Raw genomic sequence first — 138,832 nt, forward strand, 5'->3', positions numbered from 1 at the left:
TTCTCAGCTGTGTCTGCACTCGGCAAACTAGCAGTCGGGGTCTCGATCAACCCAATTACAAGAGAATCAGGGGCTGATCAACTAGTTCTTTCTGAACCACTCGACACCCAGTTGTGGAAGTCTTGGACTTGATCTTTCTCATGTGCCAAAAGATGTTGGATCCTAGCCAAGCAAGATTCTGAATAAGAGAGCTGAGGCAAACGGGATACAATTAACAAAATTTTATATACTTACTAGCCGGCATCGAGACGAGGAACTTTCCTCTGCAACATTGATCCGGGAGCCACCTTCCATTCTTGCTGTCATCAGAATCAACATTTACAGAAGTCGGAGGCATACAATGCCAGAGTTTATAATTTTTCTGCAGAAAGAAGCCAATACCTAGTTAGAAAATCAAAAAAGGCTAACTACAAGTACTCGACATGGTATCTAAAGCACATACCCAGGCATTCCCGGGAGGATTTTGTGCCGAGAAGAGTGTTGGAAGCGTCAAAGACTTGTCGAAGTTATCGAGTACTTTGCAGCATCTCTTTATTACTTCAGACTGAGCCATTGGTTCTGAGGACATCCTAGTGGGATCATGCGTACCTTCATATCTAAAGGCAGGATGCTTTCGCAGCTGGAGAGGCTGCGTCCGGTGACTGATAAATGAGAAGACCACATGATCTCCAGTGACTCCCTTCTTCTTAACAATGGCTATTGCACGAAGAATGGCTTCAACTTGCTTGCCACTAGGTCCTCTACTCGACCAGTTCTCCTGGACTTGGGGGGGGCACCAGCAGTCCTTTCTGGAAGTGGGGATTCAAACACTACAAGAGAAACCACCTACCACGACTAGAAATTAGCAACCACGCATAATATGTGGTCGTCGTGTGGTATTCCACATTGGGCCAAGGCTTATACAGTGAACACGACGACGAAATTAAATCCTGTCGTTGTCCAGCTGCTTGTGTGGTCGTTAACTGGGTTGCTGTACCTTGGATCGGGGGGGGGGGGGAAAGCGGGATGCCAAAATTTCCTGCTCTGATTTGGCCGACTCCAAAAAAAATACTATGTTTTGACTCAATGAAACAACTCTATTTTTGGCGCAAATATTTCTGATCTGATAGAATCAGTTATTGACTCCGTAGTTATCTATTCGCCGGGTCATCATAGGCCGTAGGGATCCCAAGCGACCGTGTGGTTACTGCTCCCTTTCCTGCATCTCCATCTCCATCGACCTCCAGCAGGCGCCGCTGCCGTCCCCGCTACCCGTCGCCGGGACCTTCGGCCGGCGCCCCTGCTGTCCGCGCTACCCATCGCCGGGACCTCCGGCCAGCGCCCCTCCCGTTCCTGCTACCCGTCGCCGGGACCTTCGGCCAGCGCCCCTGCCGTCCCCGCCGTCCATTGCCGGCACCTCCGACCAACGTCATCAGTTTCTCCAACCAGGACTATCAATCCGTCCGGCAGGTCCGTTAGTTTTGATTGCCATCTCCCTAGTCAATTTTTATGGGCTCCTACTTCAGAAAATTAAAGGGGCGAAGTGCATTGTTTGATCTGACAATTATTCATGCTCCTTTTGGCTCTCATGCCCAGTTGCTTGTCTATCAATAACAATTAGGCGTACTGATACATTTGGTCTTGTTCATTTAAATAAGATTTTTGTAATTAAAATCATACCGGTAAATGATAGATATCTCTGTTTTGACTCCATATATATTGGTACAGGTAGTTAGGTAGTCAGATATAAAACACTAGATGGCACCAAGTAAGGCATGGATGGATTTGGTTGATGAACGTATCAGTGAGGAATGTTTAGATAGGAACATCTCCAAAAAAGATATTTATTTGGCTGGTGTAAAAAAGTTTCTGGACTATGCCTTTAATAGGACAGGTAGCTCTGATGAAATTAAATGTCCATGCATCAGATGCTGCAATACATACTCCAAATCTCGTGGAGAAGTGTATTCCCATCTTAAAATCATTGGGATCATAGGAAACTATAGATTTTGGTATCATCATGGAGAAGTTTTGGGTGAGCCTAAGACAGATTCAGAAATTGAAGAGGATGGTGGCTCTTATGAAATAACTGAAGAAGAAGGTTATAATGGAATGGAAGAGTTAATGATGGATTTATTTCCCCAAGAAACTAACCCAATCAGCAACACTATGACGGCACCAACTCCCAATGAAGAATATGATCAGGAACCAAATGTTGAAGCTGCAAAATTCTACAGATTGCTTGAAGACTTGAGCCAACCTCTTTATGAAGGATCTAGTATATCCAAATTAGCTGCTACTGTTAAGTTGCTTAATACAAAGAATTTGGGGAAGTGGAGTAACAAGTCCTTTTCTATGTTAGTGGAGTTACTCCGCAAGGACTTTCTACCAGATAATTCCACTTTGCCAAACTCTTATTATGAAGCCAAAAAGATTATGAAGGAACTGGGACTAAGCTACATAAAAATCGATGCTTGCCACAATGATTGCATGCTATACTGGAAAAATGATATAGATGCACAATTCTGCAAGGTATGTAACAGATCGAGATGGAAGAAAGATAAGCATTCAGGTGAAGAAATAGTGTCAGCCAAAGGGAAGAAGATCCCAGAGAAGACTATGTGATATTTTCCAATCAAGCCAAGACTTCAGCGACTGTACATGTGTAGGAAAATTGCTAGTTTCTGTACATGGCATAATGAGGGCAGGGTAGATGATGGCGTGATTGCCCTTAGTAACATAATTTCTTCAAATTGTAGGAAAAAAGCAAGAGAAACTCCACAAATAGATCTAGATTAAAAATTCATCATCGCAGTGGCAGCAAACCTTACAGACAGATCATCTGGGACAATGTATGTATAGACTGTATAGATTTCATTGCTCCCTTTTTTTACTTGTCAATTCATTACATGTTCCATTGTTCTATTACTATAGGTGGCAACGAAAACAAGCCTCCAAGTTTGGACACATTATTTTCTATCACTCACACAAAGGGTGGAACTTTTGTGGATTCTGAAACCTCCAGCAAGCATGTAAGTTTATAATTCCACATGAACCTTTTTTTTTGTTCAGTGTTACCTCATAATAGTTACATATGTGTTGGTATAAGCCCCTAATTCAGATTGTTTTGCTCTACAGGCACAGATTCAGAAGGAAAGGTTGTTGAACCCTTCTCTTTCTAATGTAGAACTTGTGGACAAGTGCTTCCCACCCACAAGGCGTGACCATGTTGTTGGTTATGGTGGTGGAATAAAAGCAAGAGACTTGAGAAGTCCAGCTATTAGCAAGGCTGAACTGATAGAAAAACTAGCACAGTCTGAGCAAGAAAGACAAGCACTCCAGAATGATAATGAAGTCCTTCGTGAAGAAAATCGAAAAGTTAACAATTGTATGAGCCGAATGGAAGAAGAATGGGCACAAATGAAGAAGTATATGAGTGCTAACTATAGCCAACATGATTCACCAGGATCAGCTGTAAGCATGGACACTCAAAAATATTGTTTATTCATGATCCCCCCCTATTTTTCAGTGCTGATATGAAACATTCATACTGTAGGGAACAAGATATCCGGATGAAGATTATTAAAACAAGACAAGTGAATGGTTCATGAGCAGATCTACGTTGCATGCATATGCCAATTTTTATAGCTAGTTTGATCTTCTTTACAGGATTGGCCTTAGCCTTTGTTAGTTTCATGTTCTGGACATCTGTTGCAAAAAACACAAAGTACTATGATGTTGGATTATTTTTGTTGCAAATATATTTTTTTAACAAGCATGCATGCTTTTCCTATTAAAAAATATATGGTTTCCCTACATGGTGCAAAGCGGTTGTTAACTCCCCACAAGTAGCTGATCTGAAAATATTAGCCTGGTTGTTAATCTTTTTGACGTGGTTGTTAAAACTATTTACCATAGTAGAAAGTTGTTGCTGATAGAAAAATTGTGGTCGTTAAAAAAGAAAGAAATGGTCGTTGAATGCCTTATGCAACATGTCAAAATAGTATTAACGATCAAAATTGTGGTTGTTATCAATTAAAATGTGGTCGTTGATAGTAGAGTTTCAACAACCACATATTGTGCCGTCGTTGTAAAGTTAACGAACGGAAATTGTATGTGGTCGTTAATAGTATTAACGACGGAACTTTTAACAACCATAGACGACCACACTTTTGTGGTCGTTAATAACTTTAAACGACCACATCTGCACTTTTAACAACCACATATCCTGTCATTAATAACCTTTTCTGTTGTAGTGAAAGTTCCCAACATGAAACCAGAATTTCTTCCATTCGGCTCCTTTACCCGCCGGATCATAAGCCAAGTACTCGCCTCGGTTCTCAGGGCGCAGTACTAATTCACATCCCCCGACGACGGCTGGATTGGTGGCATTAGGGATTGGAACAAGGAAGAAGAAATGTTGGAAAAGGTGGAAATGGGGGAGAATTCCAAGGAATGCCTGACAGAAATGAGTGAAAATTGAAAGAAGTCTATAGAAAAATTCTGACACGGGAAGAGTGAGACCACGTTCTACAAAATCGTGAAATATAATGGTCTCAAGGATACCTTCCATGGGGCAATCTTCTCCTTCACCAGCACGCCACTGGCTTACGCCCTGCTCTTGGAGGAGACCCATACTCTCCAACTCCCGGATCAGTGATTCAGACATCTTGCTTTTACGCCAACCTGTGGACATATTGGCGATTGTTTCCTCTTCAATCTTGGACTTGTTCTTCTTGGGAGCCATCTCACAGTCACGAGTTTTAGCTCAGGGGCTACGAGAGGGGCATTTGGATTTTGACTGAGAAGAGGCAAATGTGAATCTGAGTTTGACGGCGGCCAGGAGTTCAAGGGGTAAAACCCTTGGAAGTTTTCAACTGGCTTTATACGGTCTTCAGGGGCAATTTTATGAATATTTGGAATGCCAACGGATTCTTTCCTTCTAAGGGAAGTTTTCAGTTTTTGCCACGAGTTTAAATTGATTCTTAAATCTAAATGGAGGGATTTAAATTCAAGACTCGGGGGCTGCGGAATATATGTATCAGAGATTTATTTTTCAAATTTTTTGAAAAATAAAGAAGAAAAAAAGACTGAAGTGACCCTCAACCAAATTCTAAGATTCAACCTAAGGCTCGGGGGCTACTCTATATGGAGCGTGAATACTTCGCGTACCATATATGATCAAGATTTCGGGGCTTGAGCACCTCACAGCCTCGAAGCAAATGAAAGTACTTGAAGGACTACTCGACGTATCTGAAGGAAGAACCAGAAGCAACCAAGTGGATGTTCTGTCTACTTGAAGTACTCGAAGACGCCTAGCCAAGTACTCGACGCCTGCAGGACTCAGCTACGAAGAGCTCGGGGGCTTGTCAGACCCGGGGCAATGGGACTGCTTACAGACATAGTATGTTCTAGAGTAAGGGATAGCTCATGGATGTACCTTACCTCCCTTATAACTATTCGAATAGGCGTAAGACTAGCTATAGTACAAAGGAAACTACCCGATTGTGTTGTAGTAGGACTCCAACTGTACTCGGCTAGGACTTTCTATGTAACCATGTCCCCCCGGATATATAAGGGCGGGCAGGGACCCCCTCCAAACACATCTACACCTAAGGCAATACAGACCACCACACATGACGTAGGGTATTACGCAACTCGTGGCCCGAACCTGTCTAAATCTTTGTGTTCCTTGCACCATCGAGTTCCAGAGCCGTCGATCCTTACCTACAAACCCTACTGCTAAGAGTATCCCTGAGCAGGCTTGGCGGTAAACACCGATAGGGGGTCTTGCACGAACTAAACCCTTTATAAGCTGTCGCCGCCGCCATCGTTATACTTTGGGTTTTGCTTAGCGAATTTCTTGAATGCCATTGACCCCACATGTCATAGACACAAAAAAAATCTCTTCAATGCCATTCAGTGGCATTCAAGGGATTGGTGAAAATTTCAATGGCATTCACGGAATTAACTCTAGATTATTCTGTCAAGAACAGTTTCGCCGCCGTGTCGGTTTGTGAGACCCCAACTTTGAGATTAATCATTTATCTACAGAGTCACTTCAAATGAGTTGCGTTCTTTCGAGTTCTTGCTTGTGTTCTTCGTTGCGCTTGCAGGGATTAGCCTTCTTAGAGAGGTCAACCGGGTTGTGACACGGTTGATAACCAGAGGAGTTGTGGTGCTAAGATTGCTGGATTCGGGTCTTAGTATCTGAAGCCGGATCAGTGTGTCTCGCCCCGCCTACAAAGAGAGTTATCCAGAACCTGACGGAAGATCGGGAACCCACGTCCCCATTATTTGGTAATCAGAGCTTTAGGTATACCGTCAGGTTTACATCAATCTTTTAGTTCGAGTATTATCGTCTTCGTCCCATAGTCCACCGCCATATTTGTTTTCTACCTAAAACCATCCGCGCCATAACCTTTGCATAATTCAGTTTCAGAGTTCGTAGTGTTGAGTTTTTGTCCTAGTTCAAGGTATTGTTGCTGGTTTAGATTGTGTTTCAGTCTAATTTATGTGCTCTCCCTTTGTTTTCCGTCAACTCTTGCCATCACCATCCACTAGATGATCTTTTGTCCATATCACATCCTGATTCGAACGTCTTCCATAAAACAGTCATAACTTTTGCGTCCGAACTCAAAAAGGTAAAAATTTTATACCTACGGATAACTACAGAAAATTTTAGATCTGTTTCAGCCTAGCTTTGCTAGGTTCGAAAAAATTAGAATTGCTAAATTCGATCAGGAAAACTGAGTTTCGGGGCCGACAAGTTTGGCATGCATTTGAGAGCACAATCCTGATTTTGCATAGACCACATCTTTTATCCAATTGAGCTCATATTTTTTGTGGTTTGTTCTTGTGTATGAAAAGGTTGAGCAAAAAAAAGGTTGAGAAAAAAAAGAAAAATAGTGAATGAAAAAAAAGAAAAAAAGAGAACATAAGCAATAGCCAATAGCTCTATTTGTTTGTGGTGCCTTTTAGGGCTGGGCAAAATTAATCGAGAACCGGGAACCGAACCGAAAAACTGAGAACTAAAACCGAAAGAACCGAAACCGAGAATTTCGGTTCTCTGTTCGGTTCCCATTTCCCAGGAACCGAAATTCTCGGTTCGGTTCGGTTCTAAACCTCGGTTAACCGAGGAACCGAACCTATCAGACATTCAGCCCATTAAACATTTAGCCCACTGGAGCCCAATAAACAAACCCAAGCTAAACACCCTGCCAGCCCACGCCATCCACATCCACGGCTCCTCCAGCCCCTGTCTCCTCACCCTTCACCCCCAATCCCCATGCCGCCCCGACCAGTGCCCAGCCCCGCCCGGCCGGCGAGCACCCATCGCCCTCGGGCCCCGCCCCCGACCAACGCCTGCCGCCCGCCGCCCCTACCCCCTGCGAGCGTCCGCCCCAGCCGGCCCCTGCCCACACCCGGCACGCGGCACAGCACCTGCACCCACCCGGCCAGCGCTTGCCACCGCCAGCCCCCGCCAGTGTCAGGCTTGCGGATCGCTCCGCCGGCAGCCGGGCACGCCGGCCCCTCCAGCGCCCGCCGGCAGCCGGGCGCGCCGCCTCCTCCTCAGATCTATGAAGCTCCAAGCCTGACCTCGTCGGCGACCGAAGCGCGGATCCAAGATGCCTTCGCCCGTGCGGGGCTGTTGCTCGAATTTGCGCCGCCTCCCCTGCGACGATGCACTCGCCTGCCCCTCTCAATCCTTGCTGTTGTGTGTCTTCATTTTCCTCATCTGAGAGTTCGGTTCCTTCGATTAGAACCAAAACCGAACCGAATTAACCAAAACCGAATTTTCTCGGTTCTTACGTATGGAAAGAACCGATCGGTTCCTATTTTCTAGGAACCGAACTTCCGTGGGAACCGAGGTCGGTTCCACCCGAATGCCCAGCCTGAGTGCCTTTTGCCTTATCCTTGTTCGTTGCTACCTTTCATTTGATTCCCTCTCTTGTTTGTCATGAATTGGTGCTAGGAACAAGTATAGGCCAGCAACTAGGTCAAGTGCTTTGGATATTTATTCAATATTGCTATCTGTTACTGATTTGTGTGCCACATACATATATTTATTTATTTGTGTGCCTCCCAAGATCCACATATTACTTCAGATCAGTACACCCAGAGGATCTTACAATCTTGGTACCACTTCCTCACAGGTATCACGAACCAGCCACCGGTTGTACCATCCACTGCTAGCGCTGGTAAGAATCTTGTAATGGCTTGGTAAGACGCTTTATTTTGTTGTGTTGAGAGGCACCATTATGCACTTTCATAGTAGTTGATAGGGATAATCTTTTGTTGTCTTTCTCCTATTGCTAACCTTTTGTAGGACAACATGAGTAATGTAGCCCAACAAGTGTTCAGTTTACAAATGGAGAAGGTAGAGAAAAATGAGTGCAACTATTTGTTCCAGACTTACTTTGTTGTGAGGAATCGACGTTGTCGTGTCATCATTGACTGTGATAGCAACCGTAACATTGCAAGTTTGGAGTTGGTCGAGAAGCTTGGTTTGACCACACAACCACATCCATGTCCGTACTATATCCAATCGGTAAATTCTTGTGACAATATAATGGTAGATAAAATTGCACGCATTGAATTTTTCATTGGTACTTATAGGGATAGTGCAGGATTTGATATAATACCTATGCAAGCATGTCATTTATTGTTTGGTCAACCATGGAATGATATAAACAATATTTTGCATAATACGGTTGCCAAGAAATTCTCTTTTAAACATACCGGTAGAAAAATTACTCTTATAGCTATGAACGCGGCTGAAATTTTAGAAGCCGATCTTGAAAGAGCAGAGAGAAGAAAGAATGAGTCTTTTAGAAAAAAATGGATTATTTCAGATGTTATAGTGCCTTCCTCTAGATTTGATTTTGTACAAAATGAAGGTATCACTTTGTCTACTATTGGAACTAATATTTTGCAGCATGTATCTAAAAAAGAAGACAAGGTGATAGAGAATAAACAGATAATTGTCTCAGATAAGAGCTCTCTTGATGTGCTGAAATTGTCCACCACTCATGCTACAATAGACCAACATTTAGTGGACACCAAATCTAATTTGGCTTTGTCACATGATGAATATTGTACTGATTTTTGTGATAAACAAGAGTTGTGTGATAGTTCTATGTTCATCCCTGTGCCACAACTTGTGAAGGAAACTGATCTTTTTGTTTTGGAACCAAAGACTTATGCTAAAAATAAACATTTGATTCCAATTGCTACTGAAAAGGACGAACAGAAATTGTTGTCTTCTTTAAATACTTTAGGTTATATAGAGTTTGATACTTTGTGTGCTCTTAGTAGTTTGGAGGTGAAATTTAAATGTGTTGGATTGCCATGGTTATCTCGATGTACATATCACTTTATTGGCAATTATAATTGTAAAGGAGCATACATGGTGCATCGTGTCTATATGTGCTCAAATCTGAAATCTCCTTTGGTTGTGTAAGAATTTGATCAAGTAGAAGGTTGCAATAACAATAATCATATCTTTTCGACATCCCCTAGTTTTGTTTTAAAGAAATAGGTTAACTTTAAAGAAACAGGATGATGAGGATACGACCATGATAGTTAAATACAAGGTGAGCTCGTTCCTATATTTGCATAATGATTTTTGGTACAATTCACTTGGTTCCACTTGTACATGTCAATCTTTGATTGTAGGCACATATGTAAAGTTGAGCTTTCGGTGCGTCGGTAGACCGATAGTGAATCAGTGCGAAGGTCATAACTCAGCCATCCAGAGTGCTATTGAGGTCCATGAGCTCTTGATGGAAAGCTTATTTGATAAGCTTTCAAATAGATCTGGTCCCACCTCAATATCTCATAGGCAAGGTCTTCAAATCATCAAGACATTCTGCCATTGTTTCTGCCGGAAGCTACATCATCGTCATGGGCTTGTTGTTCATTCTTGGGATCCTGGCCCAAGTTGGAGCACCCCCAAAGGAGGTGGGAGACAAACCAAGGAGTCCCTTGGACGTCATCCACCTTGGCCACCACCTTAGGAGACCAGCAAAGGTGTCCAAGTCGAGTTGGAGGCCCAATATATGTCAAGTTCGAGTCTGTTTCGGACTCCAGGAACAGCCCGCACTAAAATGGATGCCCAGGTCGCATACATAGTCAGATTTGGGCGCACTTGGTATGGATGAAAAGATAATTTCAAGTCGCTTCCAATGGCACTGGTGTCAGGTCCAAATTTATCCGGAGTCGACGGGATTCGTCGAAATAAGATGATGTCTAGAATCTGTCTCATGTTGCATCACCACTTTTCGGTCTTTGGGTCATGTATCGAGTTGAACCCATTAGGGGTGCGACCAGGGGGTCTTGCACAAACTAAACCCTTTATTAGCTGCCACCACTGCCGGGTTTTGCTTAGATTTATTCTGTCAAGAACAGTTGTCGCCGTTCATCGGTTTGTGAGACCCCAACTTTGAGTTAATCATTCATCAGCAGAGTCACTTCAATTGAGCTGCGTTCTTTCGAGTTCTTGCTTGTGTTCATCGTTGCGCTTGCAGGGATTAGCCTTCTTGGTGAGATCAACCGGTTTGTGACACATTTGATAGGGTCTTAGGATCTGAAGCCGGATCGGTGTGTCTCGCTCTGCCTACAACGAGAGTTATCCAGAACCTGACGGAAGATCGGGAACCCGAGTCCCCATTATCTACAAATCAAGGAGGAGATGGACCTTCATTGGCAGGTGTGCGGGGCTTACCAGCCAGCGTTGTTTCCATGATTAGTGTCTTTCTAGTTACTTGTTTTCGAGTTGTTCTAATTTTCTTATGGACCTTCATCCCTATGAAAGGTTTCATTTTGTTGTTTCCAAGAGTGCCACATCACCAAAACACAAATGAAATTTGGATGAAACTCACTCCACAATGCATTGTTTCGTATTTGTTATTTCATAAGCTCTCATCCCATTTAATTCTAAGACTCATCAAGAGTTCGTGCATACATGGTTTCATCTAGATCAAACTCATTTCGTCTCTCTCTTTATTAAACTAGTGTCACATCATCTAAAATAGTGATATGGTACCCTATTTAATGCGTATGAAGATCTCATGAAATTTTCACTGGGAGTGACCATACGTAACTGTCGAACACTCTTCTCCTCCTAAAATATGGCAGCACTCTTGCTAACTTTTTTTTTCTAAAAAAAATCGTCCATCAGCCTCGTCTCCTCTTGGACACAAGGACCGAGCGATCGCGACATCTTGTGGAGCTCCCCGCGCCACCGGAGCACAGCCAATCTGGCATGATCCGTGCAACGATCGGCGTTGGCCGATCTGTTGCCCGATCACACCATCGCGCACACCGCTGCGCGCCGCTGGGTCCTCGCCGCCGGTTGAGCTGCAGCTCCTCTGGCCACCGCCAGCGCGCCTACCGGCGCTCGCTCGTGGACGCATGTGACACCCTAGGTGTCAGTATAGCCAAAGCTAGGCAATTAGTATAACCACATACACAAATCAGCTAAGAAAACTTAAATAAGAACCCTATATCTAGTTTTGCAAACCTGTGTGTAAATGTGTGTGTGTTTGAGTGCAATGTGCTTAAAAAACAATGTTTGGTATACTTTTAAACTTGACTTGACATGAGTGGTAATAAGGCACTAAAATACACCTTTTATAATGATCTATAAACTTTCTATGCAAATTAAATTCAAACTGAAAAACCATCAAATGAACTGATCAATGGAACCCTTCTTTGATTGTGAAGAGCCACTACTTCAAACAAAATAATAAAGACCTGACATGAGTGGTAATAAGGCACTAAAATACACCTTTTATAATAATCTATAAACTTTCTATGCAAATCAAATTCAAACTGGAAAACCATCAAATGAAATGATCAATGGAACCTTTCTTTGATTGTGAAGAGCCACTACTTCAAACAAAATAATAAAATAAGGCCACAATTAGTTTTGAAATCTTGAAAATCTTTTTAAAGAAAAGAAGACATAAAACATACTTACCTCGAGGTCCACTAAGAAAATATTTAGCTATTCAATTCTTTCTTAAATGACAACATGGACTTATAAAACAAAATAAAACTTCAAACAAAGGGTTCCACGTTCCTTTTGCACATAATGTCAAATATTTATACAAAACAATAATGCATTCTTGTATAGGGGTATGTGTGGATATAAAACTTGTTCCTTTAATATTCTTAAAGCTTTCATGCTCAACTTGTCATAAAAATGTAGTATAAAGACACACTCATATTTTTATGACACATAGTTTAATTTAAAAGACTTTTTGCAAATTCAAAAATTTAAACAAATTAAATAAACATAGTTCAATTTCTAGTAGTAAGGAAGTTAAAATTACTTTCAAACCAATGCAAATATGCATATGAAAATGAATAGGCATATTCACCATGTCATATTAAACAAAAGTCTAGTTGAAGCCTAAGAGTAAAAGTGTCAAAATTCACATGAAATGATAAGTACATTAAATGACAGTTTTTGAAATAATAAAATAATCTTCAATATAATTCGTTGCTCAAATGAAAAAGTGTCTGCAACAAAAGTTGTAGATCTCAAAAATTTGAACAAAATTGGTATTCGGTAGTTTTTCATTTGAGGCCATTACTAAGAAGGAGATAATTTTTTTCTTTACAGAGCAGTCCCTGGAAACATTAGAAATAGCAAACAAGTCCCTGACTTCATCTCCTACCTCTCCCCTCCCGTGCTCTCTGCCTACGGCCCCGCCACCTGGCGGGCCACTTGGCCGCGGTAGGGGTGGAATCGAGCCGAGCCTCGACTTTTTTCGAGCTTTCTTCGAAATCAATATATTCGTATTTATTATAGTCTCCCACGTTGTTTGATATGCAACTTCAAATCGAGCATAACGAGCCGAGACGAGCCGAGCCTGCCAAAATTGACTTTTGTTCCAAATCAACTAATCTTTATTTTAAAAAAAGAACGAACGTAATCGAAACAATTTTGAAACGAGCCACCGAGCCAGGTTAACGAGCTTTTTTTCCAGCCCTCCGCGCCCCAGCCGAAACCAACGGCATGCCCACTGGTTCGCCACAAACCGCTCCCTTTGGCGCTCCCTGAGCTTGCCACACCTCCCAGCTTGCCACCGCAACACCGGCGGTCGACAGTCGTCCCCCGGCCGTGCCCTCCCCTCACTCGGCCCTCCCCCAGGCAGCTGCGCCTCAGCTCGCCCTCCTCCCCCTCCTCCCGTGCCTATAAAAGCAGGGCCGAGATCCCTGAGCGCGCGAGCCGCGCCGGACCTCCATTTTAGCTTGTTGAATAATTCTGGTGCTTTTCTAGTGGTTTAGCTGTTGGTTAGTTGCTGCATGGCCGGCTGTTGGGCTGTGCACGTTTTGGGCTTTGACTCGCACTGTGTTTGCGAGGGAGCGCGTCGTGCGGCATGAACTAGGCGTTTGGGATGGCACTCATCGATGATGGGCGTGCCGCGCATGTCGGAGGCCACGGCTCCGATTTAGTTGTATTCTCTCCTTTATATGCAATACATAGAGTCCAGAAAACGCTGCCAAGTTAAGCAGCACAAACAAGACCGTGTACTTGTGTTCTCTATGTTCCAGTTCGTGTGAGTTGTGTGCGTGTGTTCTTGAGTTCGCCGGCTTCGCGAATGGCGACGTCTCTCCGGCGTTCTCTGACAAGTGGCATCAGAGCCGGTTGCGGGCCGGGGATCGATCGTGGCGACGTATTGTCGTTGGAATCGTCACCGCGCGATCGAGTGGGTGATGTCGCGCACTCCGCCGGCGTCGCCGAAGGGTGGCGGCAAGAAGGGAGGCAAGGACGACAGCCCAGGGGCGAGCGGAGCCAAGAACGGCGATGTCGTGCTTCAGCGGATCGTTCGTGAGGTGGGCGGCGGGACAAGCTACCCCACCCTCACCAAGACGAACTATTCCGACTGGGCACGGCTCATGAAGGTGAAGCTCAAGGCCCGGCACCTTTGGCAGGCGATCAAGGCGGCAACGTCGATCCGGACGACGACATGATGGCCCTTGACGCTCTGTGCACGGCGGTGCCACCGGAGCTGGCGACGGCGATCTCCGACAAGGACACGGTGAAGGAGGTGTGGGATGCCATCAAGACGATGCGCGTTGGCGACGATCGGGTTAGGAAGAACACTGCACAGCAGCTACTGCGCGAGTTCAAGCTCGCCACGTACAAGGACGGCGAGACGGTTGAGGACTACGCGCTGCGGCTGACCGGCATGGTGGCGACCCTTGCTACCCTCGGCGAGGTGGTGGATCAAGGCAAGATCGTGGAGAAGATGCTGCAATGCGTGCCGCCGCGCTTCAAGCAGATAGCGGTCATGATCCGTACACTCCTCGACACATCCACGCTCACGGTGGCGGAGCTGACCGGGCGACTCAAGGTGGCGGAGGAGGCATTCGAGGAGCCATCGTCGACCCTGCGCCACGACGGCAAGCTATACCTCACAGAGGAGGAGTGGAACGCGCGTCGGAGGCAGCATGAGGCCGAGGACCACGGCTGCGGCAGCGCAAGCGGGAGCTCCAGGCGTCGCGGAGCAAGAAGGGGGTGCGGCAGAGGGCGCGGCGGCGCTGGGTCATCTTCCTCAGGCAAGCCGGCGAACAAGCCCATAGGTAAGGATGAGTGCCGGCGTTGTGGGAAGACCGGTCACTGGGCCCATGAGTGCCCTTCCCGGCCCAAGAAGGAGCAGGCCCACGTCGCGCAGGAAGAAGAGGAAGCCTCCCTGCTGCTTGTGAAATCAACGTCCTCTGTTCCATCGAGGAAGCGCCGCCGGATGGGCGGCCGGCCGCGCCGCCGCCTGCGGGCGCCCTGGGAGGAGGGCGAGCACCTCCCCGGCGCAGAGTACACCTACAGCGGCAACCAGCGGCGCCGACCTCATCACTGCGGCAAGGCGAGGGGTCCCCATCGCTGCTGATGCGGGATCCGGATTCGGAGGAGCCGGAGCCGGACTGCAGGCCACCGTCCACCTCCTGGAGCACAAGGTCCTGGCGCACCTCGACGCCGAGGAGAAGGAGCACGGGGCGGATTCGTGGGTCCTCGACACAGGGGCCACGAACCACATGTCGGGTTCCCGTGTGGCGTTCACGGAGCTCGACGCCACGGTCTGCGGCACGGTGCGATTCGGCGATGACTCGGTGGCCCAAATCGAGGGGTGCGGCACAATCGTCTTCCGGTGCAAGAACGGCGAGCAACACACATTCCGCGGAGTCTACTACATCCCCCGACTCACGACGAACATCGTGAGCGTCGGGCAGCTCGACGAGGTGGGCTACAAGATCATCGTCGACGACAGCGTGATGACGATCCGTGAGCCGGGAAGGAAGGTCCTCGCGAGAATCAAGCGCTCGGTGAACCGGCTGTATGTGCTCAACATCAACGTTGCATAGCCGGTTGCCTTGGCTACACGCACCCAGGAGGAGGTGCGGCGCTGGCACGCGCGGCTCGGCCACATGAACATGGCCGCGCTGCGGAAGATGGCGCGGGAGGAGCTCGTGCGGGGACTGCCGGCGATCAAACACGACGACCGCCTCTGCGAGGCGTGTCTCGCCGGCAAGCAGAGGCGCACCTCGTTCCCGGAGCAGGCGGAGTACCGGGCGCAACAAGCTCTGTAGCTGGTCCATGGCAACTTGTGCGGACCCATCACGCCGGAGACGCCGAGCGGCAGCAAGTACTTCCTTCTGTTGGTGGACGACCACAGCCGCTTCATGTGGCTGACGGTGCTGCCATCGAAGGACCGAGTGGCGGCGGCGATCAAGGAGTTCCAAGCTTGGGCGGAAGGAGAGTCCGGGCTGAAGCTGGGAGCCCTCAAAACTGATCGAGGTGGTGAATTCACCTCGATTGAGTTTGCTGAGCACTACGCGGCTGAGGGGGTGCGACGGCAGCTCACTGCCCCCTACAGCCCCCAGCAGAATGGAGTCGTGGAGTGCCGCAATGGCACAGTGGTGGCGGCATCAAGGAGCATGCTCAAGGCGAAAGGCTTGCCAGGCTGGTTTTGGGGCGAGGCAATGAACACCGCTGTGTACGTCCTGAAACGGTGCCCGACGAAGAGCGTGGAGGGCATGACTCCGTTTGAGGCTTGGTACGGGAAGAAGCCGACGGTGCACCACCTAAAGACCTTTGGCTGCATCGTCTATGTGCGGAACACGGCTCCGCACCTCAAGAAGCTGGAGGACCGTGGGCGCAAGATGATCTTCGTCGGCTACGAGCGGGGTACCAAGGCGTACAGGGCCTACGATCCTGCTACGCGTTGCGTCCACATCACCAGGAACGTGATCTTCGACGAGGAGGCGCAGTGGGACTGGTCCCGTGGCGAGGAAGCAGGCGCGGCGGCTGGGAACGTCGACGACACCTTTACCGTCGAGTTCGCCACCAGGTACGTGCCTGCTGATCTGGAGGTGCCAAGTGAGGGGGATGGGACGCCAGGAATGCCCCCTACCGCGACATCGACTTGGCAGGGTGGCTCGGGCACGCCTACACCGACCGTTCCCGGCGCGACATCGACTCCTCCCGCCACGACACCTGCTGGTCCGAGCACGCCGGCTGCGACACCGGCCGGAGTTCAGTTCGTGACGCCTCCGCAGCTTCAAGGCGACGAGCTGGACGACGACCACGACGAGGACGCGCCGCTGCGGTTTCGTGCTATGGACGACATCGTGGGGCCGGAATCACGGCCGGGCTTTGCTGTTCGTGATCTTGGCGATGGCATGCTGTTGGCGGTGAGCGCGGAGGAGCCTGCGTCCTTGGCTCAGGCGCAGAAGGAGGCGTGCTGGCGTAGGGCGATGGAGGAGGAGCTGCGGTCAATTGAAGAGAACCGCACGTGGACACTCACTGAGCTGCCTCAAGGCTGGCGTGCCATTGGGCTCAAGTGGGTGTTCAAAGTGAAGAGGGACGAGCACGGCGCAGTGGTGAGGCACAACGCGCAGCTCGTCGTCAAGGGATATGCACAGTGCCACGGCATCGACTACGATGAAGTCTTTGCACCAGTGGCGCGCATGGAGGCAGTGCGGCTGCTCCTGGCCCTTGCTGCTCATGAGGGCTACGAGGTTCACCACATGGATGTCAAGACGGCGTTCTTGAATGGTGATCTGCAGGAGGAAGTGTTTGTGGAGCAAGTGCCAGGCTTTGCTCAGGAAGGGCAAGAACACAAGGTACTCAAACTGCACAAAGCCTTATATGGTTTGCATCAAGCTCCTCGTGCCTGGAATCAAAAGCTAGATGATAAGCTGGGTGTTCTTGGGTTCAAGAAGTGTCCATCTGAACATGCTATTTACTGTCAGGGTGCTGGTTCTGAGAGGCTTGTAGTGGGGGTCTATGTGGATGATTTAATTATCACAGGGGCCAGCTGCAACAGCATCAAAAAGTTCAAAGCACAAATGACAGAAATATTCAAGATGAGTGATCTGGGATTGAGGTGAAGCGAGGAGTGGAGGGAATCACTCTGTGTCAAGGAAGTTATGCTGGTAAAATCCTTGAGAAGGCTGGCATGGTGGAGTGCAATGCTTGTGATGTTCCTAGGCGTTTGGGATGGCACTCGTCGATGATGGGCGTGCCGCGCATGTCGGAGGCCACGGCTCCGATTTAGTTGTATTCTCTCCTTTATATGCAATACATAGAGTCCAGAAAACGCTGCCAAGTTAAGCAGCACAAACAAGACCGTGTACTTGCGTTCTCTATGTTCCAGTTCGCGTGAGTTGTGTGCGTGTGTTCTTGAGTTCGCCGGTGTCGCGGACGGCGACGTCTCTCCGGCATTCTCTGACATTGCTGCCCCTAGTGCTCACAGCAGAGCTCGCCGTTTCAGCACCGCACTGCCCAAGCCGTCACTGCCACTAGCTTCGCCTCGCTCCACTGAAACTCCAGAGCCCAGCCGCCCCTTCCAAATCCCACCGGAGCATCGCCGCCGGCGAGCAGAGCCACCGCCGGCCGCCCCTCTCTGCGGACCCGCCTCCTCCGGCCCTCTCCCGACGAGCCAAGATCATCCAAAGGTAGCCCTCGAGCCCCCCTCTCCCTTTTCCCCTAGAGGGCACCTGCCTCCGGTGACTCTCCTCGCCGGGAACCGCCGCGCCAATCCTCTCCCTGCTCTGTTCCAGTCCGTCCAGGGACCTCCAGTTAAAAGAAACCAAAGTTCCAGAGTTGAAAAATGCAAAATGTGCTAGAACTCAAAACAGCAAACTTTGAAAATGCGTAGAAATTCGTAGAAAAATCAGAAAATGCAAACCCAAATGTTCTGGAATCCTTGCAATGAAAGCTACAAGTTTTGTTACATGCAAATCTTCAGATTCTGCCTACATTTTAATCTAGGAAAAAGATTAGTTTAAATAGCACATAAATGTTCTAGAAGTTTGGTTCAGTAGCTATGCTTGAATTTTACTAGGTTGTTCTTAGTACTGTTAGAAGCATCTGGTAAAAATATGAGCTTAATTAGGAACCTTTTACTTGCTCAAATGACCAAGATACCTAAATCTACTAGTTCACTTCATATATTAATGCTAGTAGAAATGGACATGGTTTAGCTATGAAACTTTTTATGTATGAACATGCTACTGGATCCTTGCTGTAATACAAGTTTGAGGAGCAGACCAGCACGCTTTGCTAAGTAAATGTCTTGCAAAGAAGGTAAATTAAATCAAGTAGGCTAATCCGAATCTGGGCACCTAACTTGAGTTGATTCAGACATTCAGTAGATCGGGTACTAGAGTGGACAGTGCTAAGAACTCCTACAATAATGCTTGATTGACTATTCACCTGCACTTTCATTGTGCTTTAATTTCACGTTTTTCATTGTGCCTTTAGATCTTTTCCTTATTCGATCTGCAAATAAAACTTTGCACTCAATCAGTAACTCAGTTACTTTCCCGGTTACATAAGATTATTTATTTTAAGGATATAAGATCACTTTGGCATATTATTGAACTCATTAACTATAGGTGCGTGCACAGAAACTTGAGCCAATGACGCATAAAATGCAAGATCCCGTGATCCACCACAAATATTTTAGAGCGTTGCAGTAAGAGCAACTGCTTCTATCCTCCACATGCGTTTCGCTGACCCTTTTTGCTCCAACACTCGCCTAATGACCATATATTTCTATTTTTCTCATCAGGGAAACAATGAAATTAAATACATGTACGTTTGTTGCAGCGGCAACAATAATAGTAGTAGTAGTAGTAGTAATACATAAAAAAAATTCGGATTTTTTTTCTTTCGAAACGAAGATCCGAACAGTTTCCACATGTATTTAATTGTTTCTTTACATGGTTCTAGCTTGGGTTTTGCACTACTACAAAAATAATTTGTAGCAACAGCTTAATTTTTTTAGGGGCGGAACTAAATTTAACCCGTTGCTACAATGGTCCTCGATACTGTAGCAATCGAGTCGCTCCTAGAAATACATTTGTAGGGGCGGCTCAAATGGCTCTATTTGTAGGGACGGCTGGGGGTGAGCTGTTCCTACAAATGGATTTTTAGGGGCGGTTCACACCCCGACCCGCCCCTACAAATATATGTACAAATTTTGGGCACTTTCTTCCTTCTCCCGACCCTCTATTGTTGGCTCGAGAGAAGCTCCCCCAATATCCGAAAAAAAAGAAAAAAAAGAGCGGATTTCAACTTGATTCTCATCGAGTTGAGGGCTCTAGGAGGTAAGTTTAATCTTAATCCTTGTCATTTGTACAGTTTTTTGTTTGTTTTTTGGCTCAAATGGAGCTCTCTTTGTCTCTCACTAGATCTAGATCTCCATGGTGTGAATTAGTCATTTGAGATACTATTTGTTTCAAATTTTTGGATGAAGTTGTGCTATTTTAGCATGAGAACAAGATAATCTAAACATCGTCCGGTTCCACGTGCAAGGCGGTTCTGTCCGGTTCGATGCATGTTGTCGGCTAGCAGCTAGTAGTCTCGTCCGTTACGGAAGATCAAATACTAATTTTTTTCCCGGCGCAATTGTGCCAAATGATGAAAGTGTGATGATCCCAATTCCCAATCGCCTATGGCTCGCTCGCTCTATGCTGGCCTAAACTTTTTAGCGGCCGGTATGGGATGGAGGAACATAACTTTGCAGGCAAGGAACGGATGCGATTATGCGAAAATGTGCTTTTCAACAAGATTAAGCGAAAGTTTCAACCGGCCAAGGCTACGGTCACCTGCCCCGTCCCCGGCCCGTTGCCTAGGACGACAGATAGGATACGTCCAAAAAAAAAATCCCGGCCCCGACGGAGAGAAGAAGGGACCGTGGCGTGCTTGACTCATGCCACAGGATCCTCTCGGACAAACTAGTATATTTCTGCTGTACTAGTGGTTGATTATAACGGGTGTCCAAGCTAGATTGGTGGTCGCATTCAGACCAGGCTCTTTTGTCTCGCGCGCCGGCAACGTTTTGCCAAACGTGCAAGGCGATTAATTACACATTCCCTCCAGCCAGTGGTGTAATTAATGTGAAGCAAAACGTGTTGAGGGGGTAATTTAGATTTTTTTTTCTAATGTTAATCAACCTACCATCCAAAATGTGGGGGAAAAACATGATGGAATAAACAGTATTTAGGCGTAAACCAATGTGTAAACTCAATAGTTTATTTTAACGTGACTGCATTGAACAATAAGGCAAATAAAGTTCCAGATATGAATGTGGACAATGAATTGGACATATATATCAAACTTTTATCTATGGAATTATCTTAGATACTAACTGGACATTTATAGCATATACTGCAAAAAATGAGTTAGACCACCACTCGCATATACTAACTGGACGTCGCTACTGGAGGGAGGTGGCCACGGCGCCGGTGCCCGGCCTCGCTTCCGCTGCCTGTTGCCGTGTGCGGGGCCACCGGTTGGTTTGTCTGTTTCCTCTCCGGACTGCTCCCGCTCGTGTGCTCCCCGGTCGCCGGAGTTGATGCCTTGCGGGCAAGCTCTGATGATTAGAGATTGGGCGACGTCGCTTTGTTTCTATCACCGTCCGATCTTGATCGGGCTGTTGAAAAATGAAAAGCAGTCACTGGTCTCTACTCTCTAGACCTTTCTACTGTCGTAAAACGCCGCGTGCTCTACCTCGCGACCGCCCGTCTTGCAGCTGTGGCCCTGCGTGATGAGCTCGCTGCCGGCCGGCGGCTGCAGCGTCGAATACTCGAATCTCAAGCAGCACCGCTTCCTGCGCCGTGCCCGCGCCTTCGTCGGCTTCGTCCGACACATTCGGTTTGCCACCGTATCGATTTCCCTCTCCAGCGCCGCTGCTCCTCCTGGCCACTATCGCCCAGCTTTGCTGCTGTGAGCTCCGCTCCGTGACACGGCCCTATCAGGCACGGCAGGGCCGGACGCGATGCGTCGCAGGAGCTGAGGCAGAGCAGCAGGGCGTGCGGCTGAAAGACGGGCGAGGAGTACGCCACTATCAGTCGCAGCCCCTAGCTTGTCACGGAATTGATGTGTTTAGACTGTTCTGTCTATGCTTAATTCTATTGTGCCGCCTCGCCGGCTTCCTCAGTTCCCCCACAGAGCTATGCACAAAATAGGTACGATTTCACTTTGTTAATTACTCCCTCCATCTACTTTTATAAGATGCATATGCATATTAAGATTTAAACTTTGCAATCTTTAACCTATTATTTTACTATTATTTTTTATTTTCACAATATAAACTTTATATGATTGCATTCCTTATCAAATATACTTTACCGTGATTGTAAATTTATAGCCATAAGTAATACTCCCTCCATTCACCTTAAATAGATATATTTTAAAAACTCAAATATTCATAAATGATAAATATATTTGCTATTGGCACATACCAGAGGCGGAGCTCTCCATTAGGCACGATGGGGGCAGCTGCCCACCTACTGCAGGCAGGAAGCCCCTTGTACACCTCTCTTCTTTCTCAGGTGTGTTGTGGTCGCTCTCTTTTCTTTCTTAGGGTGTGGTCGCGCGAGGAGCAGAGCCAATTCATCCCAGCCTCTGGCAGTCTGGCGGCATTGCATCCAACCTCGTTTTTGGGAGATGGATGTGCGAGCGAAGGCCAAAGGCCCAATAGGAGAGAGCTCACCAGCCCAATAAATTCCCACGGCATCAGGGAATAATCACCGGCCGATCTAACTCTCAGATCTCTAATTTGGCATGCTACCGTCTGAGCTACGCGGGTGACAAGTGATGGCGACCGCGACCCTATCACCGTCACCACGTCGCACATCACGACATCAAGCTACAACCCTGCACCTGCACGCCCGAGCGCGTCGTCGTCGTCGCCGTCCTAGCTGCAGCATGCCGAAGCTCGTTGCTACCTGCTGTTGGCCGCCAGCGCCTCTTTCTGCCGACTGCCCGCTGCTAGCTATTGCGGGCTGGCACTCTGGCTAATTGATCTGCCAGAACTTGAGTTAGTCCATAATCGCTGATCTCTCATCACCCATCAGGTGACCAGTGAGGAACCGAATATTTTTGAATGTATCTTCTGCCCCACCTTTTGAGCGAGTTTCGCCACTGGCACAAGCTATGATAATAAATAGCAATAGTAACGAGGAGTTCCCATTTAAAACATCAGAGAACCAACAAAAAAGTTTTTGTTGCATTTACTATATAATAAGTAAGGTTGTTTTCCTTGGTCATTGTGTCGAGGTGAAATATAGCTATCAAAAGTGAATGTAGAGAGTATAATATAAGATAAATAAATGGTCAAAGTATTATTTGGAAGACCGTGTCATATTATACCGTGTCTTAAAAATGGATGGAGAGAGTATACACCAAAGTGAAGGGGATGCACTTCAATCTTTGCTTATTGTTTGATAGTATGTGTTCTTCAATGTTACTTAATTAGGTACTTTCAAATGTTTCAATTTGACTACACCTTTCAACTGAATATTTCAATGTTTATCTGTAACACCTTCCAAATTTAAATTATATGCTGATTACGTTCTTTCCATGCTCTGAACAAATCCGTAGTGCTAATTTGATAGTAATTTAATTCCTTCTTGATTCTAATACAAATTTAAAACATATAAACAGGCACGCCTAGATTTCTCAACTACTTTTACCATTTTCCAGTTCAATACAATTTCTCTTGCGATGGACAGAGGTTATGAGAAACTGGAAGCTGACCCTGTTAACTATTTGTGTAAGCATATGAGACCATTACCATTTTAATTTTTCTTACAATATTTCAACAATTTGTGTAGTAACATCAATAAACATTTGTAAGAATCAGTTTGCAACATGTAATTTCCTGAATCCAAATTTGATTTAATGCTCCTTGCCTGATGATATTTTAGCATTTTGCATGCATGACAGGAGGCAACATCAGAGTATACAAGGATCATGAGAGCAATTTCTCATGACCAATTTGTGGTGAAAGATCGGACTATCAAGAGTACCAAGCACATTACGATCAGTTGCTACAATAATTTCTCGTACGCTAGTGACGATAGCGCGGCAAGGCCGCCGCGTCATACTTTCTAGTACAAATACGATGCTGCCCGGGGCCCTCTTTGTCTTGGGCCACCGCATCGTCCCCGCACGGCCCGTGTGGGGGGGTGGCTCGCGAAGCGGCGGCCCGTGTTCGTGGGCCGTTTCGCGACTGCTACCCGTGGGCCGCCTCCCGCACGCGGCCGAAAAATGGCGTCATCCATCTGAAGGGCCTCCAGCCCAGCCAGCACGTCAGCCTCCCTCGCTTGCGGACACGCGCTCTAGTCTCCTACGCCACGCGCGGCGCCTTTACCGTGCGCAACCGGCCACCGGGTTGGTTGGTTTGTCCGTTTCCTACCCGGTGTGCTCGTGTCGGTCGCGTCCGCCGCCCACTGCCTGCGTATCAAAAAAAAAATGTGTGTCTGTGACATACTGCTCGTGCCAAGTCACAAGGACCAAGTCACTGGTACGATCACTTGGTCAAGCTCCGTGAGAAATGGCCAGTGGTAGGATCATCAATCCATTTTCTCTCACAAAAAAGGAAGAAAAAGGAGGATCCCCCGGCTCCGAGCACCCCCGACGATGCATGATGCACGGAAAAGTAGGGTGGTTGGTGGGTGGAGCCCGTTGTCCCCACCGGCAGGCACGGGGGCTTTCCACCAACCCCCTCCCCCACCAGGCCACCACCGGGCACCGCCGCGCTGACCGCCACGGCCATCCGCCCCCCACCTCCACCTGGCGGCGGGGCGGCCCCCTCCCCGCCCCGGACCCCGGCCCCCATGTCGCGGCCGCGGCTGCCCCACCCCACGTCCCCACCAACCAACCCTCACCGACCGCTGACGCGCCGGCCCCACCACCCGCGGTTGCTCGCGCTCGCAGGCCACGACCTCGTCACGTTCTCCACCACCCCTCGTCTACCTGTAGCCACTGGTCATCGCGGTGCCTGCCTGCCTGTGCCTGGCAGCGCGGCCGCGGGTTATATAAAGCCGCCACCCGCCGGCCTCGTCCCGGCAGCCAACCCGAGGTCAATCCAGCCACAGCCCACCCAGCTCGTACCCAGATCTCCCGGACCCGTTCAGCGCCTGCTGTAGCGTCGGCGATGGCCAGCACGGCGGCCGAGGCGGCGAAGGCGGCGGAGCAGCCGGCCAACGGCAACGGCGAGCAGAAGACGCGCCACTCCGAGGTCGGCCACAAGAGCCTGCTCAAGAGCGACGACCTCTACCAGGTACTTGCCCGGCTGCCCCCGCCGCCCCCATTCCCGAGCTCGCTGCTCGCGCTCTGGATCCTCTTCCTCCTCCTCCTCCTCCTCCTCGTTTGCTGGGTCTGACCTGACTGATCCGGGATCGGGGAATTCCGCAGTACATCCTGGACACGAGCGTGTACCCGCGGGAGCCCGAGAGCATGAAGGAGCTCCGCGAGATCACCGCCAAGCACCCGTGGTACGCGCCGCTCGATCCATCCATCGATCGATCGATCTTCCGGGCCGTTTCCCGGGCCTCCTCTCTCTGTTCGATGCGGATCTGAAAGATGGTGCCGTTGGTGGCGCACTTGCAGGAACCTGATGACGACGTCGGCGGACGAGGGGCAGTTCCTCAACATGCTCATCAAGCTCATCGGCGCCAAGAAGACCATGGAGATCGGCGTCTACACCGGCTACTCCCTCCTCGCCACCGCCCTCGCGCTCCCCGAGGACGGCACGGTCAGTCCATCCCTCCCAGATCTGCCTTCCCTGTTCCTGAGCAGCAGCAGCAGCAGCAGCCCACTGACAAAGGCTCGGTCCGCAGATCTTGGCCATGGACATCAACCGCGAGAACTACGAGCTCGGCCTGCCCTGCATCGAGAAGGCCGGCGTCGCCCACAAGATCGACTTCCGCGAGGGCCCCGCGCTCCCCGTCCTCGACGACCTCATCGCCGACGTACGGAATGCTGCCCGATCCCCTTGTCCCCTGACCTTGCCCGTCCAGAAATGGCGGCCCGGCCGGTCTCCTGGTCTCTGAATCCTCCTCCTCCCCCCGTGCGTGCAGGAGAAGAACCACGGCACCTTCGACTTCGCCTTCGTGGACGCCGACAAGGACAACTACCTCAACTACCACGAGCGGCTGCTCAAGCTCGTGAAGCTCGGCGGCCTCATCGGCTACGACAACACGCTGTGGAACGGCTCCGTCGTGCTCCCCGACGACGCGCCCATGCGCAAGTACATCCGCTACTACCGCGACTTCGTGCTCGTGCTCAACAAGGCGCTCGCCGCCGACGAGCGCGTCGAGATCTGCCAGCTCCCCGTCGGCGACGGCGTCACCCTCTGCCGCCGCGTCAAGTGAGCGTGGCCCGGCCCGGCTGCCAACCCCACCGTACCGACGACGGCCGCCGCCGCCGCCCAACTCCAATCATAGACGACGCGCAGCATTAATTATTCACCATCTTTTTTTTGGCTCTTTCTTGGCTTTGTAATCTTGGAAATTGTAACCATTTTCGTGCGTAAATGTCGAGACCATAATACTATAAATTCACAGTACCATGAAGATCCCTTGTTCATGCTTCGCACTAGCTTGGCAACGGTTGAATTGCTGCTGAATTTTAGTCGATGTTGATACTCTCAAACCGAAATTCAGTAAAAATCCAGCGGATCAGACAAAAACGTCGGTAACTTGGTCGGATCGAAGCTGCCAAATTCGGCAAATTTTGCATTCATCTAGAAGTGCAGACTTCGATTCCTGTTTGGTGTATGCGTTGCGTTGAAGTTTTACTACCCCATCTGTTGGATGCTTCCATCTTTTGACAGAGATGGCAGATGGCACCCAGTTTGCTTGAGGAGTTCATCGACAGCGACAGCTGCGTGCAGATATTTGCTACTAACATCTGTAGGTTGTAGCTGGCCGAACGACCTAATTGTGAACAGAAGCTTCTCTGCCAGAGGACTAGCAGTTGCGTGAAGTTGAGTGCCCATGTGGCCTGTGCCCATGTGCTGATGTGGATACAAGAACAAAATGAAAAATCAATCAGAATGTAGTTGGCATGTATATAATAGTAGGAGCGGAAAAAAAATTCAAAAAAAAAACTCAGTCACAAGATCCAGTGCCCATGAATTGCAAAAAATCCTAGAGCAAACCTACTCCTGTGGTCTTACTATAGATTGCCAAAGAAATCGCCAGAAACAGAAATTAACCAGTTTGTCAGTCAGACATTCATGTCAGGGGAAGCAGTTGTGGTGTGGTAGCTTGATCATCACATACCGGAAGTGGCGTGTGATGAAATCAACCCATCAGACTGGGTTCCAGGACAGTTAAGCAGGTTGCCGGAGTTGGGTTCGCGTCCCTATCTCAAGGGTGGGTGGATGAATCAGTGAATGGTTGATGAGACGGTGCCGTCTTGAATCTCATCTTGGTGGAACATAGGTATCCAAGTAAGACTCTAAACGATCTATTTGCAACGATTTCCTTTTTGTAAAAAAAATAGACAAGATTCTAAAGGAGTGCACTAAAGGTTTCTATCCACAACCTAGTATCATGCAGTCATATTTAACCAAATCTCTTCTTTTTATCAGATCGGCCCATCAAACTGAGCATTACTATATGATACTACATCAGATCGTCCATGCATGACGGTTCAGCAATCAGCACTTTGAGATGTATCTGCACTGTAACCTACTAAACTTTATATGTACAGTGTGATATATGATTCGTAGTACATGTATGCCCTTACTAGCACAATCTGTGGTTCTGATGGTCCAAATTATTCTGTGCCGCCATGATGGTATAATTTAAAGATACAATCGATTTTTTTTTTGAGAAGAACAACAATCAACACAACACAAACAAGTGAACAAACATTTGATCCTTTCATGTATCCCTTTCTGACAATTCTTGCCATGAACCAGTGATGGGCTCATGGCTGGCTTCGTGAAAATCCTTGTCCATGGACAGACAGACACACATCATCAAGAGACCTGCACCCCGGCGTTGAGGATCTGGGGGATGGACCTGATGCGCAGGGCAGGGCTGATGGAGAGCAGGCCCACGAAGCTCTCCGGCGGCACCCGCATGCCGCCCACGTTGATGCACTCCAGCCGCCGGCACTTGTTCACCAGCGCCACCAGCCCGGCCTCCGTCACGTGGCGGCAGCTCCACAGGATGATGCTCTGCACATGGAAGAAAGCCACCCCCACCACACTGTGAGCACTTGCAGGTCAACTGCATCTGCATCTTCTAATAAGCACTTGCAAAATTCCATTTCAAGTGATCTGAACTTGCAGATGATTAGCACGTTGCAGTTTCGGTGTCATGACCAAGTTTACAGCACATTCATGGCAGCAATGCAATTTTATTTTGGCAAAACCAGTTTATGTTGTGCAGAACAGTAGAACTGATGCCAGGTCTTCTTAAAAAATAAAATAAAACTGATGCCAGGGGTACTTTGGAACTCCTTTGGGTGCCTTACTTTGCTGCAGAACTGAAACTGCACAGGCCTTCTGTAATCACTAGAGGGTGGAACGTTCTGAAACTATCGAACCCATGTCTTTCCAATGAAGGGCTCTATATCGATTCAGCAATCAGATTTGGCGCATAGCTCCTAGAACAACTCCACTCAACACCCCATTCGACTAAAGCTAACTGAACACCCACAAATCTGTTAAAAAAAAACAGCCTACATTCATGTGCTATAGCAGCCAGACAGCCCGGGATGGTCCGGAAGGCCCAATCAGAAAGAACAGCAACATCGTTGTCAACCACTGTAGTCCAGATCCTGACCTGAACAATCTCAGTATCTAGCACCATTGGTTACCTGAATCTGCACGACAAGTATCTGCCCACTGATCCCACTCCCAAGTTAAAAGAATTGCTGTTCTATGACAGGACCAAGGAACCAAGTACAAGAATGTCTTAGTAGTACATGTAGATGTTAGGATCAATATTTTCCTCTTGAACACAAAGGAGAAATGTGTTTCATTGCATTAAAGAAGTCACTTCTAATTAACCACCAAACTGAAAGCTAATGAAACACCACCAAATTGAGTCTACTTAACCTCAGTTTCTATACTATACTGCAAACTTGGACAAGCATGAACGAAATAGTCCAAGCCTCTAATCATGAATTTACTAAACCATGTACATATATGAATCTATCTTCATGAAAGAGATTGACCATAATTTTAAAAAGGCCACACTAGTTCAGCAATGATGTATTCATGTATACAGCCCTGGCCTAAGTACTCTGATAGTGAATCCCCCTGTTTGTGCTAAAGCATTGTGATCTGAATTATGATTATGAAAGCTACCTTAGAGAAAGAACAATGTTAAAAGGAACATACAAAAAGAACAGCAGAGTCCCATCTGCTATTCCAATTCCTGTATGCATATTCTGATCACATAAACAATGAGAAGGAATGCTCAGTTGTTACCTGGCATAATTTATCACCTATTTACACATAATAAGTCATAGCTACGCTTAATCTACTCCCAGCAGATGTACCATGGACCAAAATTGGATGGACCACTGTTCTGTGATAGGCCCCACAAACCAAGTTCATTAGTTTGTTCCAACCATTCATTGATTTGTTCCACGTTTTCCTTTTCCTCATTGACTAGTTGATTCCAAAGTACCAAAATAATGCCATAATTCAAATAACTTCTACTAGAAGTTTCTTCAAACTACAGATTGGGCTGTTCATAGACCCATTTTGCATGATGTAGTTCGTCAGGTCCATAGCTTGTTGAAATTTAGAAAAGAGAGCACACCTTCAGATTTGTGCAGCTATTTGCGACTGCATTCAGGGATTCGTCTGTGATGAATGTGCCACCAATATTCAGGTGCTGCAGAGAATAAGCCCTTGAAACCTACAGGGGAGTTTGAGAAAAGTGCTATTGTTATTAAGGAAAATAGCACTTGATCTTAAGAAAGTTCTTAGTGGTCTGGATTACCAAACTGCCAGAAAACTTTTGCGTTGCAGATAAGAGTTGTATTTACTTAAATATTATTAAGAACATGGATCATTCTGATTTCTTCAACATGTCGCAAAGTCTAATACATAGGTACATGGCCTACGAAAAAAATGAAAGTAATGATGGACGAAACTCAAGAAATCTGCAGGGAAGTTTGACAAATGCACATTTGTTATAATGGACATTAACACCTCAAAGACATGCTTACCCGAGTTAACCAAATTGTCATTTTTTTTTCGCAGATAGAGAGGTGAATTCAACCCAAACATGGATCACTCTGAAAGTAGCAACCTAATAGTCTATACTATACATGGACCAAGAAAAGAATGAATAAAAAATTATGCATAAATGATGAGAAAGCAAAGAATGAATAAAAAATTATGCATAAATGATGAGAAAGCAAAGCCACACAAGTTAGCAATTGTAAAGCGACTCAACTTTTTCTTGACGTCAACATCCTGACAATTAACATATCAATCTCTAGATAATTTCAATGACCAAGAACATTATTTAAGTACACTTTACAAAAAAAACATCAGCCTAATTAAAATTAGCAGAGACCATTTCTTTCTTTCTTTTTTTGTTGGACAAAAAGAAGCAGGTGGAGCAATTAGCAAAGCTATTGACCTCAATCTGAATATTGACAGGACGGAATCTAAAAGAACTTTCCCGTTCTCACCAGCGGGACAACGCCTTTATCAGTAATTCCAGCCAATCCCCACAGCGATATGGATGTCAGGTTCCCGACGCAATCCGCGGACGAAATCTTGATCAAGCCTTCGTCGGTGATTTGGCAGCCCCAGCAGCTTCGTGAACTCCAAGAAAGGGGAAGGCAGCGTTAGGAAAGGATTGCTCGGTGGGTCGATCGATCGGGAGAGGTTGGAGCGTCGGCGAGAGCCGTTGAACTCACATGTCGAGGTCGCGGAGGTTGACGGCGGCGCGGACGAGGCGCGCGGCGGTGTCGTCGCCGGTGCGCTGCCCCGCGAAGCTCAGCCGCCGCCGCGACGCCAGCGACAGCTCCACCGCCCGGCGCCACCTCCGGCTCACTCCCCCCGCCCTGACGGCCAGAGGTAAAAGCAGAGCACAAGCAAATCGCGTCACGATCGACATGGCGGCGCATCAGCCAAGAAGCCGAGCAGCAGGAATCCGTCGGTCATAGGAAGCGATGGGTTTGGCTTTCCCGTACATGGACAGGTCGCGGAAGGTGGGGAGGAGGGAGAGGACGTGCGCGAGGAGGTCGGCGGGGAGCCGCTCGATGTCCGCCTCCGCCGCGCCGCCATCGCCGTCGCGCTGCTGCTTCTGCTGCTCCATCTCTCTCGCCCGACGCTGAGGAAGCCGGCGGGCGGGGCTTCTTGTAGCGCCAGACGTCGCCGCCACCGTCACGTGACGCCGATGCGTGCACCTCGACGCGAGTGGACGCGGGCGCGGCGTGGAAATTCTCGGCTCGGCTGCGCCCGGGCGCGCGGGGCGGATGAGCCGATCATGTGGACACCCTCGCGCCATCACGCGACATTTTAAAAGGCCTTCGGCGGCCGGACGCCTCGAGATGCTACGTCTAACTGTTACGAAAAGCGTCCTGCCTGGATCAGACCTGCGGTTGAGATGTGCTGACGGGGAAGTCAAGCTGCTAATAAATTCAAAACAACACCAAAACCGCACCAAATTTTCTGCAAAATGACTTACTCCGCTAATTAATTTTTGACTCCAAACCAGACCAGTCCAGTTGCAGGATAAAACCAAAACAAACCACACCTCGTGCCCTGCCCCATCCATACACAGGGGTCTGTAGCCCGTGCCGTTTCTCCGCGTGAGAGTGTGTCCGACCTTCCTTTGAGCTTTAGCATGACGACAAATAAAGATTTTTTTTTACCTCAACTTAAAATTCGCTCCTACAGAAAGTCAAACTTAGGATCTGCTACTGAATCCTAACCAACTCAGCTAGTGGATCCTAAACCTCGATTTCTTAGTATGTATGACTTCTGCGTAGCTGTCTTGATATACTGGCTTCCAGGATGCTCGCGTATTGATGGAATCTCGGCCACTGCTGTTGGCCCGTTGCCCGTCGGGTTGGTCGATCGGGCGGAGCATCTGAGCCGGCAAGCCGCGGAGAGCCATGTCTGGCGCCGGCGGATCCGCAGACAAGACGCGTCGACGGTGAACCCCGGGCGGCGCGATGACAGCAATCCCCGGCGGAGTGGTGGCACGGTAGGAGAAGAGTTACAGCCCCTTCGAGGGGGCCGCTGCTTGGCGCGCGTTCGCTACGTCCGCTGGCAGCGAACGAGCGTCAGCGGCGCACAAGCCTAGCTGCTGGCGGAGAACAGGCTAGCAACTGCACCGTGGGCGTGGGTTGCTACTAGTAGCAGCGCGTGCAGTTGTCCCCACGTAACCACCGCCTCCCCCTTCTCTCCTCTGCGTGCACCATATCTAAACTGCATAGGGATGGAAAAAGCTACTGACACATGCATGCAAGTGACTTCATTTCTTTTTTTCTAAATAACTTTTCACACAGACGTGCACCTTAAAATCGATTTTCACCACTAAATTGCTGGCATTTTTTTGCACGATATGAGATCCATTATGAATATATTTTTTGAAAAACTTGAAATTTAAATTTGGTGTATACACGAGAAACTTTGCACATGAGATGTGAAAACTATCTATCAATGAAGATCAATGAAGATGTTAGAAACTTTCAGCCTAGACATAGACATGAGAAACTTTGAACAATGAATATAATAACTTTCAATAGAGATGTTGGAAACTTTGAAGAGCGGATATGAAACTTTCAATTTGTACATGGAAATTTTTTGCACATGAGATATGAAAACACTCTATCAATGGAGATGTCAGAAACTTTCAGCCTAGACATGAGAAACTTAGAACAATGAATATAGTAACTTTCAATAGAGATGTTGAAAACTTTGAACAACGGATATGAAACTTTCAGTCTGAACACGGAAAACTTTGAATATGAGATATGAAAACTATCTATTAATTTCCTTCAAAAAACTATCTATCAATGGAGATGTTTGAAGCTTTCATCCTATACATGAGAAACTTTGAACAATAAATATAATAGCTTTCAATAGAGATGTTGGAAATTTTGAACAACGGATATGAAACTTTGAACAGGAGATATGAAAACTATCGAATAGAAATATTAGAAACTTTCAGTCTATACACGATAAACTTTTTACAACGAATATAACAGCTCTCAATAGAGATATAAAAACTTTGAACAACAAATATAAAAACTTCCAGCTTATACACGAGAAACTTTGAACTACAAATATAAAAACTATCAATAGAGATGATTAAAACTTTGAACAAAGAATGTAAAACTTTCATTTTTAAAAAATATTCAAAATGGGGCTCGTATTGTGCGAAAAAATACCAGTAATCTTGTGGTGAAAACCGTTTGTCAAATGATGTCAGAGTTAGGAGTTATAGGGGAAAAACAAAATTAAATTGTCTTGCATGCATGCATACGTCACGTTAGTTTTTCCATCTCCATGGACTAGGTGGGTGTGCACGCAAACCTCCCGACATCACCTCCCACCTCCTTCAGACAGCACGGCTCGCTGCACGCGTCCGATTTTTGGTGATCGCTGCTAGCGGTAGCGGCGCACGAGCGCTAAATAAGAATTTGGAATTCAAACTGACCTGAACTACTCCCCGCATGGAACCAAACTGATCCAAACTATTTCCGAATGTTTGCCCTTTTGCACTCAACTATCGGAAGTCCGAACCAAACATACCGGTTTGCCACCAAACTATTATCAGCTTGATGGGGAAGCAGCAAAGAGCCAAAGATCATAGGGTATAAACTCAACTAAAGTTGCCATGTATACAATAAAATAAAAAGTTGCAAATCGTGTGCAGTTACAATAACTCAATAAGCACATAATGTTACAAAGTACCACGTTTTTTTTACACAAGCAGCTCTTTGGAAAATGTGATTTGGTTAAGATGAATCCGACTGCTGTTATTTTAGGTTGCGTACAATTATATAGATTTAGAAAAAAGAATTTTTAGATTACAGTCTTATTAATCTCATCTTGTTTGTGCAATCCGAAATAATGATGGTTGTTCGTGAATAGATGCAGTTGCTAATGAAATTGTGGTACAAGTACAATGCAGATAAGCATGTCTACTTCAGGAAAAGTGAACTGTTGCTTTGCACAGTTAAACTAAACAAATGATTCTTAATAAATACGACAAGGATATGTAGCGTACTAGTGGCATTTCGGAACGCGTTTTGTTTACGAGGCCCAAAGTCGTCGTGGCCGCGCTTTTGTATGTCATCATGACTGAATTGGGGGCAGGACATGCTCTGATCGTATGGGATGTTATCACGATGGCATCTTCGAGCTTATCATGTAATGTTAGTCCAAAAAATTGCCAGTTGATAAGGTCATGCAGGCATCCACCAACCATAACAAGTCTAATATAGATTATTTTTATAAAGTCCAACATGAACTCACATTTCTGTTTTGGGTTTGAGTATAGATCATGTATTGCTAATGTGTGGGGTATAAAATTGGATATTTTGCATTCCATGTAAGCCCGATCAAGGCAACTTGGTCAATAATTAGCTGGTAAATCATGCACTTCCAACGAACCAATAAAATTGAGACTAAACCTAGCCATCGTTACATGAATTAGTCTGTCTCTACCTTTTCTTCTGTGGATACAGTAAACAGGAACTGCATCTGTTGCTTCAAAAGCACTAACCATACTCCACAAGAATCAGGCTCTCAACGAGCAGACGCAACGTTTTAGTCAACTCATGTTGCATCAGCTGATGAGTCGCCCACCACCTAATTCTACGGATGGCAGGGCCAGCTGCCGTGGAGAATGGAGAATTCAGACTAAACCATGAAACATTCGAGTTACAATGACAATGGGTTCAAATAAATCAGGGGCCTATGAATGACAGGTTCCCGCCAGGTTTGAATGGCTGCCAAATTTAGGCCCTCCAATGAAAGAATCAGAATCAGCCTCTGGTATTTTGGGCCAGCTTCTTTGCGCGCCCATTCAATGGATGCCCATCGTCCTTTCCTCGGGAATCCTCTGGCTTTCGGGCCCAAGCAGGGGCTCGGTCAGGCTCATAGCGGTAATCATAAAACAACTCTTCGCCAGCTAGGATTCTTTCTTTGGCAAATATGCCCACTCTATGATCACCAGCTACCATGATAACCTTGGCATAGCAATTCGGATCAGGGGAATGGTTGGCAAATTTCAGCTTGTCACCCATTCTGTATGCATCAAGAACAAACTGCATTCAAACGGTACAAGTCAGCATGTGGCAAGACAGGCAGATGCTAGACAAATCAGACATATGAAGTTGAAAAACTAGGAAACACAAAGCAACGATGCCAGGCTGGTCCGTAAAGGTGACCAGCGAAGTATTTAATAACTGAATGCTTGCAGAGGATAATTTTGCAGACCTACCTCATTGTTCAGGTTGAAAAGAAATGATGAATTCTCACGATCGTATATCTTTCCACGCTTATCTGCCTCCTTGTGGGAGATTAGTTCCCCGGTATACTCACCAAGATATTCATGTTTACTGACACTATTCTGAAGATTTAAGAAAAGAGAAATTAGATAGGATGAAGGGAAGAAGGAATGGAAAAGATCAAATGAATTGTTTTACCTTCAGGAACGCTCCCCAGCCAGAAATGTCGGATCTTCCAAGTAAGACCTGAGAAGATACACATGTATGCCTTTGATGAAATATCTATTGAGATGAAAAGATCACATCACAATGTAACAATATTTTACTAAGACATGTTGCCTCACAATAGATGTCCATTCAGAAACTCAGATAGGTTTAGGCCTTTGCACTCAAGTCCCATGTACATCAAATTTACAATGTACCACATAAAGTTCGAATATAGCTAAGTTCAAGACTCTCCTGTCAAATGATTGTGGTTCTTTTTTCTCGAACAATGGACACAAAAGGAAATACAAATCAATATCATCTCAATGGAATTAGAAACAAAATGCCAATAGCATGGGTACATTAACAAAGCAAAACTCTTTACCCTTTGTTGTTGTTTGAGAAGCAGTTTCATGTTCCGGCATTCATAATTATCTCCCCTCTGGTTTGGAACTCCCAATGTACCATCACCACACCTGTAAGTTAAAAAATATAAAGTGTGCAATGGAGTAGTTCAGTTTCTGTATGATTCCAGTCTAGCATGTGTAATATTTACATTACAGCCAAGCATGTGTAGCATTTGACTCCGAGTTCAATATTTTAAAATGGGACACAAGGTTTATTTCAGCCCCATTAAAATTGCGAAGGTATTCAATATTTAGCATAAGCCATGGCAAGATAATTCCAAATTATTGCAATTGATGATTGTGGATGTAACTTACGATCAGTCTTATCGATCATCTTAAATCTAATCAACTATTTTCTAAGACATTAATATGCAGAATTTGGCATGTTGAGATTCTACAATCTAAACAATCAAGAATCTTAATGCACTTCTTGGTGATCAATATTCCTAAGACTAGATGAAATTACATATGCCCAACCCCTAATCCAAGTTTAAAAAAAAAACTCACACAAGGAAATTTTGCATTACAATTACAGCTTTACTTCTTTGTAGATGATTGAGATGCACGACACCACTAGTCCCAACCCAAGACCTCAGGTTGTGAAATACAAGGAACGTATAAATTCGTTATGGTACAGGTGGTAGATGACCAAAGTGTGATTGGAGAACAAATAATTTGGAGGTATCACAACAGATGATAATCATGACTAACAAACAAGATCCCCCAAGGATTTCTCAGATTTTCAAATACATACCCAACCCAGCAGTTTCTGCAAACATCAGGATCACATTCCCTATCAGCAGCAAAGCACGGGCATTGGCGGCTGCGACACTGACTCTTTGCACAATGACAACCTCGAAAACGGTTCTTACAAATTTTCGAACACCTGGAATACATAAGGGAGGCAATAAGTTTCACAAAAGGGACATGGTAAATCAATAAAATACAAAAGACACAGGATGGTGGTGACATGTTAAACGGCATGCGAATTTCCTTTCCAATCAAAACTATAAAGAAAAAACCAAACAAAAAACAGACAGTACAGCCGAATAAATGGCACAGGATTCCACACCACACGCATCTCTTGCACATTGGTATGAATCGACAGTGTGAGCCAACAAGAGCATGGGCGAGCCAAGCATTGGCGTCAATCCAAACAGCCACACCTGGGCATGGACACATGGCCTACACAAAAAATTGGCAACGTGGCTCTAGGCAACAATCCAAATGTCCCTGCAATCAGTGGCGAAGCTAGAGCAAATCGAAGAGGGGTGCACTCGCCTTGTGGGTGCATAGAGTTGAGCCCTGGGGGGTGCATATATAGTGAAAATTTTGTTATAATCACTAGTTTTGCTTATTTCCGTGGGTGCATTGGCACCCCCTATTTAGAATGTAGCTTCGCCCCTGCCTGCAATACCTTTGAACTGAAATGTTCCTAGAGTAACAGGGTAACAAGATAAACTCAAAGGGCAGCATCAGAAAAGAATTATTTATTGATTTACTCTAGCGACATACTGCAGATTCTTTTTTTATAAGCAACCATTCCTGATTGTCTTCCTGCTATAAGACTAGCATAGAAATGTTTGAATTCTAAACAAAGGGTAAGTATCTGGCAGAACGGATAAAATATTTCCAGTACCAGCAAAAGGTAGGTAAAACCATAATAGTTAATGCCGCATCGTCAGTATAACTAAGAAAAAGCCATAGAAAATGTATTAAGAATGCATTTTCATATATAAGTTGATGCAAAGGAAAATAGGTAATTACCCGCAATATTTCTCACAGCATGTCGCATTTGTGAGACATGGACACTGCTTCCCACATGCAGATTGACAACCACAAGGATTATATTGTCGACAGGGCTGATCTTTCCTTTCTGTAATCCTTTTCCTTATAGAATGGTAACCTGCAGATTTCCAGGTGTACTTCAAACGACGCACTTTACCTCTCCTTCTGAAAAACCTCGATCTCGAGCGCAACTCATTACCCTGGGATATCAACATGAGCAACATCAAATTAAGTTAGTAACTGAAGTGCATGTATTAATAGGTGAGGGACACAATGAATCAAACCTTTATATATCCTTTAACAAGAGAATCAACACCACTAAGAGTTCCAGATGCACTGCTGTTTTCAATATAACTCATATACTGAAAAACATCTCTGCATGTCTTCATTCCTCCAAGAAGGTTCCGAGCAATTAAACAACTGCATGAAAGACAAGCCATGGGTTCAGTGCGACTACTGAGATTAGGTTAACCAAGATTAAATTTGCCGTTTTAGAATTACATAAGAAAGATATCTGAGATGTTTATATGGTGATTCGAGTCCCAAGGTGAAGGAAAAGATGAGTTCCAAGAAAATTTGGAGATTAAGGGAGCATCAAATTTCCTTAGTTCCTTGCAGATGGAACACAACTCTGATATAACAATAAGCTATCTGGAGCTGGATGTTAGGAGAAAGCAAACCTGTTCCTTCCAAAAATCTCTAATCCTTTGACCAAAAGTCCCTGCTCAATTGGCTTCCAGGATCTAAAGTTATCCTCTTGCTTGCATATATTCTCATCAACGAATTCTTCTTTCCTTGAACTATCGTAACCATCTTCCTCCATTGAATCATTATGAGCTTCAGCTGAAGCTGAGCTATTCAGAAGTGTACTCTTCTTTCTGGTACTTCTTGTGCTTGGAGTGTATTCAGAGGATACTATTGCTTCCTTGTTTCCATTTCGCGCATCAGACCTAAGCAGAGTTCTTACGTCCCTTGCTGCCAAAGGGGATTCACTAACAGAATTAGAATCCGACGATGCCAATTCTCTTTGACCTTTTTTCACGCTCATAAGAATTCTCTCAGCAATTCTTCTATTGGTAATCTTTCTGATTCCACCTTTTGGGGCAATTTTAACTTTTGAGGGACTAGGGGAGGGCTGTGGAGATTTATTGATTATTGGATGTACTTCTGAGTCACTGCTTTCTGAGACAGCCCTTGCAGTTGAAGAGGTTTCACTTTGCTGAGATTTAGTCTTCCTTCCGCTGGAGCCATTCTTTTTTCTATTTGCGCCTGGCTGGTTCGTTGCATTGCCTGATGAGCGAGTTGGTCCCTCACCATCAATAAGCATGTGATCAATTGCAGCTACAGAATCCGGTTCAGAGGCCTGCAAAAAATATGGTTAGCAAAACAAATATCAAAGCAAAATCGTTCACCTATGCTTCAGGATTCAGAAGGCTGAATTGTTGCACAACACAACCACACAAGCCACCTTTTGAAAATCACTCACGATAAAATACGAACCTGTTTATGGCAATGACGACCACAGGGTACACAATCACCAATCCCATTCCAAGCTGGCTGTTTTTCTGTCTGTATACAGAAGACAGAGGCCAGGTAAAGATAAAATTTTGGAAATTAACTCTTTCAATTTGGGAAAACTTACAGGAAATACTAAATCTTGAGAACACCCATGTAGCTTGCAATCAAAAACCTGTCAGCATCACCAAAGAGCAGAAGCGGTCATCAGTACAGGTTCAAGAAAACAAGGTGTGAAAGATAACAGGTGAGCATACTAGACATCGTCGACAGAAGAGATTGTCAAAGGAATCCAATGCTGCGTCCAAATCTTTGTCACCGTACAAATCTTCCACTTTGGCATTTTGCTCAGTCACTTTCTTACAAGAATCCTGAGTTTTCTCACCATGCAGGATCTCATACCTGGCCTGTAAAATAGAGCATGTGCTTTATATGTCAGATATGCTAGAGAAAATGGGAAAGGAAGGGCCAAATAAACCTTCAGCAGACACGAGATTCATAGTCACATGAAGATAAAACTAGCCTTTATGTCATCAGTAGCCCTCTCAAGATATTGAGCCAGTGTTTGCCATACATCATCTGGCTTACCACATTCTTGAACAGTCATCCTAACAAAGAGCAAAAGAGCAGTTTATCAGATATCAAGCATGTCGAAAACAAGCATATAGCAGAATCTGTAATCTATTGTTGATCTATCTATCCTTCTGAAGAAGATAAAAATAATGTACAAATCGACAAGAATTGGAATGGAGTATACAGTACATACTACTACATAATAAAAATTTATACAATATTATGTCTATCATTATGTACTGCATGATTTTTTATGTACATGAAAAAGCATTCAAAGACCATGTATAGAAAGAAATAGTGTGCTAGTAATAACTTCGTATCAACCTTTCTACATCCTGCACCTGTGCGCAAAAGTATCCACTTAATACCTAAATGATTTTTTTATACTGTGTTTTTTTCAATTTTAAATAGCCACCAAACTAGCTCCGCTATGTTTTGCAACATTTATGGAGTCATATGTATAAATACATTATTGCAAACATCTAATCATGCTATAAACTCCACATAATCACTTGAGGGTACCATATGTTCAACAGGCACATAATGTCTTCCTACGACAGATGACTTGCATTGCTCTAACTGGCCCACATAATGTCTTCTCACCAAGTATTTTAACATATTGCTTCTCCAAAATGACAAATGTAACATTTACCTTACAGAAATTTAAGTGCAATAGCATTCCTTTACTAAACTTTTTTTTGCAAAATTGTCACATGCATCACCAAACATTAGTGCCTAACTTAAACATAAGGCAATGTGCCCAAATGCTAAAGGAAAATGAATAAATCGAGCTTCCTTACTGAATAATGCAATCTTCTGAATGTTTAAATTCTTTTTTCTCCTCCTCGTCCTCAATGGCTTCATCTTCGCTATCACTGCAAATTAGTGCTTCGCCACAACTGGAATCATAGTAAATCCTCCGCCGACCAAGTACGGATTGATCTTCTGACATCCTCTGGTTCCTGTATGAAATCCCAGAAAAATGTTACATCTCAAGGAACCATGAGACCTTCATCTTGCACATACCAGAAAAAATGAATTATGATATCGTGCATACAAGTTGCAATCTTTTTTTCAGCCAAGGGAAAACAACCATCTTGAACTTAGCAGAAAAGGTACACGGATCTAACAACTACAAAGATATTACTGATACGAAAAAATCACTAGAAAAATTCAAGCTCGAAGGTTGAACACAAAATGCTCTGGTAATGTGTTATACAGTGTATATGCCACATTCAATTTTAAGCAACTTGTTGGGACATGCAGGGTATTGGGAATGTTGAGAAATGCCTATGATTATGAACTAACCTGTCCAAAAATATCCATGTTGTATAGGGTGGAAGCTTTGACACTTCTGGTAGTTTAATTGGTCGGATAGCATTCTTTGCAATGAGATTTCCACCCAGAATAACATTCAATGAGGAGAAAGGACTTCCATCTTGAAAATTGCTACCGTCTTTGTCAGCAGGACAAACATCAACACCATGCAGTGTGCATAGCGCATCATCTTGCCTTTTCGTGAGCAAATTTGGTGCTAAATCAGTACCCTTTGATGTATTATTTTGCCTGTTTTTTGACAAATTGTAAGTCCTCTGAGTAAAGGTGCTGAGGTTAGCCTCATTCTCCCCTATTCTATTCTGGAAAAAAAATCATAAGGAAAATCAACAACATAAATATCAGATGCAAATATTCAGAAAAAATACATATGTAGCTTGAATGTACCTTGATGTACATTAAACGATCTGCAGTAATCCTCTTCTTTATTGAATCAATTACAGATAAAACATAGGGGGAGGCAGCTTTTTCTTCTTCAGCACGCACATCCGTAATACTGGTAACCTAAGAAAAGCAAAATCAAGTAACTTTATCACAACAGATGTAGTACAAAATTCAAACGGCAGCTAATGTACTTGAATGGAACACAGGTCAAGGCCAAAACATGATCATTATCAGAACCCAACAATTAGTTTCTACCTGCACAGCTCCAACATTTTTAATAAGAATAGCACCCAATAGAAAAGTGGATGATCACTTTCAAATTAATTATTAACCGTTTTGCACAACCAAGATGTAAGTTAGGCTAGGGGAGGAAGATGCACTGTACAGAAACAAACAATCCAAAGAAACACAATACACATCAAATCCCTAAGTTTCAAATTAGTGACTTGATGCATTTAAAAGATGAGCAAAATTTAGACATATACTCCACCTTGAGTTCAAGAATGTTTTGATTTCAGATCCAGAATTTACATATAATAGTATTAAAACATAACTTCATTATTGGATAAGGCCAGCTATCATCCATATTCCGCATCATCTTGTGTGAGCAACATTGTTTACATGAAATTATGCAAAAGATATTATTTAGTTCTTCATTCTGATATGGTTGAGATATTAAGATGTGTACCAAGATCATTTTATTTCTCATTTCTTCAAATGAAAAAAGCCTAAATGAATTGGAAATTCAAGGTTGAGCAAATGATTGGCACCAAAATTTTGCAATAAATCAGCATTACTCCAACCAAAAAAAAAAGGAATATTGTGCTTTGACTCCGGAGTTCCAAAATGTAAAAGGTTTTAGTTTGTCCTAAGTCAAACTTCTCTAACTCTAACCAAGTTTATAGAATATGTACCAGCACCCACAATACAAGAGTAGTTTCACCTAAATTCAACATGAAATATGTCTTGATAGTGCATTTATTTGGTATTGTATATGTTATTATATTTTTGTATAAACTTGGTCAAAGTTAGAGAAGTTTAACTTCAGACAAAACTGAAACCTATTACATTTTGGAACAGAGGGTGTATTTGATAAGAAAAACATAAAACTAATGGTGTTGCAGTGGCTGATTAACATGTGATGTAAGGTACCACTGAGAACTGGGTACTGTCTACGAACATGAGAAAAAACTTCTTTTATATTCTCGTGCTCCTTATTGTGCTGGTTGTGGTATGTCCACAAGGAATACAATGGTTGCACCCCAGAACTCCCTTCTACGCGCAAAATGCCCTAAGTCCATAAAATAAAGATCAGACCTTCAGATTTCATATACATCAATGGGGAAAAAATAATGCAACTGCATAGACAAAATGCAGACTCCAGCATCAAGCTGAAGGTAATGTAGCTCCTCCTGTTCCTACTTTTTTTTATCAAACGCAGTACAATGGCCCAAATGTTGACAATTACACTTATCCGGTCTCTGAAAATAACCCCAACAAAACCCAAGCAGTCCAGGAATTAAAACACCGTGACAACCCCACCTACCACAGCCGCAAATACCAAAACGTGCCCACCGGAGCCCGCACGCGCAGCCGCACAAACAAGGCAGGAAGCCAAAAGGCCGCCTCGAAATCCGGCGCCCGTACCTCAACTCCCCACAAACGCGTCAGATCTCTGCCCAAATTCCCCCAAACCGAGCGATCGCCGCCGCATCGGCAACAAAATCCTACCCACATTGCCCCGTCGACCCGAGACACGAACCGCCCGCCGGCCCGCGCACACGAAACCTCAGCACCGCAGGAGGGAGGGGGCAGACCTGCGCGGCGCTGGTGGATGGGCGCGGCCGGCCCGCAGACTCCGAGGCCGATGCGGAAGACGCCGCCGCCGCCGCCGTTTCCATCGCCCGCGGAAACCCTAGGCCCCCGCGCGCGCTCCCGCCCACCCACGACGAGTTGGGCGCGGAGCCGCTTCGATTAAAAAAAATGAACAAGGATTGGTGGGGGAGAGGAGGGGGGCAGAGCAGAGGTGAAGCGGAGGGTAAGAGAAGGGGAGGCGTTTTGTTTTGAAATGAGCGGCTCGTGACCTTGTGGGGCTGGCAGCCTACCGGCTACCGGAGGTCAACATGGTGGCGCCAGCTGCCGTGGTGGGGTGTGATACCGGGTTTGAGCACACCTACGCTCACTGAGTTGCGGGTCCATGAGCGGTGGGTCAGGTTGCAGCCGAAGTGGGTTAGCTTGACGTGTCGAACTGGGTGTAAAGGGGGGGGGGCGCGTGGCTGCGTCAGATAACAACGGTGCGCCGCGGCTCGCGGCGGGTAGGAGTTGGTAAAGCGTGAGCTTTTATGGCTTTTATGGAAGGAAAAAAACATGCGTTCGTCTTTTCTCCTCTCATCACTACAGGGGTGCTTATTTTTCTCCGTCAGCATAAAATATCAACTGAATGTTTAGAGAAAATTTAGCCTAGAGTACTTTACTTCATACAGTTGACAATATGAATGCAGAATGAGATTTGCAAGAATCTAATAGATTTCTAAAAGAGATCTTGATACGTCCTTGCTGTTACAAGGCTATCTCATACGCCCACTATGTGCCAAGGTGTGTCTAGCGATACGCATCGCGTATACGTTTCTACTTAATTAAATAATGGTTTCTGTTTAGAAATACTGGGTGTTGGCCTCCTACGGGATGTATAATCTGAATAAAATAACAATCATTCTAGAAAATTTTACAATAAGAAAATAACAAACAATAAACATAATATCAACAAAAACTAACGTGCCCAAACCATATATTTTAATAGTAAAACACATGTTAAAGATGATGAAAAGAAAGGGTATCCACCGTGCTAAATATCTTTACTTAAACTTCTACAGTTTTTAAAACCCACATAGATAGAGAATGATTTTCATAACTTCATCAATTATCTGTGCACCTGGCTTTTCCTTTGGACAGTACTATGTTCTCTTTTTAAAGTTTTTTTTTGAACATTGCCAGGAGCACTATCCGGCATTTAAGAACTCAAGTTGGCCACCCACACTGGTCATACGCTCAACGCAGATGGGCTGCCGGGAAATCCGAGAACACGCCTACCGGGGCTTACACACGCACACACACCTATACACACGCACACACCCCGGCCCCCCTCGTGCGACACCAGCGAACGCCCAAACTGGGATTCGAACGCTGGTGGGCAGCTCGGCCACTGCCGGAGCTAGCCACCGGACATTCGGTCCATTCGCCTCTTTCTAACTGGTAGAGTGAACAGCATTATATATATTCCATAACTGTCATACCATATCTTGAATTGGGATTCATCATTTAATCACTCAACATCCTCAAAGGACATTGGATGCTTCAATTGACAGTGCAAAATCGCAAATTTGCAGCTTGTGCCACAAATGTTAAATGGCTTAACTTTTTTTTGTTACAAGACTATCTCATGCGCCCATAAGGAGCCAAGTTGTCGTCTAGCGACACGTGTCGCGTTCCACTTAATTAAATAATGAGTACCTTATTTCTGTTTAGAAATATATAGTGATACAATATCTACAAGAGTCTGGAGATTCGGACCCTGTTACAGATTGTTGTTTCTACTAGGTGCTAAGGTGTGGACTGGTAGTATATTTTGCGTCCATGTTGTACCAAAAAGAAATTCTATCCAACTAAATGTTAAAGTTTATATCATTTTTTGTAAAAAGAAATATTAACACTTTCTACTACATTTTAAGGACTAGAAAAATCCTTCCTTTTTTCTTTCATTTCAAAAGTGCATAAAGATTATATTGCCAATGGATCTGGGGCTTAGTGTTGACATGCATATTTGTCTAACACAAATTACCTATTGTACTACCATTCTCAGCTTTATTATCTCCCAAGATTTGTTTATCTACCCATCATAAAAATTGTAGCCTGGGTGAAACTGATTTTATAATTGTAAATAATAACTGACTTCTTAGGTGAATGTAGTGCTACTGAGGAGAGTTGAAGTTCAAAGATGTGGAACCAAGTGACGAGGCTAAAAAATAGATGCTGCCATATGGTTAGTAGACTAGCCATGGTAAGCTTGAAACATTTCAGGTTATTACGACACTACTCCATGCTGTGCTATAGAAAATCTGAGTAGTTGGCGAAATTCAAGTGAAATGCACTAGCGGAACAATAATTAAAAAAAAAACTTAGGAAGATACGCTATTGTGCGTAGCTCGCCTTATGTATTGTTGAATGTGCTCTAGATGTAATAGAACGCAGGATATTCCAGGTTAAGGCAACATTCTGAGTAACACTAGTGTATTATTACATGACCTAATAAAAACCACCTTGGAAAACATCAGAAATTGCCGAGAAAGTCAAAACAGCAGGAGCTAAGGATCAACCCAAAAAAATCACAGGTGTGTAACAATAGCACACAGAAATATATACACGGCCATCAAAGCGCCCCGGGGCCAGACGGATTCGGACCAGGATTCTATGTAAAAGCTTGGGACACAGTACGACCGCAGGTCATGCATCTGCTACACATGTTCCACGGTGGCCAGGTAGAGCTAGAGAGGATCAATAGGTCTTACATGGTCCTGCTCCCGAAGAAACCGGCAGCGGCTAGCATTGGAGACTATCGGCCTATATGCCTGCAAAACTGTAGTGTAAAAATCATCTCCAAGGTCCTCACGAGCAGACTGCAACGCGAAATCCAATCTCTGGTGGACATCGACCAAACTGGCTTCCTGAAAGGTCGGTCAATCTCTGAAAATTTTGTCTATGCAATGGAACTTGTGCAATGCTGCCATCGCCGGCGAAACCCAACACTGGTGCTCAAACTCGACTTCGCCAAAGCTTTTGACACTGTCCACTGGGACGGGTTACAGGCGGTTTTGAGGGCACGAGGGTTCAGTGATCGCTGGAGGGGCTGGGTCCAGGAGTTGCTTCGGACGTCGAAGACTGCTGTGCTACTGAATGGGTGCCCGGGCCCGTGGATCAGCTGCGCGAGAGGCTTGCGCCAGGGAGATCCCATGTCACCGTACCTGTTCTTGCTGGTCGCGGATGTACTTCAGAGCTTGATCAAGCGCGAACAAGTGATCCGGCACCCTGCCGTGGATGGCGCGCCTTGTGCAGTACTCCAGTACGCTGACGACACTCTCCTGGTGCTGCGTGGAGAACTGGAGGGCGTCAAGCGTCTCAAACAGGTACTGGACACCTTCAGTCAAGCCACTGGTCTGTGTATCAACTTTCACAAGAGTGTGATGGTGCCAATGCACATGGAAGAGCAGGTAGTGCATCAGTGTGTCGCTGAACTGGGATGCAAGCAGGAAGGTTTCCCGCAGACGTACTTGGGTCTGCCGTTGTCAAGTACTAAACTCAGACTGTCCGCGTTCGCTCCGCTCATCGCAAAAGCGGACAAATACTTGGCAGGATGGCAAGCGGCGCTCCTAAACCCCATGGGACGTCTGGTGTTGGTGAATACGGTATTGGACAGCCAACTGGTTTACGCTATGAGCGTGATGCAACTGCAGCCTGGGGTGATCAAGGCAGTGAACAAGAAAAGAAGAGGGTTTCTGTGGGCCGGGGAGAAAGAGGCGTCTGGCGCGCGGTGCTTGGTCGCATGGGACGATGTGTGCCTGGACAAGGCCGCGGGTGGTCTCGGGGTCAAGGACCTGCAGACACAGAACACTTGCCTCATGCTGAAACTACTTCATAGATTGCACACTGCGACCACCTCCTCCTGGGCACGCTGGGCAAGGGAGCGAGTTTGCATGGCCACAATGGAAGGGAGCATAGAAGGGGAACACTGGATTGCGTTGAGAGCACTACTGCCACTATATAGAGCCATCACCACCTGCAGCGTTGTCAGTGGGAGGGACACGTCGTTTTGGTCAGATGCTTGGCTCGGGGAGGACGATCTTGCCACTAGGTTCCCGGTGCTGTTCAGCCATGTGAAGAATGCAGAAGCAAGCGTCCGGGACGTGGTGGAAGCAGGCGTGGAGCCATGCCTAGTGCCTAGGCTCACGCCACAGGCGAGGGAGGAACTCAGGGAATTGCAGGCGGCACTCTCGCAGGTTACCTTGCAGGAAGGAGGAGACCAACGCTACTGCCCTATGGCGGATGAGAATAATAAGTTGCTAAGTAAGCCTCTGTATCAAGTATTGAGGGCGCGCAGTGACAACATGGACGCCCGCGCGGCTTTTGTCTGGGAAAGTAGAGCACCTCCCCGTGTTCAATTCTTCGGATGGCTTGTCAACAGAAGCCGACTCCAATGCCGGGCCAACCTAGCCAGAAGGAAGATTGTGCCTGATGATAGATGTGAGGTCTGTGGAGAATCAACTGAAACTACCGCCCATATACTATTGCAATGCGAGTTTGCAGCCCGCTTCTGGGAAGAACTGGGAATGGACATCTCATCGAGCGACACAGATAACGTGCTTCTGCGGATCTCTCGACCACAGGCGATGCCAGAGAAGCACTTCAGTACCTTCATCTTGCTGTGCTGTTGGGAGCTGTGGAAACGCCGCAACAATGTGGTGTTTCGGGGAGAAAGAGCGACGATTCAAGAGACGCTGAGGGCCTGCCGAGCAGATGTAGAGCTATGGAAACATAGACTACGCCAAGAAGACCGCTGGGTAGTGGCGGCCTGGTGCGCGAGGCTACATAATGGCTAGATAAGCTAAAAAACGTGTTTGGTGTTGGAGTTGAGTGGGTGACACTTTTGGCAAGTGTTCGCCAACTGTAAAACTTTCTTGAATTCAGCCATTTGGGGCAATTTGGCAATACAATCAGGTGGGGATCCTCTCCCCCCGTTGACAGTCAAAAAAAATATATATATATATACACGGCCTGCCAAATATAGAACATTTACTCTCATATGCAATGTTTTCTTTGCAAGAACTATACTTATTAGCTTGTCAGTTAAAAAACACAGTAAGGGGGAATCACTTCAAACACACACAAAATAGAATTATGTCATTTAAGGTCAGTCTCGATGGGCGTTTCATAGAGAATTTCATAGCAATAAATATCATCAATTTTGCTAACATGGCAAGGAAAGAGAAAGATGAAGTTTCATGGGATGTGAGAAAAGTTTCATCACCATAAAACCCATCTGGCACAGTTACCTAGTTCCCCGTCTAGGTAACTGTGTCCATGAAATCTTCACTGAGACTGGCCTAATAATTGAACAATAGCCATACTAGTCAGTAAACTAGCTAGCTAGCCAAACTCAGTGTATTTTGGCATCCAAAATGATGTTTTGCGTTCATCCCATACACTATTATTAGGTCCTGTTACATCGGTGAGCATTAGGAATTTCCGTGTAAGCTTTGTCTTGGGCAGGTAGCATCAGCAAAGCTGGTTTCACGCATTAAACCTAAGCGAAGGGAGTTCAGTTATGCATGAAATAAATGGCATTTTCTTCCTCACACAAACATGACACAAACACAGTGGATTTAAAATGGATAACCGACAAACAAAAGGCTAATGGATGTATGCTTCCTGTAGTAACATAAGCAGAGCATGATATGTATTCCAATTAAATTGAGAGTAACATAAGCAGAGCATGATATGTATTCCAATTAAATGGAGAACCGCACGTAGCGCGGATGGTAGGGGCTAGTGGTTGGCTTCCTACCGGCCAGCGTTCGAGTCTTGCTTGGCACTAGTTTTTCACCAAAAAAAACTCTTTGTCTGCCCCATGTGCCAAAGCATAGTTGGGTCCGATCCTGATTGCTGGTCCCCTATATGTGTGGATCGCCTATTCTCACGGGTTATGAGCACTGTGTACGGATGGGATAGGGGTTCAGGGGTTTTTTCAAGATAGGTCTTCTTTCATTCGTGAAAATGCCGGCGATCTTTCCCCACAAAGTTCGAGTTTTTTTAGTATTCCAATTAAATGCGGAGTTCCTCTGGGGACCATGTCTTCACCATGTGAAGGGAGGTGGCTAAGGACGTCCGCAATGGTTAGCTATTTAGCTAGCTAGATCTGATGTGGTAATAAAAAAAGTAGGAGAGAGAGTAGTCACTAGTGATGAGCAAATAACTAATCTATTTCACATAGTCTAAGAACATGTGGAAGGAACATGTGGATCCAATAGTATAAAATAGTCTTTTTTATCTCTCACTTCCACGTCAGCAGACTAAATAGCTAGTACTAGCTATTTCCATTGCGGACGCTCTAGTTTTGCTGTGATGAGGAGGTCATCATTTACCGCCTCTTCTTCGTCTGAATTATGTATCTGTGGTAGCTGAAATTATTGGTGTTCCTTTTATAGATTCTTTTGAGGTTGCAGCCAAGTTCTAGATTAGTGGGAAAAAAACATGAATGTTTAACATATGTGAGCATATGGGTCACTACCATGTTCCGAAACGAAAACGAGAGAAAAGGAAATGTGGCCAGCATTAAATATATAATAATGAGTATATTTAACACCTTAGGTATGGGTTTCAATTTATAGTTATTCTTGATGGCGTACGTATGTAGCCATTAAAAACGAACGTACCATTTACATCTACACAAAGTGCAGCAGATATGTGCATCAATTAAATTGTGCTTTCTTCAATTTTTTGTACTGATACAGGTTTTTGCCGGGGGGTGTAAATATATAAAAGCATTTTATGGTGATTTCTAAATGGATATAGAGTATATTGGGTGTTTCTTTTTCTTAATGACGAGAGTGCATAATTTACAAATAGGTATAGCCGTATAGGGTATCTAGGACTTTAGATTAACATATCCATAATGACATAAGTTATTTATAAATATGGGGCATATATTTTAGGCGTTTTTTATTTTATAGTAGACCTTTAAAGTGAATGGAGGATTTGTAAAACCAATAGAATTTTAATAGATATATTTTAGTAGTCACGATATCAAATGGTACCGGAATCTCACAAATTGGAGCGTAATTTCCATGAGATTTTGAACCTGCGCGAAAACAAAAAAAAAATTCTCACGGAAAAGCAGAAAGGGAAATGAAAAGGTTATCCCGTATTCTGCAATTCAAGCATCCGGCCGCATCTTCCCTCTTCACTCTCTATCCATCCGTCAGCTCACTCGCCAGCGAAATCCGAGCACCGCCTCCCCGCGCGCGCCTCTTCCCGGCCTCCCGGCGGCGCGGGCGACGCCATGCCGCTTGCCCTCCCCTTCCTCCACCTCCCGCCCAACCCCGCCCCTTTCTATCCCTCCCGGATCCAGCGCACCCAACAGTCCCACCCTCACCTCTCCCTCCGCACCCGACGCCCCTCGGCGGCGGCGGCGGCGGCGGCGGCGGCCGAAGCAGGGAACCCGTCAGCATCGGTGGACGTCGACGTCGAGATGGTTCGCGGGCGGGACGGAGTGTGGACGGCGCGGTCCCCGACGGTGGTAGTCCTGTGGGACCTCGACAACAAGCCCCCGCGCGGGGCGCCGTTCCCGGCGGCCACGTCCCTCATCGCCGCCGCCTCCCTCCTCGGCCGCGTCGTCTCCATCTCCGCCTTCGCCAACCGCCACGCCTTCTCCCACCTTCCCGCCTGGGTCGCTGCCGAGCGCCGCGACCGCCGCGCCCTGGACCGCGCCGAGCGCGCGGGGCTCGCCGCACCTTCCGTGCCCTACTCGTGCCCCGTCTGCGGCCGCCGTTTCCCCACCCGCCCCGATCTCACCCGCCACTTCCGGCAGCTCCACGAGCGGGAGCGCAACAAGAAGCTCTCTCGCCTCCGCTCCCTCAAGGGCAAGAAGCGGCAGAAATTCCGCGAGCGGTTCATCACCGGCAACACCAAGTACGAGGACGCCGCACGGGAGCTCCTCACCCCCAAGGTCGGATACGGGCTCGCCTCCGAGCTCCGGCGCGCGGGCGTCCACGTCCGCACCGTCTCCGACAAGCCGCAGGCCGCGGACCACGCGCTCAAGCGCCAGGTGAAGCACTCCGTGGCTTATGGCGTCGACTGGATGGTGCTCGTCTCTGACGACTCTGACTTCACCGACACGGTGCGCAATGCACACGCCGCCGACCTGAGGACCGTGGTGGTAGGGGACGCGTGCCGCGCGCTTGGCAAGGTTGCTGACATTTGGTTGCCATGGGATAGAGTCGAGAATGGTGAGGTTGATGAGGAGATGCTAAGGAGTTGTACACTTCCGGGTTATGGAGAAGACCAGGAAGATGACCGGGGTGAGGAGTTCAGATTGGATTGGGATACCAGTGACTTGGATGATGTTATTGATGATATTGTTGGAAGAACCAGTTTGGTTGGGGCTACGACAATATCAGCGTTTGCCGACGAGGATGTTACAGATGGTATATTTGGAGTTGAATTGAATGGAGATAGCATGTTTTGGAGTAGTGACGACGAGGAAGAGGATGGTTACTTGTGAGATTCACATGGGGATTTACAGGTAAACAGTAAACACATGGATGGATACATTTCTAGTTTTCTGTACATCTGATGATCAATTGGTCATGCAGCAATTAGCAAACTATTGTAGAATTAGCAACTAGATTGTATTCCCTGGAAAATTAACTGGATCATGAATGTTGGACCAGTTTGCTTCGGTCACTATGTGCTCCCAGTGGCAGCTGTATTTGGCAACTAGATTGAATTAGTTCACCTCTTTGGCTTTAACTTCTACTTTTGAGCATGGAAGAAAACTAAATTCGTTCACCTAGTGATTGCGCACCATTGTGACATTGTCCATATAGTTGAAGAAAGCTTGTGTCTAGTTGTCAAGCCATTATTGGAACAGACACATTTCTCCACCTTGTATTCAGCTGGAAGCTCCATTTGTTTTTCAGTGCATTTCACTCAGGTTTCAGAATGAAGTACAACAACCCAACCAATCAACACCACAGGCTTGTATTTTTGCCTCCCTGCACACCCTCCTGAACTAATTTCTCATACGTCATACGGATGTGCAATTGCTTCGCTCACTGCTATTCTACCTAAGATTAGAGTTATTCTTTTCTAGGATCTACTATTTTGTCAAATAATTCAGCCATTGTTCCTTGGAACATTTACCAGTAAAGACAGGCCCTTCAGTGCTTTCAAGATAGGGCTTTCACAGGACTTTCTTCTCATTACTTCTCAGTTTTATATGCATTGTAGCACATGCTCCAAATTCGGTTGATGCTACCGTCATGATGATCATGCCAGCATAATTCCTGCTCTGCATTTCTCCAAGAAGTTATTCTAGGAAAAAAAACATTATCTTCCTGGTATTTCTTAATTTTGGCAGTTGAAGCCCATGCTTTATTCATAGAAATTGTCTGGATGTGTACTCAATTATTTCCTTCTGGCCAAAAGGGTATGGAAGTTGGAGGGTGTGTATAAGTTCATTTCTCTCCAATAAACCTTTTGAAAGCGGAACACCTTTTATCTGTTTTACTGTAGAAACTGATCATGTGATTGCGAGAATCCGTGCTTGTCGTTCATTAGAGCAGTGCTAGAATGTAAACAATGAAGCTAAAACGCAGTTGCTTCCCTTCTGTGTTATATGGGAGTAATTAACAAAAGGTCCTATGTTCCTTCTATATGTGATTGCCAACCTGAGCTCCCATGTTTTTTTTAAAAAAAACTGTATCATGAAGCTGCCTTCTGTGATGTTTGTAGGCTGCAGTAATTCTTAATGTATAAATAGCGATAAGCAACTCCAGAAATATTTTGTCACTTGCAGAACAATAGGACAGGGATCTGCAAACCCAAACTGCAGTCCATGCAATCTGCTGATCTCTTCGCAAGCCTTTCTTTTCCAATCAATATTTTCTTTCCTGCCGAGTCCTGGAGACTTCTTATCCACTTCTTTCTGCAAGACTTTGACTTCCATTGCAAGCACAAGCAGGGGCAGGAGCCAGTTTTCCACAAGGGACTCCAGTTATAAAATATGTCTAGTGCATTGACATTTTATCCTGTACTGTCTTGTGATGTTTTTAAATGCTGTACACGGCATACACCTGGTCAGTCTACCAAGTCCCGTTAAGAGGATTTTTGGTTCATCTGCATCCTTTGCTTTTATTAAGGGCTTTCGCAAAGGTTGCAAACATCCAGATCGGAAGAAGATTAGCAATTACAGGTATTCGGTGCAACTTTGGGATAGCAACTTTGAGATGCCTGAATTGGGAGACCGAATCTGAATAATAAGTCACTCGGGTCTTAACTTTCCAGCCACAGGATTGTCCTGCAGCTGATGATGGTCCTATCGTGAAGAACAATCGAGCCCATGAAGTTCAGCTTGAGGAATGGATTGCCGTTTTCCGCGTTTGGCATCTGCTGCAAGGCCAAGGAATGATTTGCTACTCACTCCTCTCCGCTGTACTCTCGCAGCATGCCCCGAGCAGGAAACTGCGCTGGCCGAGCGCGAGCGGTGCAGAGCATCACCCCAGCCGCCGCCGCCGCCGCCGCCGGCCACCGGCCACCGGCCACCGGCCAACTCCAGCCGCTCAAGGATACGGGACAACCCCGAGCCGCCCGCGTTGCCGAGGGTGAGAGGAAGAGGAGATGAAAATCCGAGGGCCGGCGCCACGGCGGCAGGCCAGGGCCCACCCGCGCGGGGCGGCATCGGCATCCCCCACCGAACCCGAACCGAAGCGGATAACAACGGCGTCGCGGTCGGCCCCCGCTCGCTTGTCGGGCCGGGGGTGCGGGGCCCGCTCTACGCGACACGGGCACACGCGGCCCGGCCCGGCCATCTCCCCCACCGTTGTTCTCTATCCACCACCCCCCACCACTTCGCTCGCGGCCGCGCGCTCCCTCCCGTATCTATTCTAGCCGGCCGCAGCCCGCAGGGCAGGAGGAGGCGCGGGGGACCTCTCGGCTGTCCGCGTAGCCGGCCGCAGCCCGCAGCCGCCCGCCCTCCCGCGCATGTCGGCGCGCGCTACCTGCCCCGTCCCCGTCGGTCGCCGCCGCACCGTTCCGGCTTGCTCGCCCAGCCTGCACCTGATCCCCGGTCCATACGGTCCGTCCGTCCGTTCGCTGCATGCCACCCGTGGCGGCGCGACACGTGGTGCTGACACGAGGGCGGTGCACCGTGCACCGGCCCGTCGGCGGCACTCGCTGGCTGGTCTCGGGTCTCGTCTCGTCTCCCGCTAAGACGGTCGCGGTCTTGGGTGGGGTGGGCAATCGATCGCGTCGCTTGCTTTAGGCGAGGAGGCCCAGTTCTCTACCTGCTGCGCCACCAGCCCGCGGCGGGGGCGGCATGCCAGATTCGGTGCACGTAACGTAAGCTGGCATCGCGGTGCCGCCGTCGTAGCTTTTCTCGCGGCGTTCAGAACTGGGCGTGCGGCGTGCGTGCGTCTCGCCAGCCGCGGGACCAGGCCGGTTCACATCACCACGGGCATCTACGTTACATCAGCGGACACACAAGTACACGGAGAAACTATACGCGTCGTCTCCTCCTCTAGCAACTCATTTCGATAGAGATAGAGAGAGAGCATCGGTGCGCGCCGACCACCAATTATTTCGGGCGCTCTACTAATGACCGCACCCGTCACACCCAAACCTAACGATCGACTAGTTTACTCCGCTAATCTCCCTGGCGATAAGCTCATGGCCGCGGTCACCACAACTGGCGTGGCGCGCCGGCCGGGCCGTCCCTGTCGCCGGTCGCCACACACGCGCGCACAGGCGCGCGCACCGACTCGCGCCCCCCGCGAAAGATCCCAGGCACGCACGCCCTAATCGCCGGCGCACCCACCAACTCGCGCGCCCCACGCTAATCCCCACCTGGCCGCAGGCCTAATCCCCTCCTATTTATAGACCCCACCGCTCAGGCGCGGGAGAAGAGAGGGAGGGGTGAAGGGGCAGGTCAGAGAGGGGAGAGGGAGGGAGACCACAGACCAGTAGCAGCAGCGAGCGAGCGCGCCCACGCCACGCTACCCCGCCGCCGCGGCCACTGCGAGGTGCGAGCTGCTGCCGCCGGATCGGGGGGATGGAGAGGGAGGCCACCGCGTTCTACCCGCCGGCCCAGCCCGTGCCGGCCGCACCCGCTGCGGAGGTGGTGGGCGCTGGCGGCGTGGGGGCCGCCGCGGCGGGAGGGAACGCGCGCGGCGGGGGCGGAGGAGGAGGGAGGCAGTACCGCGGCGTGCGGATGCGGAAGTGGGGCAAGTGGGTGGCCGAGATCCGGGAGCCCAACAAGCGGTCGCGGATCTGGCTCGGGTCCTACTCCACCGCTGTGGCGGCGGCGCGGGCCTACGACACCGCGGTCTTCTACCTCCGCGGCCGCTCCGCGCGGCTCAACTTCCCCGACCAGCTCGACGGCGCCGCGGTGGCCGAGCGCCCCGAGGGCCACAAGGACGGCGGCGCGGGGCTCACCGCCGCCGCCATCCGCAAGAAGGCGGCCGAGGTCGGCGCACGCGTCGACGCGCTCCACTGCGGCGGCGTCGCTCACCCGCCTCCGCCGCTGTCGTCCCACCGCCGCCGCGCCAAGAACCCCGACCTCAACCGGGAGCCGACCCCGGACACCTCCGACGACGAGTGAAGCGCGCTGATTTTGTCTTCTCTTCCTCCTCCGCCTCCATCTACTAGTCTCTAGTCCTTAGGCAACAACTACTCACCCGAGGAGTAGCTAGCTAGCTAGCCAGCCAGTAGTAGCAGTAAGCAAGCAACCAGATAGCGTGGCGCCAGGCCAAACGGATGGGCGTGGGCGGATGCAACGCATGGTGCTCGATGGAATGGGGATGAGCTCGGAGGTAGCCAATAATGGAGCCGCGACGTCGCCGTCAGCGCGGGAAGCCGTAGTGAGTAGGAGGGAACATAGGGTCGTGTGCGAGCTGTGCCGTTTGGACCGGAGGCGACGGCGACGGCGACCGCGACGGATCGAGCAGGGGCAGGAGACACAGACGGTGCGTGGGTGCGTGTCAGTGTGTTCGGGCATGTAGCTAGCGAAGGCGGCTATGTACCTCTCCCCTTCACTTAAAGATGTGTGCAAAGAAGAAGAAAAAAAGATACCCGGCAAGCGAGCTTCATGAATCTTTTGCTTGCTTCATGTTTATGATTCCATGGTGCCATTTGAATTTGCAAACCAACAGGCGTCGTGATCCGAATCTCGGACCTGTTTGGAACTTTGGAACATGGTGGCAAAATTTCAAACTAGGAATAAGCTGCTCTCGAAGTTGAAGTATCATTTGAATTTGGAAACCACAAGGTGTGATGACCGCATCGAATCTCTTGCCTGCTTGGAATGTTGGAATTTCGCAGGGAACTTTTAAATTGGGAATAATTTGCTCTTGAAGTTGAGGTATTTTTTGAATTAGGAAACCACCACGTCTCGTGATCGGAATCCAGAGCTTCTTTGATTGTTAGAACTTCGCGGGAAAGTTTCAAATTGCGAGTAGCCTGCTCTTGAAACGAAAGTACCAAATTTGGAAACCAACAGGTGGTGCGATCGAATCTCAGGCCTGTTTGAAATAAATTTGAATTTCACAGAAAAAAATAAAAATTACAGATCGATTTGCTCTTGGAATAGAAGTGTCATTTGAATTTGGGAATGGACACGTGTTGCAATTGGATCTCGGCCGGTCTATTTGGAACATCGGAATCTCACGGGGAATTGTCAAATTAAGGATAATTTGGTCTTCAAAAGGGGGGAAAACCCATGTGTTCCAAAGAAGGTTTTGCGCGATGCATTGGGGTGAATCTTGCATGCTCCGGATGCCAAACCGGGCCACATGTGTTTGGCTGAAAGCAGCAGCCATGATTTGCCGGAGCCGGCTTTAGCACCTCCTCGCACGCCCCGGCCCCCTCGGGAGTGGCCCTCGTGTCACCTGCCGGCGGTGGCGGCAAAGGATGAGGAGGCAGCGGGCACCCAGGGCGGCGGCGCTGGCCGCCTGACGTCGACCCCCCGGCGCAACGCTGCGGTGCCGCGCGGGGATTGGCACCCTGGCCGGCGCGGCGGACGCGACGGGCGGCGGGCGGGCGGACCCGTCCCGCGCGCGGAAAGCGATGGATGGATAAGCGGTGCGCCGGTGGCGGTGGCGGGGTCGGGGGGGGGGGGGGGGGGGGGGGCGGTTGGTTCGGCCGTGAGGACGGCGTGGACCGGGCGTGCCGCCGCCGTGCGTGGGGTCTCCTCGCCGGCTGGCTGGCCGATGACCCGCGTGTCGGCAATTGATTACGGCGCTCGAGTGCTGCCGAGCCGAGCAGCTGTGCGCCGCTCTGGAGCCCGGACGGGGAGATTTACGCGGGAAGATTCGTGTGGGCTCTCCCTCTGACCCGGAGGCGTCGGGGTGCAGCGCCTGCGCCACGGGCGCCGGATGATATCCCCTGTGGCTTCTTCAGAATGCTGTGAACGGTGATCGTGCCGTGTCGTGGGCTCGTGGCACGTTGGACTCGAAGCCCAAAAGACCGTGAAAGAAAAATATCTGAAGCCTGAAAGTTCTACTCCTAGTAGCTTTCGAGCGCGAACATTCCGGTTGGACAGGTCACGGCTGTGGCGGCAGCGATCAGGCTCAGGCAGGCATGGCCGTAGGGTTGAAAATGGGACGGGATCCCGTCCCGACCGGCTCCGTTTACCGTTTAAACCGACCGTAAACCGTTTCTGCGAAAAAAATGGGAAAACAAAACGGGAAAACGGGAACGGGAATGGTTGGGGTGTTTTCCCGACCGTTTTCACGGTTCCCGTTTTCAGCCGGGAAAATTTCCGCAGGAATTCCCGTATTTGTCGTAGTCGGCTGTGTTACCTGTGTTGGAAACGTGAATTGTTGTTTGCATGTGTTCCAACGTGAATTGTGAATTCGTGATTCACTTTATCTGTGTTTCTTAGTTATACGAGTCTTGTTTCCATGTTATTTATGCATAGTTGTAATTATTTTATCGAGTTAAATGTTTGAAGTGGTTGTATGTATTTTCCCGTTTTAAGTTATCGATTCCCGATCGTAATCGGCATGCTCCCGACCGATTGATTCCGTTCCCGATATCCCGTAATACCGATTTCGTTTTCCCGTCCGATTTTCCCGTTCCCGTTTTCGTTCCCGACCAAAAAATACAGTTGCGGGAACGGTTGAGGGGTTTTCCCGACCGTTCCCGACCGTTTTCATCCCTACATGGCCACATGGGTGCCGTGTTTAGTTCACGCTATTCTATTCAGAGAATCTTTTATACATGAAGTAGTAAATGAAGTCAATTTGCAAAGTTTTTTTCATGAATAGGTGTAACTTTTCGCGACACATCTAATGACGGTAAGTAATCGATAATCGGCTACAGTGACGCTACAGTAACTATCCTCTAATCGCGCGGTCAAAGATCTTATTAGATTCTTCAGGATCACTAGCGCGGGGTTCTGAAGTTGATTTTGTAAACTGCTTTTGTTTGACACCGTAGTTAATGGTTAAAGTATTACTATTTATTAGCACAACACAAACCAAATTGGCCGCTAGTATCGGCGTTGAAAACGACCGCGATCCAGCCCTGCGATCTCGAGAATCCATCTGGGTCGGCGTCAGCTCCGTATGCTTTGGGAGCTCTGGCGCGGAGCGGGCGGCCACCACTGCCGTCGGCCGCTGGCCGCCGGGTTCCCTCGCCGACACGGACCACCGGGCGGCGGCCAGGACACTGGTTTGACCGCGCTCACGCCGGGCGGCCTGCCGTGCACTGTAGACTTCTGTCATTTGACATTTCCGATCCTTCAGACTCCGGACTCCCAAAGTCCACCGTCCAGCGGTCGCATACTTAAATCGTGCGCGCCGGCGGCCGGCCAGCTGTTTCACGCCGATGGGCGGTGAAATTCCGGAGCGCCGCCTCGGCCATGCGTTCCGTTCCGTCACGGCAGAGTGCAAGGAGGCGGTGCCGCTGGTTCGCTGGCTGGTTCTGAATGGCGAAGATTGCGACACCGACGCGGCAGCGTTACTCGCTTGGTTTTGGTTCTGGTTCAACCCGGCCGGAACAGGTGGGAACTGGTCGCTGTCTCAGACGTCGGAGCCGGCGGCGCCGGCGAGCCCGCAAGTGGAGGCGGACAGGCGGTTGTAGCGTGCGGCAGGGGTGGAGCGGCCTAGCTCGCCTGGGCCTCGTTTAGTTGCGTTCGTAAATTTTTTGAAATCAAAATTTTGAAGTATTAAATATAGATTAATTATAAAATTAATTATAAAATTTGTTTATAAACTACGAGACGAATCTAATGAGTATAATTAGTTCATCATTAGAGCATGTGTACTGTAGCAATTTAGTGTCTAATCATAGTCTAATTAGACTCATTAGATTTGTCTCGTAATTTACCAGCAAACTATGCAATTCGTTTTTTATTTTATCTAGATTTAATATTTTATGCATGTAAAATTCTCTTTCGATGTGATAGATTTCGAATTTTGGATTTTACAACTAAATAAGGATCTGGTCTGCTGGTCGTGCACGACGCCGCGTTAGTTTGCGTGCGGCCGCCGTGCGGCTGCTACGCCGTCGATCGTATTCGCGGATTGGATGGACGTGAAGGAAGGTGGTGGGCTGCGTCCTGGTGTCGAGCAGCTGACCTGTCGGGCAGCTCTGCAGCTTTGGCGAGGCAGTTCCTCGCAGACCTGGACTGGTATTCATCTATGATCCTGATCACGGCAACGGATCGACAGATCGATCCCGTCCCCTTGTGACGGCGAGCGAGAGGCTCAACTTCAACCTGAACTGGCCACGCAAGCACGGAATACACGCCTGTACCCTGACTGCCTGCCATTACCAACAGCATTCAACATAGGCAAGCTATGCGGATGACAGTACAGATCGGCGCATAATCTTCTTATAATTTCTTGCCACTGATGATACACTGCCCAAATAACTTGAACCGAGTTTAAATCTCTCCGACCAGCCGCAGGCGCAGCACGGCAGCTCGACTGCATGCAGTCTCTCAAGCATGTCACCGTGCTGTCTGCAGCCGGGCGCGCGGCTACGAGCAGCAGGCTGTTAGTGTGAAGCGTGTTTGCGTTGCAGTTAGGCTACTTCCAATAGGAATAGGTAGTACCATGATCATTGGTTAATTATGTGCTACAGAGTATTTGTTCTGACTAACAGTGAATTAACGAGGAGAGGGAAACCTACATAGGATATACGGCTTACTATACTAGGCACGAAATCTAATCGTTACAAACCGCAAAATAATATTACAGACTCGTTTCATATGATACTTTTTGGGCCTCTGTCATATTGAGATAGTTGTACCGCTTAGTATTGAGATAGTTGTTGTATCATATTACTCTTATGAATGTGTCAGTTTTTTTTTGGATAAAGTGAAATGATACATGCAATGGCTTGGAGATATAATGACTCAGTTAGCTACCTATCTATTATTTTTCCACTTTATTTTTTAAAAATAATGAAAATCAATTTAATCAAACGAGTTTCCTGTGTCGTCGATCTTACCCAAAGGAAAACAAAACTTGCACATCTATTTACAGCACACCCAGCATCTCCATATATCATCCTATCAAAACCTCCATGGACCATGATAACAGTATCTTGAGTACCTTTTTTTTTAAAAAAAAAGTATCTTGAGTACCGCGTGTATGTCATTTACGTATAGGTTCGGGTACACACTAGCAATTAGACAGAGAAGAGAAGAGTACATCTGTACATGTACACTCTCTAAGTTGTCACACGTTTATTTAACACATGCATTGGAAAATGGAAAACCAGCAAGGCTTCCGGTCACAGGTTTAAGCAGAGACCTTCAAGGCTTCAACACACTACTAGTAGACGACCTAAAGCAGGCCACAGACGACGGCCATACACGCGTCCGGTCGCAATGGGGACCGAGCGGCGGCTTAGGGTACGGTAGACGAAACCCTTTGACACGAACAAGTGAACAACGAACTAGGTACAGCGTGACGATGAACAGCTCGTAGCTACTACTACTAGCTATAGTGAGTGGCTGAGTGCTAGCGCTCTCGTCATGCTCTGAAAGACTGAAACCACCGACGACCTGAATACAATGCACTGATCTACGCTCCGAGGACGATTATTGAGTGGCGAGCTCGCAAACGCAACACGTTGCTGCAGTGCTGCTGACGTACGTATGTCGTCAGCTACGCGAGGATCTTGAGCCGCTTCACCGACTTGGCAAAGTCCCTGCATAACGAATAAAATTAATTAGCACTGCTTTTAGCTTAATTAACAGATAGCTGATCGACCAGCTGGTCTTGTGTCATGTACGGAGACGGCATGCTAATTGTGTGGCAACGACGACGACTTACTCCCACGGCACGTCTCCGACGAGCAGCCAGTCCCCCTCGCCGTCCTCGTAGGTCACCACGGACGGGTGGTGGCCACGGCCACGGCGGCGCTCGCCGTCCTGGGCCGCCGCCTCCCCCTCCACATCTGCACCCGCGCCTTCGTTCGTGGACGGGAACATGCGGGCGAGCGTGCGGAGCAGCTCCTCGTAGGAGCCGTGGAGGGAGACGTCCACCTTCCGCCCGATGGCCACCCCTTCCATCCTCACCTTCACGTACCCGCCGCCGCAGCTCCGCCGCCTGTGCGCGCACTTCACCGGCGGCCACCCCACCAGCCTCTTCCTCCTGCACGTACGGCGGCGCGCGCGCATTTATTTCAGTCGTCGGCGCAAACGAACTAAAGAAACCTTGCTCGCTTGGCCATGCATGGCAAGAGATAATCCCGCCGCCGCCGCCGCCGGGACGCGGGCACGCGGCGCGCGTAGATACTCACTTGTTGCTCATTTCACGGTCGACGCCGTCGCGGGCGCCGCCACCGCCGCCGCCGTCGCCGTCGCGCACGAAGAGCGGGAGCGTGGCCTTCTCGGCCCGGCAGAACGCCTCGCCGAACGCCCTCTTCCCGCAGGCGGCACCCGCCGGGGCGCCGTCGTGGAGTCCGACGGACTCCCCGCCGCCGCCGCCGCCGCCGCCCAGCGCGTGCGGGTTCGGCGGCGCGAGCCCGAGCTCCAGCTCCATCGGATCACCTCCCCGTCGCCTCCACGCTCGCCGCGCGCATACGCGTCGTGGCCACTCCGCGATCCGGTCCGATGCAGCTGCTACTAGCTAGTGTGCGACAGACTGGAACACACAGGCACAAGGCACCAACCAAAACCAACCCTTGCTAGACTCGACTCGAGAAGCGATCGACCACGAGCAGGGATGGATGCGTGCCCATATTTATACGTGCAGCGGCGCACATGCGGGCGTGTCGCGTGCGGGGGATCGACCCCACCGGCGCCGGCGGGGCGGAGCGGTGGATCTGGGCGGCGCAGGGGGGCAGATCCGGCGAGGGAATAAACAAGGGGCCGACAGGGTGTCGGGCGCCCGGGGGACCCGGCCGCGGGCGCGCTGTCCGCCTGTCGCGCCCCACGCGCGCCCACCCCCGGCCGGCCGGCCGGGACGGACGGACGGTCTCGCGTGGTGGGGCCGCGGGGTGGGTGCTGCCGCGGCGCGACACGGCATGGCGAGTGCGCGGCTGGCAGCTGCCGGGGGCGGGGGATGTGCGGTGTGCCGCGGCCGAGGGGAGTGGGCGCCGGCTGGCTCGGCAAAGGCTTTGCCGAGCGAGCGGGCGAGCGGGTGGGTGTGGGTCAGTAGTGGCCCTTGCGCACGCGCGCGGCGGGTCCGGCGAGCATATATGTAAATTTATGACCCGTTTAGTTTCCAATTTTTTTCTATAGTATTTGTCACATCAAATTTTTAGATATATGTATGAAGTATTAAATATAATTAAAAAAAATAATTAATTACATAGTCTGACTGATTTCCACGAGATGAATCTAACGATGTTAATTAATCAATAATTAGACATTAATTATCAAATAACAACGAAACATGCTACAGTACCTAAACTCAAACTTTTTCATCAACTAAACACACCCTATATCGCTGGAAGAAAGAAAGAGCATTCAGAGCTCGTGTTTCATTGCTTGCCGCGTGGCTTCAGTGCTGTGCTGGTGGCCAATCACGCCGTTGGGCGTTGCCTCTCTAGCATTGTTTTTTTAGCTTGCCTCTCTAGCATTGTTGGCCGCGTGTGCAATATGCGTGCGTATGACGCTGGAGGCTTGACGCGATGGGAAAGAGGATCGGCCTTGCGTATGGAACAAATCGGACGTTGCTCAATCGCCGCCGCTTCGCATAGCATGCGCCAGCGGATCGTCGTCCTTCGGCGTCCCTCGCATCGGCCTGCTAGATTAGCTCTACATTACTTATCTCTCATACTTTATATATTTTCTTTCCATCACTAATAATATCTTTTATATTTTGTAGCAAGTGTCGTAGCATATTACTCAAATGATAGGGTAGAAGGATGAACCCCTACATTTGAGCAAGAGGGAGTTGTGTTTTGGTGATTGCCAATTTTTTTTGGTATTAGCGATAAAATTGGTATTCTGTTTGAGCACCTCCTATTACCAAAAGAATAAGTTTTTGGTATTAAAAAAAGGGATAGGCAATCTACTGGAGATACTTAACGGATTAAAACCCACCCCACCCCAATACTTACGGAGGTCTAATAGCAACTCAACCTAACTCAAAACCTTAAATACATAACCCACCCCGCTCCGTCCCATATGTCCCATATGACGTTTAAATCCATGGGTATACACTCTTGATATGGGGCCCACGTGTTTATCTACCCACACTACTGTGCATAGAGTAGTAGCTATATAGTTTGAGTCATCTCCAATAAATTTCAGTCAATTGTGATAAAATGCGAATGGGAGATTCTATTTCCAAAGTCCGGCTCTTGACGTGAAACCCACGTGTAGTTCTAGCCACACTGTTTTACAAAGAGTAGCTACCAGGCTGCCAGTTTGAGTCATCTACAACGAATTTCAATCAATTTTAATAAAATTTATAATGTGAACTTGAGGTTCTATTTCCAAAGTTTGGCTCTTGACGTGGAGCCCACATGTAGTTCTAGCCATACTGCTTTGCAGAGAGTAGCTACCGATCATACATAGTTATTTCTAACAAATTTCAATCAATTTTGATAAAATTCTATAATGTGAATATGAGATTTTATTTTCATGGTCCGCCTCTTAACATGGGCCCACATGTAGATCTAACCACACTATTTTACACAAAGTAGTTGCCAGTCATACCGAGTCATCTCCAACAAATTTAATAGAATTTTATGTTTGAACACGTGGGTTTTAATTTCGGAGTCCGGCTTTCAAAGCAGAACAACCCGCATTTCAACCCATTTCGTTTGCATAAAGTATCAATTTCAACCCATCTCAATTCATTCCAACCCACATTTATGTAGAACCCTCTCCGCCCCATGCATGAAGCTACGATAAGTGAAACTTTATTCATCTCTGCCTTCTGCAAGCAAGCTATTATTATTATTATTATTATTATTATTATTATTATTATTATAATATTATTATTATTATAATATTATTATTATAATATTATTATTATAATATTATTATTATTATTATTATTATTATTAATTGATAGCTTGATTTTCCGTAGCTATGGTGAACTTAAACTGTTTTACATAGATTTTTGATAAGTTGAAAGATGCCATTTGCATTAGGCAGGAATTCTTTGAAGTAAGCCTTCAATGTTCTGTATTATATTTTGTATCTGTGCAGTGCTATTGTTATTGAGCTTCGCAAATCCTATGACTCCTTACTCAAAGGCATATCAAGTCAATTTGAATAACCGGTTATTATTAAGCCATGTTTATGGTTATATAAACCGTGATGATACATTGATATCTTTCCTCATTATTGAATCTGCCTAGATCATTAAAAGCAACTTAAATACCACCATTAAAGTGTAATAGCTACACCATTTCTGACAACCCATACCATCCACGCCTTCTCTACGGGCGCGGCGTTAGCGCGCCAACCATCCTAGTGCTCGGTGTGGCTGGTAAGATTCGCGACTGATGTTGGGTTCTAGCTTATCAGTGGAATATGATTGTTGTTATTTCCACTTTAGTCTCTGACATCGATGATCACGCACATCGCTCTTTCAGTATCGATGATCAGCCTGTTTTGAATGCCAAAATTGAATACTAAACTTTAACATCTATTAGTACTCATGTATTAGCTAAAATTTTTAAATTTTAGCTAAGAGCAAGGCTAATGATTTAGCCTGCTGCTGGCTGTAAGAATTTTTGCAGTTTATCTCTCAGCCCACTTGTATAGTGGTTTAGCTCTCCACCATTAATATATGGTCCACTTGTCTATCTCACAAAATTTTTTATTTCTTGTGTTGAAACTGACTGTAAGCTAAGGTCAGTCTCAATGCATAGTTTCATCACACGATTACCAAGACCAAAAACTAGGTAAATGAGCCGGATGAGTTTCATAGGGATGAAACTCCTCTCACATCCCATAAAACTCACCCTTCTCTTTCCTCATAAATATCATGCTACATCAGCAAAATTAAATGGCATGAAACTCTCATGAAACTCCACTGAGACTGGCCTAATAGCTCACTTCTCCTCTCTCTCTTCCACCTTAGCATTTAGGCTGTTTATAGCCCATCATAATACTTGCTCTAAACTGAGTTGAATCTCTTCAGGCCAGGCGCTGGATTATGATCATGCGCATATGTAAGCAGTCATTATGAGAGGCAAATCAATCATGAGTAATTCCCTCAACGTCGTAGAAATTTCGATAACTTTCTTCGGTGCCATAGAAATTTTAGAACTGTTCTTAGTGCCATCGAAGTTTTGACTTATCCGTTCAGTGTCATTCCGTTACTATTTCCATCCATGTGTTGTTAAGTGTGGTTTGAATCGACAATTTTGCCCCTTGGATCCAAACACCAGTGTTTTGCCAATAACACTTTCAACATCTTTTTTTTTGTCAGTCATCAAATTTTTACCAAACCTTTTCTTTTGTGTAATAGTAACGCATTACTATTACTACTCGGAAGTCGGAACCCATCCGGCACTTGTGACCGATACCGTGACATACCGAGAACAAATTTAAGTTTACGGTGGACACAACTGTCCCGCATGCAGCCGGGCAGCGCTGGGGGGCATGTGGGGCGCGGCTGTTTCTTGCGCGCGGTTTCCGCCGGGATTCCGATGGCCACCACCTCTCCCTGCAGGCGGCCCCCCCGGACGCTGCCACTGGCGGTCGCCCGATCTCCAGTGTGGGCAGTGTCACTTGCCCATACGCGGCATCTCATCGCGATCTGCGCGCATGGGCGCCACGCTTCCCCATGCCTCGCCGCCCCCGCTGCCGCTGGCTCCCTTCCCTTCCAGCAAGCCGCGGTAGATTTTCTCCGCAGGCTTTCAGTGCCCAGCGACCGCCTGCCCCTGATCTTCTTTTTTTTACTCCTCCAGTTGTGTGCACACTGGACGGACACGTCGTGGATGGTCTTGTTTGGGGGACAAGATAACTCGGATGTCAAAAGTTTGGGCGTCACGGCAGGCTCCACAAGAGGAAAAAGGGCGAGTGGTGTCTGATGCTGCTGCCCGCGTGCCGCGGGGAGCCGTACTGCGTTTTCTTGGGTCGAGCAGCTAGCGTGTACGGTGTACCGGCGGCCACCGGACCGCCGGCGGGCCGGCACGGCGCGACGAGATCTCACGCCGCTGCCGGACGGCGACGGGGAAACACGGCGTGGACGGGCTGCCTGAGCTGATGCGCGACGAAGCGACTCGTGTTTCCGCCAGCCTCCGGTGACGTGCGGCGTCTTGATGGGGCTGGCCTGCCGGCGGCAACGTCAAAAGAAGCGGCCCCGCTGGTGCGGATTTCCTCGTAGCAGCAGCAGGGCATGCGGCTAGTGCGGTGCGACGTGGCGTTGCGTCCATTCAGATGTAGACTACGCACGTAGTCTGCGAGTTAAACAAAGGTTACCCCTGCAGGTGTCCGGGAGCTCTGCTTTTGACTTGGCCTCTGCATCCGGTCTCTAGGGCTTCTGACCACCGAACACACAATGATGCGTGATCCCGCGAGTACAATGAACTCGCGCCGAACACTTGCCTTGGCGCGGCTCTGGCATCGTGACTCGTCCCAGCTATCCTATCCTCTGCGCCGCGCGGCGCGGTGCGCTGAACCTTGGGTCGGAAGGTCGCGCGCGACAAGTGTCGAGCCGCCGCCGCTCTGGCCGGCCGCTAGCGGTTGCGTCGCACGAGGTATCCGCGCCGCCCCCCGCTGGCCGCAGGGGGCGTGGCCGTGGATCGGTGGCACCGGGCCTTGGTCCAGGCTCCATGCTCCTGCGTGAAACTTTGCGCGCTGCTAGTTGTTTTCGAGCTGGACGGGAGCATCTCGGAAGCCATGTATACACAGGGTTTTTAAATCCGACCGCTAACCGGTAACCGCCGGACTCCGTTCCGGTATACCAGTCCGGTTTGGCCGGTTACCGATCAGAACCGGACAAATTCAAATTTAAATTCAAACTTTCCAGTTCAACTGATTCGTACCGGTATACCGGCCGGTTTGACTAGTAACCGGTCAAATTCATTTTTTTGGTTTAAATTCAAATGCCTGCAAAGTATACTAAATAAATGTTTGTATAACATATTTTAGTCTAAATGAACCCTCTAACCCTCTTTTGTACTACTTTTATATTGTATTTGTATACTTTTGTATGCACATTTTTTTTGTTTAACTTCAAATCCCTGCAAATTATACTAAATGAACGAATTTTTGAGAAAATTTGACACCATTAGATTTGTCGCACCTTGAAGTATTTTTAGGAATTTTTTGAAATTTTTTCATTTTTTTGAATTTAAATTTAAATTTTGAATTTGGGCCGGTTTGGTACCGGCCCGAACCGGAACCGGACCGGTCCGGTTTGACAGGTAACCGGTAACCGGTCAAACCGGACCGGTTCCCACCGGTTAGGGAAACCTGTGTATACACGGTCTCGGAGCGGGCCGGACTCACGAGTCACCCTCCTAATAGTTTGAGTTAAAATCAATTGTAGTGGTTTGAAGTATCAAAAAAAAATTGTAGTGGTTTGGATTTTGTATTGGGTCATAAGAGAAACGGTTTATTTTGGTTTGAGTCATTAATACCACCGAGTAACTGCTCTGTTAACGTAAAGTCCATGTGTAGCTCTAACTACACTATTTTGCACAGAGTAGCTACAAGTCATACTGAGTCGTCTTAAAAAAATTCAGCCAATTTTGATAAAATTTTATAGTGTGAACGCGAGATTTTATTTCCAGGATCCGGCTCTTGATGTGGGGCCCTCGTATAGTTCTAGCCACACTGATTTGCAGAGAGTAGTGGCTAGTCATACTGAGCCATCTCCAACAAATCTGAATTAATTTCGATAAAATTTTATAGTGTGAACGCGAGGTTTTATTTTTAGGGTCCGACTCTTAACATGGGACCCACATATATGCCTATCCATACTGCTTCGCATAGATTAGTTGTCAGTCATACGAAGTCATCTTTAACAATTTTCAGTCAATTTTGACAAATTTTTTATGGTGCGAACGTAAGGTTTTATTTCCAGGATCCAGTTCTCAACGGGTTTACATTTGTATATATAATTATATTGTTTTGCATAAAGTATTTATTTCAATTTAACCTTGTAGCAGACTCATGGTGTGGTTTGGAATGGTTTTTATATAGTATGGATTGGTTTGGAGTGGTTTATATTAATATATTTAATAAAAATAGTTTGGTGCGGTTTTGGTTTGGATCCTAATGGTGAACTCACGATGATGCCCGACTGGTGAGGAGAGGGCTGCATCTTCTTGATTGAGCGGCTCGTGCTCGGCGTCGTGTTGCCACCGGCAGCGGCACCAGCGATGTGACGGCCCGTGGTCACCGCGACGACGTCACGCGCGCGCCTCTTTGGTTCATCATCACTACGGAGAACTGACCTATCCTAGCTTGTCTCGTTGGCAAAATTCTGGGAATGAATGAATTTATTCACCGAAATGCCGGCTAGCCATCATTGGATATTTTGGATGTGGATACGGTCCATCTAGCTAGCAGCCCAATGCTTGGGTATATCGGGCCACAAAAAAATGCTTTGGGTATATCGGGGGCCCAAGATGTCCAAATTCCGGAGTGTGCAATCAAGCTTCGTTTTTTTGTACACTAATGCAGAGACACAAACTCCCTCTCAATTCTTAATCTCCTCTTTTCCCTCTCAACATGGAGAGGGCCAGCATCAGTTTTGTATCACAGAAATTACGTGTCACGATTCTACAAGCCTAATCCATTTGAGGATCCCGGATCTTTGACAGTTCTTGCCTTTTTAGCTGCAATTGGCACAATGGCCACCCACTACAGATTCAGGCATTCAGCCCTGCCCCCACAGCAGCATGCGCGTCTCTGTGTGTTCTTGCTTGGTAAATGCGTACTCCCTCCGTCCCAAAAAGACCGTCGTTCTTTAACTCTTAGAAACTGCGTTTGATTACTCGTCTTATTCAAAATTTTTAAGTATATTATAAGACAAATAAAATATTATTAAAATATCATTAGTGATATAATAAGTCATAATAAAAATGATAATATTTGTAAAATAAAGTTGAATAAGACGAGCAGTCAAACGCAGTTTTTAAGAGTCAAAGAACGACGGTATTTTTGGGACGGAGAGAGTAAAGCCGAGCTACCGGGCCGCGTGGCCCAAGAGTGCAGTGCGCGGGGGTCGTCGCTCAATCTGATAACGGTTTGGGTCAAATCCGGTGTGTACAGTTTGGTTTCTTTTTTTGGGCTGTTACGGTTCGATGGTAACTGAGTTAAAATGCTATTGGGCTGGTTCGGTTTAGGTTTAGAGTTAGAATAGGTCAGTCTAGTCTAGTCTGGTCTGGTGTGCTGCTGGGTGCCCTCGCCCTCAGCGGCGGAGGCAAGAGCGGCGCCGGCGCCCGCTCCCTCCGTGCCCGTCTCGACACCAAGCTGCAGGGGATCGACACCTCCGTGCCCGTCTCCGCTCCCGGCGGCTGCAGGGGATCGACACCAAGCGGCGCCGGCCGCTGCAGACGAAGCCCGCGCGGGGTTGCTCGCGGCTCTGCTAGGTATGGAGATCCTCCTCCCCTTCTCCCATGGATCGATCCTCCACCCTCTCCCCATCTAGATCGATCAGCTTTAGGTCGTTTGCTGTTGCATAGGTGTGTCGTTTCTTGTCTTGCATGATAATCTCTCTTGCTGCTTCCAACTTTTTCTTTTCCCATGCTTGCGCCATAGATCAATACTTGTTTGTCGTATTAGCATAAATCTTGTTTGCAATTTTAAGTGATATCTCAATGGGTATCAAATTATTAGCACCTGCAATGGTACTGTAATTCAGTGTCCCAAATTCGGGAGTACTTCTGATTATTCTGGAGGACTTCGAATCCCAGTTGAATGAAGAACCAACAAAATATAGATATCATGAGTTGATTTAGTATGAGTTATTTTATTCTTGCATATTTCTGAGTATTTCTCTAGGAGTAGCTTTGATATATTTGTGCACAGTTTTCATTTTAGTGACAATCATATCTTATTATTAAGTAGTTAAACATGTCATCCACCGTTTCTGGTAGTTCAACAAGTCATGATTCTATGGAGTTATCCACATCCCAAACACCACGTCGTACTAGATCCAATGTTTGGGAACACTATGAGCATAACTTAGTCGGTGTGGATGGTGATCGGAAGGCTGTTTGCAATACACTTGAACACTAAGTTTGGAACTAGTAGTCTAAGAGGTCACATTGCTAGTACTTGCCTAGCAATTACTACTCCTATCAGACAAAAATTCAAAGCCACTCTCAATAAGCAACTCTCAGCAGAGCCTTTTATGTTTGACCCCCAAATTTGTCGTAAGCAACCCTCAGCAGAACCTTTTGTATTTGACCCCCAAATTTGTCGCAGAGAGAATTAGTGTTTGGGTTGGTTTGCTTTTTGCTCCAGTTTGGATTGGTTCGGGCTGGACAAACATATTAGTGGGTTGAAATTGGTTCGGGCTGAATGCACCGTGGCATTAGTTTGGGATGGGCTTGGTTTCGGTTGTTGGCCCATTAACAGATTGAGTCGTCGCATCGGTCGTCAACGTGGCGTCGCTCGGCGGCCGGCAAACATTCCGCGCACACAAAAGCCATACCGGTAGCAGCAGTGCTACACACTGTGCAGCTAGGCCAGCCTTGTCTCCGGTGGTTCATCGCGGGCGCGTCCGGCATGGCTAACGAACGAACGAATCTGTCGGGCTGAGCCTTGTCTCCGGTGGTTCATCGCGGGCGCGTCCGGCGTTCCGGCATGGCTAACGAACGAACGAATCTGTCGGGCTGAACTGAATAAAAAGAAAAAAACAAAACGAAGTTGGAGATGCGGGGTATCGATCCCCGTACCTCTCGCATGCTAAGCGAGCGCTCTACCATCTGAGCTACATCCTCGTGGTGCTGATAGAGTTATATTTTCATTCTTTGCAAAGAGCTGGATGGGCTGGGCTCTCAGGTTGCCACCTTTGTCCTTTAGTTCGCACGGCCCAAGCTGACAGAGTCTCCGTTCGTCGTCTCCTGTCCCGCCGCAGCGGGCCACTTTGCATCGTCCGGGAGCTTAACTTTTCTTTTTGCCCCAAAACTGGGCTGTTGGTCCATTTAAAAAAAACTGGGTCGATGGATCCCACACTACTGACGGGAGACGGAGTACCCAGAACGCAGCACCAATGCATTAGAGGCACTGTCTGTCCATCACAACACAAATGGCACAATGAGTCTAGACCCAAGGTTTGTACCCAAAAGCACCAAATGAGGAAATGGTAGGCGATCGAATCAAAAGCAAGCAATAAAAGCTCCTCAAAAATATGCTGCAGCACTTGCCGCTTTTAGTCTGCCAGGCAATAAAAACTCCTCGCCTCGTGCTCCTCCGATTCCTCTCTAGATGCCCTCGAGGAGTCGAGGCCTCCCTCGACGTCCCGTACACGCCGAGCCTTTTTGGAGTCGGCGCGTACCGGACGGCGGCGGCCCTTGTAACCAACCAACGGGGCACCAACAACCGCCACCCCACGGTTTGCACCGCACGGCAAGCAGCGGCGTGTGGCTGGCCTGGCCTAGTGGCCTGGGCCGTGCGGAGCCCCAGCGAGAAAACGGCGTCGTCGTCCGTCGGCGCGTGGGGTGGGGTGGGAATCGGAAGGAGGGAGAAAAGGCGACGGACAGGCCACGCCGAAAGGCGCAGCTGCGAGGCTGGTCTCCGCTGTTACGTCTCGGCTCGGCTCTGCTCTGCTCTGCCCGCCTCTCCCTCTCCCTCTCCCTCTCCCTCCATCCCTTCCTCTAGTCCAAGCCCCCCACCCCACGTCCCCACCCCCACCGGCCACCACCACTCCTTCCGTTCCGACTTCCGAGTCGTCGAGTCCAAGTCCCCCCCCCCCCCTCCCTGCTCCACCTCCGCTCGCACACGCGGGAACGGGAACGCGCGCCGCCGGCGGGGAGGGGAGGGCGATGCACCCGAAGCTGTCGCGGGCCGCCCGCAGGCTCCTCTGCTGCGGCGGGCCCGCCTCCGGGGAGGACCTGTAAGTCACAAAGCTCCCCAGCCTTGCTCTTCCTTCCCTTCTCTTAAGCAGTGCGTGGGTTCGCGGAATTCCGGAATCCGGCGCGCCGTGCGAGCAGCGCGGCGATTGGTATGGTATGTGCGCGCGCGAAAATAGATAGCTGTTTGGGTTTCTGGCGGCGGTGAATTCGGCGCGCCTCTTTTGCTCGGTTCGCGGCGTTTTTTTTTTTTGGTCTTGAATGACGCCGCCGGATGCAGGTGTGGATTCCAGCGATGGTAAATCGTTTCTGGTTTTAAGCGAATTTTTCCGAATACTCGAGGGTGGTGCAAGAGGTGATTTGTTGGTGCACAATTTGGTGGGAAAAGGAGGCGTGTTGGATTGGTTTCGGAACATGAGCGAGCTAGTGGGGATTTGGGTGCTCCTGTTTTTTGTTATCTGATGGTAGAGGATACTCAGCTTTATTCTGTTCCTCCTTTTCGTACCTTCCATTCCATGTTACTTTTTTCCAGCTTTCGAAATATTATTATGACCTTTGTGACTTTTGGGTTTCACCTCTAGCTTACCCCAACTCGCTTGGGACGAAATGCTATGTTGTTGTAGGAATATTATTATGAATTTTTTAGGGAAAATTGACATATTTCTATACTTTGATGAGCCATCCTAAGGATAATGCAAATGATGCCTGATCGATTTTCCATGCTCGGATTAGGCAAATTTGTTCCAGGAGCAGAAGGGGATTTGTATCAGTGGAATTGGATATGAGTTGATCGCCTCTATGTTATAATTGGAAGATTAATCGATTCGTAGTAACTTATCATGTGTTTCATGGATTTGGTTTGCCAGGTCTGACGAAGGGACTGGATCGTTAAGGTGGGTGTTCTCATTGAGGGAGCTTCGATCGGCAACAAACAACTTCAACTACGATAACAAGATTGGAGAAGGGCCATTTGGGAGTGTGTATTGGGGACAAGTTTGGGATGGCTCTCAGGTGTCTGCTCTGCACATCTTGTTCCTTGCTGTGAATTAAATTCTTTTGACTTTACTGTTTTTAAATTCTCGTTTTTCAGTTGGTCCCGTCGCAATTATTCTGCACAGTTGGCCAAATTTTATTCGTACCTCTCACTGAATTGCCAAGCAACCACTATCGGTTAACTTTTCTTGATTAGTTTTGGAACATTGATCTTTGATTGTGTTATTATGAGGTAGGTAGGATATGTTGTCATAGGGAAGTAAACAAAAAAAAATGTCAGATGAACTGGCTACAGGTTTGCAAATCTCTATCTTGTAAACAAAGGAGGAAAAGAAAGGCTTAGTTTGCCCTGTCGTGGTTGCAACTAATGTGACATGTCTTCTTTTAAAATTATGATTGAGTCCTCGTATTCCTGCAGAATAACCTTATTTTTAAGCATTATAAAGACAGTTAGTTTAGTGTTAGCTCGACAAATGAAAACCATCTCTCAAGTACAGTATGCTCTGTTTCTACCTTTGTCCTTTTTATGTGTACTTCCGTCCATTGAGTCAAATTGAGTGGCTGGTAAAAATTGTGACGACATGCCGTTTCATACATTATTGCCGCTATCCAGTTTTAATATATAAAATGATGAATTCAATGCAACCTACTGATTGACTTTGCCAATCTTTTTTTATGCAGATTGCTGTCAAGAGGTTAAAGAATTCAAAGAATGGCACAGAAGTGGAATTTGCTTCAGAAGTTGAGATCTTGGGAAGAATAAGACATAAAAATCTCCTGAGTTTCCGTGGATATTGTGCGGATGGACCTGAACGCATTCTGGTGTATGACTATATGGCAAACTCAAGTCTCTATGCACATCTTCATGGACCACTTTCTGCGGAGTGTCTCCTTGACTGGCGCAGGAGAGCATCTATTGCCATTGGTGCTGCTCGGGCTCTCTTGTCAGTAAAAATCCTCTTCGCTCATAACAGAATAGTGCTGATAATTCATACTTTGTTGCTTTTGATACGCACTGTGTTAGACTGTACTCACAAGTGCTTTCTCACAGGTATCTTCATCACCATGCAACACCTCAGATAATCCATGGGAGCATCAAGGCCACCAATGTGTTACTGGATTCGGACTTCCAGGCTCATGTTGGTGATTTCGGTCTGATAATGCTTATTCCTGATGGAATAGATCATGAAAAGATAACCAGTGAAAATCAACGAGGCTATCTTGCTCCTGAGTACATTATGTTTGGCAAACCAACAGCAGGTTGTGATGTATACAGCTTTGGAATAATATTATTGGAGCTTGCGAGCGGCAAAAGGCCAATAGAAAAGTCGGGCTCTGTCAAGACATTTGGAATTCGAAACCGGGTGCTCCCGTTGGCGAAGGAGGGTAGATACGATGAAATTGCGGACTCAAAGCTCAGTGACAAGTTTTCAGAATCTGAGCTGAAAAGAATGGTGTTGGTCGGGCTTGCATGCACACATTCAGAACCCGAAAAGAGACCGACAATGCTTGACGTTGTGCCATTGCTGAAAGGCGAATCGAAAGAGATGCTTCTGAAGCTCGAAAGAGATGAGCTGTTTAGGCCAGACTTGACCGTGAGTTCCCAGGGAACATCGACTCCAGAAGGGAGCACAGACTCTGCGCCAAGGAAAGATCAAGAACTGGGTGGGGAGTGAATTGTGATAGATTGCTGCCTTAGGCGGTGTTAAAGTGCATATTTGTGGTATTGATAATTAGTTTGTGTGGTTTTACATGGATGGAAATTGTACAGCATTGTTAATTGTAAGGTGTTCTTTTTTTTCCCTTTTCCCCTTTTCCTGCTGAGAGAGAGTAAGAAAGAGTGAGGGGTTTGCAGAATGGAGATAGGTTGTTATGCGAAGTGCTTTTTGCATGCACCGCATAGAAAGATGCATATGTTTCCCAAATGTTTGTATATTTTTCTGATCATGTTGTCCGCATATTAACTCTCCATTAATCTGCATTCAGATCAATATACAGAGAGACGATGGAGGGGGTGTTTTGGAATAGGGACTTAAAAAAAGTCCCAGTGACTTTTTAGTATTTAGAAGTATTAAATAAATGTTAATTATAAAACTAACTGTAGAACCTTGGGGCTAAACTGCGAGACGAATCTAATAAGGTATCTTAATCCATGATTAGTGAATGGTTACTGTAGCATCATTGTAGCAATTATGAATTAGTTATGCTCATTAGATTCGTCTCGCGAAAAAACACTCAGCTGTCAAAAAACATTTATAAACAAATTTTATTTAATACTATAAAATAGTAAGATTCATTTTGATGTGATAGGACTTCTGAAAAAAGTTGGGATGGGCCTGAATCGTCTTGGTAGGTATTTTGAGACTGAACTTTCACTTTGGCCGCCTTTTTTCCCACGATGGCAGTTTGCCTAATCCATGCCATACCATGGACGCATTCAGAACTTGTCTGGAACACCATGGCAAACTCACAAAGAAACTATGGCTCTGACCGTCTGACTGGTTACCTCGCCTGAAACTACACTGACGCAGGCCTGTATATATTATATGGCGCAAAAGGCGCGACGCCTGAAACTACACTGACTGACGAGGCATGGCATGCGGCTTACAATGTGAAAAATGTGCTAGCAAAACAGCAACCCGCTCAGGCAAAGCACATCAACAGACCAAACGTGATCTTAATTTTAATTGAGACGTGAGATACCGTACGGTTGGTAGTTGATACGTGCAAACAACTACTCAGTCACAGTCCATCGCCTCATCTCTGTATCCTGTATATGAAAGTTGAATGAAATCTCTGAGTATCAAAAGAAGAAGAAGAAAACTCAATCACAGTGGGACCCAAGCTTCTCACAGTATTTCTTTATTGATACTCTAGCTGTTCAACTGAACAGGATGATTTACTTGAAGCCTGAGGTACTCTTGTAACCCTTATGAGTGACCAGGACACAAGCTGGCATTTTTCATTTTTTTTTTTGCTCTGGTACTTGCATGACTCAGTTTAACAAAAAAAACCTTAGTTAATTGATTATCTGAAAGTTTTGAAAAGCATGTGATGCCTTTATACCATTAGAATAATAAGAGCATCTCCAAGAGCTCTTGTATCTTGAGTGTGTTAGCTATGTCATGATACAATTACAAAATTAGCTACATTTGTAAAACAATTCATTAAAAATAATGATATAAATTGTAGGCACAAATATGAAACTTCGTCTAAAAATATTTGGTCCGAAAGTAGGTTTATCTGAGAAAGAGTCTTTGTAAAGAAGACCATGGTGTAATAGTCTTTCACGATCCATTACATCATGTCCCTCAATGGTACCAATTCGACCTGGGTGATTAAGTGTATCCTCAACTATTGCCGCACCAGAAGTAATAGCTTTCCTCTCTCATCATCCGAAGTGGAGGAATCAATCATTTCATCCATTACAAACTGATTGAATTCATCGTCCATTACAAACTGATTGAATTCATCATCTGAATCCATACTCGACGACGTTGTTGTCCAAACAAGATTACAGAATGGATCAAAACATGGGTGATCAAAAAATCGCTTCAATGCAGTGCGGAACGGAGTAAAGCACTACATTGAAGTTAGCACATCACGATACCTCAAATAGACTAGGTGAAGAACGCGCTCCGCCGTGTAGGAAGAAAACGTAGAAGGAAACTGAAAAGGAAAAAAAAATTGAGGAAAAAGAAGGAAAATTGAGAGAAAAAAGGAAACACGGCACCACACGGCGGTGGACGCTACCGGGCGTTCCCGCCGCCCGCGCCTCTGCCTGGATGTCGCCTCCGTTCGTCTCGCTCACGCCGCCATTCGCCCTGATGCCTCGACACCAGAGCCGCCGCCGCCGCCACTGCTTCGACACCAGCGTCCAGATCCGCCGCCCGGATCTGCCGGCCGCTGCACCACCTCGCCGCCGCCGCCCAGATCCGCCGTTTGCCGATCCACCTCGACGCCGCTGGACCGGATCCGCCGCCCATTGCTTCGCCTCGACGTCGCCGGCCTAGATCGGCGGACGACGGCACCGGAGGGCGGAGCGGACCAGATCCGCCATCGGCACGCTGCCAGTCGGAGAGGCAGAGCGGACGGCAGGGGTCAGAGGGGCAGTGACGGCGGGGGTCGAGATGTGGAGAGCCCGGGAGGGGGGGGGGCGGCCAAGGACGACAGCGACCGACGGTGGTGGAGGAGGGCGAGGGGCAGAGAGTGGCGACCGGCGGCGTGGGCGGAGGGCGGCGGCAGGGAATACTAGGGTTAAGGTTAGGGAAGGGGGAGGGGGAGGCCGGGGAGGGTGCGCCGCGGGTTGGGGGGCCTTGCGGGGAATGGGGCTGTTGGGTGGGTGGCTCGGCGGGGTAGTTTGCAAAAAAAGTGGACAGCGAGTTCAAATAAAAAAACTTGAAGAGTCTATTTGCGAAAAAAATTAAGGAACAGCGTGGATCGATCTCCCGCGACGGATCGGACGGCCAGCGTTACGCTATCTTTCTCCGGGGACACGTGTAGCTCCGTGGGCAGCCGGGTGCTCCCATGCCTCCCTCTTCACGGTGTATAGTAGTAAGAGTAATAGTAGTAAGAGTATTTGATCAAACCAGCGAGCATCCACGTCGAGCGCCGTCGCCGAGGGTCTTGGTCCTCACATCCTGGCGGTGCACCTTCTAGATGCCTTCATGCAAGGGTCCTCACGTCCAGGGCGCGGTGGTGCATCCAGGGCAGCGGCGCTCAGGTCACGGGCCGGCGGCGCTCACGTACGTCCAGCCGTCCAGGGCATCGCGAACAGGATCGCGGAATTGGGAGAGACCGATTGAATTGGATGACGTGGATCCAAGTTTGAATATAGCCCTCATATTTTACTTAGTCTCTTAAACTACTTCATAAAATTAGGTGGTTTTCTATTTTTAAAAACAGTACATTCTTCAAATTAGCTAACAAAATACGAGAGTTCTTGAAGATGCTCTAAAAAGCGTTTTTTTAACTCATTCATGGTATCGGCATTTTTAAAACTACTAGCATGGCAGCATCGGACTTGGATTCCGGTAGCGTCGACCGCACGCACGTCGAGTCCGATGCTACCGTGCCGCTTCAGTTGCGCGTTGCATCCACTCCTGCCCCACGCCCCCACCTCGCCTGCCGCAAACTCGCTTCGTCGCCGGCGCAAGATCCGTGGTCAGCTTCGGCGCTACCACCACCGGCCATGGGGAAGAGGAAGTCGAGGAGCTCCAAGGCGGTGCCCAAGAAGAAGCCGCCGAAGCTGGACACGGAATTCGCCTGCCCGTTCTGCGGCCACCCCGACGCCGTCGGGTGCTTCATCGACCTGAAGCACAGGTTCGCCAGGGCGTCGTGCCGCATCTGCCAGGAGAAATACGCCACCAGGGCCAACGCCCTGACGGAGCCCGTCGACGTCGACAGCGAGTGGATCGACGCCTGCGTGGACGCCAACGAGGGCGTCGCCGACCGCCACTGCCGGCCGCGCCTGGCTGACGCCGGAGTCTAGGAAGACGACGTGTGATCATGCTCTGTACTTAGCTAGTTTCAGTCATAGGTTTCAAGTGGTTTCAGACATGTAACTGTTTTTACAGGTCATATCAAAGTTTGCGACATGATTAGATGATTCTGCTTAAATTGCAGAGCAAATATGGTAGCCTAGTGATGGGGTCGAAGCTCGGTTGATGATTGATATGTTTTTTTAGATGAGGGGATGATTGATATGTGCAGGAAAAACCTTGGAAATGAAACATGAAACTGAACGGAGCAACATGATAACTCCGACGGGAATTCGACAATACACCCCAACCAACAACTGCATACTTCAGCACATAAACAATGTATGACCAATAGAGATGCAGATAGTATTTAATACTACAGAATGCTTTCAGCAGTCTATTGGTTCTGAAACTAAATGGCCAATTCAGACCGCTTCTGGTCAGTAGAACGCATTAAATCAAGTAACAAAAAAAGTAGAGGGGTGGTTAACGTGATGCGTTCTCCGAAAAACAGTAAAGCTGCTGAGTTTTCTGAAGCTAACTGAACGAAAATCACAAGCAGATTCTCAAGTCATTGTATCGTAGCAAGACATTCAGACCTCCGATTTCAGAAGAGACGATTTGTGATGTTTTGTCAGATGTCCTGCACTGTTGTGTCTCTCAACATTCGGGGTACAATAACGCCTGAGAAGCTGGATTCACATGGGAAAAAGTAAAACAACGCCATCGTTAGGCACCATGTCATGGGTGTTGCAGCAGAGATCGTAAACTAACAGCTGCAACTTTGCAAATAAGGAAACAAAAGAAGGAGCAGACAATCAGTGCTCAGTGTAACTACCTGAAATCTTAACTGAAGATCATACTGTTGCCATAATATGAATTTCTGAATTGAGGATCATGGTATGAAATGGAATCTGACAATTTCTGTAGTTAAACAAATTTCAGGACATGCTATGGATACAGCGCCACAACGGACCTAGGATTTTTTTTGCATTGAACTGCTTGTGCATATGTACGTTCTGCTAAGAAGAGACGGACGACAATTTTCCAAAAATACAGAGGTTCTCTCAACATGTGATGTGACTATGTGAGCTACTAGGGTAACCACTAGGCAAGTTACATGTCCTGTTGTCACTATTATTATCTACTGAACATCTATCTGTGTATATTTTTGTTTTTCACCTACAACTGTTCTCTCTCTATAGATGATAACCACTTGAGATGCATGTTTTTTGTCGAATTCTCGTAGAACTCTCCAACTTGTTTCTCCCATTAGAAGGCGAGAATCGGTTAGGTTTGGACCATATATAGCCACACTCACGAACGTGATCTGAAACAATGTCCCATCTGATCAACTCTTGTTATTCAATTTGATCAGTAACGTTTCTGAACTGAAGGACATAGAATCCTGGGCAATTTATCTCTGTCCTTATTACAAATCGCACAGTTATTGCAGCTTGCTGCGTATTGCAGTCCCTACAGGTCAGCCTCACAGCAAATGACATGTTGTTGGTGAACACTGAATCAAGTGCAAAAAGTCTCTAGAGGTGGAGAGGATATGCATATGCTTCGTGCTACAGAATGTTTTTTCCTAAGCTGGTGCCTTTTTCTTCCAAAGCAGGATCAATTATTTTTGTTGTTTTGTCTCCTCCCCACTCCCCAGTCTACTCACTTCGGATTGCTAAGCAGGGGCACCCTCTCTGTTCCAGAATTCAGAAACTGCTCGTGCATCAGAACCGACAATACACTACTAGCTGTTCCACGCTGCACTCCCAGTCCAATGCCAAGGACTTTTTTTCAAGCTCTTGATTCCTCTGCATCTTACTAGATCCGGCCATTGATACAGGGAGGTCATGGTTTGAAACCTGCGCTCCCCGGCTCGCGTCGGCGTCGTGCTGCTTCCCCTGCCAGCGAGCCCCCTGCCGGGCACTAGCTTGCAAGACCCCGTTCTCGAGTCCCCATGTCCGTCGCGCGTTCATCCACACCAAAGCCTCACGGCCGGCGCCCGGCGCCCGGCGGCTCGCCGCCGGAGCTCCGCGCAGCTAATCGTGCCCGGCAACATCGGCGCGGTAGAGCGTCCGCCAGAGGACTGGAGGAGCGTGGAATGGGAGGACTCGCTGCGTAGCAACCGCGCTTGCTTGATCGTGGCCCTGAAGCTCCGACGATCCCCTGAGCTCACGCCCGGCGCCATCGATGGCATGGCAACCACGCCGCCCTGCGGCATGGTTGGTCAGCGCTGGAACGGCATGCGGCCGCACGCCCGAGGAAGGCGGCAGCCGGCAGGGCTTCGTCATCTTGATCCTCCCATCCTGTCCGTACGATACCGATCCGATGGACAGCACGGGCCCTTGGGGGCGGACGGGGTTTCATTTACTGTCCAACCCCGGACGGTAGATGAAACACCGTCCACTCAAGTCCGGCGCCATCGGTGGCAAGGCAACCATGCCGTGCTGACCTCCGCCGCGGGCGTTTATGGCTTCCGCGCAGGAGATAGAGGTCGTAAGCCCCGTCGAGCACAGCTTGCCGACAGCCGATCGACACCGGTGTCCGCGTCGTGCTCGTGCGGTTCAGCGCCTCGGCGGCGTCCGTCGGTCCGGCGAGCGTCCACAGCCGGAGATTCAGAGAACCTCCCGTGTGCCTGGTGTGCGGCGCCGTCCATACCCCAACCACCGAGGTTGGTCGGCGCTGGAGCGGCCGAGGAGCCGGGAGGGGCCGGAGGGCCTCGCTCCCTTGAAGTTGAGGCAGTCAATCGTAACCGTACAAGACTGATTGGTTGCCCGGACCGATGCTTGGACCTGGCTCTCGCGATGCAAAAAGCCTGTGGCAGCCTGGCTCAGCAGATACGAGCGAAACGAGCGTTTCCCCGCAGCCTGGCTCGGGCGGGCGCAGTAAGAGCTCGGGCGTGTAGAAAAATCTATCCGACACACACACATCCACCCATCCAATCACTTTCTCCTCTCAGCCTGGCTACGAGGAACTCGCCAACCAAACTAGCTTATCTCGCATGCATCGGGCCTGGCCAACCATGGCCTGGCTCCCTCATGCGAGCCAGGTTCAATGGAGAAGTGAACCAATCAGCCCCACCCCCGGACGGCAGATGAAGCACCGTCCACCCCATATGCCCCGCACCACCGGTGGCGACCACGCCGTGCTCACCTCCGCCGCGGGCGTTCACGGCTTCCACGCAGGAGATAGAGGTCCCAGGGCCCGTCTAGCTCAGCTTGCCGGTCGTTGAACACCAACGCCGGTGAGGCGGAACGCGCGTCCTCGCGCTCCTGTAGTGTACGGGCATGCCCGGCCGGCCGGCCGGCGGCTCCCCATCACACACCGGAGGCGTTCACCGCCACGGGTGGACGCCGACGCCACGTGGTCCGGCCAGTGCGTCGGCACACGGTCTCGGCGCGGCGAGTCCTCGTCCCCGGCCGTTTCGTAGATCGAACCGTTGCTCCGCCAGGTCGACGCTCCGCCCACGCTCGACGAGATGGCCCGCATGGTCTGCAGATGGACCGGAAGGAGCGCAAGATGCAGTGCGTGGTCGCGTTCGCAGGGCACCTGGACACACCAGAGCTTCGATTACGCCCTCTGGCTGCTCGCCAGGTTGCTGTCCAGTGTCCACCGAAAGCTAGCGTTCCTCTGCTCAACAGGCCGCCGCTTCAGATGCCCACCGTGGGGCAAGCCAAGCGTGAGTGCGAGAACGATCCTTCAGATGCATGGCGTTTTGGTCGGGGTCTGCATTCCGGCCGAATCAGGTATGTTTTCTTCTGGATGAAATTATGAATTCAGATTCCACTATTCCAGAGTTGCTATGATGGGTTTGTACCGGATTATGGCTTTCAATCAGAAGCAGAGCTTTTTCTCCTTCAAAAAAAAAAGAGTTGCTAATTTTCTATGATAATCTGACAAATGAAGTCTTAGTCCAATGGTGTTGGCACACAAAGCCTTGGCTTGAACAATATATCCAAGTGATGCCATATGCATGTACCTATATTGCCTGAGAAACTGATAAGAGTATTTGAATGTCTCGTCAGAATTGATCACTTTCATCAGCTGCATATCATCAAAGATCAAAGTTTATTCAACTCGACAGCACATAGTAAATCCATGATCGATGCCTTGACAATTCTCATGCTCCAGCTTTAAAGGTCAAGTAGTCAATATTCTAGTAGGAAGGGAATACCTTCAAGTTTTCAGACTCAAATTATAATGAGAAAAGGAAAAAGTCTAGTACAATTTAACTATCTGGTCCACACAGTCCACTACTCTAAAAACTGCCGACGTACAGAATAAGCGAAATGCGCGAGCCAGAGTAGACCGTTTGGCCAGTCAGCATGCAGAATTGCAGAGGAGGCTGGCTCCTTCAGTGTGGCGGTGGGCGATGCAGCTGACTGGCAACGGAAGAGAGAGACTTCATCACCAGCACGACGCATGACGCTTCCCAATCGGAGCATCTATGGTCCTTGTACTGATCTATCCGACTCGGACAACTAGTGATCATGTGCGCCAAAATTTGACGTATCCCATTCCCACCTGCTGAAACAGGCCCTGTTTAGTTCTCAAAAAATTTCCTACAGTACTCGTTACATCGAATCTTCGGACACATGCATAGAGCATTAAATATAGTTGAAAAAAATAATTAACTACATAATTTAATTGAAAATGACGAGATGAATCTTTTAAATATAATTAGTCTATAATTAAATATTAATTATCAAATAACAACGAATACCTAAATCTAAAAATTTTCATGAACTAAACACAGCCAGAAACAGCTAGCAAGAAGCAAGCAACAGATCCTGCACAAACCACCGTGTTGGGAGGCAGGTCGTCGAGGTCGACTACCAGTAGCAGTACCAGAGGGGTTAGCCGCCCATACAAGCCGGCGCGCGCACACAGCGTGAAGTGGCAGACGTTCAGGTTGTTCTCTCGGAACGCCGCCGGGGTGGAAACGGAACCGGTGGCACGCACATTCTGGCAGTGTGGAACGCACGCACGTCGAGTCCGATTGCAAAGGGCTCACATGCTGAACAAAATACTGGCATACACTGAAGGGAAAGAAAAGCACATTGTGTGACGCTGCAAACGCAGCAGAGCAGGAAGGATCGTTCTGGATCTGAAACGGAGTCAGCACGAAGTTCGACTCACTTTGCTGGAAATATCAAGAAACGAAGAGAAGGATGTTCTATGCTTAGCTTCAGCATGTAACCACAATTTGCTTTCGGAATGAACATCCGTTCAAACGAACCATGATTCTCAGTTCGCGACTGAAAGATAAATTCAACACAAGCGGAAGCAATTACCAGTCTGCGTGTAAAGTTCTGAACTATCAGCATAGCTGCGAACCAAAATCTTTACTGTTACCATGGCGTGCGCTAGCACTTGTACAATTCTACCCCATCTTCTCAAGGGCTGTCTTACAACAAAAAGGTATAATACAGGCTAATGCAACAGGTAAATAACAGACGATACCTGACCCCCGGTTACAACCTTACAGGTTCACACATCGCTGTTCAAAATAAAGCTAAGTGCGTCTCAGATACAGGGCTAAACATGGGATGGGGGAGTATCGGCCTGGCGACTATGAGAAGGTATCCTCCCTATCCCCTTCCGCGACCTCACCCTCCTCGATGTTGCTGAACTCCAAGAAGTGTGTTGGCCGGTGGTCCTCGTGGTAGAAGTCCCGGGGCATGCCCAGCTTCATATTGTACTTCATCTGAGGGTCATGCTTCACACCCATGAAGTTGAAGTTCCAAGGGGCGTTATCTGGAACCTGATTATTGGAACAGAAACATGCAAGTGTTGGAGCAATGTGACTAAAGGTGCAAAACAGAGGTTTTGGAGAGTGTTGAAACCAATAACACATATACCATGTAGAAGCCAAGGAAGCGGTCACTCAGAAGCATCTGGACCTTCTCGTAATGAGTTGGGAGGTATCCATGAGGGTTGCTCCCATTGTCCTTGTTGCTGCGTCCCCACTCGTAACCGCTTGGTGTCAGCTTGTATGCAGTCAACGAGCAGGATCCTGGAGTGAAGCTGCATGTCAGGATGATACACTTCTCACCATCCCATTGTTTGTTGCTCTCCAGAATCTTTGCATGTGATGTCAGATCCTGCAAGTACAACACAGTTAGTCCCATGAATTAGGTCCGAAAATGAATAAACGCGAAGTATCATAAGCTTCTGACAACAGTTAAAAAATGCTAGATAGAGGAAAACCTGTGGTGATAGCTGTGGAGCTTCATTCGGCTGTGTATGCATCCATCCCAATGGTTCCAGGTCATTAAGGAACTCATGCTCAGGAAGATTTGCTGGCAGAGTCACCATCTGGTGAGTTCCATGCTGTGGAGGAATGGCTATACACCTGATCTCTTTAACTTGAGGATTGTCCTGTGGACTCAGCCCATACAAGAATCCTGCAATCTGTGTCCGCAGATCTGCTATGCATATGAACTTCTTCAATATGTTCTTTGGCATAATGTAAGTGTAGCCAGTCTCCTGCAATCAGAATGAATGCATTCAGTAAACATTCAACAATTCTTTCTGCAACGAGATGCAATTACTGTACTCACCTTTATATCATCAGAGTTGACATAAATGTGATTGACACGAAGATACAAGTTTGTGGCAGAGATTGCTCTGACACGCCAATCAGTCTTTGATGCAAATGCTTGTTGCTCATATGGACTTGTTGTCGTGATAATGAGCTCATCTCCATGTACATTCGTCGTCCTTGTGGTAACAGCGGTTAACTGAGTCGTCTCTCGAGACTGCAAAAACCAGGTAAAACCAAGAGTGAGCAAACTGCCAAGATTATCTCCAAAAGAAGAAGGCAAGTGCAACTATTTATGTTTTACCTGTTTCTCAATCTCGGCAATCTGTTGCCTCTGCTGTGATGGTGGAGCAATTTCCGCACCAAGTATGATATCTCGGATTTCAGATTGTGTCAATGCAGAAGTATTAACATTGTTTTTCTTGGCATAATCAGAAAGAATGAGGTCCCTTAGTGCGCATTCAACCTTCAACCACTGTTCATCATTTAAAGTTGGCCATATGTGATGTGGTTCGGTAACAATTGTTTTATCAGGTTTGAGCAACATCTTTGCCTTCTCGTTATTCACATGTAGAGCCCGTAGAATAAGTACGATACGAGAGAATGCTGTGTATGAAGAGATACTTTTCAACCAATCATCATATATATTATAAAGGACCATCTGTGGTTCAGTTGCCTTCAGAATAAGGTCACCAAACTTCTCAATCTTTAAGCAAGCCTGGAAAGGAAGCTGCAGTTCGCTGCCCTTGATAACAATGTTAGGGAAGTCAAGTAGATGGACCTCCAAAGGATCCAACATACCCTTCCTTGTCACAATAATTTGCTTTGGCTGCTCTTCTACAGGAAGAGATCGAACTAATGCAGCAACTTCCTCAGCTGTTTTCCACTTGGCCAGCTGTCCAAGACGCTTTTGCCCCGCCCATACACTTGTGTGGATAACCTGCACATTATGATCCATACTCAGTTCAAATCATCTATGCTTAGGCTTTTAGGGCAGTACACCAATACCAAAATTACATGAAAACTAGAATAGAAATTGGAAAATAACAAACCTTAAGAAAGAGTTGACCAGTTCTTGGATTGAAAATGAAAATAGCACCATTGATGGGTTTTGTGGTCAAGTTACCCTCAAATGTTTTGTGAATGGTGACTCGATACACATTTGTATCATCCACAAACCATATGATTTGATTGCTGAAGATCTCTCCATAGTTCTGTGACGAAAGGTACGGTTCAGTGGGTTCAGATGAGTACAACTGCAGACCCTTCCTTATCCTCTCCCTCAGCACATACAGAGCAGGATTTGACTGAAAAGAGAAGTCAAGAAGGTTACTCAGATTGGCCATTTATTATAGTTGGGTGATCATCAATCAAACCAAATGGATCTAGATGTTAACATGGTTATATACCTTCATGATCTTGTTCATTGCTTGCTGAAGTAGGGGCTTTGACCCAGGGAACCAGTTGCCAAAAGCGGAGTGCAGATTATACGCTAGATCAATTCCAATCATCACCCCTGCAACAGATGCCAATGAACATTAGCTATATTCAATTCAGAAGCAAACCAGTTGGTGACAGGTATATGGACATATTGCCAGAAGGGAAGTGCAGATTATATTGCTGAAGTGGAGAAGATAGGAAATTTGCATATACTCAGAAGCATACCAGTTGGCGACGGGTAGATGGACATATTGTCTGTTGTGTAATCCATGAACTTGGCTCTTGTATAACGTTCTATGTCATGTGAATCATAATCTCCCCAACGCAGTTGCACATCAATCCAATACTTGTTACTTGCTTTCTGATCAAAGAGATCCTTCGACTCAGAAACTAAGCTAGGCTTTGACATCTGCCATCTGTGTGCAGCAAAAAGGAGGACATCTGCACAGGAACTGTTCATCTTGTAACTCTTCCTGGGATGTATCGTCTCTTTCTGTACAGTCTCTATCTCCAGAGCATCCAACTCTTGATCCAAAACTTGGCAAAGATCCATAACAACACTTTCATGGATCTTCTGCCACAGATGTGCACGGAAGATCTGGATCAGAGAAATCTTCAATGTCGGGATTTTCCCATGCATGAATATCCCTGTAAGATCTAGCTGGACCTGGAAACCAACATACACATTTGCACGGTTGATGGTTGGTGACCACCACAGGGTAAACCTTCTATTGGGGATTTGGTTGAGCCCAGAACGCTGTGCATTTGTAAGTTTCTTGTATTTCATAGACTCTTCGAAACCTGATGCCTTCTCCCAAAAGAGACCCTCCCAAGTAGGGAAATAAGTTCCTTTAAATAATGTATGCTCCAGAATACCTTCTACACCACCAAGTGCTTGAATGACATCAGTTCTGTAGTTATTTAGGTTCCAAAGTTTCCCATCATGTCGCTGATGTGTCCACCAGAATGGATTCTGTTTCAGCACTTGATATTGCTTAAAATCTGTTCTCACTCTCCATCCTTTGTCATACGCTAGTGTATGGCGGTCCTTTTGGAAAAGAGTGTTGATACGAGGTATACCTCTATCCCATGAGTCTTCAAGATCCTCAAGAGTTAACCGTCTGTTCTGTGACTGTGCTTCCTGCCTCTTCAAAGCATATTCAGCCCAAACACGCTGTGAATCAATAAACTCACTCTCCCACGGCTGGATGTAGCGATACAAGTTAGGAATAAGCTGGTCCTCTTCATGGCTCATACCACTTCGGAAATGTGTTACACCAACATCTGTCTGCTTACTGTACCTAAGATCGCTTTGTGGTATAAGAATATGACCCATCGACAACATACCAAGACCTCCAATTTCTTTAGGTGTATAGAAGATAACAGGAGGAAACCTACTAGGCATCTTTGAATTCAGGCCAATTTTGATACGGGTCTGGATCTTGTTTTCACATTTGACAAGTAAATCCAGAAGCTCCTGTGTATGGACTGTTGCTTCACGAAAATATGTCATAAGGCCAATGAGAGCAGTATTCCACTTGTTGACTATCTTGGTGAATGTTGTTGACCCTGATGACATTAGAATCTGCCGGACACGGTTCTCGAACACTTTCATATGCTCATCATCGACTCTCAGGAAGGCAATTGCTGTCCTTTCTTTTGTCTGTTCATTCTGCAAATTCCATACTCCATCCTTTGTGTTGCTGAATGCCTCCTGAGTCATCCGTATCTTTGGCAGTATACGGACCTCAAACCCACACATACTAAAAAGTAAGTTTGGATTGTCCTTGCTGTAAACAGAGACAAAGCTATTCTCCCATTCTAAGGTTGTAATGCTCCTCGGAAGGCGGTTCTTCATGTCCCAGAACACACTTCTTCCAAGATTTACATCATGTTTCATCAGCCTCATCCTTGCATCTCTAGGCCAACATTTCTTGTTATTGTAACCAACCATGTTCTCATTGTTAGGATCAGGATGTTCTGTCAAGTAACGCTGAATTAAATCCCGTGCTTCCTCATGGGTGAAGCGGAACAATATATGCACCTTGTCAATATATCGAGAATACAACCTGATGGGATGCCTTGTCTCAATTTTTGTGTCAGCAAATGTAAGGAACTCATTTGGCATTTGAGGTGGCCCAGCAATCTCACTTGCACGTGTCAGACCGAGAATCAAGAGATCCAGCACAAGGCCATAATACTGAACAACAAAAGATGCGAACTGAAGCCCTCTAATGAGACCATAAGAATTTGTGTGGCTCATGTCCTTGTAAGACAGCACAACATTGTTCTTTGCAGTAACATAATCAGCTATGTTATGATCTAAGACCAACCGAAGAAGCCTGTTCAACAGAGTCAGATCAATTTTTTCAAAGAACTTCTCAAATTTTGTCTGGAGCATCACAACACACTGTCCATCACTTGTGTCCCAAATATCCTGTAAATTATTTATGCCCTGGCACCATTTATAAACAAGCAGAGGTGGTGGTTCTGAATCAGCAGGCTTGACCCAATTTGGGAAGAGATGGCGTTTATCCCCCTCATACCACAAGTACTGGTCAAGGTATGCATCAGTGATTTTTTCAAGAGGTTCGATTTCATATACTGGAATCAAGTAGCTGTACAAGTCCATGAATTCTATGCCAACCTCTTTGAAAGCACGCTGAGTAAGAAGATGCCTTTTTATCCTTGACAGTGCTTCATGTGGATTATCATACGCTTGTTCAATCAACCCAAGTTCCTCCCGTTGCAGTTGGTTCAACCTAACTGCTACACTGTATGACTCCTTCAGCCTTTCCAGTGCAAGTATAAGAAGTTTGGTGTCATGCTTGTATGATAGTGGCGGAAAAGGAATTGGCGAGAACTTTCTAGATTCCAGCCAGTGAACTGTTGTTGTATAAATAGCAACAGCTTCCTCAGGAGTTACATATGGCCCATCTTTCAAGTAGTTGTGTTGTCTCTCTTGTTCTGCCTTCAGCCACAGACGAGTTAACCTTCCAAGATTCTTCCGACAAACAGTCTTGTCAACTGTAGCACCACGCCTGATACGCTCACGGTTGTAGTGAGCAACATTTGTCCACCAATCTGCCTTTGACTTCACATAACGAAGAATCATGTTCTCAATAGGCACAGGCAGACCAGGGACTTTCCATGGGATATTTGCCTTCCAGCATCGCCATGCCTCACTAAGATGCTGCAGTATAGTTCGGGCCTTGTTTTGCTTGATGCCCTCTGGCATAGCATCTAGAACATCGTGCATAACTGCGGCACGAAGCTCTAAATCAAAATGAGACTCAACACGTTGCTTTGTTACTGTTTTGGCTACTCCCTTTGAATGTCTACCCTCAAACTGCCTTGCCAACAGGTTACCTAACCAGCGCTCCAATAATGGGACAATACCCCGAAGGAAGAAGAGCCACACTCTCCACATTGGAGCCCAGAACCCACAGCCAGGTCCTTTTCCAACAGGGCCAGTGTTGAAACGGTAATATATCAAGTGCTTCAGATCTTTGCACATCCTAATCTGCCTCATCAACCGATACTTGTACCTATACATACCAGTTAACTGGCCAACATGAGAGAATATGTATTGCAGACCATCTGCCAACTGGAAAGCATCAACATTTCCCAGACGGAACTGGATGTTAGCATCAACAACCAACTTAGTAAGTCGTAAAATCTCACGACACAGATGGAATGCATTTCCAAAACGAGATTTCTTCCTTTCCTTTGTGGTAAGAGTCTTCACGGGTTTCAAATTAAAATTGTAGTCTAAATGAAGATAGTTAAGATTCTTCCTGTGAATCAACAAGTTCAGCATGTTGTAACCCTGCTTGCAAACTTGCAAGCCTGCCTCTGCCCAGTCAAGCTCAGTAGTTTGGAAAAACTTTGTAGCTTGGAGTGAACGGAACAGGTGCTTCTTTTTCTGAGCCTTGGGAGGCCTATGGTGTAGCTCATTGAGTACATAACACTTCAACAGCTTCTGGTAACTCACACGAACTTTCACAGGATAAGCTGGTGGGCTGAAAACAAGTATTGAGAAAATGCAGTCAGTTGAGCAGTAATTGAGTAGAAATACATAATAAAAACAAAACAAGGAATGGACTTGTAAGGTTCAAGCTAGCACTCACCAATGCTCCTTGTACCACTCTGATACAAGAGGAATGTCCTCAGCACGACGTGTTCTGCCAGATCTCATGTTAAAAGGCTTTGGAGCAAAAAGTAAGGATATACCAGCAGCTGTTGTATCAGTGTAGAGTTCAGTGTTTTTCAAGAGAGGCTCCACGTCTTCTGGGAGACAAAAATCTTCATCATCGTCCTCTTCAGTTGCTTTCCTCTCCCGACGATCAACCTTGTTAGTTGAAGTGATGGGATTTATCAGAGGATCGTAGTAGAATGCTGGCAAATCTGGATCCTCTGTCTTGATATACATTATCATGGGGGTATGATAGACCCCAAGTTTCACTTTTCTTGGCCTGTTATTGTACAGATGAGGGAAAGCAATCCTGTACTCAGTCCGAAGTGGCTGACGTATGATGAGTTTATTTATGTCATTAAACTCATTCCAGTCCTCATCACCCTTCTCCATATCACGGTACAGAGGCTCGAACTTCGGACCCCCTGACAGAATATAGATCTGTTAGTGCTTGATAGGGAAAAAATAGCATAAAAAGGAACAAAAATAAAATTAGGCAGAGCTTCCCTCTTTTGGCAAAGTATATGACTATATGAAAGAAAATGAGATGCTATCACAAGTATTATCCAAAGACCACCTTGCCAATAGGAACACAGATACACAACACTATACTTGGTGGGCAAAATTTTGGTGTACCCATTAACATGAAAGCTGCAAGCCCACAAAAGCCTACTCTGTGCTATGCCCAATAAAGGAAAGGTGGAAAAAAACCATGACACTGACCATAGCTTTATGGAACTTAAAGTAGTCATACATACCTGGAATGCACATATTAAGTGCCTTGGCAGTAAAGAAAGACTCCATGTCAAACAAGTAGAAATAATTCCTATCAATCAGGTCTGACAACAGCTGGCCAGCAAGGCGATATAATGTTGCCATTATGGGAAGAGATAGATGCCATTTCCTGTAGCTGGGGCCATTTATAAGCTTGGTCTTCATAAGAGGCTTGTGATCATAGAACCATTCATAGACAGCTGCATCTTCTTCGCTGTCCAACTCCAATTGAATGGCCTCGAGGGGTTCAACATCCAACAGATTATCAGCATAGTCCAGTGGAGGTTCCTCATCATCAAATGGAGGAAAGCGCATTCGTTTAAAATGTCGCCTATCCCTCTTCTCTCTCCGCATCATGATCCACATTGTACCCCACTGAGAAAGCACATTAAAAGAAGAGGTTTAAGCATAAAAGAAGAAAGTACATGTAACAACTGGGTTACAGCTCACTATGTAGCAATAAAAGGGTGCGAGAAGTCTATGGATTGTTTACCTGTGCAAGGTATATGGGTTCCACAACCCATGGGATTTCATTTACAAAAGTGATAGCCCCAGTAATGTGATACAAGACTTTCACATGCCGAACCTGAAAATATGTATATATTAAACAAATGACATGCCACAAGACCACAGGTAATCACACAGAAAAACAATCAGTATTTACTAATACATCTAAATCTAAAAGGACATGGCAAAATACCTGCTCCCAAGGCATCGGCATGTTCTCCAGTAGTTTATAGACAGCATGGGGCACAAATTTGAGTGCTCCAAGATAAACACGTTTGTCATGCCTGTACTTCTTGGAGGACATGTCTCCGTGGTCTCTGTTAAAAAAAAAGGAAACATAAATAGAGTGCATCTTAAACAGGATATACACGTAACAGAGAAAGGTTATCATTGGAACTTTGAAATTCACTGGATGGATAACAAAATGTATGTACAGATGGAAGGTATGACCAGCTTGCACCAGAAAGCTAAAAGTTCCCGAGTAGGACAAGCTAGGGATGCCACCATTACATTAGGAACCAGAAACTCAAATCCAACAACAGTATGATAACAGCCATGAGCACCCTAAGCACGCTGACAGGGAGACCCAAAGAACCTCACACAACACAAGAGGCTTAACTTTTCAACTGCCTACATAGAATCTCCATTCTTAAATCCATAGAACTCGAACTTAAGAGGTTGTCCTCGGATCAATTGGGTCAAAATTGAAAAATCAAAATTACTCAAGATCATTTAGCTCCCAGAAGATTGACCACAACATGCAACAGAATACAAATCGCTAAAAACAATACTTTAGAATTTTCATGATAGAAGGTACAAATAAACAAGAAACAGACACCGATAGAACAAAAGAAGCAGTAAATTGGCTAGCACAACTAGAAGCAATTGTGCCTCCACAATGTTGACTAAAAGAAACAATGATCCTCGTATGACTTGTGACTTGTGTTGACTAAAAGGCACACCAGATTCTCTACTCGCACAACATGTAGCATTAAATGGGAGGCCCACAGCAACCCAATCAGTTCAGAGCTACGCGCAACTGAAATAACCCAACCACGAACCAAAAAAACACTAAAACCCAGCCATGAGCACAAAGTAAAGCCTAAAACATCCTTAGGGGAGGCGGATCTGGATGTTCACCTGATGATTTTGCGGACGTGCTCAGGAGGCATGTCCTCCTTCTGCGCCTCGACGAACCCGAACTTGCGCTTGTCGCCGTAGCGCTTGGAGTTGAGCTGGTGCCACTTGCGGGCCTTCTCCACCAGCTGCGCCTCCAGCTCCGCCGGCGTCAGCGGCTTGGCGCCCTGCGGCGCCCCGGCCGGCGGCGGCGGGGGCGGGGGCTGGCCCGCCCCGGCCCCCGCCGTGCCCGGGGGAGGCGGGGCCGCCGCCATGTGCGGCGGCGGCGGAGGCGGCGCGCCGCTCCACATCGGCGACGGGCAGGGCGCGGCGGCCTCCCGCAGCTGCCTAGGGTTTTAGCGTCGTCGAGACGGGTGGTGTGTGTTCGGGAGGGGTCGGGGTAAAAGAGACGGAGGGGAAGAATGGAGAAGGGAGAGAGAAACCGATGGGACCGGGGCGGCTTGGGATATTTGTATCTGGGGGCCTTGCGGCTATGGCGGTGCAGTCGAGCCGACTTCGGAAGTTTGGGCCGTGCTGTGAGCGGCTTGATGGGCCTTCATTTCCGAGTCGGCTTTGTCGGGATAACGGCGATGGGCTCAGCTGCTTCTTGCAACTTCAACAATTTTACCCCCTCAGAAAAAACTTCTCCAATTTTCCAGTAGTTTATCAAGTGACGATGGGCAATAAGATTGGGCAAACTGGATATGCAGCGGTAAATTTTTCTCATACTTACTCAATTTTCCAGCGGTAAGTTTTGTTAGGAAAAAATACACTTTTTGAAATGAATTTCTACTTTTTATTTTATAATCTGTAGCATGCGTCATGTGAACTGTGATGACACTGAGCGTTCACTCTTATTTCTTGCAACTCATTTTTTTCCCTGGAAAATGTAGAAGAGCTGTGTTTCTTTGTATTAAGATAGAATAAATCAAGTTCGAGTTACACACCGCATAACGACTTCATATGCAAGCCTACTTTTTGTTAGATCACAAGATAAAAAAAAACGGACCTAGGAACATAACATAAACGTAACTATTCAGAGCAAGTATAGCCGTATAGGGTGACGGGGAGCCGGCGTGGAGGCTTGCGTGAAGAGAGAGAAAGCAGGTGCAGGCAACTCGTGGAACGCCGACTCCCAACAGGTGAATAACCATTTGCGCACCTCCCATTGGCTGGTGTTTGCTGCTGGCATTAAAAATTAGTGGGGTCCACCACCACCCGCCCTCTTGCAGCCGGCTGTCGGCGGGTTTATTAGCCTTGCTCCCACTAATTAAACAACCTAGCTTCGTCGCATGACAACCATGCCAGGAAGAACGGCTTACGCCTGTGACGATTCGCTGCACCCGGAAACAACTCCTAAAGTATCCGGATGTGATAAGTGGATCAGCGAGCGACAAATTTCAGAATTTTGGTTCCAATTCATAAACCTTTCATAATATGGTTGAGCAGATAGAATGCGGTGGAATAACGCAACTAGTGCATCACAGAATCTGCTTTCACAATCGAGTCATCAGTTTTTTTTTTGAAATACAGCATTATCATCGTGTGTCTGATCATCTGACGGAATAACGCTGAGTTACTATGCAGTCTCACGCTCACGCTGTCGTGCTCGTGCCCTGCTTTGTTATACACTAGAAAAATGCTGCGCCGTTGGCGCCCCCAGAGGTCCGTCACGGATATATATATATGTGGTTATAAAGTTTTATTATTGGCTCGGTCAAATTTGATTTGGGTTGTTAAATGTATGTGTGTGAGGTGTAGACTGTTGAAATATGTCTACGGATCATCCATACGTTCGTAGCGAGGAAGTTTGTATGTGGCAGTCATTATAGGTGTCAATGCTGCGGTATATGCAGTGTGTAAATGTGCGAGGCGATTAAATCCGTCACAGATACACATTAAGGAGATTGGTTTCGTAAAACTCTAGGGGGTTTTCTGTGAATTTGAAGTTCGTCGAGTGCAGATTGGTTTCGCCGAGGACCATGGGTTTTTTTTCATAAAGTTGCCATCAATAGAGTGCGTGTCGATTTCATTGAAGTTCTGGTGGTCTTTTGTAGAATTCACAAAGACCGGGTTTTTTTTTTGTAAAATTGCCATCCATGGGCTGCGGGTTGATTTCACCAAAGGTCCAGGAGTTTTTCGCCAAATTTACGTCCCTAGATCGTCCATGCGTCCGTAGCGAGAAAGCTTGTGTGTGGTGGCCATCATACGTGTTAATGTTGTGGTATATGAAGTGTGTAAATGTGTGAGGCGATTTAACCCGTCACCAATATACATTAAGCGGGTTGGTTTTGCAGAAGTCTTGGGGTGTTTTCTGTAGATTTGTTGTTCGTGGAGTGCAAATTGATTTCACCAAAGCTCATAGGGTTTTATGTGGAGCGACGTAGGTAGAGTGCGGGTTGATTTTATTAGAGTTCAGAGTTTTTTTTGTTTGAAAAACTATAGTAAATAGCACATATAATTGGTTCTGTGGGCCCCACATATGGTGGGACCCACTTGTGGGTCCTGTGGGTCCATAGTGGAGCCCACTTGTGGGACCCATGTTGTCGGGTCCTACGGGGCCCATGGTGAGGCCCACATGTGGGACCCATGTCCACAGGTCCCACATATTGGGTCAAATGCTCTATAATTGTTTCTGGTCGTTGGATCGACCGATCTGACGGTCTCTACATTCTTGCCGATGTGGGCACCTCCTGGTGCAAGGAAATGCACCAGGATTAGTTATATAGACTCTGCATTCTCCATGCGCTTTAGCAGGAGGCTCCTAATAGACTCGGTACTCTCTCTTCATGTGATGCACTAGCATATCTTATCACGAGTTTCAATCCTCGTTTTAGCATCGAACATGAATGAACCTTGAGAATTCGTAGCCTGGAGATTATATTTTGATGAAAGACTCGCGAGAATTAATGGTTAAAAAACGTGAGAGCTCCAATACCAAAATTTCTTTTTTCTGGAAGAATATCAAAATTTTCTCAGGCGGTGGGAATCGCTTGCTCTTTCTTCTCTTTGACTTTGAGTCTTCCTTTCGCATCACCTCCGGTAGGCTGCGCAAGAATTCGAATCCGATTCGCGTAGGTAAGGTACGCGCGGTTCAGGCCCTGACTATTTAACCGCCGCAGCCATTGCAAGTTTTTCGCATCGCGGCATCACCTCAATCGCCATCGAATCGAGTTAATTAAACCCTCGTGTCCTCCATCCGCAGTTCCAAGACAACCGTCATGGACGCAGCACCGTCGTCGAGCTGTGCTTCTCGTGTTCCCTACCTCGCCTTGAAGCACGCGGCGGGTTCAGATGAACCCATCCTTTTCAGCATATAGGAGAAGAAGGCCTTTGACATCGCTGGTGGAGGCGAGCTGAAGAACAACAATTGCTGGGTCTGGGTCTTGGTCCGCGACGCCGCCGCCTCGTCCACCTACCTCCTCGACCCTCACGACCGGAGCACCAGGATCCAGCTGCCGCATCTAGCGGAGGATGACCTCCCTCCCGTCTGCACCTGCCTGCTCTCCGACCACCCTGATCCCGCCGATCCATCGAGGGCTCGTGCTCCTAATCGAGCCCGACAACCCTGTCATCCATTACTGCCAGATCGGCGGCGACGAGTGGGTGAAATACGAGTATGACATCGGAACGCTGGATTTACCTGACCTGGGCGAAGGCTGCAAGGAGAAACTAGTCATCTGCTCGATTGCAGCTTTCAACGGCAGGTTCTACTTCAACGGCGGATTCGACGAGCTCGGCGTGCTCGAGTTCACTCCCGCGCCGGCGTTCAGCTCCGTCGCCATCCGCGACGCCATCGAGCAGCCCTTCGGGTTCGAGAAGGTGTTCCTGGTCGAGTCCGGGCAGGGGCTCTTCATGGTCTCCCTGATATCGTTCAGCGACCCCAACGTGGTCCGGATGGACTTCTCGAGGCAGGAGTGGCGCGAGGCCGGGGACATCGGCGGCAGGGCGTTCCTGCTGTCGCCGTGGTACTTCGGCGCCTCGCGCCCGGCGGCGGAGTGCGGGCTGGAGCCGGACTGCGTCTACGCGGCGTACGCGGGGACGAAGCGCCTGGTTTTGTTCAACGTGAAGGACGGGACAATGAGGCTGCAGGACCTGGATGGAGCTCCGGTGTCCAAGCAAGCTTCGTTGATGCTTATTTATTTGTTTTAGGAGCACATTTGTTTCAGGAGCACATTGTTTTCTCTAGCTGTTTTGTAGCCTGTTCTTCAACCATTAATCATCCCGTTGCAATAAGCAAATACCTTATAACTGTCAATGATTCTGGACGCTCCACTCTTATTTCGTTCCTGAAATTCAGACCATGGTAGTTACTGATTTAAAGAGCAAACAAGGTTAAATCTGGTTACATTACGCGTGATTTGTTAGCGACTTGTTCCTTTGATTACCAGTGAGTTTTCTGCTCTCAAGTTGGTTCAGACTCCAGACCTTCAGGAATACCAATATGCTGGGCACCAGATGAAGGTTGGCTGTTTCAGTCAAAGGTTAGACCGTGAAAAGCTGTTTTAAAAAACCCATAAAAAGCTTAATGTAAAAGTTCTAGATTAATTTTTAAAACTTCGTGGAGCCATCATGGTCAATTTTAATAACCGTACTAATAAGGTGAACGCATTTAACCTTTATTATCGTGTAATAAATGATATCATGTGAAGTAATTTAGTTCTGTAATTTCTATGCTCCCAAATCCGCATTCCAGAGCCCAAACCATAAAACAAAAAAAAAACCTCCCTTGCCCCATCCTGTGTTTTCGCCGGACACGCCTCGCGTCAAGGGTCAGCAGAGCCAGATCAGATCCCAAATGACCCCACTGATCCCCATGGACTCAACTAAACAAAACCGAAACGCAAAGCAGGGGCCTCTTCGCAATTCCCACCACCACCACCACCACCGTCACCACCGCCCGCCCCCAGATCCGCCCGGCCGACGCCGCCCCCCTCCGCCGCCCCCGCGGCGGTGAGATCCCCCGCCGTCCCGCCCTGGATTCCGTCGAGAAGATCGTCGAGGACTTCGCCATGGACCTCGCCATCAACCCCTTCTCCTCCGGCACCCGCCTCCGGTGAGTCGCCGTCCTCTCCCGCACCGCGCCCTCCCTCCCCCCTCGGATCTGCTCGTGGCGTGACCGGGCCGGCGTGGGCGTTGCTTACGCAGGGACATGATACGCGCGATACGCGCGTGCAAGACGGCCGCGGAGGAGCGCGCGGTGGTGCGGCGGGAGGGCGCCGCGATACGGGCCGCCATCAGCGAGGGCGACCAGGACTACCGGCACCGGAACATGGCCAAGCTCATGTTCATCCACATGCTCGGCTACCCCACCCACTTCGGCCAGATGGAGTGCCTCAAGCTCCTCGCCGCCGCGGGCTTCCCCGAGAAGCGCATCGGCTACCTCGGGCTCATGCTGCTGCTCGACGAGCGGCAGGAGGTCCTTATGCTCGTCACCAACTCCCTCAAGCAGTATCCGCCAAGCCTGCGCCTACCATTTTTTGTGTTTGCTGATGCTCTTTTGCGCCATTTCTGATTTATGTGCTGATACTAGAGTATTTGGTACTACTTAACGTGGGCAGAGATCTTAACCACTCGAACCAGTTCATTGTGGGGCTTGCACTCTGCGCCCTTGGCAACATATGTTCTGCTGAAATGGCGCGTGATCTGGCACCTGAAGTGGAGAGGCTGTTGCAAAATAGGGACCCTAATACGAAGAAGAAGGTACTCATTTTTTACATGATAGTTTAACTCCTAGTGAAGTCTGTTTGAGCACTTTAATGATATTCCCAATCCAACTGTAACTCTCCTTATAATTCTGCATATGAAAGAGTTAGCTATTAGTAAGATGCTTCAAGGACCAGAACAATTGTTTGCCATTTCACTATTTAGCTGTAACACTACTGGCTCTGTGCTTTAGAGGTAAGCGATAAGCAATAGTGCTGCGAATCATACTCATTTAGATAACAGATATTAGCGCCAATAAATTTGTCATTGAACAGCCCTTATTTTCTTTTAGGGTATTCTTGCTGTCGTCGTCTCATAGCTTACTCCTTGGCATTTCCCCAACTTGGCATTTCATCCTTGACCACTATTTATCCTTTTTGGTTAGCTTGTGAAATGTATACTGTAGAGAAATCTTGTTGATTGTCTAGCTCTTGCTATTTTGTAGGCTGCCTTATGCTCTATAAGGATTGTACGGAAAGTTCCAGACTTGGCAGAAAATTTCATGAGTGCTGCTGCATCATTACTGAAGGAAAAACATCACGGAGTTCTGATATCCGCTGTTCAGCTTTGCACTGAACTCTGTAAAGCCAGCACTGAAGCATTGGAGTACTTGAGGAAGGTAGAGTGCATTCCATTGGAGAGTTATCTACACACATAATGCATGCAATCTTGAAGTTAGATAGCAACAGCTATTTATTTCCCATTACTCATTTGCATTACTGTTTATCCTTGCATGTTTTCCATATTAATAGGCCTGAGAAACGCAGCCATTCTTGTTTTCATTCACATCAGTGAAAGAGACAGTGTTCAAAGAATTTCAAGTTGTTTCCTTAGTCTAAAATCTAAATTGAACCATCATTTTACTTTTGGAAACCTGGCATGATCTTTACTCTATGATGAGACGTGTCACGTGTCCATTGCCTTTAAATAAGCTCGACATTTTTATGTATTTCTCCTTTTTACCATCTATGAAATGTAAGATGTTGATTAGCCATTCCTCCTCTTTACTTGCCTCAATAGATTACATTTTCTGAACTACCCCTACACTGATTTCTAGGCAAACACTGTAGCCTTTTGATCAATGTTGTCTGTTAATTTCCATTATCTATCTCAAATGGCCTGTGAGCAATAACATCATTAGTAATATTAGTTAGAAAATGCGGTGCAACCATGGTAGTTCTTTGTTATTCAATGGCACACCTGATCGATGTTTGATGTGGGCTTTGCCAGTAAGGTGGCTTGTGTGTGTCGTGTTGAAAGCGTGTGTACAGATGTAATAGACCGGCCTTCTAGATAGCAGCTGCTCGCAAAGAAACATTGTCACTGTAGAGAGTTGTAGTGTAGTATAGACTTTCCAAATTCATCAGATGACTTGATTCTTGATAGATGTTGGGTGGTGTGGGTATAGACATGCACCACCCAGGTGTGAATCCTCTCCGACTCGGAATTTAGGTGCTTATTTCTTCTTATTATGGGACCTAGTTCCTCCTAGGTTGGCAACTCTTTTAATCAGATGACTTGAGAGTCAACGCTAACAACCTTTGTTGCTCTCACATTTGTATGTTCCACATCGGGATGCATAGATCTCAAACCTATTCCTTGCTTATTTGGATCATTCATGTCCTGTTACCTTAACACAGATTCCACCATAAACATTCCTATAATAATGTGACCATTTTTTTTTGTGTGCAACCATTCCTTTTGCTGGATCTGCAACAACAACAACAACAACAACAACAACAACAACAACAACAACAACAACAACATAGCCTTTTGTCCCAAGCGAGTTGGGGTAGGCTAGAGATGAAACCCAAAAGACACAAAGGTCATGGTTCAGGCACGTTGATAGCTAGTCTCCAAGCGCTCCTATCCAAAGCTAACTCCTCAGAGATATCCCAATCTTTAAGGTCTCTCTTAACCGACTCGTCCCAAGTCAGATTAGGTCTACCTCTACCCCTCTTTACCTTATCAACACGCTTTAGCACCCCACTACGCACCGGCGCCTCCGGAGACCTCCGTTGGACATGTCCAAACCATCTCAACCGATGTTGGGTAAGTTTCTCCTCAATTGGTGCCACTCCTACCCTTTCCCGAATAGCTTCGTTTCGGACTCTATCCCTCCTTGTGTGCCCGCAAAACCACCGTAACATCCGCATCTCTGCTACACTCAGTTGCTGGACATGTCGCCTTTTTGTAAGCCAACATTCAGCACCGTATAACATCGCCGGGCGAATCGTTGTCCTATGGAACTTACCTTTTAGCCTTTGTGGCACCCTCCTGTCACAGAGGACACTAGAAGCTTGACGCCATTTCAACCAGCCCGCTGAGATTCTATGCCTAACATCTTCATCAATGTCGCCATCCTTTTGTAGCATCGAACCTAAATACCGAAAAATGTCTTTATGGGCCACCACTTGCCCATCGAGACTAACGTCACCACCCTCATGCCTAGATGCGCTGAAATCGCACATCATGTACTCGGTCTTGGTCCTACTAAGTCTGAACCCTTTTGACTCTAATGTGCGTCTCCACAGCTCTAACTTCCTATTTACCCCTGCTCTACTCTCGTCCACTAGCACCACATCATCAGCAAAGTAATCTTATGGGTTTCATATCCATTAGAGTGATTATTTTTTACACTGGTTCGCCAAACCTACCGCAACCCTCCTCCTTTACCCGGGCTTGGGACCGGCTATGTTGAGACGACTCAACAAAGTCTTCCAGTCAACACAGGCGGAGTTTGCTGGATCTGCAACAAAATTAATTTATTTTTCTTCTGTTCTGCGTCGTAGATGATTTTTGACATTGTTGTTGGATGATACCATGAAGATCATTGCGAACTTGCATGTTTATTTGTGGCTATAAATGTACTGACAGAGCCTTCTTGTTGCAGCACTGTCTTGAAGGTTTGGTTCGAATACTGAGAGACGTCTCCAATAGTTCATATGCTCCTGAATACGATATTGCTGGCATTACAGATCCGTTCTTACATATCCGAGTGCTTAAACTCATGCGGATACTGGGCCAAGGAGATGCAGATTGCAGTGAGTACATTAATGATATACTTGCTCAGGTGATTTGTTCATGTTCTGTTTTATACTTGCACAACTACTGGAGCCATTTTCTTTGAATAATCACCACAATTCATGTATTACAATATTATACAACTATAACAATATGAACTCCTAGTAGCACTATCCTGAGTAATTTGTAACTTGTTAATCTCGAAGTGATGCTCATCTAGAGCTTGCTCAGTGAGTTACTACCATTGCGTGTTAGATTCTAAAAACCGTGTCATACGAATGTTGACTTCCTACTATAATTTGTACATTTTCATGGTTATCTTTGCACTTTGCATTCTAAATACTTGGTTTTCTTTTACAGGTTTCAACGAAAACCGAGTCAAATAAGAATGCTGGAAATGCTATTTTATATGAATGTGTTGAGACCATAATGGGCATCGAAGCTACTAGTGGTTTACGTGTGTTGGCAATCAATATTTTGGGTAGATTTTTGTCCAACCGTGATAATAACATAAGGTAAATTTAATCTTGCTTTCAGCCATCTAATATGGTTTTAAAAAATACAGGCCAAAAGGGTGAAAGGGGTTATTTATTTACTTACTGTGGTTTGATGGGCAAGTTATTTGGTCTTGACTTGTTCCTGTAGAGTATGAGCATTTTTTTTATACTCATAGAGAATATGAGCATTATTGTAAGGCTTGGCGGTTACAGTGCTATTCTTTAGACAACAAGAATGGATAAGGCACATAACTGTGTTTTAATAGTATAAAGTGTTTTCTCATCTCTCATCACAAAAATTCTTACTGTATATACTGCCTTTTCAGATATGTTGCCCTGAACATGCTTATGAAGGCCATTGCCGTAGACACACAAGCAGTGCAGAGGCACAGGGCAACCATTTTAGAGTGTGTCAAGGTAAACCAAGCACAATTTGGCAGACTAATGTGATGTGTCTGTTCCTTTTGGCTCTTTCTTCTACATATACGAAGTAAAATATGCTCATCATGTACAATCTTGGAACAATATTCACTAATGAGAGTTTTCTGAGATAAAGTTTTGTTCATTTCTTCATATCTTTAGAAGGAAGTTCTGTCCTGCTTTGTATTTTTCCTGTCTGTCCTTAAGTTATATGCCTAACAAGAGGAAGAACACTAGCTATTTGATCCATGTATAAGTGATTATTATATTTTCATCCATAAAAGCATCCTCAACACACTTTCGATTTATCTGCCTTTGTTTGGATTTGTGCTATTGACCTGTCACTTCCTACCGAACTCCTAGTCTGCTTTTGTACTTAAATATTTTTAATCGCATATGATCTGTCAGGATGCAGATGTCTCCATTCGCAAAAGGGCACTGGAACTTGTCTACCTACTTGTCAATGATACAAATGTAAAGCCTTTGGCTAAGGAGCTTGTTGATTACCTTGAAGTTAGTGATCAAGATTTCAAGGAAGACCTCACTGCCAAGATATGCTCAATAGTTGAAAAGTAAGTTGTTATTTCTGGATCTATCATTTCTCCTTGTTGTAAAATGTTTATGGTTTGTGCAGTTGTGTTTCCTAGGTATGCAATTGGAAGAAAAAAAAAACTGATATGCATGTTCCTTACTGCTCCAATGGTTACAAATATATCCACTGATGTTAGATGTATATTGAAATATAATTGATAATTGACAGGCAATATGGATATTTGGTTGTGCAATGCTTGTTGCATTCTCCTCTGGTACAGTGTCTTTGTTTTCTCTTAGACAGAGGAAAGTGAATGGAATAAGGGAGCATCATTCATTAATACGTGAAGAATTGATTTGTTCTCATTTGAATTCATTACCATATTCTCTCTTTTGAGCCTGCCTAAAGTCTTTAAACATGGTTCTTTCAACACAATATCGTTCTAGTTTTCTGGATGTTATCACCTATCAAAATATACGGATCATACATTATTTCACAGTATGCTAGATGGAATGCTATAGTGTCAATGTTTTAGATCCTTGCCACATAACTTGCAGCACTTCGTTGTCTTTTGCTGCATGCTTTTATTCCTTTTATGTATGGAGCTGCAGTCCTTTGCTAACCCCCCCCCCCCCCCCCCCACCCCCCTTTTTTTGTTCTGATTAACTGCAGCTCATTTTGGTATTTAATTCTTGTGCTCGTATTGGATAATTTTTTATGGAATGATTTATGGGAAATTAATAGTGTTGTGTTTTTTTTGCTAGGTTTTCCCAGGACAAACTATGGTACTTAGACCAGATGTTCAGAGTTTTATCACTGGTACGTGGAGCAGTGCAGCTTTCTGGAGCTCTCATTTTTTTGCTAGATATTAATTCTACATCTATACAATTTTCTTTTCCTGATTACTGGTGTTCTCAGTAAAATACTCTTTATGTTTTCTAGCGAAAGTTCTCAATCCACAGTGTTAGGGAGTAGTTACCAAATCCCCGCGTTTTCAACACCTTTCCGATCCGATAACTCCACCTGTGAAAAGACTCAAGACTAACCAAACCAGAATGCTGGTAGCCAAATTATTTATCATATTTACGCGCTGTTGTTACTATATGATTTACCTTCACCCAATCAAATATCTAAGTCTGTAAATTTATGAGCATGAATTTCTTTTGCACTGGTAAATTAGAAATCCATATTGTTGTTTAACTCTTTTATCCACAGGCTGGAAATTACGTGAAGGATGATGTATGGCATGCTCTTATAGTTCTAATGAGTAATGCATCTGAACTTCAAGGATATTCAGTCAGGTCATTATATAAAGCATTGCTAGCATGTGGTGAGCAGGTATGGAGAAATAATTAGTGTTCTTTGTAATATATACTATTGGATTATGTATCTAATGGGCATAGACCTCTTCTATGTTGGTATGTTTAGGAAAGTTTAGTTAGGGTGTCTGTTTGGTGCATCGGTGAATATGGAGAAATGCTGGTGAACAATATTAGTATGTTGGACATGGAGGAACCGATCACGGTGAGTTGAAAGTTCTTGTTAGTCATCTCTATTTGGTGATACACTTTCTATTGAGAAGATGACGAACACTGCACAGATAATTCCATTTTATATCATTACATATTCTTGTTACTTTCTATATGCAAAATAATTTGTTAGTTATGTTCAAACTGTTCCAACTTCAGTGTATATATATATGAAGTTGATAAATGGTAACTCCAGGATGAGCTAAAATCTTCTCACAGTATCCTCCCTTGTGATCTTGCAATTACTTATTGTATCTGTAATGGCTGTTATCAGGAGAAGTTACACGATCATTTGTTTACTCACGTAGCTGCATATATGGTTGATTGCAGAATTTTGCCTTTATAGAGTATATCGCTTTAGCCTCTTTCACTTGTTGCCCTTTCTCTTTATGTATTTCATTTAGGAGCATTGCACTTCAAATCTAGTGTCAAACTGTGTAGCCAATTTCCGATCTTGTTCAGGTAACAGAATCTGATGCTGTGGATGCTGTAGAGGTTTCTCTTAAACGCTACTCTGCAGATGTTACTACTAGGGCTATGTGTCTCGTCTCTCTTTTGAAGCTTTCCTCCCGGTTTCCACCAACCTCAGAGTAAGTTATTGTTGAGCTGGACATTGTGTCATAGTCATCGTAAAATACTCTATACCATAGTGGGCAACCTACCAGTTGACTCAACTACACAGTTCCTTTCTGTATGAAGTAGCAGAGTTTGGCTGTCTTGATTCACATGGAGTTTGTTTTAAATCTGCTATGGTTAAAGATTTTCATATTCTAATTTTCTCCCTGTATTTGTGAATGAACACATGAGCTTACCAATCATTAAACAAGAAAGCACTAAGTTCTGAATTTTCACTAGGTCAGATCAATAAATAGTCCATGACTGTTTGGTAATTGGGGTCTGTACATCACATAATTTCTTGTGAACTGGTTTCATTGTTTTGTCAGTAAGAACTATATTGAAGACAGAAGAGCTGATAATGTAACAATCATTGTTTTGCTTTGTTTACATGCAATATCAGCTTCATTTCAAGTCTATGTTTGTTACCTTGTTTTGCATGCCTTGAATCAAGTTCACTTTTGCTCAGTAATACATTGTAAAGTGATTGTATGATTTCATCATTTTTTTTGTGGTTGTGTCGCCAGGAGGATAAAAGAAATAGTTGCTCAGAATAAAGGGAATACTGTGCTTGAATTGCAGCAAAGATCTATTGAATTCAGTTCCATCATACAAAGACATCAATCTATAAAGTGAGTGCCAGATTCCTATTATTGAGGATACTTTTGTGTTACCATATTTTTTATATTAAAAATGGTAATATGGACAATGCTGGTATATGTGCAGATCATCTTTACTTGAACGCATGCCTGTATTGGATGAAGCTAATTATTTGGTGAAGAGAGCTGCTTCTACACAGGCCACAGTTTCATCAGTAAAATCCGCTCCAGCAGTCACTCCTGGAGGCCAACCTAAGCTTCCAAATGGTGTAGCAAAGCCACCAGCAGCTCCTTTAGCTGATTTGCTTGATTTGAGTTCCGATGATACCCCAGTGACTACTTCGGCACCTACTACAGCGCCTAATGATTTTCTACAGGACCTTTTGGGCATTAGCTTGACTGACTCATCCCCTGCAGGTCTTATCTTGGCTATTTACCTTTCATAAGGATCTGCTTCTGTTTCTTCTCGTTTTGCGCAAGCAAATCAAGTTATGATTTATCGCATATTTATTATCTTTGGGCACAAAGTCCACGCTTGGTTTTAATTATGTCAGTAGTTCATGCATTGCTGCCCTATAAATGGGTTTAAACCTTGTCGAGTGCATCTTGTTTTTGACTGTTCAAGATCATGGCAACTCCATGTAGCTTAATCTCTGCTGAACGGGCTCTTATATATTGGTCCATTATGCTGTTTGTGGCATTGTATGTTGAAGTGTTGCTTTCTGGTGTATGTCTAGGTGGAGCTCCATCCACAAGCACGGACATTCTAATGGATCTTCTATCTATTGGTTCAACTCCTGTACAAAATGGCCCACCAACATCAAACTTCATCCCTCCTGGCATTGGTAAAACAAAGTCATGATATAAGATTGAAAATTTGGTTTTGAGTTTTTGTCATTCATGCTTATTTTTCTCTCTCTGTGCAGCAGAAACCAAATCTGTTGCTGTTACACCTCAAGTTGTGGATCTTCTTGATGGTTTGTCCTCGAGCACGTCTCTTCCTGGTTAGCTCCAGTTACTTGATTATCCCATACAATGGAAAGTCGCAAGTGCCCCCTAAAAGTCACTGAGTTTGATTTCCCTTCCATATCAAACTCAAGGTGATTCAAAGGGCGGCTTTTGCATTTTCCTACTGATTATGTAACATTTTTTATAATGACAAAAAATTTACTGTTACGCGATTTGCCTGCCTGCCTGCCAGATGAGAATGCAGCTTACCCAACAATCACAGCATTCCAGAGTGCAACCTTGAGGATAACATTCAGCTTCAAAAAGCAGCCTGGGAAACCTCAGGAGACCACAATTAATGCTACCTTCACAAATTTAGCAACTACCACATTCACAGATTTCATCTTCCAGGCAGCTGTGCCAAAGGTAGTATTCATCTCTGACACTTGCGCACACTCCAGACAAGAGATATTTGAATAAATAGTTGACATACAAATCAACTTGATTAGTTTATGCTGTAAATCTTGTAATAACTCAATTCATTGTTATTGAAAGCCATCAATGATCCTGGTAAGCTATAGAGTATAGACCTTTTTGTAGCCAAGCACTGCTGTCATGATTAGTTTGGATTCAGTTAGTAAAATTTTCTGTAGATATTGTTGACAGATAATCTTGTTCACGTCTGACATTAAAAAGGTTGTAGTATCCTAACTCTAGGTATGCAGCTCACTTTTCTCATCCAAATCTGTATTCCAGTTCATCCAGTTGCGTTTGGACCCAGCTAGCAGCAGCACTCTTCCTGCCAGTGGAAACGGATCAGTTACGCAAGGCCTCTGTGTCACTAACAACCAGCATGGACAGGTATGTCAAGAGATCCCCCACCCCCCAATGACTTAACCATTTTTCCTGTTTCTTTTACTTCTGAACTAAATTGATACATAAAAGAGCCTATGTAACTGGTAACTCTGTTTTCACATGCCCCTGTGAAAATTATAAATTAGAAAATCAAGTTTACATGACGCACTTTTTATTTGATAATAGTAAGGTAGTTGAATTTCTGCTCTCAAAGTAGAACAAGAATGTTTGTCTTTCCACTCTGGTAATCTGATTCTGGATTATTTGCTTCATAGAAACCACTTGCGATGCGTATCCGGATGTCTTACAAAGTGAATGGCGAGGACAGGCTAGAACAAGGGCAAATCAGCAACTTTCCTGCTGGGTTGTAGAGCCCCACCTGTCTATAATGTCGCGGTTGCTCTTTCAGCGTGCTTCAGGCAAGGTGTTTCCTTGTTCTTAACCATTTCTCTTACTTTTGCTTGCCTGTTAGTGAGTTGTGTACACTGCTAGTTGGTTTTGGCCATTCATTCTTGCTTTATATATAGTGTACAGTAGATGGCAGTGATCAATGATGTATCCTCAGTTTTGCCGAAATGTATTCATATGTTGATGTATATCATACCGAGGGTAACCAAAAATTTTCACCCTATCCCTCATATCAAGCAGCAAAGGAATATGTTGTATCATGATTCCCCGCAATGTAATTATTTATTTGTCTAATCGAGCTCATACAGGCTTATAATTCAGAGTAATTATTTTTTATTTTACAAGCCCAAAACTTAGCACCTCTTTCTGAGCAATTGAAGGGCGATTCGCGTAAACTTTTTACCGTGGCACAAATCCGTCACTCATAATTTGAACACTCAAGTTTTACATTGGAAGTACAGATATGTTTGGTCTGATTCGATGGTCCTCAACTTTGCTCTTGTTTAGTTGCAAAAACTTTTGGAATTTTGGTACTGTAGTACTTTCGTTTGTATTTGGGACTAAATATTATCCGATCATGGGTTAACTAGGTTTAAAAGATTCATCTCGTAAATTAAAGACAAACTGTGTAATTAGTTATTTTATTTAGTTATATTTAATATTTCATATATGTGTTCAAAAATTCGATGTGATGGAGAATTTTGTAAAGTTTTGAAATTTCGGATACAACTAAATAAGGGCTTTATATGGCTGTACGGAGAGCATCAGGGGGCGGAGCCCAGACCAATGGGTCATGTCTATCAAATGATGAGGTCATCAAGCATTATTAACAACTGCGAACAGTGATTTCTATTGCTTTTTTCAAAATTCGTTAGGGTCGGCTGAGGCCATGTTTAGTTCTCAAAATTTTTCAAGATTTTCTGTCATATTAAATTTTTGGACACATGCATGGAGCATTAAATGTAGTTTAAAAAATAATCAATTGTACAGTTTAGCTGTAAATAATGAGATGAATTTTTAAGCCTAATTAGTCTATAATTAAATATTAATTGTTAAATAACAACGAAAGTGCTACAGTTTTAAAAATCTAAAATTTTTCACCAACTAAAAAGTCCCGAGCATGGTCTGCGCGCAGAGTTTTTCTCGGTGCATTGTCAGACATTTGCGCTGCACACGATACCTTCGTAGTCAACATCAGACTGATTGCACAAGTGCAGTGTGACATGGCCTGTTTGGATGACACTAGCACAAAAAGGAATCTTGCCTGCATGAAGCACTAAATGAAGTGTATTTATAAAATTTTTTTACGAATGGGTGTAACTTTTCGCGACGAATCTAATGATGGTAATTAATCGATGATTGACTACAGTGATGCTACAGTAACTAATCTCTAATCATACGTTCAAAGGCTTCATTAGATTCGTCTCGATAAGTAGCGCAGGGGTTGTGAAGTTAGTTTTGCAAACTGCTTTTATTTAATACTTCTAATTATTAGTCAAAATTTGTGCTACTCATGCTACTGGAGTAAACAAACAGGGCCAGCAGAACTTGTTTCCCCATGTGGCATGCCCTAGACCTGTAATCTGGTAGAAACGTAACTGCGCTGAGAAACCTTTTTACTGTCATTTGTCACCTTGCTTAGGCATGTTCGCACGCCGGAGTTTTGCTGGTCCATTCCAAATTTCCAATTTACCCCTCTACTGTACTTCTAACAAGTCCCGTTTACAGTTATACCACCACCAAATAAACCCTCTTTTTTTTTTGAGGGCAACCAAATAAACCCTCTTTAACCACCTCAGATTTTTCTTAAGTAACTGACCAATCTCCCTCCTCTCCACACTCTTCTACATACATCTATCAAATGGTCGTCTGCTACTCAAATCAGCATGACAAACCTAGCCCCAGATCACAAGCCAAGCATGTCAAACCCGAAGCCCCCCCAACTCTCATCTCATGACACGACCACACACGCGATTAGTCTAGCTGCATCAGCCTAGTCGAGCAGTGATAAATGCTAATCGCACAGCCGTGCAACGAGCACACTGAATGCGGCCTACGATGGCGAGGCATCTTCGCCATCGCATTGAAGGGTTAGCAGTACTTGCTGTCCGTTTAATAGCAGATATTGACACGTAACCGCACACGCTTAGGACCAGCGCCTCACATGCAGGGTTACCGGTCAAACCGGACCGGTTCCGGTTCCGGCCGGTACCCAACCGGCCAAAATTCAAATTTTAAATTTGAATTCAAAAAATGAAAAATTCCCAAAAAATTCCTAAAAATACTTTAAGGTGTGATGAATCTAATGGTGTCAAATTTTCTCAAAAATTCATTCATTTAGTATAGTTTGTGGAAATTTAAAGTTAAATCAAAAAAGAAAAAGAAAAAAATGGGCCGGCCCATGAAGGCCCACCGATCAAACCGGTCAAACCGGCCGGTAAACCGGTCAAACCGGTCGGTAAACCGGTAAAACCGGCCGGTAAACCGGTTGCACGGGAGCTTTTGAATTTCAAACCGGTCAAACCGACCGGTAAACCGGTAAAACCGGCCGGTAAACCGGTCAAACCGGCCGGTAAACCGGTCGGAACCGGTTGCACGGGAAAATTTGAATTTATTTGAATTTAGATTTGAATTCAACCGGTTTCCACCGGTTACCGGCCTAACCGGTCCGGTAAACCGGTACCGGAGGGCGGTGGTAACCGGTTTCCGGTTGGTAAATAAAACCCTGCTCACATGCCGCTGCAGTCAAGAAGAAGAGGGAGAGCGGGCTAGTAGACGTTAAACACGAGACACCCGCGTCTCTCTCTCTCTCGGCGATTCAGATTTCGGAACGCTACAGTCCAAGCAGTCCAGCACTAACCAGCAGGGACGTTGTCTGGTTAAGTATGGCTATTTTCTTAAAAAAAAGTTTGTGTTCTTGCAGCCGTTTTTCTAATCGACCTGTTGCAGCTTTCTTGGGTTTGCAGTGCAGTGTGGATCGCCTGCAGAATCTGTGACCAGTAGTTCGGTAGATGCATCGGCCGCACCTGTCACGGAAGCCAGGAAACCTCTCCTGTTAACGTCACATTACTCGCAGGGTCGCAACACCAGTTAAGAAATGGTATAAACATGATCCCGTGAGGTCTCAGTCCTAACAAAAGCTTCTTTGATTTGATCCGGCCTGACTTTTACGGCTCTGAAAAATTGGAGTGGTTGAGCTGCACTGGAATGAGTCCTGCGCTGCGATTTCCTCTCTTTTTTTCTCTCTCTCTCCACTCGCTATTTTCAAAGAAGGGTCCTGAATATTAATTTCCTATGCGTGCAAGTGTACGGTCACTTGTGCTTTACAAGTCCTGGTGATGGCTTGAAGATGGAGCAAGGGTACTACACTGTATAAGCACTTGCTTGCTAAGGCAAGAATCTGCCATTTAAAACCTATCAATCTCCCAATTTGTTTTTTTTTGTCAAGTATCTTACTGAAAATGCGAGCAAAGAGGCTGGCGAATAGCAAATGAACAAAGTATAATCCGCGCACGCGCGCGCGCGCGCGCACACGCACACACACACACACACACACACACACACACACACACACACACACACGATGACACGAAGTCCATCGTGCACCTAGAAAGCTAAGATCATCGCTACCACACGCAAATGTGATTTTGTAAGAGGAACGAATGGCTATGAACAGATTCACCGGCTCAACAAAGTCCGGAGCACGCACCACCACACACGTTCTCTGCGTCACGAATCCCCGGGGCTCCGCCTAGGCCACGGCAGCCGGCCGTTCATCGCCGGCGAGTCGTCGGACGCGAGCACGGGCAGCTTCCCCTTGCCGCTCCGCGGCCACTGCCAAATCTTGGACACCGAGAAGCTGTCGCCCTTGCTGCCGGCGCCGATCCTCTTCCCCTCGGTGCCCGCGGCGGCCTCCGTGCCGGCGGGGTTGGCGCCGGCGCCTCTGAGCCTGGCCCCGGCCCTGGCATGGCCGTCGCCGTGCCTCCTGTGGACGGACACCTGCAGGCTCGCCTCGGCGAGGACGTACTGGTAGGAGCCCATGGAGTAGCACCGCCTGGCGTCCAGGCTGCTGCTGCTCGTCTCGCCGCCCTCCCTGGTCACAATGCCGGCCCCGTCGTGGACGGCGACGGGCGCCGCCCTGGCCAGGTTCTTGAACTTGCCGAGGCGCACCGGGAGCACGGCGTCCTCGCGCTTCCACCCGCCGTCGTCGCCGAACGAGCCGAGCAGCGCGGCGGCGTCGGCGACGAGCGCGCACCGGCAGAGCGGGCACGTGGAGTTGGAGAGCAGCCAGGTGTCGATGCAGTCGATGTGGAACGCGTGCCCGCACAGCGGCAGCAGCCGGAGCCGGTCGTCGCCGGCGAACTCGCACAGGCAGACCGCGCAGTCGAACGGCTCCTTGGCGCCGGCGCCGGCGCCCACCACCTCCCGGTACAGGAACACCGGGAGCGCGTCGATGACGTCCTGGTCCAGCCCGGCGTCGTGCAGGTGGAACAGCTGCTGCAGCTGCCTCTGCAGCGCCGACTCCTCCCCGCCGCCGCCGACCCCGTCGGCGCCACCCTCCGCCCCCTCGCGCGCGCGGCCGCGCCGTCGCAAGCACCTGACCAAGATATGCAGCAGCCCGGAGACGAGCAGCACGACGGCCACTATCACCAAGATGGACACCACCGCGGGGCCAATCCTCGAGCCATGGCCGCCGGAGGACGCCCCGCTGCCGTCCTGCTTCTTGACCTCCCCGGCGACGGCGAGGCCCGCGGCCAATCCTAACAGCAGCATCTCCTCGTCCTGCTCGTTGCCCAGACCGCCCCGGGCAACGCGCTGCTCATCTCGTGCACTAAACCCCGACGCCTTTTGAGCTGAGCCGAGCCGGAGCAGCTAGGAGTGGTAGCTTCTCGGATGCTGGCTCAACTTGCAGCAGGTGCAAGGGTCCAAGCAAAGCAATTAGCTGATGAGGGAAAGGCCAAGGCCAAGGCTTGTGAAGTGTGACGAGCCCATGCTTATATGTAAATGGGGGGAACACGAACACACAGTCACGCAAGCAACCAAACCAACCCAACAAAAGTGGCAGAGCGTACGTGTCTTTCTTCTGCGCGCTGCAAAGGTAAAGGACTGAGCTACGAGTCCACTACTAATCCAGTTCTTTTCTATTGACATTTTTTTGCATTACACTTACACCAAACCACAACTTTGAGGACAACTTTTACACATTTCTTTTACTTTTTTTCCCCAAGTGATGTAAACCAACTTGTTTCAACCACCACTGTAGTCTGTACCCCCTTAACCAACATGCCATATATACACCTACTACTAATAAACTTACATCCTGGTTAAATAATGATTTAATGACAAATATTGAAATGCAGCAGGTGGCAGCCATATAAAAAAATCTTGAGATTCTTGGTTACCAGGCATAATGGGATAAAGAAGAAGGAAGGAACAAAGATATGATCTCTGAACCTTTCTGCAAGGTTGGTACTGTGTTCTTTTCTTCACATCTTCGGCCTTTGGGCTTTCCAGCTTTGGACGGGGGTTGACCGGGCCATGAGGCTGCGGTTAGAAGGCCATTTTCTCGAGCAAAAGGAGCAAGGAACCCGGGCCGCGATTGGGACGCCTGCCTTGCGGTCTTGTTCTTTCCTCCCTCGGGTGGGGGTTGCAAAGAAAAAGCCAAGAAAGCAAGAAATGCCCGGGGGGTGGAGAGGGAGCGAGCGAAAAGTGGAAAAATGGTGCGATCTCCGTGGGGCGACGCTCGTGCTTGTTGTCAGTGGAAATTCGGAGGATATTTTCGTTCCGGTGTCGGATGAGATGAGACCAGGGTTTCAGCTCAGTTCTCCATGGAGAGTTCAGATTTTTGTGCGAGGGGGAAGTGGTTGCGTTGCGTGCGTGGCGGCCCGACCTCTCGTCTGCCTCCAACTGCGATGTGCGTCAGGGCGTCGCCACGCCGCACGTGTGATGTGGCTGAGATCTTGGATGGCGATCAGGTTGTGAATTTGGGACCAAACAGAAAAGGCTTCGACTGGACAGACCCTATCAACTGCGGACTGCCACCTAAAACCTCTGAATTATTCCATCTCTCTTGTAGTATCTCTCTCTCTCACCCACACACACAAAACACTGCTATGTCATGGATACAATGTTATTGATACTCATGCCAAGATCATGTACATTGTGCACATCATACAGATACAGAATGATCCAGCACCTTGAAGCCGTATTTGCACGATTTCTGCAGTCACCGTCAGGTACAAATTGAAAACTCTCGGTCGAAGAGACAAGTCAACAACTCTTACAAAGGCATCAATGCACACAGGTTCCTTCCTACCTACTCAGGATGGCAACGGGGCTAATGGGCTTGGGGACCTGCGGGGATCCGCCCCGTTTGGGGCGGATACGGGGCTGAAAATTCCCCCACGGGGCTAACGGGGCGTGGCCCCGAAATTTAGCGGGACGGGTTCGGGGAATAGTTTGGACCCGTGGGGACCCGTGGAGCCCCGAAGAAAAAAAGAAATAGCCCAGTAAGGCCCAGTCCATCAAAACCAACCCTAACTGTGAATCGTCATCCTCCCGTCCTCTGCCTCACGACATCGCATCCGCCTCGCACCTGGCCCGCCGCTGCCGTCTCCGTCTCGTGCCTCCTCCTCCACTGCCACCTCCGCCTCGCACCTCCCCCTCCGCCGGCACTTCGCGTCCATCCCGCCGCCGTCGCCTCGCGCCTGGCCCGCCGCCGCCTCCTTGCATCCCACACGCCGCCGCCGTCACCTCGCGTCCCGCCAGCCACCGCTGCTGCCGCCTCGCGTCCCGCCCGCCACCGCCGTCGCCGCGTTCATTCATCCCGCCGTCGTCGAGCATTCGTCCAGCCCGCCGCCGAGCCTCGGCTTCCATCCCCACGGAGCCCCATCGGGGATCGGGGATCCGCGGGGAACGGGGCCGGGGATCAATTTGGCCCCGTTAAGCCTTTCGTGGCCGGGGCAGGGAACGCCGTTCGGGGATCGGGGCGGGGACGGGGATCGCTCCCCCGGCCCCGACCCGCCCCGTTGCCACCGTGACTACCTACGCCTGCAGCAGCTCAACAACACCCATCTAAAAACCCCAAGAGTTCCACGGCAACCAACCGACGAGATGCTGCGGCGTCGTTGCCACCAGGAGGACCGGTAGTCCCGTGCCGTCGCGCCCCCACATTGTTTGTTCTGTTGGTGCTCCCGTCCCGGGCCCCCTCCCTGCTGCTGCCGCGTTGACGATTGTGGCCGCGTCACCCCATAGCGATCCGCTCGGTTGGGGTTGGGCCCTCCCCCACCCCACCCCCGCGCCGGCGTGCCGTCCCGTCCGTGCGCCCAAGGTCCCCGTACCTGCCAGTTCGTTCCCTGCCGGGTTGTCGCCTCGATGCTTTTGTGCGCACCACGCGCGCCCGTGCGGGTGCGCCACTGGGTGTGTTTGGTTACTACAGTGAATTTTACGCGCACGTTTTTCGATAAAAGAATCTCGCATGCATGAAGTACTAAATGAAGTCTATTTGTAAAATCTTTTTAGGTATGAGCGTAACTTTTCGTGATGAATCTAATGACAATAATTAATTGATCATTTGCTACAGTGATGCTACAGTGATCTTTCTCTAAACATGCGGTCAAAGGCCTCATTAGATTCGTCTCGTGATTTATACGAAGGATTGTGGAGGTGGTTTTGTAATTATACTTCATTTAATACTTTAAATTTGTGGTTGGATCAAAAGATTTTCGCGAAATTTTTTTTGTACCCCAAACCAAACACGACGCGAGGCCCCCGACGCCCGACTGCCCGAGCTCGTCCCCAGACAATAAACAACCCGCTAGCCTCGTACTCGCTGTGTCTCCGTACGATCTTTGCTGGGGCCCGGCAGGAGTTACGAATCGCTGGCCGGCCTGTCACGTCGTTTCGTTCACGCACTCGCAGGTCGCAGCCTGCACCGAACGCCGTACGCCGGCCGCGTAAAGAGAGCATGGTGGAATGGCGGCAAGCTGAAGACGTGCCGTGCCCATGACGTGGTGACTGCCATTGATGGTTGTAGTTACTGCTCTCTCCGTTTCAAATTATAAATCATTTCAAAAAATTTGAAAAGTCAAATCATCTCAATATTTAATTAAAATTATAGAAAGAAACATAAAGATTTATAACATCAAATAGGTATACTATGAAAATATAACTAATAAAGAATCTAATGATATTTAATTGATATCGTAAATATTATTATTTTGTTGTATAAATTTAATCAAACTTGAAAAAATTTGACTCTCCAAAATTCTTAAAATAACTTGTAATTTGGAACAGAGGGAGTAGCAGGTAGCAGCTGGTGATGGGGCCATCTAATTTACGGTCGCGCAAGAGAATCGATTCGTCCAGGCGATTTCCGACAAGGTAGCGATTTCCGAAAACAATGGTTCCTCCACGTGACTGTTCTCTTTCCGCAGTGGTCCGTTGGACCGTTCTCTTTTATTGTCAGCTGGACCGTTCTCTTTTATCCTTCTACATTTGTTTCGGGACGTGGGAAAATGGGTGTAATCATTGGGTGGGGGGAGTGAAAATAAAAAGTAAGTTTTATTTTTAATATTTAACTATTAATTGACGAATGACATAATTTATTGCGTGGGAAATTTGTTGTTGTAAAATTCCGAAATGTCAAAATATTTTTTAGTTTGCTGCAAAAAACGATAATTTACAAATGTGAAAATAATTTTAAGTAATTTCGTGAAAAAATTTTGTGGTAAAGTTAACTTCGTGAAAATAGCTTAAACCCTAAAATATTTTTTGATGCAAAAATTTTTTGCGTGCGAAAATTTTTCGTTTGGTCCAAATAGCATAAAAAATAATTTCATAAAAAGATTTTGCGTCAAAATTTCAAAGTGTAATACATCTTCACATGCAAAAATTAACTCATGAAAACTTTTTTTGTGGTAAGTTCGAAAAAAAGAATTTTTTGTTCTTTGCTGCAATAGCGTGCCCAAATTTAATTGGTGAAAAAAAATTTGTGTTAAACTTTCGAATTATAATTTTTTTTAGTTTGCTACAATAGCGTGCAAAAAAAACTTATTGTAAAGTTTTGAAATATCAAACTTTTTGCTGGCGATGTATTTAAAAGGAGCAAAAAATAAACAAAAAAAGATGTTGCAAAAAAATAAAGTTCATTATTAACAGAACTAAATTTATCATGTAGCGACCATTAAAAACATAAAATGTTGCCACAAAAATATCTGCAGGACATCCCAAGGGGGCATATGCGGAGGGCATAACTGAACAACCTTCTTATGATTTCAGAAATACCTGAAAAAATATGAAAAAATAATCATGAATAAAGAATCATGTAGCAAAAAAATCACTAAGAATGTGAAAGAACAATTATCCAAAAATTTACAGAAAAAATAGATAGTCGTGAAAAAAGTAAGGGGAAATAAAAAAGAGTATGAAAAAAAGAAATAAAATATAAATTTGTTGAAATTTTTTAAAAAAATTGATGACAAAAAATAATATTAAAAAAATATTTTTTAGCATATATATGTTATGAGGAAAATGTAATTTAGTAGAAGAAAATGATAAGACTTTTGTCAAAAATTGAAAAGAAAAGTTTGAAAAAATTATGTGATTTACCCTAATCAGTTGGACAGGGTACTGGCAAATTGACGTGACTGGCCCTAATTAGTTTCAACGAGTATGGCAGGTTGAAATAAATGGCCCTAATCAATTGGAACGGGTACGACTAGTTAAAAATGACTAACCCTAACTAGTTGGGACGAGTATGGAAAAGGATGACGTGATTTACCCTAATCAGTTGGACAGAGTATTGGCAGATTGACGTGACTGGCCCTAATTAGTTTTGACGAGTATGGCAGGTTGAAATAAATGGCCCTAATCAATTGGGAGTTTGGGACAGGTACAACTAGTAGAAAATGACTAACCCTAATTAATTGTGACGAGTATGATTAGTTGAAAATGACTGACCCTAATCAGTTGGGACGAGTATTAAAAGAATTACGTGAATAACACTAATCAGTTGGACAGGGTATTGGCAGATTGACGTGACTGGCCCTAATCAGTTTCAACAAGTGTGTCAAGTTGTAATTAATGACGCTAATTAGTTGGGACGAGTATGATTAGTTGAAAATGACTGACCCTAATCAGTTGGGACGAGTATGAAAAGAATGACGTGAATTACACTAATCAGTTGGACAAGGTATTGGCAGATTGACGTGACTGGCCCTAGTCAGTTTCAACAAGTGTGTCAAAGTTGTAATGAATTGCCCTAATCAGTTGGGACAAGTATTGTCGTGGGCTTTTGGGGTACCCACAGCCGGGTGGCGGAACGCACCCGCCTATTCCCCGAGGGGGAGTACTCGGGGAAGTGCCAAGCTATTAGGTCGATCTAGCTCGGGGGCAAGAACACAAGAACACACGGATTTAGAGTGGTTCGGGCCGCCGGAGCGTAATACCCAACATCCACTGTGTGGTGTATTGCACTTAGTATGAATGAGTCTATCCTCTGCCCAGCCGGGCTTGAATGCCCTTCCTCTAGCGAGGTCTCCCTTTTATAGACCAAGGGGACGCATACACAGGCGTTCAGACCCCGACAGGCGGGTCTAACATGGATGTATAATATATTGTACAGAAGGCTTCAATGGAGCTACAGCGGTTGAGAATCTTTTCTCGGATACGCTTCATTGCCCTGTAGACTCTCTGACCGAGGGGGGTTTTTATTTGTCCCATCGGCGAGGCGCCCGTTGGGGCAATGTAGCTTGCGACGTAGTCTGTCAAGGCTACCGTGCAGGCGTCATCATGGGCGAAACCGAGCCGTCATGTCCAACTAGCATAGTAGACTGATATACGCGGCGTGGGCGGCGCCAACGACTGCACTGTGCGCCTTGGTAACACGCGACCAACAGTGCAACCTGGCAAAAACCCGCCTCGGGCTCTGCTCTGGCAGAGCGTTCTTCCACCTACCGTATTGAATGCGGTAGGTAGGCGAGTCTTCCAGTGGAAGCCACACGGTCCCGCGCGCGTGCCCGCTCCTATAGACACGTGGCGGCTCCGGACCAGCCCCAGGCGGGGTGTCGGTTCCTCCCTGCTGAGGGGTCCGGATAGTATATGGGGTCCGGGACCCGGCGGGGGTCTGGAACTCCCTGGGAGGTCCGGGGCCCCCAGCTGTTTTGGCTGAGGGCTACCTCCTCCGGGACATGTGGCGTCACCGGACCCTCCTCAAGCAGGGAGCGGGTCCGGGGCCGTTTGCCGGGAGAGTAGGGCTCCGGACCACAGGAGTCCGGCTGCTCGGCCGTCAGGGCGTAGTTTTAGGATAACTACGAGACTCTTGCCTAGACACAGCAAGAGGGGTTACCCCAGTCCTGGGGTACCGACAGTGGCCCCCGGGCCCACCTCGGGAGAGGTACGAACCCGCGGGTGGGGCCACTATCGTGATGTGTTTCCACGCAACTTGGCTGTGTTGGTGTGCTCATGTCGAGAGCGGGTGCTCCGGACCCCTTGGAGGCCGGAACACCTGTTGCCAGGTTCAGGTACTAGAGCGCTTTCCATAGGGCGGCGAAGGTGTAGGCTTGGGTTATGGAACCAATGCCAAGCGGCTACATGGACCTCGGACCGCTCAGGGAGCGAGAATCACTACCCCGGACCTGGCTCCTGGCGACCGTAGTGAGCGGTCTCAGCCGGAGCGGACCACCGAAGTGGACTTGAGTCGATCGTGGCGAGCGGTCTCCGCCGGAGCGGGCCACCAGAGTGGACTTGAGTCGACCGTGGCGAGCGGTCTCCGCCGGAGTGGGCCACCGGAGTGGACTTGAGTCGACCGTGGCGAGGGTCTCCGCCGGAGCGGGCCACCGGAGTGGACTGGAGTCGACCGTGGCGAGCGGTCTCCGCCGGAGCGGGCCACCGGAGTGGACTTGAGTCGACCGTGGCGAGCGGTCTCCGCCGGAGCGGGCCACCGGAGTGGACTTGAAGTCGTTGCTGACGATCCCATGAATTATGCCACCGGTCCTTGCAGCAAGGTGTAGAAAACCAGGCCTTATACCAGAAAGGAGCCCGGGACCTCTAGGGACAGCAGTTTCGGATACTAGGGGACTCGTAACAGGGCAGTGAAGTACGTAGGCTTAGGGTACATTACCAGGCTAAGCTACGCGGATCTTCTCTACCCCATGATACGGGCACCACTTCTCTTGAGCAGGTCCCTAGGGGTTCGAACTGCCTTCCAGCTAGAAGGGGTGTCCCCACCTGACCACAAGCCAGCAACTCAACTTGGATCGTTAGTAACTAAAGGAAAGACTCCGTTTGGGAGAAAGACACAGTTAAACCAAAACGGATAAGTGTAACCAAGGCAAAGTTCAGATAAGACTTGAGAAAGCAATTCTCCTTTATTGTGGTTATCGTGGTGTACATCAGAGGTTGGGATTACGAGGCTGGACCTCTACCGCTCTGGACCACTTGCTGGCGTTGCCTGTTCGTGCGTTGAAGCCAGAGATCGGGTTTACAACGGCGGACCTTTACCGCTCCGGACCACACGTAGGCGCCATGTTATTACAAGGATGTACTCTCCTAGTCCTATCTAGGGGTAACCTACGGCCGCCTTTTGTAAGGCATGCACATTCCCAACCAGAGTGGAATCGCCACCTTTGAGTTCTCCACAGTCGTCGGAGGCGAAGGCATCCTGGATGTGCCTGAACTGCATCATCCAGCATCACCTCGGGAGCTCGGGGGGCCCTTCCCTGCCTAAGAACTGTCATATGCCTAGGTAGCATGGAGACGAATTCTTTGGCTTTGAATGGGAGTGGCCCAGCCGCCGCCGTCTGCCGCCGGAAGCCAGCCCGATGATTGCTCATCACGAGCTGGGTGCTCATTTGGATGAGCACGGAGCGTGGAGAAGGGCGGTTGTTCGCCGGCTCGACCTTGGTGCTTGCGTTAGGCCCCCGCGCCTGGTGGCGGAATCCTGTCTGCAGCAGAACCAAGAGAGACTCGGTCCTGGCGAGGGAGGAGACGACGGTAGACTTCCCCCGGGCCACAGCGGTCGGCTCCAGGCTTCATATTGAGAGAAAGCCTTGAGCCGACGCCATGTCGCCGCAGGTGAGTCCTGGTGGTTGCTTGAGAGAAAACCTTGAGCCGACGCGGAGGTGTTGTAGGGTGACGCACAACGGGCGTCTCCGCTGCGCGCCACTGCGCCGGCTCTGAGGTGTCACAGTGGCGACGCACAGCAGGCGCCGCTGTAGTGCACCGCCGCACCGAGGGCACCGCTGCCTCGGCGCTATGGCATGCGGCGTAGGTGCCGCCATGCCTCTCTTCATCTTCTCGTCGCCGTTGCAGAGGATGAGCTCAGCCTCAGAAGCCTGGAGATCTAGCCAACGCTTGCACGTCCCCACGGACGGCGCCACATGTCGTGGGCTTTTGGGGGTACCCACAGCCGGGTGGTGGAACGCACCCGCCTATTCCCCGAGGGGGAGTACTCGGGGAAGTGCCAAGCTATTAGGCCGATCTAGCTCGGGGGCAAGAACGCAAGAACACACGGATTTAGAGTGGTTCGGTCCGCCGGAGCGTAATACCCTACATCCACTGTGTGGTGTATTGCACTTAGTATGAATGAGTCTATCCTCTGCCCAGCCGGGCTTGAATGCCCTTCCTCTAGCGAGCGTCTCCCTTTTATAGACCAAGGGGACACATACACAGGCGTTCAGACCCCGACAGGCGGGTCTAACGTGGATGTATAATATATTGTACAGAAGGCTTCAATGGAGCTACAGCGGTTGAGAATCTCTTCTCGGATACACTTCATTGCCCTGTAGACTCTCTGACCGAGGGGGGTTTTATTTGTCCCATCGGCGAGGCGCCCGTTGGGGCAATGTAGCTTGCGACGTAGTCTGTCAAGGCTACCGTGCAGGCGTCATCATGGGCGAAACTGAGCCGTCATGTCCAACTAGCATAGTAGACTGATATATGCGGCGTGGGCGGCGCCAGTGACTGCACTGTGCGCTTTGGTAACACGCGACCAACAGTGCAACTTGGCAAAAGCCACCTCGGGCTCAGCTCTGGCAGAGCGTTCTTCCGCCTACCGGGGCCCCCAGCTGTTTTGGCTGAGGGCTACCTCCTCCGGGACATGTGGCGTCACCGGACCCTCCTCAAACGGGGAGCGGGTCCGGGGCCGTTTGCCGGGAAAGTAGGGCTCCGGATCACAGGAGTCCGGCTGCTCGGCCGTCAGGGCGTAGTTTAAGGATAACTACGAGACTCTTGCCTAGACACAGCAAGAGGGGGTACCCCAGTCCTGGGGTACTGACAAGTATGATTAGTTGAAAAATGACTGACCCTAATCAGTTGGGACGAGTATGATTAGTTGAAAATGACTGACCCTAATTAGTTGGGACGGGTATGATTAGTTGAAAATGACTGACCCTAATCAGTTGGGACGAGTATGGAAAGGATGATGTGATTTACCCTAATCAGTTGGACAGGGTACTGGCAAATTGACGTGACTGGCCTTAATTAGTTTCGATGAGTATGGCAGGTTGAAATGAATGGCCCTAATCAATTGGGACGGGTACGACTAGTTAAAAATGACTAACCCTAACCAGTTGGGTCGAGTATGGAAAAGGATGACGTGATTTACCCTAATCAGTTGGACAGAGTATTGGCAGATCGACGTGACTGGCCCTAATTAGTTTCGACGAGTATGGTAAATTGAAATGAATGGTCCTAATCAGTTGGGGCGAGTATGACTAGTTGAAAATGACTAACCCTAATCAGTTGGGACAAGTATGGAAAAGGACAACATGACTGGCCCTAAATAGTTTCGACGAGTATGGCAACATGGAAATGACTAGCCCTAATAAGTCGGTCGAGTATGACTAGTTAAAAATGAATGACCCTACTCAATTGGGTCGAGTATGGTGGAGTTACGAGATTGACCCTAATCAGTTGGGCCGGGTATGACTGATTGAAATCACTGACCCTAATCAATTAAAATGTCCTATACTCTAAAAAGACGTACAAACAAGATGAATTGCTATCAGAAATGATATGCTTTAATTGACATGATATATGTGTTTGAATTACTTAGTTACTTAAGTTGCACGCATGGTTGATGTAGACATAGGAAATTTTGCACAGAAAATTTTTTTTATACCTTTTCCTGCCTTGCACATTGTTTTCCAGAAAAATACCCTGATGAAAAAAATACATAATAAGAAAAAAAACAGAGATAAAAAACATACTAAAAAAATTTGTCCTAATGTTAGAAAGAAAAAAAGAGGGGGTTGGCTTACATGTTGACATGCTATGTTCTTGATATCTGGTAGAACAATCTCATTATCCACATGCGTGCAAAGATAATAGGTTAGCGATTCTCGGATTGGCTTTGCGTGTTCCTGCATGAGGCGGGTGTGGGGGTGCAGTCATAAATGAGTGTAAAGATATAGAGACCGTGCTGAACACATCATGTTTGATACTTACTTGTTTGAAGTGGAAGTAAGTCTTTCCACTGTATGACAACAGAAGCTGCATCACAAAAACACCACTGTCATTCCTGCGTGAAAAAAAAAAGTGAGAAAAAAATTTTAGGGAGTGGGGGTGGGGGTAGCACAAATAGTTCTTTTTCTTAACTGGTTAACCGTGGCAATGAGATCATCAATTTTAGTTGCCTGTCTCGATCCACTTGTGTCCTTGAGAACAATGGACTTTGCATCACTAGATGATTTTGTTGGCACTTTCTTGCCACCAAGGGGGATCCCCAAGATTTGATGAACTGCACTTGCATCAATGCTGAAAGATTTACCACCAGGAAGCTTGACAGACTTAGACCTGGAATCATAATGCTTTGCCAGCCAAATTACTAGATTATTTGGAATTGATGAGCAGTTAAGAGCAACAATCGATCCAAATCCACAATCTATGACTATCTCTTTCTGCTTTTTTGACAGTCTACCAACCAATATAGTCATCTTCACAAGTGAAAAGTTGGAGCTGAATTTCTGAAAAAGATCATATATAGACATTAGTAAATATTATAGGGAAAAGAGTTTATGCAGAAAGATCATATAACAAAAAGAAAAAGGTTATGCAGAAAATTTTGTTGATCCAAAAAATATTATAGCGAAAAAGTTATTATATCAAACTTTGACGAAGATAAAACGTTTATGGAAAAAATAATGTTTTCTAAAATAATCTTGTATAATAAAAATTTATAGGTAAATAGTTTTTTATCAACAAATCGTATGGAAGATAAAAAATGTTTATAACAAAGTTATTACAAAAAAAACTTTGAACAAAGATTTTAAAGAAACTTATGATGAAAGGAGATATGGAGAATAATAAATGCTTTTTCATATGCAAAAGCAGGAAATGAAAACTGTTCAGATCCTGGAGAACCTTAGTAAGACTGCAATGAGGAAAGTGAGCACAGGAGCCATGTTGGTGAAAGTTATAGCGAATATCGCATTCGTGTACTGCAGTCCGTAGAGGAAGGTGTATTGAGAGAGAGAGCGGCGCTGGAAATAAGAAACGAAAAGAAATGAATCAAACAGAATGATTCACACATAAGAAAATATTGGCCTAGCTGTTGTCAACTAGTATGACCAAGTGATCTGTGACTGTACCCAAACGCTGCACTAAAGAAGAGGTACACAAGGATCTCCAGTGTGAGCTTAGGCCTTGTGCTCCTGAAAAGACAAAAAAGGGAGGAAATTCAGAATCACATTACAGTCTAAGCTCTGAACTTTGATCATCCGCATCCGCTGAGAAGTCACATTTCTGTACCGTTCTTTGAAATAGGCTATCAGAGCAAGGAAGACTATGGCCACCAGTTACCGCAGTGTGATAAGTACTAGACGGTCGAGGCCCTCCTGCAGTGCCTTCTTGATCAAGGTTGTTGTCACAGCAGAGATGAGGTCAAAGACTAGCATTGCAATCACCGGTTTCCAATCATGGATCCCCAACATTGCTGCTCCAGTTGCGCCAAGTCTTTGGCCCCTTCACCTGAATTGCCATAACAATGTTCCTGTAATGGACTATTTATAGGTCTTTTACTTGGTAGTGCTTCTGATAAAAAAGATGTGACAGCATATGCGCATTGTGCAATTACCCTTTACCCAAAAACAAAAGGCAAGGTGCTACTGATCGATTAAAAAAAACACATATACATATATATTAAGAAGCAGTTAGTTGTCGCGATGGCAAAGAACATGCCACGGTGCACACTGCACTTGGCTACAATTGCATTTGCAGCAAGTGGCCATACTGACCTGGATGAAATGGGGTTTAGTTCATCGATCGCTGACAAGCGCAACTACTAGACCTGGAATGGCATAGTGCGTGCTTCCACCAAAGTTCTCTGATATTTTAGCAGTTTGCAGACAGCAGACACATGGTGCAGTTAGCACTGAGCACCTGCTCAACTAATGGTCATTTTCAGTCGTATCGAGCAGTAACTGCGAGTTAATATCCATTGCATCTATACACATTATGCACTTGCATTGCATCTATAGACATTACAACAGCGAGTGGACAGCTTACATGTTTCTACTGCAACTTTGAATTCATGATTCAGACACGAAAGAGCCTGATGCAGAATCATACTCTTGCATGGTTTGGAACACAAGCTTGTGTTCTCCAACAGCTAGCAATGTGGTTGCAGACAAGGTAGCAGTCTATTGTGTTACAGAGTCGCTGCCTGCAGTATGTCGGGAAGGGATTACTACCATAAAATAGCCAGCAATTTTGATCCGCAGGGCATGGCTGTTCCAAGCGTAGCTGTAATTCTACTAATGTTCATAACGATGAACAACAAACAACAACAACAACAACATAGCCTTTTTTCCCAAGCAAGTTGAGGTAGACTAGAGATGAAACCCGAAAGAAATAAATTCAAAGTTCAGGCACATTGATAGCTAGTCTCCAAGCGCTCCTATCCAAAGCTATCTCTTTAGAGATATTCCAATCCTTAAGGTCTCTCTTAACCGATTCATCCCACGTCAGTTTAGGTCTACCTCTACCCCTCTTTACATTATCGACCCGCTCAAGAACCCCATTACGCACCGGCGCCTCAGGAGGCCTTCGTTGGACATGTCCAAACCATCTCAGCCGATGCTGGATAAGTTTCTCCTTTCAGCTAGGAATAGTGAGAATAGAAGATGTAGAAAGGGAAAGGAAGCAAGGTGCTTTGGCTCACCGAGGATTGTTTCCTGCACTGCACTCAAGACAATTGACCTCCTCCAGACTGCTGTGACGCTCGCCGGTCACCACATTGCTCTGCTCCACCACTCATTGCCATGTCCCTATGCTTCTCCGCCTGGGCATCAGCACACCCCGTTGAAGAGCCACGCCGTCACTCCCAATGGAACGCTGCGCACAGCCACTTCCATGGCTCTCCCTGGACGCCATATTATATTATCTACTAACATATTATATTTGAAACAAAAGAAACATTACAAATCATGAAAGCAATTCATGATATATATCTACTAACATCAATGTTATTTTGTCAATCCATCAAGTACTTTATGTATTGATCACATAACATAAAGAATATTGGAATGGCAATAGTCCAAAAATGACTTATATTTATGACTGGTAGGGGTAATAGAATAACCAGTGTCAGTTAAAAAAGAAGAGCTGGTTCAAATAGGCATATTTCACATGCATAAAGCAAGGGAGCCTCATTTTAGTGAAGGAAAAACCTACGGGTATATATGTTGTCTCAACATGATAGCATATATACAATCATACCGTGTTTATTCCAGATATATGGAAGAACAATTCAGCTAAGCTATTCAAGTTATATTGTGATTAGCAGAACAATGTGGATGAAGGGGAAAAAAAGCCCACACCTTTTCTATGCATTTTGATTAGCCTCTCCATTGAGTAGCTACAAGTAGGATCTCTTCTCAAAGCTTCCTCATAGCAAGAGGAAATGGTTGATACTAGGTTTTGATCAAAATACTCTTCTAGCAGCCTACCTCTCAACCTGCAGCGAAACAAATTAATTTCAGTTATTTAAATCATAAAAGTTTGTTTCCAATATAGTCAAGGAAAAGAGACAGAAATTATGATAATTGAAAGATGTCATGTAAGATTAGGTATAAGGCATTAGATTCAAGGCAACACATCGCTTTACTTGAAAAGGGAGGGCTGTAGTTGAACTGAGGCAGGTTCCTCTCAAGCGCGTCAAGCGCATCATCAGGCACGACCGTCGAGCCGCCTCCCCGACGGCGAGCGCCACCGGGGGGGGGGGGGTGCTCGGCAATACTTAGAAAATATACTGGCAAATAATTTTGTAGACAAACAGAAACTTTCATACAACTTTTTTGAAGAAAAACTTTTAAATAATACAGTATGGGCACTTACTAATTAAAATTTAAGCTCATAAATTTTGCTAGAAAACTTTTGCTATAGTAAGTTCGCTCATAAATTTTGCTAGAAAACTTTTGCTATAGTAAGTTCCTGATTAAACTTTTTTTAAAAAACCTTTAATCTGAAAACATTCATAGCTACTTTTCATTAATAACTTGTAAAAAGAGAAATTTTATTAATAACACTTGTAAACTGAAATTTGTAATGATAAATTTTTTAGAAGATTTTTAACAAGCAAGTTTTTGCATAAATCTTTTAAGAAAATTTTTCTCAGAGAACTTTTATAAAGTTTTACTTTGCTTACCATAAAAAACTTCTTTCTTAGAAACTTAGCTATCAAAACTTATACAACTTATACAACAAACTTATCAAGTTAAAATTTCTGAAGTTAGGTAAGAATAATGAACCTAAAGTTTATTAAAAAAGAATTGTGTAACAAATTTTCAAACACACAATTGTACAAACTATTATAGGTACCTTATATAGAAGACTTTTCTAAATAAATTGTTGTCCTACCATGATCTAACTAGGCTCAAAAGATTCGTCTCGTCGTGTACATCAAAACTATGCAATTAGTTTTTTTATTTACCTATATTTAATGCTCCATGTATGAGGCAAAAGATTTGATGTGATAGGTGAATAGTGAAGTTTGAAGAGAGAAATTTTGGAACTAAACACAGCCTCTCTCTCTTCATGAAGCGGCCTGCCCGTCCGAGTGCAAACTTCTATACTTGTAGCTGCAGGATAGATGATATATTTTCCAAGATATCAGCAGTAAAAAATATATATAAGGACTTTGTGCAGGAAAAAGGTATTAGAAAATCGATATTAGTATCAGAATCAACAAAAAACTACAGAGAGCAGCAGCCTACTCATCAGAGAGGATCGGATTTGGATCCAGCAAGGAACCCTAATTAGCAGAGATCACCAAAGAGGAGTGGGAATGTAGTAGAGCTAATACCAACGGGACGAGACGGCACAGACGTACGGACAGCCGTCTAGCGGTGTGCCGCAATACCGGTGCTTCCTTCAGGAGCAGAGGCCGCTCAGGTTCACCCTATCTTCTCCCATGCTCCTCCTCTTCCTCACTCGAGAGGGAGGCTGCAACGTTAAACCCACTAGGGTTTCAAAGAAGAGCCATGAAGGTGTTTTTATAGCAGCGCTGAGAGATACATCACGAACCGTCCATTTCGCATGAACGGTGTAGATGCGAGTGCAGGTCCTTGGGCGTACACAGGCTAGCCTAGGCTAACAGGGGCGGAGCCAGGATTGAAATATAGGGGGGGCAATTTAGATCAGGGGGGGCCACACCTTGTTAATGAGCAATATTAGCAACGAGATTAGGGAGTTTTATGTGGAGCTGCAGCAACGTTAGGGGGGCTTGGCCCCTGCCCGCCCCCCTTGTCTCCGCCCCTGTAGGCTAAGATCCAGGATAAGCCGGAGGTGGGCAGGCTAAAATGCAAGGATGTGCAGGAGGCGGCCCAGGCTAAAATCCAAGATGTGCCGGAGGCCGCCTAGGCTAACCTCCGGCGCTTTTTTCATTTTTATATTAAAAAAAACAAAATTTCAAAAATATATGTCGAATAGGGAAATTTTCAAAAATGGGTGCCTGTCGCCCATCCAGTGGGCGATAGGACCTAAATGTTCTGGATTCTATGAAATAATATCTACAACTTTTGTTACATAAAGTTTTTCATTTGATCAATGTATCTAAATCAAGAAAAATAGCTCTTGTACCTAGAAAAATCTAAAATAATTCATTTGGTCTAGTTGTCCTTATCTAAAATTTACCAAACTTTTTTTATAGATCTTAGGAAATAAAATAATGGTACTGTAAAATTTATAGCTTCTAATACTTAGTATAGCAGCATGGATAAATAACCCATTTAAACTAGACATAATGCAAGATCTAATTTAAAAACTTATTCTAGAAATGTTTTCTGGGCCTACCAATTTTGTACAAGCCTATGCTCACCATATTCAACACTCTGGCCAAAGATGACATGCATCCAAGGGATGTATCTTGAGATTTAAATAAAAGAGTATTAAACTGGTATTTAAAATAGAGCAAGATACATTGATCAAATGAAAAACTTTATGTAACAAAAGTTGTAGATCTTGTTTCATAGAATCCATAAAAGTTGAGTTTGTATTTTTTTGATTTTTCTACAATTTTATATCGATTTTACAAGTTTACTGTTTAATGCGCCCTGGGCGCCAGGACCTAAATGTAATTTTTTTACATTTAGGTCCTGTCGCCCACTGGATGGGCGACAGGCACCCTGTCGCCCATTAGGGGGGCGACAGACACCCATTTTTGAAAATTTTCCTATTCGGCATATATTTTTGAAATTTTATTTTTTTAATATAAAAATGAAAAAAGCACCTAACCTCCGGATGTGCCCGAGGCAGCCCTGGCTAACATCGAGGATGAGCCGGAGGCAGCCCAGCAACCACATGTCCCTGCAGTAAAATAAGAAGTAAACTAGGTGAATGCCCGTGCGCTTCTGCGGGTGATAAAAATTTATCATAAAAATATTTGCTATAGTTGATTTCCCATGAAATGTTGTCGTACAAAATCACAGTTCAAAGCAGATCTATTTTACAGGCTACATATGACGAGCTGAAGCATTTAGAGTGAGGTTTAATATATAGTCTTAAATTTCATTGTTCCAAAGTTGACTGGCCAGCTCATACATGGAAAACATAAAACCGTCCCTAATAGTTGAGTGCAACCATTTACAACAGGTTAAAAATTTGAAAACAATTTGTAGAGATGTTGAAAACAATGCACTAAGATGGATCACCATCTGTTTCACAATTAGAAAGCTACATCATCAGTATGAAGATTCTAAAAAGAAAAGATGGGAACATGAGTAATATAGATATAAAAGCTCTCACACAATACTAACCTGTTGTTCCATTCGATGCATTGTATTTTTGTTAATGAAGTATAGCCCTTGAAGTAAATGAAGCTCAATATCCGAGTGAAATCATAAGCCTAAAGAAGAAAACATGATGTTTGTCAAAAGACACGACTTCTAACAGAAAACAAAGCTAAATGTTTGCTCCTGATCCAAATCCTCGGTGCAGGTAGTAACCTGGTAAGCTTCCATCCAAGCACACTGTAAAATAGCAAAGCAGGGAGTAAGGCTGTGTTTAGATGTTTTGCAAATTTTTTTTGCTATATATAGAATCTTGCTAATTTGAAGTACTAAATGAAGTTTATTTACAAAACTTTTTGCACAGATGGGTTGTAAATCGCGAGACGAATCTAATGATGCCAATTAATCCACGATTAATTAATAATTACTGTAGCATCAATGTTGCAAATTATGTATTAAGTAGGCTAATTAGATTCATCTCGCGATTTACAGCCCACCTATACAAAAAGTTTTATAAATAGACTTCATTTAGTACTCCATGCATGTGTCAAAACATTCGATGTGATGTTTTTTTTTTTCTGTTTACGGGGTTTATGGGGTGAGAACTAAACATGACCTAAGCATTAACTTCTAACATCCTATCCTCTGCTACAGGTTCGAATGAAATTTCATGCGCATTCAACTTCTAATATAAGCCCAACTAGTTTCACGTGCACTTCATAATCATTGCTATTATTACTGAAAATCCAAAGAAATATCCAACCGCTGCCCCCATCCTTGCAGGGGCGCCTCCATGGCGGGAGCGCGGCGACCGTCGGCCCTGCGGGTGAGCCACTGCCCGCCCTCCTCGCAGGGGCGCCCCTACTCGCCGGCCATGGAACCCTCCCTGCCGAGCTCGTGAGACAGGGAACGGGACAAAGAAATGAACGAGAGATTAAAAAATAGAAAGAAAGAAAAATAATTTAAATGAATGAGTATTAATAATTATCTTTTCCATATTACCCTCATACTATCTATACTATCTATATATAGACTACCTTATACTACTGATCAATGTTTCAGTGGTATACATAAATCTCAACCGTCTGATGTTTACGTATGAGTCCTTCTCAAACAGTAGTATAACATTGTATTGTGCACCGTAAAAAATCTCTCTTTTCAAGGTTAAGATTTCTTGGGCACAATGTCATGCAATTTGTCTTGCTATTGTGACTAATATGACGGGTACTGACTGGCGAAAAGGTGTCAAGGGCAACGGCTTGCTCTATGAGACTTATTACTACAAGTGTGGCTCTGAGTATGAGGTCCCGCACAACAGGCCAAACCAGCGGTGTCTCACAAGTGATCAGATTGATGCACTCCAAGCTATCAATTTTGTACCAAGTGATCCACGTGGGCTAACTCACGATGAGGTACTGACTGGCGAAAAGGTGTCAAGGGCAACGGCTTGCTCTATGAGACTTATTACTACAAGTGTGGCTCTGAGTATGAGGTCCCGCACAACAGGCCAAACCAGCAGTGTCTCACAAGTGATCAGATTGATGCACTCCAAGCTATCAATTTTGTACCAAGTGATCCACGTGGGCTAACTCACGATGAGACTAGAATCATTAATGTTCACAAAATACTAACCTTCCTGAGAAATCATCATGTTCACCGTATGGAAGCAATAGCTGCAGGGATACACTTGGAATTATCAAGGTTTGATTTTAGGGCGTCCCATAGTGAGTTTGTATCTATGGTCAAGTTCCATAGAGTCTTGGCAGTGGTTCAGTATCATCTATACCGGATGGGGAAACTAGATGAACCTAATTTGCTTTGAATGGTAGGTAACATCCCCCTTCTATTGTCCATCTATACATGATTTCCTTGTGTGTAACACCATGCTGACGATTGCAAAGCTATAGAATTATCAAGCTTGAGAACGCAGTTGACAAGACCGAGGACAAGAAGTCTAGCAAAGCTGTCCCACCCGTCCTGTGCACTATAACTCTACTTCAAGTCCATATCTGTATTACCACTGTCATGTCTGTATTACCACTGCTACTACTACTGTGTTGAGGATGTTGTCAGACCTGGGACAGCGGGACTGCTTATAGACGTAGAATGTTTTAGAGTAAGGGATAGCTTATGGATGTACCTTACCTCTTTTCTAACTACCCGAATAGGCGTAGAACTAGCTGCAGTACAAAGGAAATTACCCGATTGTGTTGTAGTAGGACTCCAACTGTACTCGGCTAGGACTTTCTATGTAATTCTGTCCCCCCGGATATATAAGGGCGGGCAGGGACCCCCTCCAAATAATCATCAACACCTAAAGCAATACAAACCACACAGGACATATGGTACTACGCAAACTCGCGGCCCGAACCTGTCTAAATCTTTGTGTTCCTTGTACCATTGAGTTCTTGAGTAGTCGATCCCTACCTACAAACCCTACTGCTAAGGGTATCCCTGAGCAGGCTTGGCAGTAAACACCGACAGCTGGCGCGCCAGGTAGGTGATTCGGCGAGTTCACCAAACGAATTCGATGGCCGGATCAAGCGACGCCAACAACGTGCCAGAAGGCACGACCCTCGTTTTCGGTTCCTGGGCTTGCACGGCTGACGGAACGGAAGGCTTCTCCAGCCACCTTGTCACGCCTAACTCGCCGGCATCCGCGAGTCTGAGGATCTCAACAAGAAAAGAGTTCTACCCGAACTCGACTCGGACAACCCGAAAAACGTGACAACTCCAAACCGAACTCCTGGTTCGGTCGAGTTCGACACAAATTCTGATTCCGAAAAGCCTCACTTTTCCAAAACTCTTGGAAAATACCTGGCTCATCTCAAGATGTTCAAACACCTTAAGATCAAAAACTCAGAACTTTCACGATCTGATAGAGGGCTGCATCAAACTTGCAGAAACCGCTCTCAGCCCATCTGCGCCACAGCAGAACCCTAAAGCACTAAACTCACCGCAGGAGAGGTTGGGCGATATGCTCTCAGGGATCGAACGGGTAAATTCGAAGCTTGCCAACTGCATTAAGGTGGCTGAAAGCACTCTGCAAAACAAAGAGCAGATCGGGAGGAGGAATCTGCGGGGGAGCTGGTGAGACAAACCCCCGGCTTGTTCGGATGGGACCGTCTATCTCCAGGATACCTCAGAGCCCTTCACCGAAACCTGCTCACACTCGGACTCCGAAACCAGTCGAGTCCAAGTTCGATCAGGACTTTGATCGCTTCATGAACGGTCTCGAGAACTTTGAACCGTTCGACGATCTTGAATAGTGGTCAGACAACATCGAGCTGTTCATGGACGCTATGGCCAGCCCACCCAAACACGCCGACGCTCTTTGGGAACTGGCCAAGCTTAAAAAGGGAAAAGCCAAGGCTCCAGAACAATTCAATGACTCAATCTATGACAAACCCTGGATTAAGGAGCCTGAGGGGTTAACTCCTACTCAATCATGGCTACACTGGATGAACGAGAACGCCCTCCGTGTTGAGATGGGTATACCGCTTCTCGCTCACCCAAAGCATACTGTTATCGCCATAAATTAACAGGATTAATTTATGGGCCGAAATCAAGATGGGCTTAAAGCAGAAGACTGAAGAAGGCTTGTAAATCGGCTCCTGCGTGAGCATCTGGGCCACATGGGCCATGTATCCTTAGATTTAGTTTAAGATTAGAGATAGAGTCCAATCGGGATAAGATTAGTTTAGATTGTTTCCCAAGTCTCCGGACTATAAATATGTATCCTTTGTTATTCATGAAAGAGAGCGTCATCATGACTCACAAACAACAACTCTCGGCGCATCGCCACCCCTAATCCTAGGGTTCCATTCAAGTAAGCGCCATGCTGCCCTGATCGCTTCTTGCGATCAGGGCAGTATTGTTCTTGCTTTTACCTTGGTATTACTCGTACTGAAGCGTTTTTGATGGCGAGTAGTACTAGTTATCCTGATGTTCGTAGCATGGCTTTTAGTAGATCCATTGTGCCTCATTGTTTATCATCTACGAATATCATGTTGTCTCTGTGCAGTCACGTTTCAATCTTATGCTAGTTCTTGTCACATAGAATTAGTCGCACAGAGGCAACACCCTGCTTCTTTTGTGTTTAGTAGATCTAATCTGTTATGGTTTGCTCTTTTCTTAAGAGTTTGCGTAATATCTGCTAGGTTAGGCATTGCAAACGGATTGGATGATCCGGTGGCCTAGTAGATGCTTTATCTTAGCCTTGATAGGGATTGTTCCGGGAATCGGCTCTTGCTAGTTCTTAGGCCTCTGTTTTGGGTTACGGTTCAGTGGTCTGTTACTGTAACACCCGGTTTATAAAAGAACATAAACCGAGCAATCATATACGTGCCAGGATCAAGTCACACGTATATACAACAGAATGAACAGTATATCATAGCACATATCACGTAAAAAGATATAATAAAGCGAATACGAATGTTATTTATTATAATAATGACATAAATGTCTGATACAGCGGAAGCGAAGTACAAAAATACGATAAAAGCTCTCCGAAGCTGAAGCAGGGCGCCACAGGGACGTCGACTGGGAGACGAAGCACCTAGAAGTCCTCGTAGTCCTGGTAGCGCTGGACGAACTCCCTCGTGTCGGCAGGAACTGAGCAGCAGTAGCGTAGCCAAGAGGAAAAAATAGAGAAGAGGCAAGAGTGAGTACACAACTTGTACTCAACAAGTATAACACAAACTATGAGGCTCTAGGTTGGCTGACTCAACTGCATTAGCTTTTAAGTGTTGGCAAAATTTTATTAAAGCTATTTACTACTAGTTGATGAATTACCATTAACCCAGTTACATAGTAATTAGTCAAGTTTAATCATACCACTAATGAGAAACCAAACCAAAACCAAGCCACCAAGGTAACCCCGAGAAGCACCTCCCTCGTCGGAAGGAGATAACTTCACTAATCAAAAGGAGGATCTGGGCCGCTCATAACCGTGAGCACGGCTAGTATACCAGTTTTACACTCTGCAGAGGTTGCACATCTTTACCCACAAGCCGTGAGCTACGCCAGTTGTTCATCACACTTCCTTAGGTGAGATGACTAGCAAACTCACTACGAGGCCGTTACAAAGGACACATTGGCAAGGTGTAACCGCTAAGGAATCAGGCTCCGCAACGATGGTAACCACCTCGAGGGGGTACAAGACACACAGACCAGCCTCGTAGCCTGGCCACCATTGGAGCTCACCACCCCCCATGCCCCGTCGGTAAGTTACTCCCGAACCAACATGGCCTAATTAGTAAGCCAAGACCGTCCCATTCCAGTCTTGTGGTAGCGCTGTTGTCCCAGGTTGTCGCTCTATGAACCGGTCCTTATGGAGAGTGGCCAACCAGGCAGTAAGCACCGTGCTGGCCCCCTAAACCATGTTTCTAAAGAAAACATCTTTTAACGAGAAGTGAGCCACTCAAGCCACACAGAGTGCCACTCTCAGAATTAAGTTCAAGTAAACCATTAATCAATTTAATTAAAAAGGACCAAAGTGTGTTATAGCGCAGCAACCTAGCACAACTAACCAAAATGCAACCCAAAGGATATATATAAAGGATATAAACTGGCTAGGAAATCCTTAAAGGCATACAGTATTAAAATGCAGTATGAAATTGTATTTAAAAGTGATAGGTTGTTCATGTTATACTTGCCTTCCTCGTACTGCTCTGGCTGCTGCCCAAACTGCTCGGAAGACGGATCTTGGCACTGGTACTGAGGCTCCTCAGATGGATCAACGTCTACTCACGAACACATGGCCAAAACAATGCACAAAATAAGCATACAAGCAAACACTAACAAAAAACTAAGAAACAGTACATCAATACATAAAAACAGCAAGAAAAACTAAGCTAAAACTATTCTACGCGTTACAACGATCGCGTGGATATAAAGAACGCTTAAAACGGAGCTAAAACGCGTATTCTAGGCTAAAAACAAGTCCTAGGGGCTTATTTGTAAGAAAACTGGAGTTTCAGGGGGTTTTCTACAAAAACTGAGGACTAAAACGTAATTAACTATTAAATCTAAGGGCTAACGTGCAAAACCAACTGCCCTGGACGGCGGGTACTAAATCTAGAAAGGTCAGGGGGCTATGCGCTAAAATCTGGGCCTCAGTGTAAATGTTTTTACACTAAATAGGACCGCGGGTCGAAACAGAGAAAGGGCAGGGGCTCTTTAACAAAACTTCCAGGCCGAACCGGTACGCACGTACCACGGCCGTCAGATCTGGATCTAAGGGTTCTAATTGGTTCGATCCAAGATCTAATCCTGACCGTTGCATACGGATCTGGCGGCCAAGATCGGTTGGGGGCGCGGGCGGCGGCGCTGGTCGCCGGAGCTGAAGCTCCCGCGGCGGCGCTTCACCGGAGTTGGCCCAAATCGGCCGCTCCGGGGTCGGTTGGCCTCCGTTTCGGGTTGGGGAGCATGATCGTGCTACGCGTGATACACCTGGGGCCTAGGTTGGTCTCGGGGAGGGCCGGAGTGGCGCGCGCTACGGCGGCGGCGGGTCGGTTTACGCCGGCGAGCGATTCCATGCCAACAGAGGCAGAAAAAGGAGGAAAAAGGAGCGCACCGAGGTTTCTTACCCACGTGCGAAGCTTCGGCGGTAGTCCAGAAGATCAGGGAAGCGGCGGAGCGCCGGGTTCACGGTGGCGCAGAGGAGCGTGCACGGCGGAGCTGCACGGGCACGGCGAGCTAGGTTCGGGGGGGCACTGGCGTGGGGATGGCGTACAGGGGGTCGCAGGGTGTGAGTTTAAGTAGGCGGGCGGATCTGGGCGTCCGTGCCGTGGAGGGCGCAGGCGTGGCGAGATTCGCGGCGGTGAGCTCGGGCGGACGCGCGCGAGAAGGAAGGGAAGAGATGGATCCGACACGCGGGCCCGGGCGAGCAGAGAGGGATGCGCCGCGTGGGGGAGGCGACGGCCTGGCGGGTGGGGCCAACATGGCAGAGAGAGTGAAGCGGGCGCGACTGTGGGAGGGACGGCGCCGACATGTGGGCCCGGCGGGTCAGACGCAAAGCGGAGACAGCGGGCGACGCGTGCGAGCGGCGAAGGGCGGCTGACGGGCGGGCCCAGGGGCGCGGCGGCTGATGCGAGCGCGCGGAGGGAGGTCGCGGCTGGGCCTAGCGCTCGTTTTTGAGCTGAGCGGGAGGTGGGGTGAGCTGGGCCTAGCGGTGGGCCGCGCGGGTGGATCGGGCCCGAGGCGTGGCGCGGGGCCGGGGCAGGCCGGGTAAGAGAAAGAAACGGAGCGGGCTGGGCCAAAGCAGGGTGGGGAAGTGGGTTGGGCCAGCTGGGCTGAGGGTTGGGTTTTGGGCCTGGTTGGGTTTGAGTTTGGGTTTTGGGCTTTCTTTTCTATTTCTTTTCTCTTTTCTTTTTCCTCTCAACTCAAAACTATTTGAATTCAAATTCAAATTCGAATTCAAAACCCTAGCACTCAACCAAATAAAACAATGCACCAGCATGAATGCACAAGCATGTTTAAACCTAAAATAAATTTTAATTGCTTATGCAACAAAATTAGATTAAATGCAAGCTAAGCAAATTAAATCCTTAGAAGAATTAAATAAACCAATTAAATTTATTATTAAACATTGAAATTTAACTTAGGGTGTTACAAATCCTACCCCCTTACAGGAATCTCGTCCCGAGATTCTGGGCTGGCTAGCAAAGAGATCGGGATAGGTCTTCATCAACTTCTCTTCCTTCTTCTGACAAGTTTTCCGGAAAGACATCCGGGCATTCAGCTACGCGAATATCATCCGTGGGTCTAGCCTCCATCTGATGAAGAAAACCATAAGGCTCTGTAGCACTGACTGTCACCTCTTGGCCATCAGATGCTGACAAGTGAACTGTCCGCTGAGCACAATCAATACGGACTCCCCATCTGGTAAGGGTCTCCATGCCCAAAATCACATCTATCTCTGAGGAATCAATGACGATCAAACCAGTGCAGAATTCTGCCCTCCTTATAACAATTCTAACTCTGGAGCATATAGAGCATGTGTGTATCTGGCCCCCAGGTGAAGTAACTATCATAGCTGTCCTCATACAAGAAATTGGTATACGATGCTGCTCGGCAAATGACTTGGAAATGAAAGAATGAGTAGCTCCGGTATCGAAAAGCACCATAGCTGGATAAGAGTTGACCATGAACGTACCAATAACCACATTAGGAGCCTCGGTCGCTGACTCGGCCGTCACGTGGTTCACCTTCCCCTGTCGTGGCGCCCTGGGTTGGGCTGGGCGTCCTTGCTGT

The 138,832-nt window shown here is 46.7% G+C and overlaps 13 protein-coding genes across 39 annotated transcripts; 7 read left to right on the top strand and 6 right to left on the bottom strand.

Moving 5' to 3' along the window:
* Positions 1–2,181: 2,181 nt before the first annotated feature.
* Positions 2,182–3,674, top strand: LOC120671206. Of its 2 annotated transcripts, XM_039951488.1 has the most exons (3): positions 2,182–2,257; positions 3,118–3,453; positions 3,536–3,674. In XM_039951488.1, exons 1-3 carry the CDS (start codon positions 2,246–2,248, stop codon positions 3,563–3,565), a joined length of 378 nt encoding a protein of 125 aa, XP_039807422.1. In that variant the 5' UTR covers positions 2,182–2,245; the 3' UTR covers positions 3,566–3,674. The 2 variants fall into 2 exon arrangements, 1 of the variants encoding a protein (XP_039807422.1); XR_005673539.1 differs by lacking the exons at positions 2,182–2,257; positions 3,536–3,674 and adding an exon at positions 2,913–3,011 and having other exon boundaries at positions 3,118–3,358.
* A 3,831-nt stretch (positions 3,675–7,505) lies between these two features.
* LOC120668971 lies at positions 7,506–10,457 on the top strand. Its single transcript, XM_039948796.1, has 2 exons — positions 7,506–7,978; positions 8,136–10,457. Exon 2 carries the CDS (start codon positions 8,315–8,317, stop codon positions 9,440–9,442), a length of 1,128 nt encoding a protein of 375 aa, XP_039804730.1. The 5' UTR covers positions 7,506–7,978; positions 8,136–8,314; the 3' UTR covers positions 9,443–10,457.
* A 13,802-nt stretch (positions 10,458–24,259) lies between these two features.
* On the top strand, positions 24,260–25,873 carry LOC120669636 (caffeoyl-CoA O-methyltransferase 1-like). The gene is made up of 5 exons (XM_039949439.1): positions 24,260–24,566; positions 24,701–24,780; positions 24,896–25,040; positions 25,126–25,257; positions 25,366–25,873. Exons 1-5 carry the CDS (start codon positions 24,441–24,443, stop codon positions 25,657–25,659), a joined length of 777 nt encoding a protein of 258 aa, XP_039805373.1. The 5' UTR covers positions 24,260–24,440; the 3' UTR covers positions 25,660–25,873.
* Positions 25,874–26,958: 1,085 nt separating this feature from the next.
* LOC120669637 (F-box protein At5g67140-like) lies at positions 26,959–30,748 on the bottom strand. 2 transcript variants are annotated; one of them, XM_039949441.1, is made up of 5 exons: positions 30,464–30,748; positions 30,188–30,334; positions 29,957–30,083; positions 29,074–29,172; positions 26,959–27,476 (listed from the first exon to the last, which is right to left on the bottom strand). In XM_039949441.1, the coding sequence occupies exons 1-5, from the start codon at positions 30,586–30,588 to the stop codon at positions 27,276–27,278; spliced, it is 699 nt and encodes a 232-aa protein (XP_039805375.1). In that variant the 5' UTR covers positions 30,589–30,748; the 3' UTR covers positions 26,959–27,275. The 2 variants fall into 2 exon arrangements, with proteins under 2 accessions (XP_039805375.1, XP_039805374.1); XM_039949440.1 differs by having other exon boundaries at positions 29,957–30,092.
* Positions 30,749–33,883: 3,135 nt separating this feature from the next.
* LOC120670018 (histone-lysine N-methyltransferase EZ1-like) lies at positions 33,884–43,009 on the bottom strand. The gene is made up of 16 exons (XM_039949974.1): positions 42,762–43,009; positions 40,948–41,064; positions 40,534–40,862; positions 40,026–40,187; positions 39,176–39,260; positions 38,910–39,059; positions 38,780–38,827; positions 38,638–38,706; positions 37,818–38,500; positions 37,422–37,557; positions 37,117–37,337; positions 36,104–36,235; positions 35,328–35,418; positions 34,937–34,984; positions 34,732–34,860; positions 33,884–34,555 (listed from the first exon to the last, which is right to left on the bottom strand). Exons 1-16 carry the CDS (start codon positions 42,843–42,845, stop codon positions 34,274–34,276), a joined length of 2,766 nt encoding a protein of 921 aa, XP_039805908.1. The 5' UTR covers positions 42,846–43,009; the 3' UTR covers positions 33,884–34,273.
* Positions 43,010–49,935: 6,926 nt separating this feature from the next.
* Positions 49,936–52,936, top strand: LOC120670011. Of its 2 annotated transcripts, none has more exons than XM_039949958.1 (2): positions 49,936–51,295; positions 52,707–52,936. In XM_039949958.1, exon 1 carries the CDS (start codon positions 50,054–50,056, stop codon positions 51,272–51,274), a length of 1,221 nt encoding a protein of 406 aa, XP_039805892.1. In that variant the 5' UTR covers positions 49,936–50,053; the 3' UTR covers positions 51,275–51,295; positions 52,707–52,936. The 2 variants fall into 2 exon arrangements, with proteins under 2 accessions (XP_039805892.1, XP_039805893.1); XM_039949959.1 differs by lacking the exon at positions 52,707–52,936 and adding an exon at positions 52,571–52,700.
* A 1,739-nt stretch (positions 52,937–54,675) lies between these two features.
* On the top strand, positions 54,676–55,888 carry LOC120670012 (ethylene-responsive transcription factor RAP2-9-like). The gene has a single exon (XM_039949960.1). It carries the CDS (start codon positions 54,821–54,823, stop codon positions 55,367–55,369), a length of 549 nt encoding a protein of 182 aa, XP_039805894.1. The 5' UTR covers positions 54,676–54,820; the 3' UTR covers positions 55,370–55,888.
* Positions 55,889–60,437: 4,549 nt separating this feature from the next.
* Positions 60,438–62,027, bottom strand: LOC120670304 (auxin-responsive protein IAA20-like). The gene is made up of 3 exons (XM_039950389.1): positions 61,525–62,027; positions 61,056–61,376; positions 60,438–60,930 (listed from the first exon to the last, which is right to left on the bottom strand). Exons 1-3 carry the CDS (start codon positions 61,764–61,766, stop codon positions 60,888–60,890), a joined length of 606 nt encoding a protein of 201 aa, XP_039806323.1. The 5' UTR covers positions 61,767–62,027; the 3' UTR covers positions 60,438–60,887.
* Positions 62,028–71,876: 9,849 nt separating this feature from the next.
* Positions 71,877–75,149, top strand: LOC120670126 (PTI1-like tyrosine-protein kinase At3g15890). Its single transcript, XM_039950132.1, has 4 exons — positions 71,877–72,209; positions 73,032–73,176; positions 73,840–74,102; positions 74,210–75,149. Exons 1-4 carry the CDS (start codon positions 72,139–72,141, stop codon positions 74,832–74,834), a joined length of 1,104 nt encoding a protein of 367 aa, XP_039806066.1. The 5' UTR covers positions 71,877–72,138; the 3' UTR covers positions 74,835–75,149.
* An 8,775-nt stretch (positions 75,150–83,924) lies between these two features.
* LOC120671174 (pre-mRNA-processing-splicing factor 8A) lies at positions 83,925–93,620 on the bottom strand. The gene is made up of 13 exons (XM_039951452.1): positions 93,242–93,620; positions 92,295–92,418; positions 92,088–92,180; positions 91,579–91,969; positions 90,756–91,245; positions 86,851–90,647; positions 86,595–86,701; positions 86,238–86,492; positions 85,490–86,125; positions 85,205–85,402; positions 84,852–85,130; positions 84,503–84,745; positions 83,925–84,405 (listed from the first exon to the last, which is right to left on the bottom strand). Exons 1-13 carry the CDS (start codon positions 93,526–93,528, stop codon positions 84,214–84,216), a joined length of 7,092 nt encoding a protein of 2,363 aa, XP_039807386.1. The 5' UTR covers positions 93,529–93,620; the 3' UTR covers positions 83,925–84,213.
* Positions 93,621–98,051: 4,431 nt separating this feature from the next.
* On the top strand, positions 98,052–108,686 carry LOC120669648 (AP-1 complex subunit gamma-2-like). Of its 5 annotated transcripts, none has more exons than XM_039949454.1 (19): positions 98,052–98,273; positions 98,366–98,668; positions 98,779–98,920; positions 99,369–99,542; positions 101,817–101,996; positions 102,308–102,462; positions 102,771–102,861; positions 103,273–103,436; positions 104,161–104,215; positions 104,612–104,734; positions 104,825–104,920; positions 105,388–105,515; positions 106,068–106,172; positions 106,267–106,556; positions 106,877–106,984; positions 107,066–107,143; positions 107,341–107,513; positions 107,844–107,948; positions 108,218–108,644. In XM_039949454.1, the coding sequence occupies exons 1-19, from the start codon at positions 98,230–98,232 to the stop codon at positions 108,311–108,313; spliced, it is 2,610 nt and encodes an 869-aa protein (XP_039805388.1). In that variant the 5' UTR covers positions 98,052–98,229; the 3' UTR covers positions 108,314–108,644. The 5 variants fall into 5 exon arrangements, with proteins under 5 accessions (XP_039805388.1, XP_039805389.1, XP_039805390.1 ...); XM_039949455.1 differs by having other exon boundaries at positions 98,053–98,273; positions 107,069–107,143; XM_039949456.1 differs by having other exon boundaries at positions 98,097–98,273; positions 107,066–107,116; positions 108,218–108,686.
* Positions 108,687–111,970: 3,284 nt separating this feature from the next.
* LOC120671015 (RING-H2 finger protein ATL46-like) lies at positions 111,971–114,565 on the bottom strand. The gene has a single exon (XM_039951234.1). It carries the CDS (start codon positions 113,121–113,123, stop codon positions 112,080–112,082), a length of 1,044 nt encoding a protein of 347 aa, XP_039807168.1. The 5' UTR covers positions 113,124–114,565; the 3' UTR covers positions 111,971–112,079.
* Positions 114,566–117,477: 2,912 nt separating this feature from the next.
* On the bottom strand, positions 117,478–127,592 carry LOC120670701. 20 transcript variants are annotated; one of them, XR_005673315.1, is made up of 12 exons: positions 127,456–127,590; positions 127,169–127,305; positions 126,511–126,711; positions 125,919–126,012; positions 125,585–125,673; positions 125,100–125,318; positions 124,940–125,002; positions 124,713–124,831; positions 123,948–124,315; positions 123,611–123,842; positions 123,472–123,509; positions 117,478–117,635 (listed from the first exon to the last, which is right to left on the bottom strand). XR_005673315.1 is itself a non-coding variant. In XM_039950853.1 (10 exons), the coding sequence occupies exons 6-10, from the start codon at positions 124,283–124,285 to the stop codon at positions 117,626–117,628; spliced, it is 561 nt and encodes a 186-aa protein (XP_039806787.1). In that variant the 5' UTR covers positions 124,286–124,315; positions 124,713–124,831; positions 124,940–125,002; positions 125,100–125,318; positions 127,169–127,305; positions 127,456–127,591; the 3' UTR covers positions 117,478–117,625. The 20 variants fall into 20 exon arrangements, 2 of the variants coding, with proteins under 2 accessions (XP_039806787.1, XP_039806786.1); XR_005673312.1 differs by having other exon boundaries at positions 125,585–125,729; XR_005673311.1 differs by having other exon boundaries at positions 125,856–126,012.
* Positions 127,593–138,832: the final 11,240 nt, after the last annotated feature.

The sequence above is a fragment of the Panicum virgatum genome, chromosome 4N (assembly GCF_016808335.1).
Source record: "Panicum virgatum strain AP13 chromosome 4N, P.virgatum_v5, whole genome shotgun sequence".
NCBI classification, from domain to species: domain Eukaryota; kingdom Viridiplantae; phylum Streptophyta; class Magnoliopsida; order Poales; family Poaceae; genus Panicum; species Panicum virgatum.

Excerpts from the sequence above, each read along its gene's own strand:
- LOC120670126 (XM_039950132.1), top strand. The coding sequence starts at position 72,139 with ATGCACCCGAAGCTGTCGCGGGCCGCCCGCAGGCTCCTCTGCTGCGGC. Across the intron at positions 72,210-73,031 it reads CCCGCCTCCGGGGAGGACCT|GTCTGACGAAGGGACTGGAT; the intron begins GTAAGTCACAAA and ends TTGGTTTGCCAG. Across the intron at positions 73,177-73,839 it reads AAGTTTGGGATGGCTCTCAG|ATTGCTGTCAAGAGGTTAAA; the intron begins GTGTCTGCTCTG and ends TTTTTTATGCAG.
- LOC120668971 (XM_039948796.1), top strand. The coding sequence starts at position 8,315 with ATGAGTAATGTAGCCCAACAAGTGTTCAGTTTACAAATGGAGAAGGTA.
- LOC120670701 (XM_039950853.1), bottom strand. The coding sequence starts at position 124,285 with ATGACTATATTGGTTGGTAGACTGTCAAAAAAGCAGAAAGAGATAGTC. Across the intron at positions 123,871-123,947 it reads CTCATTGCCACGGTTAACCA|GAATGACAGTGGTGTTTTTG; the intron begins GTTAAGAAAAAG and ends TTTTTCACGCAG. Across the intron at positions 123,510-123,610 it reads AGAACATAGCATGTCAACAT|GGTATTTTTCTGGAAAACAA; the intron begins GTAAGCCAACCC and ends TTTTTTCATCAG.
- LOC120669636 (XM_039949439.1), top strand. The coding sequence starts at position 24,441 with ATGGCCAGCACGGCGGCCGAGGCGGCGAAGGCGGCGGAGCAGCCGGCC. Across the intron at positions 24,567-24,700 it reads AGAGCGACGACCTCTACCAG|TACATCCTGGACACGAGCGT; the intron begins GTACTTGCCCGG and ends GGAATTCCGCAG. Across the intron at positions 25,041-25,125 it reads CGCTCCCCGAGGACGGCACG|ATCTTGGCCATGGACATCAA; the intron begins GTCAGTCCATCC and ends CTCGGTCCGCAG.
- LOC120670304 (XM_039950389.1), bottom strand. The coding sequence starts at position 61,766 with ATGGAGCTGGAGCTCGGGCTCGCGCCGCCGAACCCGCACGCGCTGGGC. Across the intron at positions 61,377-61,524 it reads GACCGTGAAATGAGCAACAA|GAGGAAGAGGCTGGTGGGGT; the intron begins GTGAGTATCTAC and ends CCGTACGTGCAG. Across the intron at positions 60,931-61,055 it reads GTCGGAGACGTGCCGTGGGA|GGACTTTGCCAAGTCGGTGA; the intron begins GTAAGTCGTCGT and ends TTCGTTATGCAG.
- LOC120670012 (XM_039949960.1), top strand. The coding sequence starts at position 54,821 with ATGGAGAGGGAGGCCACCGCGTTCTACCCGCCGGCCCAGCCCGTGCCG.
- LOC120670018 (XM_039949974.1), bottom strand. The coding sequence starts at position 42,845 with ATGGAAACGGCGGCGGCGGCGGCGTCTTCCGCATCGGCCTCGGAGTCT. Across the intron at positions 40,188-40,533 it reads ACATGGATATTTTTGGACAG|GAACCAGAGGATGTCAGAAG; the intron begins GTTAGTTCATAA and ends GATTTCATACAG. Across the intron at positions 38,828-38,909 it reads TCTTCTGTCGACGATGTCTA|GTTTTTGATTGCAAGCTACA; the intron begins GTATGCTCACCT and ends TGATGCTGACAG.
- LOC120670011 (XM_039949958.1), top strand. The coding sequence starts at position 50,054 with ATGCCGCTTGCCCTCCCCTTCCTCCACCTCCCGCCCAACCCCGCCCCT.
- LOC120669648 (XM_039949454.1), top strand. The coding sequence starts at position 98,230 with ATGGACCTCGCCATCAACCCCTTCTCCTCCGGCACCCGCCTCCG. Across the intron at positions 104,216-104,611 it reads TGTTCAGAGTTTTATCACTG|GCTGGAAATTACGTGAAGGA; the intron begins GTACGTGGAGCA and ends TTTTATCCACAG. Across the intron at positions 107,514-107,843 it reads TCCAGGCAGCTGTGCCAAAG|TTCATCCAGTTGCGTTTGGA; the intron begins GTAGTATTCATC and ends TCTGTATTCCAG.
- LOC120671174 (XM_039951452.1), bottom strand. The coding sequence starts at position 93,528 with ATGTGGAGCGGCGCGCCGCCTCCGCCGCCGCCGCACATGGCGGCGGCC. Across the intron at positions 91,970-92,087 it reads AACCCATATACCTTGCACAG|TGGGGTACAATGTGGATCAT; the intron begins GTAAACAATCCA and ends GTGCTTTCTCAG. Across the intron at positions 86,493-86,594 it reads CAATGAACAAGATCATGAAG|TCAAATCCTGCTCTGTATGT; the intron begins GTATATAACCAT and ends TTCTCTTTTCAG.
- LOC120671206 (XM_039951488.1), top strand. Across the intron at positions 3,454-3,535 it reads ATGATTCACCAGGATCAGCT|GGAACAAGATATCCGGATGA; the intron begins GTAAGCATGGAC and ends TTCATACTGTAG.
- LOC120671015 (XM_039951234.1), bottom strand. The coding sequence starts at position 113,123 with ATGCTGCTGTTAGGATTGGCCGCGGGCCTCGCCGTCGCCGGGGAGGTC.
- LOC120669637 (XM_039949440.1), bottom strand. The coding sequence starts at position 30,588 with ATGGAGCAGCAGAAGCAGCAGCGCGACGGCGATGGCGGCGCGGCGGAG. Across the intron at positions 30,093-30,187 it reads AACCTCCGCGACCTCGACAT|TTCACGAAGCTGCTGGGGCT; the intron begins GTGAGTTCAACG and ends CCTTTCTTGGAG. Across the intron at positions 29,173-29,956 it reads ATAAAGGCGTTGTCCCGCTG|GTTTCAAGGGCTTATTCTCT; the intron begins GTGAGAACGGGA and ends ACTCCCCTGTAG.